This window comes from Siphateles boraxobius, unplaced genomic scaffold (genome assembly GCF_051911475.1).
Source record: "Siphateles boraxobius isolate OS27281-9 unplaced genomic scaffold, OSU_SipBor_1 25, whole genome shotgun sequence".
Lineage (NCBI taxonomy): Eukaryota > Metazoa > Chordata > Actinopteri > Cypriniformes > Leuciscidae > Siphateles > Siphateles boraxobius.
The window spans coordinates 17,163,304-17,307,482 of NW_027508866.1; the positions used below are offsets into that span (position 1 = coordinate 17,163,304).

Sequence of the window (144,179 nt, forward strand, 5' to 3'; positions counted from 1 at the left end):
GGCCTAATTCTTATTGCGTTTAGTAGGCTACTGTCTGAAGCCACCGGATGAGATCATTTCAGATTCCAGCTAAATAATTATAAATACAAAAAATGAGTATACAATATAAGTATATTTGTCCTCTATAGGCTAATAGCACATATGACAAAAATCTGGATTACTCAAAAATCTGCTAATTTATTAAATTATTATTAATTGATTTATTTTATAAGACACCGCTGGTTATAACACAACTCAATGTCTAATTAATCTATATCTACATGCTGTTAATTTACAAAAAAAAAAAAAATACATTTACAATCTGCCAATAACTATACTGATTTAAATCTCAGCTTTCAGGCAATAAGGTCTGGTTTCACAAACAGGATTTAGATTAAGCCAGGATTATACCTTAGTTCAATTATAGTGCATCTTGAGACAAAACAATCGCACTGTATGTCAGAGCAAGTTGCTTTCAGTTAAAAAAGCTCAAACATGCTTTTTAGTCTGGGACTAGTTTAAACCTTGTCTGTGAAACTGGGGGTAAAATCTCTTGGTAAATTTGGAGTTGGATGACATAACGCTACGAAATAATAATATTCGGTTCAGAATCTGATCCAACTTATACGTGGAGGTTTTGAGTAGCTAGAAAGAAACGGCTCATACGAGTCAATCGTATGTCCACTGTTCGTGTTGTACGTTTTAAATCACTAAAAAGATTCGATTCAGTAGTCTGGGAATCGGACTGCACTTTTGATGAACGGCTCACAAGAGTAATTCGTTCGGGACGGGACTGCACTGGTTTGTGCAGTATGCTTTAAAGGGATTGTTCATCCAAAAATTTAAATTCTTTCATTAATTACTCACCCTCATGTCGTTCCAAACCTGTAAGACTTTCGTTCATCTTCATAACACAAAGGAAGATATTTTTAATATCTGTCCCTCTCCATTGACAGCTATGCAAATACCACTTTGACACTTCAAAAAGTTCATAAAGAGATCATAAAACTCATCCATATGAATTATGCGGTTTAGTCCAAACTTTCTGAAGAGACATGACCACTTTATATGGTGAAAAGATTGAATTTAGGCTTTTATTCGCATATAAACATTCATCAACTCACATATCAGTTGTGGTAAACGGAAGCTCAAGAGTGTTCCCTTGACGTGTGAAAACCAATGAGGTTCATTCTCATGTTACACGTCATGCTTGAGCTTCTGCACCAATGAGGTTCATTCTCATGTTAGGTAGCACGTTTGAGCTTCAGCAAGAACCAATGAGGATCATTCTCATGTTTTGCAGCACGTTTGAGCTTCAGCAAGAACCAATGAGGTTCATTCTCGTATTACGCAGCACATTTCAGCTTCTGCAAGAACCAATGAGGTTCATTCTCATGCGTCAAGCAGGTCCGGTTGAGCTTCGGTTTATGTTCACTGATCAATGTTTATATGTGAATAAAAGCCTAAATTCTATCTGTTCATCATATAAAGTGATCAAGTCTCTTCAGAAAATTTAGACTAAACCGCTCAATTCATATGGATTAGTTTTTTATCTCTTTTGAACTTTTTGAAGCGTCAAAGTGGTAGTAGCATAGCTGTCAATGGAGCTCTCAGATTTTATATTTAAAAAAATATTTATATCTTCAACAACATGAGTTTGAGTAATTAATGACAGAATTTCCATTTTTGGGTGAACTATCCCTTTAAACCGTTCAAAAGAACCACATAACAAGGTTGTATATTTTTCGCGCTGTATTCACAGCAGCAACAGCGCCATCTTTGATTTTTAATGAAAATGAAAGCAAGTATGTGATGGAAGTCCAACGTTTCAGTGGGTTATACTGTTATGTAATGTGTTTTTAGAGTGTGCTGACGAAAAACAGCAAGAAATATCTTTCCAATAAATTTCAGTAGACACAAAAACTCCAGACAACATGAGGTGTAGAAAATTATAAGTGATCTAGTAGCTTTATAGCTTTTTACAGCGGACGCCATTGAACATATCTCAGCCTCACTTTCATTACTCACCATGACGCTGCTCTGAATAAGGTCTATAGCAACACATAGTGGACTAATTATCTATGCTTTCAAGAAACAAAAGCCAATATATTTTGCTCATACGTTTCTCTTTTTGCCAATTTTGCTGAGTATGTTGGCCAGTGGAACAATTTGGTGGAGAGTCGCTCATTGGAGACACATTCTGTTCTGCCCTCACAATAATAGCTCCGAGAGCCCAGTTTCCATAACAACAACAGGCTACCGCTCAAAAGAGTTGCTGCATTAGCTACTGTCTTTGCAGGCTGTTGGACTGGGGTGGGGGGGAGTAAGACAGTTTGTGACACAAAAGGAACAAAGGATCAACTCTTTTCATTTAATTCCCCCAAATCAAACATCAGAGATGCATGCATAAAACTGATGCTACAAAGAGGAAAACTTCATAGAAATTTCCAAAACACTCTTCTGGTTAACAGGAGGAGTCATTATGTGTGTCAGATAATGAACACAAGCATGCATACTTCAGTCATCATTCATTACGGAACCTCGGAACACCTGTTTCAGCCAATCACAAGACTGGGAATTTAATAACAGCTCCTCCCCCTACATCCTATGCGGTTGCCATGGGTTACTGCGAGGAACACAGGAATACACAGAAACTAATTTTTTTAAACAATAATTTTAAGGACATAACTTATTTAAGAGCCTGAAATACAAAAAGTCAATATTCAGTACATGTAATCTCAAATAATTCTGAAGTGTGAATACGGCACAGATAACAAAATAATGCAATTAATTATGTCAAAGCCACAATAATAGCGATTCACGTCGACGTCACTGAATGGAACGTATAGCGGGATTCTGATTCGTTTTGTGTTGTGCTGAAGAAAATGCCCTGCAGGTTGCAGCAATTGCTGACTCATCAATCATTTGCCTGGGCAAACTGTGAAAAAGATCTGTAGTTGCAACTGTATCCATAAGAAGATATTGGAAATTTATACAGATATAATATCCTTCCTGATTAGAATGAGGCACACCCTTAATTTCCCATCTGCGCCACTAGAGGGCAGTTGAGTAACGCTTTAGAATCCTAACTCCATCTAAATTTATTTATTTTTAATTAAATTAAAACCAGGTGAACTCACAAAGGTAGTTTGAAAAAATTGGTTTTAGCTTCTTAGTTGTGGGCAAATGCACGTAGCACCCCTCGAGATTATAGTACAAATGAATTTGTGTAGCATGTCACAAAATCAATGGATAAAATGGATCCAGTGCTAATAGCTTTTCTGAATCCGCACACTGCTGTAAAACCAATCAAAGGACAGACAAAGCATTTCGACAACAGATATCATATTATTGGCCCTCATAACTAGGACTGTGGGGCTTTTTCAACCCTAGGTGATCCATAAGGAACTTAAGTGAAGGAGCTGTAAAAGCCCAGATTATCTCAGACAGAAAAAACTGACATAGCAAAAACATGACAGGCATTTCATATTCACAGTTAGGATGAGGGCATGAACTTGTAGGCTACAATAAAAAAAAATTAAAAAAAACATGAGTCAGATGTAAGATGTGCCGGGCAGACTCATGTTTAGGTGGAACTGGGTTTGGTTAACCGATCCTAACATCTCAGCGAGAAATTAAGCCACACTGATGAGAGGAATTGTAGTGAGATCATAATAACTGAGAGCTGCATGTAACATGGCATATAGTTGATGAAAGGACCACAGCACACAGTCGTCACTCTATGTCTCTGGTCTGGTCTGTCTCCAAAGTAATTATCTCACAGAAGTATCAACAACAGGCTCGGTGTTCGGTGCGAACTGTAGAGCCGAAAGAGATCTGACCTCGGGTCGAATTCCCAGACGTGTGCTTCAGAGCTCTAATACGGGGCTAATTCTGTGTTCTGAGTGACTGCTAGCATTGCTGGGTGGGAACATTCAAAAGAGATTAAAGAAAAAAAATGGTTATTTATCTGATCCAATAGGAAATTATGATATAACAATATTTTGAGGGGACGGGTCGGATTTGGCGCGAAATGTAAAACAGATATAAGGATGTTCGGTAAAAGGAACTAACTGGTTACTAAATTCTTATTATTATTATCGGTGGATCTTTAAGGTGCAGTTACATTTACCAATGTTCAACGAATTTCCACATGGTGAAATCCGATCATTTCAATAGATTTTCCCACGCGTTCCACACGCCGATTTCGCTGCAGATTTTTGCTGAACTTCGAACCTGTGAATTCACTACATTGCCCAATTAAGAACTGATGTTAAAAAAAAAAAAAAAACTCTGTAGGTAACATGCAATTCTATAATTAAACTTTGAAAGCTTGTTTCTGCCACTGAATAAAAAATAAAAAAGGTAATTGCAACTTTTTATCTTACTTTTTTCTTCTTCTCACAATTGCACGTAGGCCTAATAGATCTTGCAGTTCTGAGAAAAAAAGTCAGAATTGCAAGAAAAATAAAAAATTCTCACATAATTTCTCAGAATTGCAAGTAGCCTATATCTCACAATTCTGACTTCATAACACACAATTGCGACTTTAAATCACACAAATCTGAGAAAGAAAAGTCAGAATTGTGAGGAAAAAGTTATTTTTTATTTAGTGGCGGAAACAAGCTTCCATAATAAAACCATATATGAAGTTGTGTAAATAAATATTTTCTTTTGGAAAAACAAAAACAAACAAACAAACATATGCACGCATTTCGGTACATGACTTTGAAAATAAATTAAGTGAGGGAAATATTATGCATGTGTGATGCAATGTTATGTATGAAGTAAAAAAAAAAATTCAAAACAAAACAAAAAACACAAAAACAGTCACCGAAATTCAGATTGTTCTTTCAATTTTAATTTTAAAACGTTGTCATTATCCAACAGGGAAGAAAAAAAGGTCTGTTAAACCAATAAACTTTATTTTATCATCACATCGCAGTCTGAAGAAAGCATCTCCACAAAGGAGAGTAACTCACTTCTTTCCAACCACAATTTGAATGCAAATATAAACAAACAAACTAAAAACCCTTTAACTATCATGTACCTTTTCTTCTACTTTGCCTTGATAGGTAAAGAGTTAAAAAAAAATCCAAACAAACAAAGCATATGAGAAACCTTTCAAAAGTTACGTTCACAAATAAGATGGTGCAAAACAACAAAAAGGAAAAGCTTGTGGCACAGAACATGCACATGATAACAGGAAATGATGACAGGATTCTGTATCAAACATTATTAAGGAGACGAGGCACAAAGTTCATAAGAGTTGAACTCTCAGTTGGTTTTGGCAGCTGTGTTCGAGGAGAAGTAAGACAAAAGGAAACGGGTTCGCACATCCAAAATACACTTAAAAGGAGACAAAAACAAGAATAATTCGACTTCAGAGTTGAAAACACAAACGATGAGGAATGGGGTTTTCATGTCCAGGATAACACAGTCACCTGTGGTGCTGGAGTGTTAGTGTTCACTAAATGTGTGCGACTATGACTCTGTAAGTGTGCGAGGTCAATAACTCATTAAAATTCCGTCATCATTATTCAACCTTATGTAAGTCCAAGTACATAGATAATTTGAAGAAATCCAAGCTGCCCTCTTCCAGTTTATCTCCATTAACTTTCATTGTACGGAAAAAAAGGCACGAACGTTGCTTAAAACTGCTTATTTTGTGCTCCACAGAAAAAAAGAAAATCATGCAGGTTTGGAATGACATTAAGTTGAGTAAATAATGACAGAATATTGTTTTTTTGGGTGAACCATCCCTATAATTGAAGAAAGGTTCCTCTTGCACTGTTGCGCTTAAGTTAAGTGTACGAAAGTGTATGAAAATTCTAGAAAGTTTGACACAGCTATGACAACATGGCAAAACACTAAAGCCGTTGTCCTTGTTAGCAAGATCATCTTAGCTTTGAATGCAATCCAGCTCAATGCTAATGGTAAATTGTGAGGTATTGCAAAATAGGCTGTGTTGTAGAAGCCTAGTTATGTATCACTAGGTCATATGTTATGTACTTTATGTGAAATAAAGTATAGGCAAACAAATGACAGAACAAACATAGAGAAACAACGACAGATAAAATAATAGCGTTTTTTTCCCATACAGGGATCATTTAGCCTCATCCAACCGGTTTTTATCTACGCTTATGAGATGTAATATTAAAAAATATATGTATCAGACATTTCAAAGTAACAGGTGCTGTCTCTGTCAGGGTTGTGTAAAAGATTATGCAAAACTTGGTATAAAATTGCATGCGATACAGTCATAAACATGTATTGCGTCTGAGCTATTTATTTTCAGTCTTCACCAGATGAGTTTGGGGTCTACGGAGAGCCCTATCCTTAGCAAAACACTTCCAAGTCCTTCATCCTGGCATTCCACCCATGAATTAAACATAAAGAACTAAATGGATAGCATTTCTAGTAAGAAATCAAATCTTAGCTATAACTCAGGCATGCTTCAATAAGTCACTATATTTTGGTTGATCCCATTTGAGGATCCTTTATGACTCGTGAGTGGCTCACTCTTGGGTCATGTGATCAAAACAGAAAGTGGTGCTAAACAGACACAGCGCTGCCTCCTAGCCAAGCTAGTGCAGAGCTAGCGTGTGCGCGTTTGGGTTCACGCGATGCCCCAAATACTTCCAAAATGAACTAAGATGCTTTTACTAAGGGGGTGTTAAAAAGGGATACAGAAAGTGATAAACAAGAAAGGGCCTGAAATGAAGAGAGGTTTATCACTAATACTTCTAGGCATGGCAAGGCTGAATAAAGGAAATACTGAAAAAAGGGAAAGAAAGGTGGCTGAGGGAGTAAAAGTGGGAGAAAGGGGCAGCATGGGACTTCTTCGTACAAACTGCTACCTTCTCCCTAATCCATCTGGGCCATGCCTGAGGCACTTGATCAGATTTGTTTTCAAATGGAGCTTGCAGTGGGAGTTGTCAGTCTTTTCCCGATATAGACCCTGTATTAGAGACAGAGTGTGAGATAAAAGACAAAAAAAAGAAAAATTTAAAAAGTCAGACACTTTACATTAAGAATATTACACTGTTGTCAAGCTACATACTCATCAGGGGTGTGTGAATTGAACAGTAGGTGTGGTCTTATTTACACTTTTTTCTGCAAGGTGAAAATTAAGCAATTTCAATAGGAATCCGTGTTAATCACATAAAATTGCCACGTTGACCAACCGAAAGCGGCCTGGTTTGAAAGTGACTTCATATATCGCTATAATATAGCCAAATGACAATAGACTGTTTTCATTTAGTGAAATTTCACAGACAAAAATAAAGTGTTCAAACAGGTGGTTGCCAAACTGCTCAAGGACCGTCTGATGCTTATCGCAAACAAAACTGTGAAAGCTTTCCAAAATCTGCAAGCTTTAATCTGATAGGCTGGTTATGTGAAACTTCCAGATTTTCGAGCTACTGGGCTATTTGGAGAAAAAAAATGTTTTGAAAACATTTCATGGTATAATGCATTTCTGAGTTTCGAGCACATAAGTGACTGCGCTAAGTTTCATTTATGAGTGGGAAAGTTGGAATTCTAGGTGATAAATGAGTTTCCAATTTGTGGTGTTGGAAGGGGTGTGTTGATTTAAAACACTGTGGAAAAACACTGATCTTTATCTCAATCTATAGTGTGAGAGGAAAGAAAGTAGTGAATGAAGGATTTCGCAAGTTTATTTTAATTTACAAGCCATATTTCAATCATTTTAAATATGTGATGTAGGGAACAGCTAAAAGACGACAAGTCTTACGTTAATTACTTTCGTGGTTTGCTTTACGTTTTGGTATCATTTTGTTTTTTTCAAATTTAGATATTTGGGTTTGTTGTTCACAATATAATTGTTTTGGAGTTTTTTAGGCAACCTCCATGTTATGAATGCGTAACATGTCGTAATGACAAATGCCGTACATGTTTCCTAGGTGCACTTGAAGGCAGCTTATACTTGGTGTGTAGTGTGAGTGTGATTGTGTTTTAAGGTTTATCTACCCGAGACCCAGGACCAGGATGTGGGACAGAAGCAGCGAGGGGATAAACACTTTGAGGAACTCAGCAGAGAAGATGCCTCCTTTCTTCATGGCTCCTGTCTTCCTCATGCTGAGAGTCACTGAACGCCGCGGGTGCCGGAAATGAAACTCCCTGTCAGAAAGATAAACCCAACACATCAACAAAACAGCATCATACTGCTTCACCTCGGGATTATTACAGCGCAAACTCAGGCTCCGAAACGACGTAATTGGCAACGACCATAACTGACATTTTTTGGGCCTTTTTTCTATATTTGGGTCTTTGAGGGTTAGGAAGTTTTGTTTGGAACCAAGTGCTGTCTATTTGGGCATAAAAATGTAACTAGCTCACAAGGTTTTGACTGGAACCTTTGATTGTGGGAAATATCTGTATGCCAGCAGGATTATTATAGTGAACTAAAACTAAAGCTAAAACCATTTTTAAAAAAAAAGTTTATTTTCATTACTTTAATTAAAATAATCATTAACAAATAAAATAAAGTATAAAAAAACTTGCCAAACAAATTGACAACATTTCTCAATTCAATTTAGTTTAATCTGCTGCACAACTAAAACTTGATGCTAAAACTGAAATTAAAAAAATGAATAAAACGATACTATTAAATATGATTAAAAACTAGTATATCAATGACACTAAAATAATACTAGTCTTACTTGGGCGGAACATTCTCTGGTCTACTTGACCAGTCTGCCAACCGATCGGAATCCTTCATTAAGATGTCATCATCTCTGATCTTCTCCATGACGAACTCCTGAGGGACAAGAACACACACACAAATACAAAGACAGACAGGTAATGAAGATAAGCCAGAGTACGTTCCATAAATTAGATGATCCACAATGTTCTCGAGAGGAACTACCTGACTGTCTCTCCTCATGTCCACGTCGAAAATGATCTGCCCTTCATCCTGAGGACTTGGGGGTCGAGGAGGGCTGTGGGAGTGAGCAGTTCGGAGTATGTTAAGACATGGCTTCAATTTCATTTTGTTCCTTACACAAAATTTTCGTAAGACTTCAGAAGATTACTTTTATGATCATTTGTTGCAATTTTTGTCCTTTTATGGCAATATGAATCACCTATCGGATTCATAGTATGGAAAAGAGCAGCTTGGACATTTTGCTAAACATCTTTTGTGTTTCACAGAACGAAAAGGTCTAAAAGGAATGGGAATGACAATTAATTTAGTTGTTTTGTGTGTGTGAACCATTACTGTGGTGTGTGAGGAATTAAGCCTGTGTACATGTGAGAAAGAAACACTGTAGTCCTAGAGTAAACATCCTGAATCATATAATTCACTGAGTTTGAATGAGATAAGGGTTATTATGACCGTATCCTATCAGTGTGACCAAGTGTAATTTCATATGGATGTTTATAGCAATACTCTCTATCTATGAGGTCATTAAACACAAGCTTAGAACTTTTGACATATGCATATGATATATGTGCTATGATATATATGATATATATATGTATCAATATGTTGTCTACCTGCCGCACGAGGAGTTACTGCGGCTGGATTCATGCTGGGCATCCAGCAGGATTTTTTCCATGTCCCCATTGTGGATGGAAGATGATGAGGGAACGTGTTCCAGCCCACCGACTATCCCATCATCCTCCTCTACTACCGGGCCTAGAGGGGGCGGCACTGAGGCGCTGGAGGAAGAGAGAGATGCAGCGTTTCTGTTCATCTCCAGCTCTACCCATGACCCTAAAAAAAGACAACATAAAAATAAAACATTTTAATAAAATATTTTCAGCTATAAGAATTTATATATATGCACCAAATATCACAAAGCTTCATATTTTGGTTCATAAAATTTATTCCCCAAAATCATTCTTTGCTCAAAGAAAATGAAACCTGTTTTAGGACCATTATGGGTTTTTTTTTCCCCATTGTAATATTGTGGAATTTTTTCATTGTTATCATGTATAGTATTCATGCATTAGTAGTACCTTAGTAGTTTTTCAAAGTTGAAATGTCTTTAACATGATCTTAAAAATGTGGCGCTCATGGCGAAATATACAGAATAAACAGAATGAAGTCGTGACGTAACCACCAAATGACGAAATATGTATAAACTAATTAAAAAAATAGTGCTGTTGAAATGCAAGGAAATGTCCTGAGGGATTGGGCTATAATTATTTTAATCAGTAAAAGTATTTTTTCCCCTCAGCTATAGGAAAGATGTCACTGTGTTTATAGCACTGATTATTTGCTACTAAAATTATAATCAAACTGCATAATTTTTTTTATAACATTATACTGTATCAAATAAATGCAGAATTGTTGAGCATTAGAGACTTCAAAACATAAAAAATCTTACCCAACCCCAAACAGTAGTACATCTGTTTAAAGGCACAGTATGTAAGTTTCACCACAAGAGGTCGCTTATTCAAAATAATAACACAGGCGTAGCTTGATGACGCCATGAATGAGCATGGAATCATGGGAGTTGTCGTCTTCACCTTCACAGCTGGTGGAAATTAATCCAACAGCACTCAGGCACTAATCATTTTCATGGATGAGCTACTGTATTAAAGTTTTATTAATGTTACTGTTGCATTAAGTAGGACGGAGGACAGCTTGGGAGATTTTACATTGCTGTTTTTATTATGCTTATATGCCACAGTCGGCCGCTGCCGCTTATGCGTTAGCTCAGTGGCTATTATGAGACGCTTAGCTAGATCAATATTAGAATATCATATTAATAACAGCTGGGTGACTTGTTTTACAAAATGCCATGTAATTTATTTTAAAACATTACATGGTGGAGGAAATGCTGTACTTTTACAACAAATAAAGCTCTTTCTGATTATGCAGTCAGCCACTTGACAAAACAGTGTTGTCTGATTTACTTTGTGTGTACAAACATGTTACTCACGGTAAATCAAGAAAACAAAGCATTCAAACAATAAGACTAACCGTGCTGAGCTATATAGCAATGACAGTTGCTCACCTGTCTAATAAAACATACCGGTAATATATTCAAGAGAATTTGGAAATCGAGGGTAACGTGGATATGACATCATTGACAGGCGAAGCAATGACACGGGGTGTTACACTGGTTAAATTAGCTGATTTCTCTGGAATTAAACATTGTTGGAAACATTTAGGACAAGTCACCAAAATATATAACATTGTTCTAGTGATTTTTGGATATTTTAATCCAAAAATTTTACATATTGTGCCTTTAAAATTAATTGTGTTAATATGTAGATGACCTCAAAGCTTGAACTACCAGATTATTGACATACATTGATTTTTAAAAATGTAATACAGTACAAAAATGCTGTATTATAATTATGAGAATCAACACTGACATCAAGTAGAAAAGTAAAATGTCTGGTAAAGACATTTTGATAGGCAAATGTATTAAGTTAAATAAAATAACTAAATTTAATTTAATTTGATTTAATTTAAATAAATGTAATATATATATATATATTTTTTTTTTACTTCTTAATTTTGGGGAGAAGTGACCTAGAAATGACACTGTATCCACCATTCAATGAGGCACTGAGACAGTGGGATCTCCCTGCAAGTCGATGGTGGTTTGGCTTAGCTTCTATTTGCTGTGTGGTGAAAGAGCAGTGAATGCCTCCCTCTCTGGCTCTTTACGAGCCCACCGATATATATTTCACACCTGACCTAACCGCCACATACTGTACATGAGTCTGAGAAGAAACACAATCCTTAGAAGATGGCCAGATAAACACAAACACACAGACTCCGTTCATGCATGAGACAGGGATGAGGACGGGAAGTTTTCCGTGTTCCCCTTTCCCCCACATCTGCTGTGCCGTCTCATCAGAAACCTCTGTGTTATCACACAGTGAATGCTCTGTTTACCTCTGGGCTAACACGCCGCTCCTGTTCACTGCTGACCAACCAGGATGAGCTAAGTATAGACTGAATGCCTAGCAAGCCAAAGCCCCACTTCCAGGAAAACAAAAAGAGGAAGACAAAGGATGTCCACATGACTTCCCTGGGTTGAGCAAACATGGATCATGTGACATGGTTCCTGCATTTACTTTACTCAACTCCATTTTCCCATCGGTGGTGAAACTCGACTGACCTTTGTCTCAATCCACTGATACAAACAGTGTTGCTATGGCAGCAGGCGAGCTGAACATTCTGGCCAGTGGTGGAACATGTTGCTTTGGCTGTCATCGGGAAGCAGACATAGATCAAAAGATCAGATCTATGATAGTATTACAGAGGCTTATCCTCACTCATTTATGAAATGCTAAAGCATCAGGGTTGCAAAGTGATAGATGTGTGCCTATGTTACACAAAAATATGCGGTAAGACGGCTAAATCATACAAAAAATACAAAATCATTTATAGCTATTTTGCAAAAAGAAAAGTATTTTTTGTATTATGCAATTAGAATGAAACACCTTTTACCCCAAATTCACATTATTGTAATAATTTGTATTTTTTTTTTTGCATTATTGTAATAATGTTGTTGTTGTTAATTCTTGTAATTTTTCATGATGATTCATATTAGATTTTCATTAATTGTATACTGGGTGAATATATATATATATATATATATATATATATATATATATATACACACACACAAGCCTTTTATGCTCACCAAAGCTGCATTTATTTAATAGAAAAAACAGTGTCACATGATCCTTCAGAAATCATTCTAATAGGCTGATTTGCTGCTCAAGTAATATTTCTTATTATTATCAATGTTGAAAACAGTTGTGCTGAAATTCAACACACTTACGTTAGCAAAAAAAATGTTTTATCAAAAGTCTAGCTTATTCATAAGGTATAACTGGATCATCGAAGGTCAGCAGGAAAGACATTGGTTAATAATAACGTGAGATTAAATACATAGAGTACATTTGCATGATTTGAAATATTTAATTATTGCAGGTTTGCGTAATATTCTGAGTTTGCATTACACTGTTTTTATTCATTTTATGACTATTGAATCTGTTTTTGTGACGGTGAGATGAGTAAATGCATGCTCACATTTAGTCTAGAACTAAAGTATCCATCATGTTTACACACAACGCATCTTGCACTTACTTCCAATTTCTCTCAACATGCAGACTGGAGAGATGTGTCAGTCAACAATTGGGAAAACAAAGTAACTTGCATTATTATCTGAAAAAGTAACTCAGACATGTTGTTGTACATTTAAAAGTAATTTGTTATTTTACTCATTACTTGAAATAGTAATCTGATTACATAACTTTTGTTACATCTGCATTACCTCCAACACTGATTGTCCCCAATAATATCAATATCAATTAGATTTTTTTTTTCAACTTATGAGGAGAAAATAAATTTTAGCCATTTAATATTTGACTTAACTGCAAATTACCAGGCTACTTTTGTTTATTCAGATCAAACACAGAACATTATCAACAACTTTTAATAGGTTAAAACACAATGAATATGTAATATTATTATATAGTCTCCGATCTTTTGACTTTATGGAAGAAATATGACCTGTACATGTTCTTGACATGTTTTGAGAGATTAATCTATTACTCTTTACACATAAGTCTAGTACACAGCCAGGCTGATCCAAACTATCAAACAAACACTGTTTGCAAAATGCTGAGCCATCTGTTACACACCAAAAGAATCTGGCCAACACTAAGATGTCATTTCGCTTTCCGTGAAGAATCTCCCCATTTCACTAGTTTTCAGCACTAGTGCATTTGAAAGCTGCGGTCTTCACACAGAAGAAAGTCTGCCTCATTTGTGGGAAACCAAGCGTTTTATGATAATGGAACTGTGATGATGATAGTTTCAAAATGTAGTGAATGAAAAACTGCAAGGCCACAGAATTCATTGAGAAAATTGACCTCAATGCAGGGTTTGGAAAGAAAGTGTTAAAAACCCCTCCATGTATACAAATTGCTAAATTAATATAAACACAGAAACTTATATTTTTAAAAATTAATCTGTGATGTTAGTAGATGTTTTTTAGGCTAAAACAGCCACACTGTATTTTCCATTTCATATTCACTATTTTTGACATTATCTTTCACATTAAGAAAAAACTAAAAGGTTAAATTATGATTATTTGTAGCCTATTATTATTATTTTTTCTCCAATGTGTTTTATTGGAGAAATATATTCAACATTTAAAATATAGATGAACTTAGCAGAAAATGTATTTATTTTTCAAATATATGATCACTTTGTTACTTGTTTCAAACTTGAACTCCCAGTTTTCTGCATGAGCCAACAGATCTCCATGCAGTTTCCACCACAACTCTTCCTAATGACACGAGATTACCTAGCCTACAATACATGCACTACTTCACGATCTCAAAATATCATGACTCATTCTCCTAAACTAACACTCCCAATTCTATTTCTTGACTTTCTTTCTGCCACTTTCCACACATAGACACCGTCTGGAGTGAACCACATTCGCTTCTACTAGAAATAGAATTACAAATACTACTATGGTGGAAGCTTAGCTCATGAATATTAATTAAGTTCTGCTCACACTGCTTTGAAGCTTCCCTACACAGTTCGGTCACGTAGCTTAATCAATATTAATTTCCAGTAGTTTATTGGCCAGTTTACTAACGTTCACGTTCTAACGTCTGCCTCTCAGCCAATCAGTAAGGCTTACTGGATCGGTGCGTGATTAATATTAATGACAGGAGCCTTCTCAATAGTAGAGTCGAGTCCTGATCTAGGGTCACACACAGCTGTGAGGAGGACTAGTGCTTTGGTCACAGCGCGCACGTAGCTCACTCTACATTACATTTAGTATTAGTTGCCTACATTATATAGCAGTTGAAGTATACTTCCCTATATCCGTGGTCTGAATATTTAGAAAGCGAGATGTTGCATTTCAGAAAGCATACCACGAATTTCAACACGATTTATTAGTCTCTTAGGAGTCTATCTAGTCTTTTAGGAATTTCCACATGCTGCGACCAAAATGTTTATATTTTGTCCCTCCATACGAATGAACTGATATGGTCTTTAAATTGTAGCATGACAAATGTTTTTGGGGCAAATCCATACAGAGTGTATGATAATGAACTCTTTGTTTGTCTGGATCTAGACGTTAATGGGTATTTTATCGGCTTCTCGTTATTTTTAACAGCATTTCACATGTTTTTTTCGTCTACCAAGTGAATTTAATACCAGTTAAGTTAAATCAAAGTGGTCAAAGGCCAACTACACCAGTTTGTTTGCAACCTCGCATACTTCAAACAAAGAACACCACGTCAAGCGTTAGTTTACAACAAATAAGAATAACATACTAGAACACTCTCTCATTATCACACCAGAGAAACACATGTTACATATTTATAAAACGAATAAAATAAGGTTTCAAGCATCCACAATCTCCATTTTCGAGTTGCTCTACTTCGCCTTGTTGACATCGGCTTTGGCCAGCCTACTAAAAACGTAGAGTTAAACTACTGGTTTAGAATAAAGTCAATCACCTTTTAAGGCTCGTCTCAACACACAAACTCAACGGCCATTGGACAAAACGCTTGTCAATTAACGTGACGCAGCAAACCCCGCCCTCCAACTGTCTATAATCGCACAAAAATGTTGACTGGAACTAAAAAAAAGCAGGTTTTACATTACGGAATAGAAGTAAAAGTATAAAAGAAACACCAGTACAGACACGTCAAAGGCTTCTTTAACAAAGTTTATAGATGTCAGGCCAATACAGCTAGGTGCTCCGGCAGTACATACCGTTTAATCCAGGCTCCGCGTTGTTGTCTGCTGGAGCAGCAGCGTCGGACATCATCGTGCTGTGTGTAGGGCGGCTTGCATAAGACTGAAAGCAGCACAGCACGAACACACTCTGCGTGCTCACGAGTGACGGGGCCTGACAGCAGATCGGAAGATCCGCGGAGCGGACTCTTTTAGATTCGTTAATAAGAGTTTTCTGTGGCTGACCCCAGTGCAGGGAGTACAGATTTCCTGTAGCGCTGAAGTGACGCAAACGGGTGCAACGAAGACACTAACATTACGTAATGGAGTCAAGGGACTGCTTATTTACAAAACGCACGTGAATTATGGACACAACTTGTCAATAAACTGAAACGCCATATTAAACCCATTTAACATGTTCTTAAAACCAGTAGGCCTATCTATTGTTGTTACTGGTAGTGTTTAATTAGCAAGTCATCCAATAATGGGAATTCTCTTACACATGTACTTGTATTAAATAAAATGTAAATAGTAGTACGTAAAATACAAGCTACTAAATTAGTAAAACTGAAATTGGTAACAGCAACAATTGGAACTAGTCATAGGGAATAAATTATATAATAGTTTGCCATAAGTCTGACGTGGATGAAAGGTCTCATTTTGTGGGCATATTTCTGCCTTCACTATGCAGTTTTCTTTATATATATATATATATATATATATATATATATATATATATATATATATATAGTTTAATCACATATTTAAAAAGATCCAATCAATGTTGCTGATCCATAATCTTAATCATCTGAGAGGATATTTGCCTCCAACATGCTTAGAGCACTCAGCATACATGCACATTTTCAAATGTAGAACCTTCCTTATTGTTCTCAATAGCATTTAATATTCTATATTGATTTGACGACACTCAAATACTTCCCGGTTTTGCACTAAACAATGCATATATTTCAAAAAAGGACACAACTCGTTTAATTGTTCGTTCCGTTTATAAATACCATTTCATTATCATAATCTCTATAATCTTTCTCAACGTGTAACTCTTGAGATAGAGAGTGTAGACAGAAACTGGGCATGAGTCACAAAGGAAAATAAACCCTGTAAGGCTGAATGAGTGAGCAGTCCGACTGGAGTGTATGTGCTTGAACAAGTGTAGATGTAAGACTACTACAGCAAACACGGCAATGCCGTCTGTGCCACAGAAAAGAACAGGAAAAGCTCTTTGGGCCAATGTGATGAGGTGGGTATGAGTGCGTGGATTTCTGAAAAGAAACACGGCCGACACCATTCGTAGCTGTATGGAGTGTAACGGGACATTATGAAATGTAAAAAGTAGTAAACTAAAAAAATCAAAATCAGAAACACGTATTCTTGAAACAGAATTAAAACAACTAAACAACTTGGCAGTTTCTCTGAGAAGATTAAAAAACGGTTACAATGGCACGAACAACATAGAGGATTAAAGGACACATGGACACATCCACATGAGTTCAAATGAGTTTTTATACAGACACCTTGAATAAACCAAAGCCAAAAAAAAAAAAAAAACCTAAAAAAAAACCTAGGGTTGAAATCTGTCAGATTGCCGCCCAATTCGTCCCTGGACATGTGGGTGAGGGGAAAAGGGATGGAGGGTACAGACACAGGTTGGCACAACATCACCAGAGCAAGGCGCGTGTCATGGTGCCACATAGGCCAAAGCCAGGTTGCGCTCTTCTCCAGACCAGTCTGAACCAGTTAAAGTATTGGTAGCCGCAAGTTGGCTTGACTAGTTCATCCTGTCCTGGAGTAGGCCAAGGTTGGTAATGTGATGATGGTGGTTGTCACAGAAATGATTTTTGCTAGTTCATCTTTTTTGTTTCCACAAAGAGAGAGAGGTTAGGAGGTTTTCTTTCCCCATGACGACAGTATTAGTTCACTTTTTCCTGGAAGATGTAGAGATTGTTGGTGGTTGCCACGGCGATGATATTTTCCTGCGGGTGCCAGGCGGTGTGTAGGATCTTCTTGTTGAAGTCCAGGCTGTCCACGCTGATCTCGTCCTTCTTCCGCTTGCCGCCCGCGCAAACCCTGCGCGGCTTCAGGACCTGCCGAGGCTTGCAGCTCTCGCGCGAAGCCTCCAGGGTGACGTCCCGCCGCTGGGAGCGATCCAACATTCGGAAGAAGTTGTTGTAGGATCCAGTCATCACCACACTAAGACAAAAGACGAGAACCAGAAAGACAATTCTGTTGATAAACCCGATTCGGCTAGTTACAGGCAGGGTTACAGTTCACCCAAACATGAGGGTGAGAAAATTATGACAGAATTGGTGTATTTCCAAACCCATAAGAATTGTTATTTTTTAAAAACACGAATTATTCTATTTTAATGAAACCTGAGAGGTTTCTGTCTCTCCATTGAAAGTCCAGATAACCAAAAATTAAACGAAAGGCGTAGTAAAATTATGGAAGCTTGTTTCAGCCATTGACTTTTTTTCTCAGAATTGCAGGTTTATATCTCACAATTTTGAGAAAAAAAAACTGAATTTTGAGACAAAAAGTCAACTAAACAAGCAGCTAATCCATATGAATTGAACGGTTTAAACCAAATCTTGCAAAGCGATTTGATCACTTTATATGAGATATATACACGTGTGTATATATAGGGGACGGGATACTCGACTTGGATCCCTTTTCAAATGACGCGATTCACGTTTCTGTCTGAAACCCAGCGTATTCAGTGCTGAATTCTGTGACCCCAATAGGTGCTGTATTGACAGTAGCGTTAGGATTGGGATTAGGAGTAGGTCGGATTAGTGCATTACAGCACCTACTAGGGTCACATAATTCGGCACAACACCAGCTCTGGTTCAAGACTAGAATTTGAACAGATCTTTCTGGCCCGGAACTAACTTTTCTGCAGTGGAAATGCACAGATCGGTTCAAGAACGGACACAGGCTAGGAACCCGCACCGGAACAGTGTCAGTGGAAAAGGGGAATAATAGTAATTAACAGCAATCAAGTCTACTATTGGACTAATACAGTTGACAAGTGTGTTTAATAGCACTGACGTGTCTTCATGACATGCTAACCCAATCTTCCAATGACCTTGACCCCCGTCAGTCTGTCTAAGAGTGATTAGAGGTTTCCCTGAGATAAGAGCCAGTCTGGGCCCCAACGGAGAGTCATGCAAGATCAGTGGTTGGACTAAATATTGACTGCTAGTTTACTGACCTTCTTGGGTCCATGTTTTTAAATCTCAAGAAAGCGTTTTAAATAGGAAATTAGGCTTATTAGAGTCGTACATACAATAACTTATTATAAGTCACAATTCATCTTGTAACTACATACTGCTGTTTAATGCTTGTTTCTACATTTTACCTTGCTGTATTCGCTCTGGGCATGCTTATAGTACTTTCCCAATCTCCATGATATGCATAGTTTACTAGCTAAAAATAAAACTTCCTATATTTTAATTTAGTTAGTTTAAACAAGTTCTAATACTTTAGTTAGCTACACGATACATTTCTTAGAAAATAAATATCTCATGTTAACCAAGGCTGCATTTATTTGATAAAAATACAGTAAAAACAGTAAGAGAAATATTATTACAAGTTAAAATAACTGGTTCCTATGTAAATACAAATTTAAATGTACTTTATTCCTGTAATGTCAAAGCTGTATTTTCAGCATCATTACATCAGGCTTCAGTGTCACATGATCATTCAGAAATCATTCTAGTGCTGATTTAGTATCATTGTAGGAAACTCAACTAATACATAAACTAATGTAAAAATACATAAACTAATAAACCTATAACAAAATAAGGGTTTTTAAGTGCGATTAATCACAGAAAAAAAGTGTGAATAATCGAGTATTTAATGATTAATGATCATATTTACACAGAGCCATGAAAAGTCTGTGAATGGCGGGGAAAGAGTAAATATTATTAAGGAAACGTGATAAGATTTATTCCTGGATTATTTGATGAATAGGAAGTTGAAAAGGACAGTATTTATTTAAAACTAAAATCCATGGTAACATTGACAGTAAAAATATTTATACTTTTGATCATTTTAAATGCATCCGTGCTGAATAAAAGTATTTAATTCTTAGATTTTGAGCAGTAGTGTTTACTGAAGCAATTCGAGGGAGCAATACTTGAATCTGAAACCAGACAGTTTAATTATAACTTCATCCCACTTGGGTGTAAAGTTATGTGCAATACCCTGTGACCAGGGTTTGAAATTAACCCCTTAAGCCCCGAGGGCATTTTTAGAGTGTTGTTTTTTTCTGAGTGACACAAAACTAAAGACTCATAACTCCAAAACTATAGCAAGGAGAGCCAAAAGGTGGGTATTATTTGATAGAACATGCTGAGAAACTGCTGAGAAAAGAACAAATATATTTTTTGATTTTGCATATCTTTCTTATTTGACAAGGAATAACTCAGGAAGGAAATAAGGTGAGAGGGAAATTATTTTTTGGTGAAGTCCCTCTACATGTGAGCTGCATCTGGATACAATTTTGTGGTGATTGCATAAAGCATACCTGCAAACTCAAAAGTGTTGAAAAAGGTGACATGTCTCCGCGGTGGGGGGGGGGGTACGTCCTGGGTTCTATCAGGTACAGTACATAGCAAAATGTATGTACCGTACCATGTACGGGAGGGGGGAGTTTTTGGTGGTGTAAATATATTTATTCTGAAGCAATATTTTTACATACTTAAATATTCATATTTGTGATATTTATGTGATATAAATTCTTTCATTTGATCAATAAATTCAGTTAATAATAAGACACTATAGGGCTGTTACCCATCAAATTAAATGATTTGCACTGCAAAATTACAACTGCAATCAATAATGTAAAGAGATTGATGTTTTAAATAAATGTTTGAATATACAAATAAAAAAAATGCAATACTTAAACATGAAATTAAACCGCCAATAGCTGGCGGCAAATGACAGTCTTAATTAGTGAATCATTGAGTCATACAGAAGATTCGTTCAAAACGCTGAATCATTCAGTAACAAAACACCACGCTGCTGTTGCTTTCCTTTGGAACTATTTTCGTCGGTGAAATAGAATAAAAACAACGCGACGTTGTTACCAGAAAAACACTACCCATTATCAATCGCTGTGTACATTGAATGTAATAAAATCACAATCATTCTTGCATTTCGATGCTTCCCTGATTATTTTTTGTCACTAAAGTTAAGCTACTTGTCCGGTCGGGCAAGTAGAATTATCTTTCCCTTGCCCTTTCAAAAATTCCACTTGTCCCAGACAAGCATTAATGTCGAGCCCTGAGTTCATTCATGTTTTTTTGTCGTGCTGTAAAACGGAACAGGTGATTGGTTCACAGATCAGTGTGATTGTCACGCATCATTAGAGTGCCAAAAAAAGATCACAACAGCTCGAAAGACGTCTATTGTCTCACTCCAGTCTAATTAGCACATTCCCAATTATTATTGTGAAGTTTACCGTGCTTGCAACTTCTCTAAGCTTTCAAATGTTAATCAAGGCAGTATTTCTGGAAAAATATGATAATGAATATTTTTGCAGCTAGGTGGCGCCCGCGGGCGGTACATTCCAATTTAGAGCTACTACTCATCTCTCGTTCAGAGTTGATCGAAGTGGTTAGCAGGCTTAAAGTATTCCGGAACCATGCCGGATCTCCGGCGTGTGGCCGTGAGTAAAAAATAAAATAAATAAATTGGGAACTTGCATGCGGTTTAATATTTTTTTTTCGAGTCAATTGGTTTCACCTACCAATCATATGAGAGGAACACAACTCAAACTAACGTTACAAGCGTATCAGAAGCAGAGCAGGGCGGGTCCTCGCAACACAAGGTGATTGAGATCCATACGCGACGTTAGCTTCTTCAGTAAAGCATGGAGCGCAAGTTCATGAAGCCTGGGAATGATGTCCTACCCACGGGCGTAATTTCCTATGCAGACAGGTGGGAGGAGCAGGACCGAGCCTGTGTAAAATAGCTCACTGAACGCTCTAATGTGCAGGTATAGCGGTTGCGGCACAGACAGCGATGAAATGTCAGAAACAACAACAGGTGACTTTAATGTCATCATGGATGAAAAGAAAGAAAGGAGATGCGTGTTGGTTGATTCTGTAAATTAGCTCAGGTCAGGATAATCATATTTTCTGTCTAGACCTTTTGATGTTAGCCTTACGTTGACAGCTAACGTTAACAGCTACACTGCTGCTAGGTAACTTCAGACTTTTAGCTAAATATTTCATGTAGAACATTCTGTGTAGCTTACTAAAAAAACATTCTGTGTAGGTCTACCATGAAAACGAGTCCACTTTAAACCGCAGCATTTTCTGTCAGCAATTTATGACAATTAGTGCTGTCAACATTAACAAATGCGATTCATTTTTGTCCAACTTTAAAGTGTTAAAATATTTAACGCAGCATCCGTTCTTTCTGTCATCCTTTAGCTACGGTTATATGATCACGCTCTTATTCACTCAAATGCTTTTAAATCATTCATGCGTGACAAGACAAAAGAGAACACGCTGTCGGTGAATGTCCTACTAACCCACACACGACACACAGAAAGTCGCACGCCAGTATAGAGTTCTCTTTCGCGCTTGAACGAACACCACACAAATTTATGCCAAAATGTCTTAAATGAGTTAAATAAAATTTTAAATGGAAGTAAGAGTAGTAAGAGAATGAGATGCGTGAGATCCTGTCAGCAGCGGCAGATCTTAAAGTGACAGCAGCCACTAATTCTCTGTCAGTAAATTAACCAAAGAACAAAGGGAACAGAGAAAATTGCTGCTCTTGACTAAAGAACGCGTGTAGCTTTAATAAGGATCAATCTATATTTAATTTATAATTTATGCAGTGCGGACTGTTGTATAACCTTATTCAATTCCTGTTTATTTCATCATCACAATGGGGTGATAATTGCCAGAAATCATGTAGTGTCCTGATTGGAGAGCTTGTTTATTTACAGTATCCGTTTCACGTTATGACTAATTTTATTTCACGGTAATGATATATTTCACGATATAGTTATTTATATATGTAGTTATTCTCGAACATTCGACAAAAAGGGCTTTGTATAATAAATAAACCCAAATACTTTAGAAATGAAAAGTATTTCACCTTGTTTGATTTTGATTTTATTTGGTAAATTATTTCCTTGGTAAACTATTTTGATAGCTAAATAATAGTAAACAAAACAGACTCATCAACTTTTAGATGAACTGCCCCCAAGTGATGGATATTTAATAAAACTCATAGGTGCAATTCAACGTTAAATAAAGTGTTGCTGAGTAATTTTTGCTTTACTTCATCAATTATATCTGAATATTTATATTGAACTATTCTATATTCATAATAAATTAGTAACTTCCTTTTAATTTTGTAGGATATTAGTAATAGTAGTTATGTTTACATGTCTTCCCCGGTACATTTTTGCCATGTCTGCTTATTATAATGTGTTTTTAAGGGGCTTGTTTTGCTCTTTTTGTGATATCTGGCAACCTGTCACCTGGAGCGTTAATCGAGTTCAGAAGTGTCAAGTTCATCAAGTTCAGAAATGACTAGAAGGAGAGCAGCAGTATGAAAACCGACCAGGAGCTACTGTTAGTGTTGACTAAGTTTAAATTATACACACGTTGTAACTGCGTCATTATTTTACCATAGTCCGGTGAACACTGACACGCCGCGCTCCCTCTCAGAGTGTGTGCATGCTCGCGTCTTTTGCATAAGTAAAATGCGATCAGTTCATCTGAGTGTCAAGTTGTAATCACGTATCGATTCAAAGGAAGATTTTATCAGCTGGTTCAGTGGCCAATTGTTTGGAGTTAGAAATGTATAAATCGCGCTGCATATTTAGTAATTTTGCCTCAGATACAGGATTATACATTCGCTTTAACAAGTGGTTAGTTCATTACCACGGCAACCGCTTGCGTGTCATGCTGAATGCGATTTTCGTGTTTAAAAAGTAACTATACATAAGAGACGGAAAGATGCAGATAACTATACATTATTTAAGGTTATTTCTATTGGATATGATATTGATATATGAACTGATGCTGTCAAGTTAGCTTCATGCTTTCTCCGTTGGGAATGTGCACTCCTCTAAACTGTAGCCTACGGGTGCTGCACTGCTAGTTGACTGCTGCTCTTTTTCCCCCGAAAATATCACGTTAACAACCCTTTAGAAAACGTAATTCCTTTGTGGATCCTCTTGATCTGCTTTCTCCATGTTTCTTTGACAAATCTCAGTGTCTCAGTCTCACGCACGCTGCACCACGCCAACTTATTTACATATCACGGTATACACGTAACAAAAAAAAATCTGTTACGGTTGACATTTTCTACCACAGTAACGATATATACAGTCATACCGCCCAGCCCTATACAGCCTTGATACTTGAAAATGAATGGCACCATTGAAGATAAGTCCGTCTGTGCAGTTTATCTCCTATATATATATATATATAGGCTATATTAAAATTTGGATTTCATACATTCATTTCTTATTCAAACAAAATCCTGTCACCCAGCAATCTCCTCCCTTCCTCATTCATTCTCATCTTTTTTTTTTTTTTTACCAAAAATGTGTTTTAGGTGGACAAATCAATACAAACAAAGAACATGTAGGATGTTGGAAAATAGCAATGTCTTTTCTGTTAACCAAATGCTTTTTAATCTATGCCATTACTTCAATGCAAGTGAAAAAGCACACCAGTATTTGTTGCGTAGTGACGGGCATGTTCAAGTAAGCCAGAAATGTGCAGATTCTGTATTTAATAGATCACGATGACTCACGAGTTGAGTATTTGCGCTAAATCTGGCTTACAAGAACTTCCCCAGCAAAGTGAGTAAACCGTAACGCGACAAATTGGCTAGTGATTTGAGAGCATTGCGGCCCCCCCCCCCCCCCCCCCCGCCTCAAAAAAAAGTTGTCTCAGTAGTTTGGAACTGGAAGAACAACATAGGACATTTTCACCCGCTGATAAATGTAGTCAGCAGCGTTGCTGCTTCCAGACTCTCTCGTAGACCCATATTTTGCTGACACTTTCATCTGATAACTCATTTAAACTAGCAGTACTTTTAAGTGTTTACATTTCAGGATACTGTACCATTATGAAAATGATATAATGCAGGCTTGTGAAGGGTCTAACCTGTCATTTCCGTTCCAGCAGCATTCGAATTTGTCAAAGATGCAGTCGTTCTCATAGAGAGAGCACAACTTACTCCTGAGGTACTCGTGAACCTATGGCAGAAAAAAACAAAAAAAACAAAGAGTGAAAAGCAGCTCATGACCTCTGACAGTGAAAGTTATTACTGGAGATCAGAGGTAATAAATAAACCTGATGCTCAAGTACAGTAAAAAGACTCTGTCATCTACAACGACTTCATCTAGGTGTGTTAAGACACTCCCAAATGAGTGGGGCAGACTTTTAGTCAACCTTAAAAGAATAGTTTACTGAAAAAATTTAAATTCTGTCATCATTGTCAAGAATTTTTTTCTTCTGCTAAACACAAAGGAAGATATTTTGAAGAATGTCGGTAAACAGACAGTTAATGGACTTCATTGACTTCCATAGTAGGAAAATAAATACTATAGAAGTCAAAGGGGTACATCAACTGTTTGGTTACAGACCTCCTTCAAAATATCTTTCCTTATGTTTAGCAGAAGAAAGAAATTCATACAGGCTTGAAACAACTTGAGAGTGAGTAAATGACATTTTCATTTTTAAGTGAACTATTCCTTTAATCCTACAATTTTAAATAGTGAAGAAAGCGCCCCCTTATGTTGAAAAAAATAGTATTTGCAAGTCCTTTCATGCACACACTGGAATTTTCTTTCTGATGGAATGTGACATTACAGTGCATTTGCCAACAACAACTTTTTTCTTGCCATTACAATATGCTGAACATAGATGACAAATTATTTTAAAACTGAACCAGGTAAGATTTAAGATTAGTTAAATATATACACTACATTCTAATAAGCTGATTTGGCTTTCAAGAAAACTTACTGTCAAAGTTGAGAATATTTAATATTCTTTTTTTAACATTTATTGTATATTAATATACAATACCTTATTATTATTGACAAAACTGATAATTTCTTCAGGTTTATGTGATGAATAAATATTAAAATTATCATCCAGATATAAAAAAAAATATTCAAAAGAAACCTGAAAACACTGTTTTCTACAAAATATTAAGCAGCACAACTGTTGTGCTGATTCAATATCAATATTTAAAAAATAAAAGTAGTGTTGCTTAATATTTTTGAGTAAACATTATTTTTTTTCAAGTTTTTTTCAAACTTTAATGATTAATATATATTAGGGGTGTAATGATTCTCGGTTAAAAATAAAAACTTCCGACAGTTTTGCACCACATTTAATCTGACGACATCTATAATATGGTTCGGTGAAAACAACAGCGAATAAAACAGACGAGACAGATTTCCACTAATGTACGTTTCAGTCGATGGATCCGTATGCATTTCACGTGAATAGGGCTGTCACCATATCAGATTTTTCACTAAGCTGTTATCATGGCAAAAGGAATAACGATAACGGTAAATATATAACGGTGTATAATGCTATCAGTTAAATAGAAATGACAAAGAAAATATATTTTCTATTATTATATACAGGTACAAAGGCACAGAAAAACCATATGCTGTTGCAATGGTGTGTTCATTCTCTTCATGTTTAATCAGTCAAAACTATATGCATTTTATTCAGATCTCTGGAAGTCTATCCATATTAGGGATTTCCTGGAACTTATTCATGAGTCTCACTTGTGGACTTTCTGCACGAGGGCGCCCTCGGGCGTAGAGTATGAATGAAAAAAATTACATGCGAATTTAGCGCTCCATTATATTTTAGGTTAAAATAGAAAAAAAAAAAAATACTACTCTACAGACATTTGAAGTAAACATACGACAACCCATACGTTTTTAATAATCCAAAATCCGCAAAATAATGGAGCAGTGTTAATTTCGTAAAACGAAATCTATGACGAAAAATGTACGTTGTCAAGCTTTTTTTTCATGATTAAAACACTATTTATGAACTCTCACCTGGTATGTCTCAACGGGTCGACTCTCCATGTTTAGGTCCCAGATTTTGACAGACAGGTAGTCTCGAGTCATCATGTAGCGACCGTTGTGACTGAACTTCACGTCTGAGATGGAGGAGATGATTTCAGAAAAGAAAGAGCGGTTGCTGGGGTCCTCAGGCTCCTCAAACACTAGACAAAGTAGAGGAGAAAACGATTATAGCACAATCACCTTTATACTACCAACACATGACATCACAGTATATACCCAAGGGTCGAAATTGCGACCATTTTGGTCGTATATGCACCTGAAATTTAATCTGTGCAACCTAAAATATATTTGGTAGCATTTGTGCGTGTGCAAATAATGGATGTGGTGCGACCGGTTTTCATTTCTCTACAAAACGTTCGCAAATTATTGCACATTATGTGCGCCGATATGCGGTGGACGGACCATCATTCTATCCAACGCTACATAACCAATCGTACTTCATCCTTACATTCTTAACTTTAAAGCAGATTATAGATTGGTTAATATTAGCTGTCAATCACTCCTACTCCCTTGTAAAAAAAGTGCGAGAGCTTGGTTAAACATAAGAGAGTGCCAAGCACAAAAAAATTAAGAGTGCCAAGCACAAAAAAATTAAGAGACAAGTGTGTGGCAAACAAATCAGGTTCATCAGGTAAGCCAATTAAAGCTTTTAATCGCCAGGATGTAGCCGGTCGTTCCGCTCTACTGGCAGAGCTGAACGTCAAATGTGGTGGGTGCTCCTAAATTTTTGCTGGTGCTCTTAACTTTTTGAAGTTAAGTAAAGAAGTTAATTTGGAGCTCTGATACCATTTAGAAAACACTATCAAAACAAAGCTAGAGCGTTTCATTGGATTAAGTGTCATATGACGTAGTCGGCACTTATAACTCACATTTAGAGTGCTTGTCACAAAGTGCTGATGCACGCATGTCACAGAGGCGGATGGTGCCTTTGCTGCTGCTGTAGACAAACGTGTTACATTGGTGAGGGTGGAACTCTGCGGCTGTGATCACCTCCGTCAGCTCCTCCATGTTGGCTGGTTTTATGTCCACAATGTCTGATGCAGAGTTAAAGCCACATAACAGCTGAACCGACACAAATTTAATTTTCAGACATTTCAACGTGACATTCCCAAATGAATGCTTTTAACCAAAGAAATCACTTTCTAGGATACTAAAGCTGCGGTCTGTGATCTCTAAGTGCCACAGGTTGATACGCAGGTCGTCCGCTGACAGATAGGTCTCATTGTCGCTGTTGACCGAGATGGAGTTGATGTGGTAGGTGTGGGCGTTGGCAAAGACCCTCCGCGGGCTGGCCTCCACCATGAGGTCCATAGGCCTGAATATTGGAACCTGCACAAAGTTTTTAAACATTTATTTGCAATTTCAGTAAAGTGTTTTATGAATTTATAACTGTCATGGAGTGACATAAGATATGTACAGTTGTGGTCAGAATTATTGGCACCCATGGTAAATATGATCAAAGATGGATGTAAAGATAAATCTGCATTGTTTATCCTTTTGATATTTCATCACAAAACTCTAACCTTTCATTGTAGTAAAATGATTGAAAGTGGGGGGAAAATCACATTATGAAATAAATGTTTTTCTCCAAAACAAGTTGGCCACAATTATTGGCAACCCTAGAATTTAATGAGTAAACTATCTCTGAAGTATACTTTCATGAATATTTACATTTTTTTTATCACACCAGGGTGACTAAACATGAAATTATCTAGTTTTTTTTGTCAATATAGTGTTCTTGAGTGAAAACAAGTGTGCGTGACTCACTCGTAGCGCTGTGATGTTAGCAGCATCTCTGTAGCGCCCATCCTCCTCTTTAAGATTGTATCCCTCCGGTCTCTTGTCACGTTCACTGATCTTCCACAACTTTATAGTTTTATCTGCAGTCAAAGGTACAGAACAACGTCACCTCCTGATCCAGGATTAGTCTTACAACTCATGTTAAACTAATTATGTGAACTGCAAAAAAACAAACAAGCCAATTACCATGTATAAAAAGCGGTAGTTTGACTGGCATAACGAAGCAAATTGACAGTTCACCAAATTTCAAAAACATCTGGTCATTTTTCCCACATCTAATATGAACTCCATCCCATAAACATCTTTCTCCAGTATGTGGATGAACAGAAGATTGGCATTCGGTCCATTCAAGAGAGTTTTAAATACACACTGGTTGCATAACACAGCAGAGAATTCATATTTTTAGACAGCATTGAGACGCTTCAGTGAGTCACAGAAAAATCTAGAGAATTTGCAGAGCTTATATCAACTCACAGAAGTGATCGAATGCATCTTCAGTTGAATATATGGAGGATTCTGTATTGGCTATATTATAAGTATCATTAAATAATCATAAATCAGTCTGTATAAAGTGCTGAACTTTTAAACCCATATGACCAATTAAAGCACACCCAGAAAGTAATTGTTTAGCATCTTAATTTAACTGTGATAAATACAAAAATAAAAATCCTAGAATGAACTGCCGTATGAATAAATTATGTCTTAGTTAGTTACTTGATATTAAGGTTCATGTAAAACCATATATAAGAACTGAAAGATAATGTTAATGTAAAAAAATGTAGTTGCCCTGACAAGAATTTTTTTAAAATGTAAATATATATATATTTACACTTAAATAATTTTAAATAATTTAACATGCACTGACAACCCTAATAATGAGAATTTTTTTTTTTTTTTTTAAAGAAAACTTTATAGATTTTTTAAATGGTTTTCATTTTATTACCGGTCTTATAATTTACATTTTATTACCATTATTATAAATTACATAATCGGGCATTTTTAAATCACATAAATCCCTACCATTTCTATCTTGAACTCCTAGGGCTCAGGGCTAACGTTAACAACAAACCTACAAAATGCCCCAATGCTCTACTAACCATTTGTGGACAACAAAAATTGTGCAGCATTCTTTTGTGGTAGCCAGCGGATCTTGTTAATCTTTTCCTCGATTTCCAAGCTCTTCAGGTAGTCAAATTCAGGCTCGTGGCTCTGAAATGTGCTGTAAACATTGTATTCACTGCGGCACTGTGGCTGACTCTTGTTCTGGAAAAAAGAAATATAATTTTTTGGGTTACACTTTATTTTAAGTTGTCATTGTTACAATGTAATTATGTGTTTAAGTACCGAGTAAAATTAAAGGTATAGTTCACCTAAAAATGAAAATTCTGATAGCATTTACTCACCCTCATGTTGTTCCAACCCCGTAAGACCTTCGTTCATCTTCGGAACACGAATGAAGATATTTTTGATTAAATCTGAGAGCTGAATCACTCCTCCATAGGCTTCTTCAGGGATTGAAACTAGCCAGCCCCGAAAAGTTATTAAAACCATTGTTAAAATAGTCCAAGTGACTACAGTGGCTCAATCTTAAGTTTGTCAAGCGACGAGAATACTTTTTGTGTGCAAAAACAAACAAAAATAATTACTTTATTTCAACTATTCATTTCCTTCTCTGTGGGCCTCTAGTCAGTTAAACTAGTGTAATTGCGTAGAGCTACGTCACACGTAGGCTCACTATTGGCCGACGCTGGTCATGTGTGTGATGCGTGTGACGTACAACAACAGAAGCGTACGCTATTACACTAGTGAACTGACTCGAGGCCCACAGATAAGGAAATTAATATTAGTTTTTTTGCGCACAAAAATTATTCACGTCGTTTGCTAAACTTAAGATTGAGCCACTGTAGTCACTTGGACTATTTTAACGATGTCTTTAATAACTTTGAGGCCGGCAAGTTCAATCCCTGAAGAAGCCTATAGAGGAGTGATCCAGCTCTCAGATTTCATCAAAAATATCTTAATTCGTGTTCCGAAGATGAACGAAGGTCTTACAGGGTTGGAACAACATGAGGGTGAGTAAATACTGACATAATTTAAATTTTTGGGTATACTAACCCTTTAAGTAACTATATGTACTTACTATAGGGTTTGGGTGGGATTAGGATTTGGTTGAAGGTTAGTTGCATGTAATTATGCATAATTTACTGTTATTACTATGTTAAGTACATGTAACATATGTAACAAGGACACTATAAAATAAAGTGTTACCCATTTTTGTGAGAAAGACATGTGGGAATGAAAGCAGATTTAATGTGGGATCGGTTGATCCTTTACCTCGGTCTCTTGCTGGAAGATGACAACTCGACCGCCTTTGTCCCCTGTGGCTAGCAGCTCGCCTGAGTGGTTGAACTCCACAGTAGAGATGATGTCGGCTATATAAGGGGATGTGCATACAACATTTGTTAGATTTCCTCCACCCTCCTCCCCCCAAAAGATACAGACATTTGATCCATCTTAACAGAAGGGTACCAATTTCACGATTTGATTTCAATTCACAAGCTTGCTATTAGTGTTGTCAAAAAGTACCGATTCGGTACCAATTTAAAAAATGTGACGCTTTGAGTGGAATGGTATACACCTCTGACACCTCAGAGATATTTGATGAGTGCATGAACATAATGGACGAGTCCATTGTGCTCAATCCCTCATCAAATGTGTCTGATTAGCTCTTCAAAAACATGATGTAATATACATTAGTGCTGGGCAGTATACTGGTTCAAACCGAATACAGGTGTTTATTTTTGTTATGATATTAATTTTTAATCTACAGCAATACCGGTGTATATAGCTTAAACTACATTTGGAACGCAGCACGACAATGTTTGAAAGGCTCCCTTTCCACTGTTGCACTGTGGTGCAGCACAGCTGTGTGTGTTACTAAGCGTGACGTGTATCTTTGAAGGGAACTGACCGTCTTTAGACAAGTTTCTTCCCTGATAAAGCAGTGTTTATGAGCACTGCACTGGTTTGTGTACAGCCGTTATCCAGGAAACCACAGTTGCTGCCGCTCCTAAAACGCCTCCTGCTGCACCTCTTTATAAACAGCATAATTTTGTGTGGCCTTGCAAACCTGTATTAAAGGCCATCTATTATGCAAAATTCACTTTTACATGGTGTTTAAATATAAATGTGTGTTGGCAGTGTGTGTACACAACTACCCTATAATGATAAAAATCAACCCAGTGCTTTATTTAATCCCACATAAATCATAAGCACTGTCTCAGAACAAGCCGTTCTCAGATTCGGGGCAACATGACGTACTTTTGCACAAGCCCCTCCCACAACTGTTGACTGACACAGCAGTTTTAGCATAGACCCGCCCTGAGTGACAGGGTTTCTGCAGGTTTCACAAAGTCAAATTTAAGACTTTTAAGACCTTTTTAAGACCATTATGAATGAAATTAAAGACCTATATCACGACATAAAAAAAAAAAAAACGTACAAAGGCAACGCAGTCTCAAAATTACTTGCAAAGTAAATTAATTTATTCAAACTGAGCATAGTACTGAAGACAGCTTAAATGCATTTTTGGACTAAGTTAAAAAAAAAAAACATACAAACATCTTGACGTGAGTTTGCAGATGCGTGAGTGTGCACTACATTGATCTCAGCTCTTCTCTCTTGGCCAGAATCTCCACCTCAATGTTCTTGTTCAATTCAGACTTTCGTCGAACATCAGCACGAATGGTCCAGTGATTTTGGAAATTAGTTCTCTTTTTATAAAATCCGCTATTCCAAAGTGCGTAATGTAGGCCGTTTTATCTTTCCTGCACCTGAAGGATTTAGAAATGTCAGAGTCCGGAAACATTGTTTGAAACAATTCCCCGATTTCCTCATTCGCACTGTAGGACTGGTGTCTTGTCACCGTGTGGAGAACCCAGAGCACCTCCGCTTTTAGTGTTGGCTCTGATCCAAAAGCAACACGGAGGTCGATTGCGGGAGTTGCGGAGCTACTGTTTGGGCCTAGCCTAAGCAGTGTAGAAATAGAGCTAGAGCCGCCAGATACTTACAAGGAACTGGCTGATGGCTGTCGTTTGCTGGAGACCCTTCACAGCAGTTAGATGTCTTTCACTTTTTGAATGAGACTCCAGCAACCGTACACCCAACGCTCCCAATTGAATAGCTTTCTTGCATAAGAAGCTTCAAATTTCAAAATTCAAGTTAGGCTTCATATGCGTTGTTTGCAACTGGGCTTAACCAAGCACCAAATTCAGATTTTTCACGCCAAGTATCGCTAAACTTGTACTTCCCCATAGCTGGATAAAATCCGTTTTACGCCTGTCTGTGGTATCTGAGAGACTCGCCAATAACACGAAAGCTCAAAGCTGATTGGCTGTTGCATGTTGGTCTATTTTGTAGTCGTAATACAGCGAATTATATTTGGACTAGCGAAATAAGGAACTACAGAACACCACCTAGACCTAGAACACAATACTTCAGCAAATTTAAGAGTTATTTTGAATTTTTAAATTTAAATAGTGATTTTGAAATTTTAGACTTTAAGACCCAGCGGAAACCCTGGAGTGAGCTAAACACAGTCCAACATTGTTTCGACGCCAGAGCAGCTGTAGACAAGAATGTCTCCTAAGCAATTGAAGAGCTTTGTTGTTGGATGTAAGAATGAACATAGCAGTCTTCATTTACTCTCGTTGTCACTCGAGGATGGATCTATACCAACTGTTCGTGATCCAGCTTACAGTCTCCGGAGCGATAAGCCTAACGTTACTGACCATGGCAAAAATGAAAGTGAGAGCGCACACTTTATCACAGTTCATCTGAGTCGTTTCACAGATATAAAGTTTACCAGTTTATTAAGCACCCATTGAAAAGGTGTGTATATATTTGTTTACTGTTAGTTGTAACGAGTGTTTTGTGTAATTCCCTGAGTATGTTGATGATAATGAAAGGGAGAGAGAGAGTTTATGGATAAGACTTTCAGGCGCACTTCTTAAACTGTGTTTATTTAGTTCTTACGGTGATTTTTTGGAGTAAAACTGATGCTTCATCTTGTGTGTGATGTACAATAAACTTCATTAAACTCAGTATATTTTTGCCCATCATTCGGATGGGGTCCGCTATAACAGGCTTATATTCATAGTGGATAAAAGCAGATGACAAATAAGTTATAACCGTAATTAAACTAAACTATACTATACCTGCTCTATTTCCATACAACATATATTCTCTGACTCTGCAGGCATTATTGTCCGACTCCGGGTCAAAATGAACACCGCTACTGAGAGTTTCTGTTTTGATATTATCAGATGAGATTGTCCTGGCTCTGAAGAACGAGCTCCGCCCTCTGTGCCGGCAGCAGCAGCTCATTTGCATTTAAAGGGATACACACTAAAACGGTTCGTTTTTCTCAGCCCCCAAAAATGACAAATTAAACATGCTGTAAAAAATGATCTGTTGGGCATTTTGAGCTAAAACTTCACATACACACTCTGGGGACAACAGAGACTTATTTTACATCTTGTAAAAAAGGGCATAATAGGTGCCCTTTCAGTGTTTCCCATAGAATGGCGTGCGTGTATCGATATTGACTAGTGGTCGACCGATATGGGTTTTTTGATGGCCGATGCCGATATCTTAGAGAGCAGGGTGGCCGATATATATATATATATATACACATCTATATATCTATACACACACACATATATATATATATATATATATATATATATATATATATATATATATATATATATATATATATATATATATATATATATATTTTTATATATACATACACTTTATATTTATATAAATCAATATTTAATAAAATTGATAAATTTAATACATATTTAAAAATCTTTAAAATAAACATGCTTAGGCCCTATACTTTAGATGGCAACTTCTTGAATCTGCAATCCTATTACAGAATTTTTCACAAATAAAGTAATTGTTTAAAAATATATGAATATGTGAATAAAAAGGAAGTAAACACTAACAGGGCACTCAGTAATCTGGTAATTAATCAGTAATCACTGATAATCATATTTTTTCAAATAAACCCTTTTTTACTTTGACTTTTGACAAGGTAACGCTAATTTTACATACAGCACACAGTGAAAACGACATGAATATGACACAGTGGGCCACTGGATATAGCACAGCATATTTTAAAATGAAAGATTTAAAGTGTTTCGATATAGTCTCCTGTGAAGCTGATCTTCTGTTCGCATTCACTCACTTCGCACGGACCGACCGTCACTCGCAGGAACATGTTTATGCAGGCTACAAATGCACACTTCACAAGATATCACAGCTGGATTCGATTAAATCTGCAAGGTTTGTGAAATTAAATGTTTATTAGATATTCAGAGATTTGTTTAAATTATGTAGATGCGCATTTGCTGAATGTTGACGGTAAATGAGAAAGTATTTTAGTCTGATTGTTTGCCTTTTCGGTTACAAATAATATAAAAGCAAACATATTACTTTTTCGCATACCATTTATTTTCTTTGACCAGTTCTGTAGCCACCGGTTCTGTCTAACAAAGTATTAGATCTGACTGACAGAGATCGTAAACTAATGAAGACGGAGAATGTGAGTGAGCGCTGTGTGATCAGGCACTGCCGTTCTCTTCTGGTGCTGGTGTTCTCAGCGCCGCCCGTCATAATAAAAGTCCGCAGCACCGTCAAAATAAAAGTCCCGCTTCCAACACATCGGCCAAACAAAAAAACGTATCGGCCGATGCCGATATTTTAAAAAAGCCAAATATCGGCCGATATATCGGCCATGGCGATATATCGGTCGACCACTAATATTGACTATCAGCTATATACAGCGTGCTAACCTCGAAAATCCAGCTGTATTCTAACAATAACTTAGCTCTCCTTATTAGCTAGGCTCCTTGCATGCTGGCTAATAATTTTTTTTTAAAGTTGGGTCTCCAACATTGACAGCACTGTGTTGGACAGATTTGTGCAGCGGTGTTCCATGAGGGAGAGAGAGCGTGAGAGGTACGGGTGAGTGAGAGGGAGAGAGGGACGAGCGAGAGGTAGTGCTGTGCGAATGCGCTATGGCGCTCTGCAATCAAATATGATTTTAAATAGGCTTAGTAAAAAAAATAAAAAAAAAATTTCCCAGCCCTACAATAACATAGGGCATTCTAAGTCAATCTACTGCAGTATTTCCTCTCTCAATCAGTAGAAAATGTAGTTAACAAGCAGTCATGCTTGGAAAAAAGAAAATTCCGTCATATACCGGAATAATTTTGAAAAGTACAGCGATACAATTTGTCATACCACCCAGCACTAATATACATCAATGACGCTCTTCACTGAGCGCTTACACAGAAACACAAGGGACTCGGGGAGAGTTTGAAAGCAGGCGTCTATCAGCTGAATGGTGTGAACACTTCCGTGTGCTCTCAAATGCTCCCGTGCGTTGATCATTGCAGCCAATCACAGACAACATATCCGATGAGCGCGTGAACACTATTTCAACAAAGCCCTACTTAACAGCCACTGGGCTTCTGCCAAACAAAAACCTACAGGAGTCATAACTTAATGTGCGATTTGTTTCAAACATAATTAGTAGGGTTGGGTAAAAAAATATCAATTTTAATCGAATCTCATTTGTACTAACCGATATCGATTAAATCCCAAGAATCGATTAGGCTAGTCATCCTGTTTTCAGTTGATGAATGAATGGAACATTGTAGCGCGCATCCCATCCAATAAATTACAATAATCTTTGTGCTTTGTTACTATTGATATGAAACAAAGTCTCAGATTTAAAATTACGTCCATTTTCTTATGAAATTCAAAAACATAAATACTGTTTTGGCGCTGTGGCATGAGATCGCTCTGGCGCAGCTCAGCTCAAGAGAAGCAGCACTGCGGCACATGATCTTCCCTTCCGCCTTAATACCAGTTACAGCACGAAGTAAACATGAATGAGCATCTGAAAGTGTGTTAAAAGATAGAGTACAACTTATCGAAATCTGTATCGTCACATGGAATCGCTCAGTGTTTCAACCGTAGAAAGACTTCAGTGAAACAGCTTGTAAACAATGTCATGTAACATCACATTTACCTCAGAAAAAAAATATATCCAGTGACCAAAAACTCAGTCAGCTAGAAAAATTAACTGTAGAGAGGAGCATTTTTCTAAATATATGCACCATATTACATATTCATTATAATTTATGTTCTTCACGTTTGAATAAATCTGGCAAGTTTTTATGACAGCCACCATTTAAATGTTTATATCTCATAGAACTTTATTATTAGAAAAATAAATAAAAGTGTATTTTAAGTGTTTGTATACAAATCAGTTCATTTTTAACTTCAATATTATAGTAGGCTAATGAAAGCCTATAGGCTACAACTGACTCCCATAGTTTACAGCATTAGTTAAAGACATTTGTTATCCTTGAGAAAATTTGCCATGTATTGTACCTGATATCCAAAATAATAAATATTGAATCGAAATCGAATTGCAAGCTTGTGAATCGAAATCGAATCGAATTGTGAAATTTGCGTCAATACCCAATCCTAATAATTAGCATCAGAAGTAAGAGTATGACTCAATGAGATGATTCTGATAAAACGGCACAGTGACATGCACATCTGTAACCTAGATTCCTGCCAAACACTCTTGAGACAGCTGCATCAGAACGGCTGCATGGATGGGCTGTAGACTGACTGATACCAATTTAACCCTTTTTAAACCAGTAGAGCAGAAGAACGCAGGAAAGAATTAAGTAAGGGTCCTTTGTGTAAGTCTGAGCCCTCCCCCTTTAGTGCGCAAAACTCAAAGAAAGTCACTGAATCAGGCCAGCAGACATCATGATAAGAGGTCATCCCATTGGAAACTAGCACAAGAGCCTATAACAATGTGTGCTGGAGACTTCATGCAAAGATCTGCTGGGACTTTAGGTTTGCACAAGAACCTTCTGATTATACATATGGCATCATGACATTACAAGTCTACACCTATGGATGAGAGAAAGTATGGCTGGGTGATATATTGAATATCTACTATGATATATTCTATACTTTGTGAGATATTTAACTAACATCATGAATAATATGATGTTTTTAGGTTATGAAGTTTACTGAAAATAGACTAGTGTCACTAGTTTCTCGTCTAGACGGAATCTGCAGACTTCTTCCGCAATGATTTTGAGGAAAGATATTTTCAATGTATTTAAACATGGAAAAAATATGTTATGTGGAGCTGAAAGTACTACATTATTACTGTCAGCACAAAGCATGATCAAATTATACAAAATAGTTGTATGAGGCTTCTTATGAGTATCGGAAATGGGGCTGGGTAGTATGACAATATATATTGTGGTGACAGTACACCACAGAGATTTTGCTATATTGTGTTGGCCCATATCACGGTATGTAAATATATATTTGTTGCACAATACTATCGACAGTTTAAGAGCAGTGGTTCTCTTCGCCATGGATTGCATTCTACTTTTATTTTTAAAATTTGTTTGACTGTTTGATTCAAATTGTGGTTTTATGGTGGTATTTTAATAATAAGATAAAGTTGTATTTTTCGTAGACCATAATATATCCCACTGTGTTTCCCAGAGTATTTTTATGGGTGGAGCTCAGAACCTCTAGGGGAATCTTGAGGGGCATGCTCCCCCCAAAGAAAATTTTGTACATTTTAAAGTTAAATTAATTAATCTGGTGCACTTTGAGTCACCCTAATCCGCTTTTAAAAATAAATAATCCACCCGCCAACCGCCCAAACCTATGATATTCTTTATCATATCCCACTGAAGTAGGCTGATTTAAAAATATTGTTACCTCAATAAATGTCTGTTACCTCAATAAATTTAAGGTCATTCATATTTCATTTGTGTACATTTTAATCATTAACATTAAAAGCACCCTCTTTTTACAACTAAAATAACAGTTAAGGGTGAAAAAAATGAATTCCCCAAAATTAAAAAATTAAAAATAAAACGGATTTTATAGGGCCCTAAATAAGGAATGTTGGAAAGAACGATACTTTGACGCTAAACCCCAAGTAGGTGGCGGCAGGTGACTGTCTTAATGAGCAAGTCATTCATTCAAACAGCTGATTTATTCAGAATGAGGCAGTTTATGAATGGGTAATTGAATCAACTGATTCATTCAAAACGCTGAATCGTTCGGTAATGAAACATGGTTGAGTGTTCCTGTGAGATGTGCTATGGTTCTGCTGTGATCTTTGTTTGTAACTATTTTTCGCTGCTGAAACAGAACAAAAACAGTCATTGTGTCTTAAACGTAAGTGACTTCATTTTAACTATTTGTTTATTGAACTTATGAAATCAGTGTCTCGGTTTCAATCGTGATGGCATTCAGGAAAACGGCTCTCTGGTCGTGTGATGTTTCTTAACTGTATAATATGTTATAAATAACTGCGCGAACCCCAACAGCGAAACTTGGTTACCGTCAGCAGGCCTATATTATTCTCAACTATAGGCTATCAATCACCACTTACATTAAATTAAATAAAATCAGATTCATCCTTGCAGTTTCGGTGATTCCCTAGTTATTTTTTATTTATTTTTTTGATGTTTTAATAAGGGCATGTGATCGGTTGGGATTGGGACAATTCTCTTTCACTTGTCCCTTCAAAAAAACACTAGAACGCTTGTCCTAGAAAAGCGTTTTCCTTCCGAGCCCTGATATGTTTTCCTTGTTCGGTTTTCCCTGAAGAAAATTACGTTGTTGAAAACGAAAGTAAAAGTTTGTCGCACGTTCATTCCAATTTACAGTGATGACAGTTCCGTCTTTATTAAATTCAACATTCCAATTAATCGAGGGTGGATGACAGATAAATCATTATAATGTGTTGTTTTTTATTACTTGGCCCACCCCACCCACGGATTATGATCCGCGCAAGACTATCGGCAAACTATGCGGTTTGAGAATGGACACAGGCCCGCAACAGAACCATCGCGGTGGAAAAAGTGTATCTGAGCATGTGACTGTCTGTCCGAGTTTTGTCGAGACCCGGAGGCGGCACAAAATTTGACGGAGGCGACCACCTCGTAAGTTTCTCCGCAGGAAAAACCCTGGCCTTAATAGAATTCAAGATTCACAATCAGCTTTAGAATAAACATGGACCGTTGTAACTTAGTAAACAAGATCCAGACCTAGACATAAGAACCTGTGAAGCTAATATAGGCACAACTGGAAAGTGCAAATTGTAGTTTCTTAAGTAGCTTACACAAAAATGCTCTGCACTGCGGAGAACTTGACATGCATACAAGCTTAATGTCTGAAATTAGCCCGACTGGCTGCTAGAGACACAATGGGTGGCAGGACTCTTGGAGAGTGAGGTCTGAAGAATTAAAGGCCAAACAATCTACCACACACAGTCTCTCACTTGACATCCTGCTGTTAAGAGGAAGCTAGTCCGATATGCAAGCTGTTCCCTTCACCATTGTCTAGCACTGTTAATAAGCATGACAACAACTGTCTCAATTTGTGAGTATATGCACTGTTCGTTTTGTAGTGTTCACACTGAAAATTCCTACTATAAGTAGTGCACATTAAATACCCGGACTAAGCGAAAAAAAAAAAGTGTGGTACATTGGACACTTAATGTACTCAAGGGAGCATTTTCCTTGCATATTGAAATGGTAAGGTTTTCAAATTCCAAACAATTGCATTGTTTTAGCTGTGGTATCAAAATTGGAATAGAGGATTGTGAATTTTTACTGGTATCTAAAATGTTGGTGCCATTACTGCTTTTACTGCCGTTTCAAGGACGGTGAAAAATATTTATGGCTAGTACATTTTCATTAGCAGGTGTGGCAAAAAAAGTTAGTATCAGACCCGATACATATATTTAGGACTTAGGTCAAATTTCTAAAAAAATTGGGTCGTGGCTTAATGACCATGGAAAATGTGTGTCCCATGGACAAACCAGTTGAGAACCACTAGTGCAGCGTTTCCCAAACGGGGTGCCGCAGCACCCTGGGGTGCCTTCTGGCGAGAGCAGGGGTGCCGTGTAAAAACTCCATTAAACATTTTTAAATTGCTAAAATGTGTAAAAAAAATAATAATAAATGTATCATCAATCTCGCATCTTCGGAAGCGTCTAATAACAACAAATAATGCACACAAATTCATAATAAAAAATGCAACTCATAAGTTTTCCGCGTTCGTTGAATTGCGGGGGTTCCTCATGATTTCATTCTCGTGCTTCATTCCCAGCGTCCACACATAAAGCTGCCTCTTTTTCATGGCTTGTTGCGCTTACGGTCAAATACACACGAAACATTGTCACAACGTCCGTCTTGCCGCATATTCACAAACACATCGGTTATGTCCGTGCTGCTGTCAACGGTAACGCGTGCGATTAATGTTTTTCAGTTTTACGCGTTAAAAAAGATTTAAACACAATTAACGCAGCATCCGTTTTTTTCTGTCATCCTTTGGCTACCCTTACATTATATAATCACGTTCTTATTCATGCAAATGCTTTTAAACCATGCAACCGCGAAAAGACAAAAGAGAACGCGCTGTCTGTGAATGTCCTGCTGACACTGACGACGCGCATCGCGTGCCAGAATCGACTTCTCTTTCGTGCTTGAACGAATAATAACACACAGTTATGACAAAATGTCCGTTTTGTTGAGTATCCTCATGAGAGCAGTCTTAAATTAGTTAAAATCCTAAATTAGAGTTGTGAGAAGATGGGACGCGTGTGAGATAAACAAGTGCAGCAGTGACAACAGAATCAAAGAACAGGTAACAAGAGAAAATTACTCAGTGCTCTTGACTAAAGAACGCTTGTAGCTTTAATAAGGATTCATCTATATTTAATTTATTATTTATGCAGTGAAGACTGTAAAGTGTTTGATAACTTTATTCAATTTCTGTGTATTTCCTGACATCAGTAGCAGTATTGGTATCAGTGATGCTGGGCTTCATTCATAAAAAAGATGCCATTAAACAATTATTTAAAATATACTGTCTTTATGTTGTTTATACATTAATTTGGAGATTAACTGTGAAATTATTACATTATAAAATATATTAAAAACAAGCTATTTTGTGCAATTATAACTAAATTATCCCAATATAAAAACACAAATAGGCCTACACTGAGTGAGCAAACATTTAGGTGAGATTTGCAATGGTAATTGAGCAATGTTTTGCTGAATTATGAATAAAAGCCTTAATTAAATATGTCATCATGTAAAGTCATCTCTGCAGAAGAAATTAATGATTTCCTAGACTTTAAATGGATGGACAAAAAAATTGATAATATTAAAAAATATCTATATGACAGTAGGCCTATATACGGCAGTTATTCCCTGTGGTATTGAAAATCAATACATAGCAAGGTATAGTATCAAAGTAGTATCGTGACAACACTAGTGTAGGGTGCCACAATTTTTTTTTAATTTTCAAAGGGTGCCTCGACTGAAAAAAGTTTGGGAAACACTGCACTAGTGTATGACACATTATTTGAGACAACTATTGTCTTTGTACTTTGAATATCGGCATAAAGTCTTGTCCATAAATCCCCTGCTTAGACAGGAAGATACTATTCAGACAGGTAGGCTACTCACCTTCAGCTACGTCATCATCGATCGCCCCTTTCACTTGTGAAAAGCACCACTGCACATCGTTTCCCCCGCCTCCGGCTCCTGAAATCAGAAAAGCAGGATAAAACAATATCAGGAATGTTATATCTAATATAAATATAACATTTATATTGGATTTGATATAAATTTTGATATCAAATTTGAAAGAAAAAAAAAACTTCCATAGCACATAACAAGAAAAATAGAGTAATACTACAGGCACTACTGATGCACAGTAGTCAGTGTGAAAATGAGGCAGAGAGCTCTCGTCTGAATAACCAAATTTACTCTGCCTTCTTCACCCAAAAATGTTAGGAAACAATACTATAATAGGGTTTACACTAACAATAATTCATATAAATTTTAAATGATAGCTCTTGCATCATTTTTTAATGAGGTGGAGAAACGGGTTGAGGCAAATCCCGAGTGTCTGTTTGAGGCAGAGCGAAACTGGTTGGGTTTGTTCAAGGGACAAGTGGCTACAGGAGACCGAATGACAGGAACAACAAACGCCCTAAGTATTTGAGTAATAGTACTTCACTACCATACTTCAGTATGTTTTGGTTAATTCTGTTAAAACCGAACACTTGTATGTGCGCGTATAATATAATATATCTCCTTTCAATTCAATTATAAAATTATCTATTACAATTCTTAAACCATAAAACCTGAATCCTCCCATGTCCCATTCCTTTAACGTCACGACTGAACAAGATTTCTGTCTTTTGAATAAGACCGATGCACAAAAATGCTAGACACAGGAAAACATTTAGGTTTGTCATTCGCGCGGATCTCGGTGATTTTAACGGTTTAAAGTCACAGAGGGAAGCGCGCGGCGGTTTGACTCCACATGACTCTGCAGATGCCGGTTAAACTTCGCTAGTTTAATTGAGGTGATGATTTAAAGAGGCCGAGATGTCGAGCAGATTTATACATCAGACCAGGTGATGCATACATAACGTTATATAACAGAAGAAGAAGAAGCAGGACATGTTACCCAACGCCGATTCATTTTTTATACGTTAACCGACATATTAAAAATCACGTCGCCTGACCGCACATCCCCGCTAACAATTGATGAGTGGGTTAGTCAGACAGATTCCCACGCAAATGCAGCTCATCAGTAAAATACCATGCACGATCACATAGAAGCCTCAGTACTGCTGAACACAAGCCCAAACGCTCGTTACATTACGAGTAAAACCGACTGAAATATGCTGGCTAACTGGAGGGAAACGAGGCAGCTAAATGGCTAGGCTACTGTCATTGAATTAGATATTCCGATGATGGATTCAGTACAACCGCTGCGCTAACTCTACCAAATAGAAGACATGTCTATAATAACATTGGTTTCATGCAATCTCTGCTTGAACGGCTCATAAACTTGTCAAATTACCTGCCATGGCGAGAGTGGCGATGTCGGACCCTAGGCTTGATAAGCAGTGTGAAGGCAGCGACCAGGGCAAGATTTGGAAGGGAGCCGCCGGAAATGCAGTTTTTCAAAATAAGAGTGCTTGGACTTCAGAAAACTTTAGCAATCTGAAAAAAGGGAACAAAAAGCAAATATAATCGTAAAACTAGATTTAGTGATAAAAGTGAATGATTATCTGATTAGTATCGAGATTTACTACATTCTCAAAGTTATTAATGCAAGTCATGGGTTTTTAAACTGCGGTCCAGGACCCCCCGGGGGCCTCATAGGGGGTCTGTGGAAAAGATTACAGAAAAACTATGTATAAATGTAACAATAATTAATAGAAATAAGATTAAGATAAATAAAAATTAGATTAAATAAATATATTAAGAGATTTAAATAAATATAATAAAATGTATAAATAAAAATAAAAAATTGATTAATATAAGTAAATAAATCAAGATCAAAACCAAGAAATAATACATGTAACAGTTCAGTAATACAGGGAGTAGAAACATTTACATAATGTAAAAAATAAAACAATGAAACAAAAGCAATATTTTTCAAATCCTATTTGACACATTTATAATATTAAAAAAAATTCACAGTGTGAATGGGATCTTTATACATGTATATATATAGCTGCCTTTTACATTTTAGGATGTGGTCCCTCACATGAGCATGATCATATTTAGGGGTCCGTGGCATCTGAAAGATCGAAAAACCCTGATTCAAGTAATACAGAATTATTTTCTGTGTTACAGTTTTCCTTTTTGCAAGGAAAAAAAACTGACAGCAAAGCCCAGTACTGTATGCAAGAAACCTATTCCATGAGTTATTCTGCAAATCTTGGAATCCCAAGAATCACCTGTTTTTCCATTACAGTTTTCAAGAGGCACTTCTGGGTCTTGTCAGCCTACATGGATTCATAAATTGCATATTTGCACAATGCAATGTTTCTGGAAATCTGTAATGTCTACTGTAACCATGTATTCATGCATATTATTTATTGTTGCTGCTGGGGTTGCCTTCACCGTTGTCTAGCACTGTTAATAAGCATGACAACAACTGTCTCAATTTGTGTATGCACTGTTCATTTTGTAGTGTTCACACTGAAAATTCCTACTAGAAGTAGTGCACATGAAATACCTCCATTGGGGCTGATTCATTCTTCCTTGACCTATCTATCAATCTGTACATTATTTATTAATCAACTTATTAATGGTAAATGATACTGAAATATTTAATACTGAAGGGAAGGTAAATGGTGCCAAAGACCTTTAGCTATAAGCCGGCATCTCTGGTGTTTGCCACCGTGCAGTGGAGCAATGCTCATTTTATTCTGTCTAAAGATGCTTAGGCTACATGATGTGCCAACATCGAATGTTCTTTTTTGATTTTGATTTTTTTTAAACACATTAAAAAGATACAAGAACTTCCATAATTTGATTCACAGTATAAAATATAATTAACATTTTTGAAAATAAAACCTTAATTAAATTCATATATTAATCTGCCTTAAATTGATAAATTATTTACAAATCTATTAATACATCATACTAAGACCATGATGCTGAAGTGAATGTAAAATATACCAAATAACTTAATTTCAGAGTGCAGTTTATTTAGATTAATAGAGATTATTTGATGTGCCATATAAAATAGCATTACACCATTTTGAAAATAAAATATTTACAATGTCATTATATATATATATATATATATATATATATATATATATATATATATATATATATATATATATATAAGCTTTATTTCACATTATTCCATTTTATTACAAAATGTTTATATTAAACTTTAATAAAAGTTCAGAATATTCTAGTTGTATTTTGAAGGAAAATCACTTCAGGACCCGCTATTTCGTCACTTCCGGCTCTTACCTTCGCTTGCTGCTGCTAATTTTTGGTCTCAGAACTATCCAGATAACTTTGCCGGGTTTATTTTATTACAAGCAGTTTGTCTGGAATAGACGAAGACAAATCTCGGAAAGAAGCTCTTCTCGGTAGTCCGTTGGTTCACTCTTAACCCTTAAGCTTTCTCTGGCTTTCTTCCTGCAATCCAACCTCCTCCTGAGCTCTATCCTCCTCCTGCTCCTGCACTTCTCTCAACATTCAAAATGGCGCAACCCCGCCCAGTAGTGACGTCATCAGCACTGGCCATTCATTGCTGGATGCTTGGGGATGATGATGTAAATACTATGGTGATCTTGCCTGGGCAGCTGTGGATATTAAATTCAGGGCTCTCACACACGCATTTCAACCCGTTCACACGCTCACACGCCACACCTTGTATTTCTCACGCTGATGTAAGGTAACTTGTCCCGCTATACAATTAATGGACGAGGCGCAGGCAAACGGAGGGAAGTTCTCTGCCGAGTTCATAGCATCTGTCTCGAGTTATACAGAGTTAAATGCTAGCTACCAGCCAATCAGAAATTAGAATTAGTTGTTTCCGGGTAAATTATGTGTTCCCGCTGCAAGCACGTTCGTTACTAGACAACACGCGCACACACGGAGTGGAAGTTGAAAGAGCACGATCTGATGAATGCGGTTTGCGGACATCTTCATTTTTTTTATTTTTTTTTAGCATTTTGATTTTACGATTCCTGGACGATATCTCTTGCCTGTGATCAAAGACAGTGAGAGCTGATGTTGAGGAGTATAGCCAAATTCGTGCTAAATTATTTTTGATGCACTTAACAACTCTCTAACTGCTTTTAAAGGGGTCATCGGATGCAAAATACACTTTTATATGGTATTTGCAAATAAATGTGTCTTTGCATTGTGTGGACACAATCACCATGAAATGAAAAAAATCCATTTACTTTTTTTTTAATCCTCAAAAAGCCAAAAAGTTGTTGCTCATTATCATTTAAAGAGACATGCACCGAAACGGGTCACTGTGAACAGAGCTGTTTTTGAAGAGGTAAAAAGGGTGTTGTTTTACACAACCATTGAGAAATTTTAACCAAAGTATGTTACAAACTTAACATGAAGACCGAAAAGAATCATACCAACTTGTGGAAAATGGGCAACCGATGACCCCTGTAAAGGTGACCGGTTTGGGTCTTGACATACATGCTCAGGGCAATTTGTTATGACACGATGTTATGTACATTGAGCACTGATGTTCCAAATTTATTTTTATTTTTCAATAAATTTGTATTTTTTAAATATAACTATTTATTTTATTTGGATGAATTTGTCTTTTTATCGGATTTAAAAATTGTTATAATTTCCATTTGTGCTGGTCAATTATGAACAATAGGCAAAATTGAACTGCTAGCAAAAATTGAAGCGAATTTGGTTGGGACCGCTACTGCAAATATTTGGGTGGCTCCTCCCCTAAATCTCACTCTAAACTTTTGATAAAACTTGAGAGCCCTGTAAATTTATAATTTATACTCCAAACTAATAGGGAAGTAAGCAAACACAAACACTCAACCACAACCAGTATGGAAATCATAGACAAGTAATTTGTCTTAAAATGGTTATAAAACATCTTATTTCTTTTTTCATATTTCTTTATATATTTTCTACTGTATGCTGCTCTAATATGTTTGATTATTCTAAATGTAAGATCTTTGGTGTCTCCTCTGTGCTGTAAGATCAAGTGGGTGCATTTTCCATAAGAATTGATTGATGTGATGTACCTTTGTATCAAAATATGTATGTTTCCATCTCTGCAGACATGAGATAATGCAAGATCTTTGACATTTGAAACGTCACGCCGACCTAGCCGGTGCACCAACTATGACACAATGGATACGTCTGTTTGACCTTTTAATATTAGACCAAAACATAAGTTTAAGAGGATGTAGGTTTCCTGCATATAGGCTATATTCGTTGCTCATATTTTGCTCTTCGATTATGCTTTTCTTCTGCTTCATCTCTTCTACCTCTACTTTCATTCTGCAAATATCTTACTACTTTTGTCCTTATACTCTGATTTTCATCTGTTTGATCCAATATGTAGGATTTTATTATAAACTATTATTTACCCGATTCATTTGTTTGTCTATAATTGTAATGGCCATTATAAATACAGTATATAGGCTTAACTAAGCAAGCACAATTACACCTAGTAACAAAATATTTATTACACACCCAAAACAGGTACAGGCAACTGACAGCAGGCTCAGCTATACAAAAACAACAGTTCTATTTTAGTATACATGATGACACTGTAGGCTAAAGTGTATCACTGAGGAGTGTTAAGCACAATAATAAAGCTTTTCTTTGCTGTGGTTCTGAGAAAGATAGTCAAGGCCCCAAAGATCGAAAAACCTAATGGCCTGATTTCAGAGACAGGGCTTGGATTAGTTCAAGTAGCCTAGCCTAAAGCTGCAGTCCGTATTTTTTCCTCTTTGTCGCCATCTCTGTTCGAAATCTGCAATTGCAGTTATTCTTGGAATCATCAACTTTACTTGGGTTGTGCCTCGGCACGGCACTGCACGGATTAATCCAATGTTTTGAGGAGAATGTGCGGCTGTCAGTCACCGTGCCGGTGTGGATACTGTCATTCAGAATCACAGATTCTACTTTTTGGAATTAAATTTAAAAAATTTATTTGCGTGACTACATTTAATGCCTTTCCGATATGTATCCTTGTTTTCGTATGGGTCCGGTTGCAGTCTCTTTTTTTCTGTAACCACTCCGAAGTCCAAACAAAGTCTTTCGCATTTTACAACGGGTGAATCTCCAGTTGTCACTGGTGATTGTCATTTGAACCTTTCTGGATCCAGCATCAAATTGATACGTTTAATAATATCAAGTGCTGTGATAAAAGGCTATAAATCTCCACCTCCAACATCCTCACACGCAATATAGCCTACTAGCCGAGACACCTTCTTTACGTACAGATGTGACCTAATAACGCAAAGACATGCTCAAATTTCCAGCGGAAATCCACCAGTACCGCTGGAATTAAAAATATTATAAAAAGCTTATCGTTTTGAATCGAGCTAAGGCAAGCAGATAGTTTTGAACACTGGCTGGTTATGTACTAGCTAAAATATATGTTGAATAATTTTTAACCAAAAAGTTATGGACGACTGGAGCTTTAAAGCCCATGTTGCAGGTACATAAATCACTTAATATATCTGTATCATTTTTAAAATGTCTCAAAAATGGTCTTAAAGACCTTTTTTTTTTAAGTTTTTGGTATTAACGGGTTGTTTTTTTACGCAATTTGGTGATGACATCACGTTGGGCAGAAGTGGAGGAAAGGTAGCCCCAGCCTAGTCTTAGAACTATGGCGACTGACTGGGATGAGGAAGAGGTCAACATGTATGATGGCCCGCAGCCGTATGATTTCGAACCTGCCAGACGTGAGAGGGCAAATGAGGAATTGCCAAGAACTGATGGCCGTCAAAGCCAATTAAATGCATGGTCCGAGGAGAATGAGTGGAGAGTTGGCGAAGTACCGGTAACCTTTGTCATAGTGTCGTAGTACTGGTAAACTTTGTCATCTAGAAATAGAAGGCATCATGCTAGCTATATGGGCGTTTCTAAGCGTTTATCTCTTCCTCCGGTGAAAATGTTCTTGCAAATGTAGCCGCCACGTGTCTGTCGCTGTGTTTGGCACATTGTAAAATCCAATAGTGTTCCTGACTCACATATATTAGTTAACTTTACTCAGTTATATAAAATACATACTTCTTACCAGGTTTTGTTGAGTTACAGTCAATTGCAGGGTGAAAATAACAAGTTACTCAATAATTTGAGTGACGCTTACTTGAAAAAAGCAAGCATCAACAAAGGATGCAATGACGTTACTAAACCATTGAGAGGCAGCAGTGCATTAAAGCGTGCCTAATGTGCAGAAAAAACAAAGGGGGGGGCGGTTGGCAACACTGGACTGTGACTGGAGCACTGATGGCAGGAAATGACGGTAGCTCTGGTAGCGACCCGGAAATGGAGGATGAATCATGTAGCGGGAGTGTTGGAGGGAATGAATGGAGTAGAATAGCAAAGCGGAAAAGAAAGAAAACCTATAGCCAAGGATCATTTACAGATAGTGGAAAGGAGGATCATGTGAGTAGGATTGAGGTGGAAGAATTTAAAGTAATGATGACATTCGGGGAAACCGGAATGACATTAAATCCAATTAAACTGACCAAAGCTTTGAAAAGGGTGTTAGGAGAAATAAAGAATGCAAAGACCCTGAGAGATGGAAAGGTGATTATTATGTGTAAAGACGAAAAACAACAAAAGAAGGCGCTGGATATTAATTCAATGCTTGGATATTCGGTAACAAGCACAATGATGACTAGGAAACCATGGTTAAGAGGTGTCATTTATGGAATCCCAACTGATGTTCCTGTTGATAAAATTAAAAGCGCCATTGAAGGTAGCAAGGTCGTTGGAGCAAAAAGGCTCCAATATGGTAAAAATAAAGAAAGGAAGGATAGTCTGTCTGTGATGCTTCAGTTTGATGAAGAAAGAATGCCAGAGAGGATTAAAATAGGATATGTAAGTTATCAAGTAAGACCTTACGTTCCTCCCCCACTAAGATGCTTCAAGTGTCAGAAGTATGGACATGTAAGTGCGGTTTGCAGAGGTAATTTACGATGTGCGAGGTGTGGGGGCGAACATGAATATGGTAAATGTGACATAGGAGCGAAGGCAAAATGCTGCAATTGCGGTGATGAGCATAGTGCTGGATTTGGGGGATGCAGGGTACACAAACATGCGGTGAAAATTCAGAATGTGAGAATTACGGAGGGGGTTTGCAATGGAATGCTAGAAGTATTATTGCAAATGGACCAGAATTTAAGAGGTATGTAGATCAACAAGATAAGAAACCTAATATAATTTGTATTCAAGAAACGTGGTTAAAACCTCACCTAAAATTTGTATTGCAAGGATATAATATAGTAAGGAGAGATAGAGGGGCAGGAAATGGAGGTGGGGTGGCCACTTTTATTAAAAATGATATAGAATATAGAGTCATTAATGAGATCGAAGCATATGAGTTGGTGGTGATAGAAGTATTTGCAGGGAATCAAACTATTCGAATAATAAATTATTATAATCCTTGTAGTAAACTTAGTAAAGAGTTAGAGAAGGTTATTGGGTCAGGAAATCATAAAGTAATTTGGTGTGGAGATTTTAATGCACATAGCACTTTATGGGGAAGTAGTAGTGATGATTATAATGGGGGGGTAGTAGAAGAAATTTTAGACAATAATGGGTTAGTATGTTTAAATGACGGGAGAAACACGAGAATAGATTTGGTTCGTGGAGTTGGGTCAGCAATTGATTTAACATTGGTTTCTGAAGAGATAGCAAATAAATGTATATGGGATGTGTGGGAAGAAAATATTATGGGTAGTGATCACTATATAATTTTAAGTAAGGTAGGGATGAGTGTATTGGAGCATAATGTGTTTTTAGCACCAAGATGGAGATTTAAAAAAGCAAATTGGGAAGTGTATGAGTATTTAAGCGAGGTAGAAATAACAGCATTAGATCTAAATGCGATAGAGGATATAGAGGAGTACAATGAGAAAATATGTAAAGTATTGTTTGAGGTAACAGATAGAGTAATAGGTAAAAAGGGATTATGTAAAAAAAGAAAAGCAGTTCCGTGGTGGACAGAAGAATGTAGTATCGCAGTTAGAAATAGGAATAAAGCATTTAGGAAAATTAAAAAAACTAATTTATTTGGAGATTTTATCTATTATAAGAGAGCACTAGCTGAGGTGAGAAGAAAAGTAAGAATAGCTAAAAAGAAGTACTGGAGAGATTGGTGTAACTCAATAGGAGAAGATGTTGACATAAGTGAAATGTGGGGATCAATTAGAAAAATGGGAGGAATATATAGAAATCAGGTTATACCAGTTTTAAAAAATGATGTAGGGAAAATGGCTGTGGCAGATAAAGAAAAGGCTGAAATGCTGGCTAAAGTTTTTGTTAAAGTCCATAGTGATGATAATGTAACAGAGGATATTAAAAAGAACAGAATTAAGAATAAGAGTCAGCATCCAGACGTGTTGATGAAAAGGAAACCTACTGGAGACACCTTAGATGCAGATTTTAGTATTTATGAATTAAAGATGGCTTTAGGGGGAGTCAAACATACATCTCCTGGAAGAGACGATATATGTTATGTAATGATTCAACATTTGTCAGATAGATCATTGAAAGTGATTCTAAACTTATTCAATAAGATCTGGAATACAGGAAAGCTGCCTTCTTCATGGAAACATGGAATAATAATACCCATAGGCAAACCTGGAAAGGATAAATCCAATCCAATTAATTATAGGCCAATTGCACTAACCGCTAATTTATGTAAATTGATGGAAAAAATGATTGTACGTAGATTAAATTATATATTGGAAGTTAAAGGACTTATGTCACCATATCAAAGTGGATTTAGGGCAGGTCGAAATTCTATGGATGCTGTGGTAAGCCTGGAAGCAGATATCAGGAAAGCTCAGGTTAATAAAGAAGTAATGGTAGGGGTGTTATTCGACATCGAGAAAGCTTATGATATGCTTTGGAAAGAGGGACTTTTAATAAAAATTAAATGTATGGGAATTGGAGGAAAGATGTATAATTGGATTATGGACTTTCTTCTTGAAAGAACAATTCAAGTTAGGATAGGAGTAGAGTATTCAGAGATATATAAGATAGAGAACGGAACTCCTCAAGGAAGTGTATGCAGCCCAGTTTTATTTAATATTATGATAAATGATGTTTTTTGTAATATAAAAGGTGATGTAGGAAGAGCATTATTTGCGGATGACGGGGCAATTTGGAAAAGAGGTCGTAATATTGCATGTGTAACACAAAGTATTCAAAAAGCAGTGGATGAAGTAGAGGGGTGGGCAAATAATTGGAGCTTTAGATTATCTGTGGCTAAAACTCAGGTTATATGTTTTACTAATAGGAAAAAAATACCAGAGGTTAAATTAAAGTTGTATAAGCAGGAAATGGAGCAAGTGCCTGTAGTCAAATATCTTGGTGTATGGATGGATTCCAGGATGACTTTTGCTATACATGCTAAAAATCTGATTAAGAAATGTAAAAAAGGAATAAATATATTAAGGTGTTTAACAGGGGTGGAATGGGGAGCTTGTAGGTTATCGTTGAAAAGAATATATAATACTTTAATTAGATCAAGTTTAGATTACGGAAGTATAGTTTACGGATTTGCAAACGAGACTACACTCAAAAAGATTGAAGCGATACAAAATCAAGCTCTAAGAATATGTTGTGGTGCAGTTAGAACATCCCCTATAGCAGCTCTACAGGTAGAAGTTGGTGTTGCTCCGTTAAAACTACGAAGACATAAAATAAGACTGAATTATTGGGTCAATATAAAAGGTCATGAAAAGAATCATCCAGTGAAGGGGGTATTAGAAGAATGCTGGGAACATGGGAACAAAAATATTAAAAGCTTGGGATGGAGTGTTCATAGAGAAGCACAAGAAGCGGGTATTGAAGATTGTGATGTAAGCCCTACAGTGATATTATCCAGAATACCACCATGGTTGTTTCCAAGGCCAATAATTGACCTTCAAATTCAGATGAAATTTTAAAATAAGAAAGACATCCTAAAGAATATTATAGCACAGCAGTATTTAGATCAGACGTACTCATCATGGGTGCAAATATTTACTGATGGGTCTAAGGATCCTAGCTCTGGAAGAACAGGAGCTGCTGTATATATTCCTAAGTTTCAAATAAGTATCAAGAAAAGAATAACTGACCATATTTCTGTATTTGCAGCTGAATTAGTTGCAATAATGGTTGCACTCCATTGGGTAGAGGATGTAAAACCGAGAGTAGTAGCTATATGTTCTGATTCGATTGCAGCAATCACAAGTCTCGTAAGTGGAAAAAAAGTATTAAGGCAAGACATTATATATGAGATACTTGCTAGTTTGCTAAGAATTAGTAGTGTAAGCTTAATAGTGTTTGTATGGGTTCCTGCTCATGTGGGACTGGAGGCAAATGAAGTGGTAGATAGATTAGCAAAGCAAGCAGTAAAACATAATGAGGTAAATGTGCAAGTGACGTTGAGCAAAAATGAAGTTAAAAGTAAAATAAAAGAATTCATAAAAAATAAATGGCAAGAACAATGGGATAATGAGGAGAAGGGAAGAAAGTTGTATAGTATTCAGAAGCAAGTAGGAAATGAAAGAAGTGTTTTTGGGAATAGGAAAGAGGATACAATGGTGTCTCGTATTAGAATAGGGCACACACGATTAAATCATTCAATGTTAAAGATAGGAAAACATGATACGGGGAAATGTAAGTATTGTGATCAGGCAGAAACAATTGAACATGTATTAATAAAATGTGTAAAATATGGAAAAGAAAGGGAAGTACTTAAGAGGATAGTAAGGAAATTGGGTGTGGTAGTATTCAGTATGGAAAGTTTATTGGGAAAGCAAGTAGAACAAGTTAAAATATATAGTGCGATAATGAAGTATATCAAAGAAATAGGAATAGATTGGAGAATTTGAATTTTTTTTTTTTTTTTTTTTTTTTAGTTGATTATTGTTTTCATTTTTTAAGTGCTTCACACTCCAGTCCAGTTGGTGGCGGTAATGCACCGAAAGTTGGTTTGCCAACCGCCATAAAACACCAAACGAAGAAGAAGGAAGAAAAAACAAAGAAGAAGAAGCGGCACTTGTGAGAGCATGCGCGATAGATTCTGTGTGTATTTCAGCGCCAATTTTGAAGATGTGGAAAGACGTTGACCGACTGCCTACATTTATATCTGGACCTTCGCTACGTTTTTGGAATAATAATATGAGATAATAATAAGGTGAGTAATCAAGCATGCGACTTTTGTGTGAATGTTTTTTTTTTTACTGTCTGTCGCTAATCTTTACTGATCTCCTTAATGTGTACCACAGGGTTCCCACGGGTCATGGAATTTCTGGAATGTCATGGAATTTTAAAAGGTGTATTCCAGACATTGAAAGTCAGGGAATTTTATATATTTTTTGTCCAAGTCATGGAATATCAGGGAATTTAGTTTGTTGCTTTAAATTTTGGTTTCCATTTATCAAAATGTAATTTTTCTATACCGATTCTCACCAGCAGGGGGTGCAACCGCGTGTTGTTGACGAAGACCAGAGCAACAGTTAGAGCAAGCCATTCATTCATAATAACTCACATACATGATCTATAGTATAAGATACATGTTAATATTCCTACATACATGATTAATCTGGGAAGGGTCATAGCACTTTCATATTGTTGTCCTATATTGTTAGTTTAACTGTAACTTATGTCGCTTTGGATAAAAGCGTCTGCTAAAAGACTAAATGTAAAATTGGCTTGACATTCGCACATTTAGGGACCGTCTCTAAAGTAACATTGGTAGTCCTATAGGCCTAAAGGTTTCTAACTTCAATAGCAAACTTAAATTTATCTGAATAAATTGCGCAATATGCCTGACACCTACATGAACACTTTACAGTTGGTTTTATGACTGCAAGTCGTTCTCTTCAAATGCTATTGAAGTTAGAAACGTGTATACCAATGTCGTATGTAACTTTAGAGATGGTCCCTAAATGTGCAAATGTCCAATGTCAAGCCAATTTATGCCAGTATCACTGAGAAACGCCCAGCTGTAAACTTTGCGCGTTAAGTTCATATTCTGAGTCCTTCTGCTTGCCTGCGAGTTTGGTCTTTTATATCACTGTATGAGTCCATTAAGCTACGTTAAGCGTTTTATATGTCCAGCAGGGGAATGCTGACATATTGAGGGAAACCCTAGTAGCTACTGCATGTAGCACAATCCCCGCAATATAAGGTTGAGGCAACTAAACAACCAATAGATATGTCAAACTCAAATGTAACATTGGATCTGTATACATCCGCATAGGGGGAATAACATTATAATCTCGTTCACGGTAGAGATGCATGTAGGCTACACAGGAAAAGTAATCGTGAAGACACTGAATTTCACATAAAACATAATCATTCACAGATACACTTACATTGTTGTAAATGAGTTTTTATGAATGAATGGCTTGCTCTAACAGTTGCTCTGGTCTTCGTCAACAACACGCGCTTGCACCCCCTGCTGGTGAGGTCGACTAACAGCAGATGGAGATTATGCTCGGTAATCTACTGCTTTTCCTGCAGTTCCTGGATGTCAACGTTGAATTTACTGTCGAATTTGAACCACTGAATTTGTGGAAGTGAATTTGCAAAGCGAAATAAAATGGACCGAAAACCGCCTGTTGAATATTATAGGTTGTATTTTTAATCAGTTTGAATATTGTGGAAGTGAAATATGAAAGGTGAATATGGATTATTGAAATTTTACTAATGAAAATGTGTTTGAAATGTTTTGAATTTAAATATTCACAGCTTAAATATTCAACCATGCTAAATTTCAGCCCATAAAAATGCAAGCCCTAAAAATACAATGCATTAAAATACAAGCAGGGTTAATGCAATGCATATTTTTTTCAAGTAGTACAATTTATTTATTTTTGGATTTTTTTGAAAAAACAAAAGGGACAATACATATTAATGAACATTTTCACAAATGTAAATATGTCAGATTATAGCCTTAGGCTAATTTCCATCTGCAATTCAACAGGCTTTTTGTTTCAAAAACATTTGGCGTTATTTTACTTCCATATTATAGGTCATGGAAATTCATCTTTTCAGTCAGTGAAAGTCAGGGAATTTGACATTTGGTTTAGAGTGGGAACCCTGGTACCAAATAATTGTGATATTCAGAGCTTGAAGAATATGGTTAGGCATAACAGTTCCTGGAATGCCTGAAAAGCTATTTATTGTTCCCAAATGTAAAACTGATGCATTTTCACTGATGCATTCTCCTCTGGCATTGGATTATAAATTATTAAGGTTACAAATCTTGTGAAATTGCGCACATTTACAGTTAAAGGTAACATTAACCTGCGGTTTATGCAGAGATGAAGTTTGTGATGATTTTTGGCAGTATTTATGAATTCACAATAGCATTATACTTTTATTTTTAAATTTAGTACATTAAGAATGTAATGCAAGCACTGTAAAAGTGATTTTCTTTACTCAAACTCAACTCCTTTATCACTGCTGATAAAATTAGCCATCTTTTAACAAGATGAGAAACTTAGTAATGTTGAGTAATGTTACCTTAGTGGAACCTCTGATTACATCAAAGATGGACCAGACCTTCTCAGTGCGAAGATGTGAGATTGTGGATGCAGATGGAGCAGTGGCCAGCTCTTTTTACAGAGAGACAAGTAAGAACTTATTCATATCCCTTTTTCCACCATGAGAAACCACATTCTGTTTAGGGTTTGACTTTAGAATTGGCCTGAAAAATAAAAGGGAAACTAAGCCACTTGTTTAAAATTGTCAGCCCATTAGTTCATTAGCAAGTTAAAGGGTTAGTTCACCCAAAAATGAAATTTCTGTCAGTAATTACTCACCCTCATGCCGTTCCAAACCCGTAAGACCTTCGTTCATATTCGTTTCACAAATAAAGATATTTTTGATGAAATCAGAGAGCTTTCTCTCCCTCCATTAAACGCAACGTCATTGAAACTTTCAAGGCCCAGAAAGCTAGTAAAAACATTGTTATCCATGTGACTACAGAATTTCAACCTTAATATTATGAAGCGACGAGAATACTTTTTATGTTAAAAAAAAACAACCAAATAACGATGTAACAAGGTTCAGTTGTTATGGGAAGAAGGAGGCGGGAACCGGCGAACATTCAACAAGTTTAATAACATAAAATAAAACAAATACAAAACGAAAGTATAAGCCAGCTGCCCCTCGAGGACGACTGCTGGCCACACAAAACACAACATAAAATCCAGGCCTGGCCTCTCGTTCTCTACTGTCATCGCTCCTCCTTTATGCCTCTGCTCCTCTTTGAGAGATACAAGACCGGTGCGTCTCACAGGTGTCGCTCATCAGCAATCACACCAGCGGTCTAGCGCCACTCTCTCACGGCCCTCGGCCTCGTCCTGCTCGCCACAAACTACATTCAACAATTTCTTCTCTTCCTCGTCATTCATTATTATTGGCCAGCCTCACACGACTAGCGTCGGCCAATAATAAGCCTACGTTCTGATGTAGAACCCAGAAGCGCTGCGCTGTTTACACTACATCAACAGCGTAGGAGAATGACGTTGAAGAGAAGAGATTGTTGAATAATGTCGTTATTTGGCGGGGTTTTTACACACAAATACTATTCTCGTCGCTTCATAACATTAAGGTTGAACTACTGTAGTCACATGGACTATTTTAACGGTGTCTTTACTACCTTTCTGGGCCTTAAAAGTCGCAATGACGTTAGTCTTTGGAGGGACACAAAGCTCTCATATTTCATCAAAAAGATCTTCATTTGTGTAGCGAAGATTAACAACGGTCTTACGGGTTTGGAACGGCATAAGGGTGAGTAATTACTGACAGAAATTTCATTTTTGGGTGAATAACCCTTTAAGATGCTGTCAGCGTATTCATTTCTAATGTACATGTGTGTCAGAGACATTGCTTTTTCATTGTTTAGGCTAATGAATGTATCCACTTTTTTTACATTTCTATATACCAAGTTTGGCCTCCGAAGTGTTATTGATTAAAGTGAGTAATTGTTATTTATTGAATTGTTAAAGGTGTTTGTTGAGAATGTGTTAGAGTCAGGGTATGGTCTCAAATTTATTTATTTTTATTCAGATTTTATATAATTTTTTTTTATATTGTTGTACTGTAAAAGGTTTTTGGGAAACACTTAACAATAAGGTTAATTAGTTAACATAAGCTAACATGAACTAAGAATTAACAATACTTGTACAGCATTTATTAATCTTAGTTAATATTAATTTCAACATTTACTAAAACATTATTAAAATCAAAGGTTGTTTTGGTTAACATTAGTTAATGCACTGTGAACTAACATGAACAAACAATGAACAGCTGTATTTTTTAACTAACATTAACAAAGAATAATTAATACAATAGCAAATGTATTGCTCATTGTTAGTTCATGTTAGTTAATACTAGGTAATACACTAACTAATGTTAACTAATGAACCTTATTATAAAGTGTTTCCGTTTTTTGTTTTACAATTTTTTTTTTTAAACCTAAAGTGATTTACATACATTGTATACCCCAATGCAAACTTGTGTGGACCACCCCTGTGTCAGTTTTTTAAGAAAACAATACAATAAATTTACCTTTGAACTATATTATTGCCTTACATTTATTTGTCCAGTTGTAAATGTTATCTTTGTAAAATTGTGAAACTATTCTCAATGATTTATAAAAGATGTGTACACGTGTAAGTGTACACTACTAGACATGCACTTGTTAGTACTACATAATTTTCCTATTTCACTTTACTCAGTTTTTAGAGTGCAATCGGTTTGGATGCTTTTTTCAAGTAAGGTGTACTAATTGGATTTTACATCCGAGTTAACACAACTAGTATAAATGAGTACATCTAAAGGAAAAGATCAAGTATAGTATACAAATTATTTTAAGTTACTGGAACTCTCTTGTAAGTGTACACTACTAGACACTTGTTAGTACTACATATTATTCCTATTTCACTTTACTCAGTTTTTTGAGTGCAATCGGTTTGCATGCTTTTTTCAAGTAAGGTGTACTCATTGGATTTTACAGTGCAGGTGCTTGTGCGGTATAGAGAGAGATAGGCAGACAGCCAGATAGCATAACTTTAGCATAGATAGCTAGCAGCTAAATAGATAAATAGATAGAAATATATAGTAGGTAGACTGACAACGTAGGTAGATTGACAACGTAGAGTTGGTCGAACGTCAGAGGCGCCCGCGCCATTGGATGTGCAGTTGCCGCATATACTAGCCTATCTATCTATATCTATATATCTTTCCATCTATCTATCATTCTATCTATCTCTATGTATTTATCTGTTTATCTATAATCTGTGCTATCTGAATACTCTCGTCTACTACTCGTCTCTCTAGTCACTCTCAATGCTCTCAAGGTGGGCTGTTGGAAATTTTCTCCCCAAGGTGATGTAATGCAATGTATTGTGGGGGAAAGGATAATCGTTGCAAACCGCTGTAAGATAGTAACCTGGCTCCGCCCTCCTACGTACTTCCGCTCAATTTTAATTTTCCTTCAGTACTAGGTCTGGGATTGTGCAGTAGTCTTTGGTTTTCTCCGATCAATTTTTTTACCGGGCCAATCAGCGAACAGAAGGAGTGGCAGAGAACGATGACGTTGATGTTGTGCGTTATTTTGAGTTGTAGTTCAGTAATGGCAGTGGAGAAACATGCGAGCGAAGCCATTCGGTCCGTTGTGGCAACGCTGCCGAATATCAAGAAGTTAAAGCCGGAGCAAGAACAATCTTTGCTTAGTTTTGTTGATGGTCATGCCAGACTGTATGTACAAATGAAATGTACGAGAGTCTGGTGGGACCAGGCTAGTAAGATAGTACCTACCTTTTCGTATTATATTCCGTTTTGTGATACCCAATAACATAAAATACAATGGCTAACAGTTCAAATGTTTATTACCAAATTGCACAAATTTGTTGAAAAATTAACCCTGCAACACGGCCTTTAAGTTTTAGTACCTTTTATAAATGTGCCTTAAAAATTGAAAATGTGTGCATCTTGAGACAATGGCAGTAACATATGTTAATATGTACATACAGTATAAGTACAAGTTGCTTTCAGTTAAAACAGCTCAAACTAGTATTTTAGGCTGAGACTAGGCTAGAAAATTGTCATTTACTAACCCTCAAGTTGTTCCAAACCTGTATGAGTTTTAGGGCTGCAACAACGAATCGATTAAATCGATTATTAAAATAGTTGGCAACGAATTTCATTATCGATTCGTTGTGTCGCGCGACTATCAATAAGTCGCGGAGATGTTTGAGTATAAAAAAATGTGTTCAGCGCGGAGCAGAGCTATGAGGCGCCGGACTGGACGCTGCGCGCGAGAGAGACCGGGTGTGTCAGCGCGCGAGCAACAGTGTGCGAAAGATACCGAGTGTGTCTGCGCGCGAGAGATACCGAGTGTGTCAGCGCGCGAGCGACAGTGTGCAAAAGATACCGAGTGTGTTTGCGCGCGAGAGAGACCGAGTGTGTCAGCGCGCGAGCAACAGTGTGCAAAAGATACCGAGTGTGTCTGCGCGCGAGAGAGACCGAGTGTGTCCGAGCATTGGTAAATTGGTACATAGGAATGTAATTATTAAGAGGCATGGAAGTTCGATAAATGGACAACAATAAATAAAACCAATTACATTTTTACCACTGAATTAGCAGACTGTGATTTCAATCAGATAGACAGAAGATGAAAACACTTTCTTGTCTGTCCCAAGTACCACTACAAGAGGAATATTTTTTCCACAATTTGCAGCACTGAATTTTTCATTCTAAATGACTCCGAGAAACTTCACTATATGCTCCGAATGGATGAGCTGCAAAATAGGCCTTACACACCATATGAGGTAGTCAATCCATTGTATATATTTTATATACATTGTATTTATAATTAATATTAGGATAGACTAGAGATATTATCTTCTGTTGTAATTATTATTGTTGCTATTAGTATTACCTATTATCCGACTGCACGAGACTTGTCTTTTGTGTGCATGTGCTTGTCAAATAATGTCAAACATTTTGTTAGATTACAACATATTTGACAAAAAACAAAACAACACACAAGTTTGTGAGTGTGTGCGTCTGTGAGTGTGAGTTTGTGAGTGTGTGCGTCTGTGAGTGTGAGAGTTTGTGAGTGTGTGCATCTGTGAGTGTGAGAGTCTGTGAGTGTGAGAGTTTGAGTGTGTGCGTCTGTGAGTGTGAGTTTGTGAGTGTGTGCATCTGTGAGTGTTAAGAGTTTGTGAGTGTGTGTGTCTGTGAGTGTGAGAGTCTGTGAGTGTGAGAGTTTGTGAATGTGTGCGTCTGTGAGTGTGAGAGTTTGTGATTGTGTGCGTCTGTGAGTGTGAGACTTTGTGAGTGTGTGCGTCTGTGAGTGTAGTGTAGAGAGCAAGTTCTGACGTTCAAACAAATCATTTTAAAATCAAATTATTTATTGTTCTAACAGCTCAGGTCCCTTTTTACAAAAATATACATCTTTTTGTTCACTATTTTAAAAAAGCCTATATATTTGGCAGATGTAAAGCATAAATGTGTATGTTTTTTGTGTTAGTCCATTTTTTATTATTATTATTACTTTAACAGCTCAGGGATGTTCAAGGAGTGACCTGTTTGTGCACTTTCGCACTGTGAATTTGCACTGTCAGTTCTGTTTTTGAATAAAGGGTTGGAAATTAATGCTTTTTTTCCTTCTGTTTTTTTTAATCCGATTAATCGATTAATCGGAAAAATAATCGACAGATTAATCGATTATTAAAATAATCGTTAGTTGCAGCCCTAATGAGTTTCTTTCTTTTAATTTTAAAGAATGTTGGTAACCAGACAGTTGACCATAGCCAGTGGATGCCGTCAACTGTCTTGTTACAATACCAACATTCTTCAAAATATCTTATTATGTGTTCGACAGTAAAAAGAAATCTATACAGGTTTGGAACAACTTTAAGTAAATAACTATTAAAATAAGTGAGGTTAAGTAAATGACACAATTTTGTCTACTATACCTTAAGTGTCACCGGCCCACCGGTGGGCCCACCCATTACATATTTAAAACAGTAGTATCCTATATTAAACCTAAACTAATCTTGACAAACTATATTTCATTTGAAAGCTTACAATCTGTAGTTTTCATATTTGTTGATTGATTTTCAATTTTCAAATAAATTACAGAGGACCCATAATTTATCAATTTGCAACAAGAATATTTTCATACTCCTAAGGCATGTTCAGACCTTTATTTTGACATAGCAATGAACATGAAAAATCATGAAAGAATGGTAGAAACCTCAGTTTGTTTTCATGCCAAGAGTTCAAAAGATAACATCCGTTCAATTTTTCTTTAGGAAAAAAGGTCTGAAAATGTTTTAAATATAAAGAAAAAAATAATAGATTCACCATTTGTGATGTGGCAGCGAGTTAATAACGCACGTACGTGTTATTTTATGTGTTTATTAGAGGTTGAATTCATTTCAAAATCTGCCAAACTTCCCATACTACTTCTGAATAGGATGTCTACTTCATAAATTGTATGAAAATTTTGGAAATATATGGTTCAGATCACTCAAACCACATATGGAAATGGAAGCGCCCTTATATGGACCGTAATGGAGTCTGGTTGTCACTGATACCCCTTTTCCACCCCAAAAAAACAGGTTCGAAACTGGTACTGGTTCAAAGTTGGTTCAGAGTTGGTTCAACTTGCGAACCTTCTCAGAGCCTGTTTGTTTTTACACTGACTAGAGCGCCCAGCGAACGACGTCGTTACGTCACTGTGTACGTCGCCACACATCTTAGCTAGAAACGCTTGCAAACCTACAACATTACTTTGGGATTATCTCTAACTCATGAACCAAAAAGGCTTTAAAAACAATTGAAATATGTAAGTCTATTAACCTTTTCCTTTGATATGTAATCTTTTCTGATTAGTTATGTACCCCTGTCTTGTGTCTTTTTTTCTTTCCATTTATTTGTTCTATATTGTGACTGTTTTCTTCTTTGCTTACAGTACATAATGTTTTCAATAAAAAAAACTAGAAACGCTTGCGCCAACTTCAAGCATAACAATTACAATGGCGGACTACATTGTGTTTCTGCAAATGTTTCTCCTGGCTTTGCGATCCTATATTATGGTCAGAAAAGATGTTTAGAACACATCTAAACCCGCCCCCAGCCCCCGACATAAGCATGACGTAGTAAAAGAACGGTTCTAGTCCAGCAAAGAATTGGTGCCGCTTTGGAACCAGTTTTCCTGGCCGAGAACCGGTTCTGTACCACAGTCTTATATGTACCCTGACGTGCACCTCTCCAAAAATGTAAAGGCTGATTTATACTTCTGCGTCGGACCTACGCCGGACCCTCTACGCCGTAGCCTACGCTTTGGTTTTAATTTATACTTCTGCGTCGTTGTCCGCGTTGACGCTGGCAGAGGGAGCATGTGAAACCCGAGGAAGCGGTTTGAGCAGACCAATCACAGCGCTTGCGTCCGCGTAGAATAGACGCGTTGTTACATTTTTGGAGAGGTGCACGTCAGGGTACGCCGGAGGGTACGCGCGCTACGCACAGACTACGGCGTAGCTACGGCGTAAGTTCGACGCAGAAGTATAAATTGGGTTAACAACGCGTCTATTCTACGCGGACGTAAGCGCTGTGATTGGTCTGCTCAAACCGCTTCCTCGGGTTTCAAATGCTCCCTCTGCGTGCGTCAACGCGGACAACGACGCAGAAGTATAAATTAAAACCAAAGCGTAGGCTACGGCGTAGAGGGTCCGGCGTAGGTCCGACGCAGAAGTATAAATCAGCCTTTATACTTGACGCGCTCGCCGTTGTGCTATTCTGTGAAAGACAGGGGGCGACTCGGAGTAGTTCTCCTCTAAACCACCAGGAATCAGCAGTGAAGAAGTAGTTTGTCGTTTATTCGTTTATTAGTAGTTTATTAATTTCTGATTCATATACAAAGAGTAATAAATGCAGTAGGTTTATTGTACTTTCACTGCATGTAAACTAGTTAAACAACTGAAGCCTTATTGAAGAGTGTTTAAACCTTAATTTCATCAGCAGGGCTTACTTCTGCTATTGTAGGCTTATTTTGTAAATGTAAGCAGTTACTTTAGACAAGTGCAAACTGGGTGCTTAATGCAAATGTGTTCCTATTCACAAAATGAGAGGCTTTTATGGTCATCCATCAATGCCTCTGTGTATAGAAGGATCATACACATGCTGGTACAGACGTACCAGTTCGGCCAGATTCGGCTCGAAGTCGTTCATCTTCTGATGTGGCGCCGCGCGCGATGTTACAAAAAGTGCCGTGCACACCGCCAGGCGAAATGGGGTCTTGGGCAACCAACGCGCACGACCGCCCACACCGCAATGACGTAATTTTTGCCGCGCGCACCTTCGCGCTCTTGCGGACGCGTCGAGTATAAACAAGGCTTTAAGAGGGTTGGGCTGCAGTTCTGTAAAACAAGTGACAAATGGTGCGAAAAGCAAATAATATATATATATATATATATTTGATTATCAAATCAAAGTTTATTTATAGAGCACCTTTTTACAACAACAGATGTTTACCAAAGTGCTGTAAATGCAGATAACAAACAACCAAGCAAAAAAACAAGTAACTCTCATACTGTGTTATATGCAGTACTATACAAATATATTTTTAAATGTGATTTAAAAACTGCAAGTGAAGGTGCCTGCCTAATGTACAGAGGTAAATTATTCCAGAGTTTCGGGCACTGCAAAGGCACGATCACCTCTGCTCTTTAATCTTTCATTGGGAGAAACCAAAAGCAGTTGCCCATCAGACATAAATGCTCTGGTTGGAACATATCCAGAGCATTTTCACACCATTTGTCCATTATGTCCTTTTACAAAGTCTTGAATTAGTTTTTTAGGTGTACTAGAATATGTTTTCATGCTTGATTGTTCAAAAAACTAAATATTTCCACACATATTTTACATTATTACAGCACCTCTCTCCCCAGTCTGGCTTGAACGCGACGATTTCAATGAAGCCCCTCCTTAGGAAATACGAAATGTGTTGTGATTGGCAGCCCTTAGCATGTGTTTTGGAAATGTCCCACCCCTCCATAACTGTGAGTTCTTCTAGTGTAAATATTAAATATGGCGTCAATTTCAATTTCAGACCCTGACAATGTTAACGAACAAGAGGATCATGCAGAACGGATTTCACAGGATGTTTTAGAGTGATATGTTTTTTGTAATTTTCTTATACATTATATGCGATGTTATCCAACATTTAATTGTGATATTTGTCAGAAAACTAAGGTAATACAAACAGTAATCGATCACAAAACCATGGTTAATTTTCCTAAGGAGCGGTGAACTGTCTTAAGCCCTTTTCGGACAGGACTAATTTAACATGGAGAGGTGGGGTAAAGTAATAATTGGCAGAGCTTCTCTGTGATTTTAGTCCCATCCGAATGTCCCATCTCAGTAATCATTACGGACAATTTCAGTAAAGATTACGGCGACCTTCAGTCAAAAGGTCCGGAAAAAATAATACTAATCCCGTGCGAATAGACCCGCTGTAAAAATCATAGACAGTAAAAGAAATGGACACAGCGACCCCATTGATTTCAACGGAGAAAAGTGAAGCCCATTAGAAGCGCTCACTTTCTGATGGCTGAGCGTACTGCGCAGGCTCAAACTGAGCTTGACGACGTAGATGTGACGTGAGCAACCTGTCTGACAGTTGTAAATCTTCTAGTAGCTGTGCCACATACAGAATTATTTCCAATTCCTCAAAAACGTTGAACGTTCCCGTTGCTTTTATGGACTCTCTATCTATGGGCTTCTCCCTTGACTTTATGCCTCCATGTCCCCCCAATTGCCTCATAGACAGTAAAAGATTGCCTGAGGTAAAATTACATTACTCCATCTACCCTTGTAAAGTTAATCCCGTATGAATGGGCTTTACAAAAGTGAGAGTTTACAAAAGTGAGTGTAGTGAAGGTTCAGTGTTGCTGTGTTGGAAGAAGACAGGGGTCGGCGTGACTTTGACTCGTACACTTTTATTTGGTTGAGAAACAGAAGAAATGCGCTGTGCGCGCTCTAACATAAACCACGTTCAAGTTCAGAGAACACTCTTTCCACTATAAATATATTACTCTTTCCACTATTTAAAATATCACTCTTTCCACTATATCAGGTAACACTCTTTCCACTTTCAGCGTCCAGCTCACGTCTCGTGCACGAGTACCCAGTCCTTCTCTCTCTGCTCTCTTGCACCAGTCGGCTTTTATGCGGTCTCCCCACGCCAATTACTGCAATCAGAGACAGGTGTTCGTCATTTTGCACTTGACCTACTTACTCACCGCTCGGCTCCGTCGTTGCTCTCGCACTACAGACTTCGCTGAACCACGCCCCCCTCGCCACAGTGAGAGTTTACAAAAGATACTGAAAACTAAAATGTGCAGCGCACAGATAAACGTTGGGCCAATAATGTTCAGGAACAGAGCTTAAAATAAATTTTAACCACTCAGAGAGGTCAAACAAATGAGTTTTAGAAGTGTTATGGAAAAAAACAGCGTCTCTTTGACAGCAACAACTTTGTCTTCTCTAAGGCTTTGCACCCTTTTTTGTGCATATTCCTTGGGCGGGGATTATTTAAACACGGAACATTGTGACTTCATAAGATCCTGAAAAATCGTGTTGTAGTCCAAACGAGCCGTTCGTTGTAGTTCTTGAAAAGGGGATTCCGTTAAAGGCAGGGTAGGTAGAATTCCCCAAAAATATTTTTTTCCAAATTTGTTTAAACTGTCTCTATTAATGCATAATTAAAATGTAAGTACTCTGGAAAAGAAATTATAAAAATCGAGTGTCTGTAGTCCTCTCAGGACTGTAATAAACACAGCTCATTATTCCATTCGGGACAAAAGAAATGATTGGCTGGGGCGACTGTCACTCTCCCTCGCTACCATGGATACCACCTCTGCTGATACAGGAGCTGCCCAAATGCGCGCACCCGTTTGAAGAGGCACAGAAGCTAGTAATAACAATTATGGCAGAGAAAGAACAGTCAAAATTCTCAGTACCTGCATATAGAGGCAGCGAAGTCAAACAAGTTAAAAAAAGGAAGACAGTATTTGAAAAGGCTATGAACAAAAAGTCTTTGGATAAATCAAGAAATCATACGAGTGTCAATATCGGCGTGGCTTTTCCAGCGGTGGCGACAACTGAGGGATCTCAAGGGGCTGAAAAGTGACTCAATGATGGCTTTATTTCTGCTGGACAGGTAATCTTGCTGTTTTCATTTTGATGGCATTTATTTTTCCATGAAGCATGTATCACTAGCACACGTAGCTACCTAATGTAGCTACCTAATATAGCTACCTAACGTTACGCAGCATAACTAACGTTACACTAGCTTAGCTATGACAGTGTAACTTTGGTGTCGACTGGTATAACGTTACTGTTAGTGAGCCAGGGTTGTGACGATAAATAAGCAATACCTTGCACGACCTCCTCTGCTTCGCCCTTGACCCCGGACCTGTCCTTGAGCCGACGATGCGGTACTTGTCTCCGGAGTGTAGTCCTCATCAGAGCCAACAGTGCTTTCATCGTGGAAGCTCTTACATGCAAAACACCTGTATATGTTATGAATCTTACAAATTCACCTTCATCACAGTGTAACTGATAGTAACAGCAAACGTGTATCAATGAAGCTATTTATAGCTTTGCCTTATATTGAGTTTGATTCGGTTACGAGCTAGTAAAATATTTTAAACTTTACCAGTATCGATATGCGAGCTTGATAGTGAGTACTAACAGCCATGTTAATTGTTTATATTCATACTGATAAAGTTAGTTATTTTATTACTTGTGATTCTGACATGATGTCACTACATGCACTGCGCTCCTCTCGGCTCGGCGCTGGTAAACGCGTCCGACTCTTCCAGCTGAGCGAACGGCCGGGATCGCGCGTTCATGTGTTTTAGTGGCGTGGCTTTGGAAGGAGCCGAGAAGGGAGGGGGTGGGAGTTAATGGAATAATGAGCTGTGTTTATTGCAGTCCTGCGAGGACTACAGACACTTTATAAACTGATATAAAGACAGTTTAAACAAATTTGGAAAAAAGTATTTTTGGGGAATTCTACCTACCCTGCCTTTAAATAAAATATCTCCCTTTTGGAGTGGACTTTGAGCTTTGTAACCTAGCAGAGCTTTTGTATGCTCAAACAGCAACATTACACACTAACTAAAGTTGAAAAAGTGGAAAAACATAATAGGACCCCTTTAAATCACATATCAAATAGCATATGGACACACGATTAAAAAGAATAAAAGATTATAAAGTCTCACAGTGTGCCAAAACATTGATTAGGGGAAGGCACATTCTGAAGTTCGTCTAGTAAACATACCAAGGAATATGGTAACAGATGGTTGCTATGCCCATCCAACAGACTTATTGGCAGTGTTGCTCAATAAAACTATGAACAAATGTGAACAGCATGGATGTAATGACGAGATTACCAGCAGGTGGCAGTCTTGCACCATTGAAATATTTCAGTATCGATCCATACTTGCTTAACTGAGCAGATTTCTTTGTCAGACCATAAACTATTGCATTATTTCTTCAAAACTGATTTTGGATCAGTCTAAACGGATAACCGCTGCCAATACTGGCCTTATAAAAGCAGAAATGCATTAGATGCAACCAGGATGAAGGGCATCATCATTTTGCCTTTCATGTGATGGCAGCTAAAATCTAATACACTTCACTATTGATATTTGCAATAGGATTAGCACTGAAATTTAAAGATATAAGAAGAGAAATAGCCTGGGTTCTATAATCAGACTATATAGAGGACAGTGCATTTGGCATTCAGTTCTCTCTTGGAACGATCTCTCGTGTTGACAGACTTTTGAGGGACGGCAGTTTAATTACAGTGTGAAGAGGCCCGATCACACACGAGTGCCAGACCTCCAGGACACTCGGGCTGCCAGGGCTCCAAACTTGACCACAGTCATTCATTCCAGAGAGAACCTCACTCCACAGAGGAACGTCTGCTCTGATTGCCCTTGCTGCAGTGTGCCAAAGCCAGACTTTTTGTAAATAGCCCTGAAACATTTCATGTTGTGGTTTTGAGAGAATAGAGATGAGCACCCGTGCAGCTTTTTAAATGAGCACCTTTTTTTACTGATAGCCTTTAAACTCGCAGTACAGTGCCAATCATGTTTTTGCATTTTTAACAGAAACCCAAAACAAGGTTGTCTTGATTGACAGCTGATTGTCATGACAGCATAACCCATGATGATTGTAACTCAGTTGTATGCTGGTCGTGTTACATGACACACTGTATGTAATCTGGATTACGATTCCAAAAATGAAGTACTTGTAATTAGATTAAAATACTTAGACTACAGTTACTTTTTTATTGATGACCTGATTAAATATTTTTTTACACAATGGCAAATCATTCAGAATTTATTGATTCTCCCTAATTCTTTTTCATGTTTTAAATGTTCTTTTCTTAAAAAAAAAAAAAAAAAAAAGGATATTGCTTATTTACCTTAGTATTCTAGTTTTGTAAAATTGCACACACACTGTAAACATATGATTAATAAGTTATGACAATATGTTTTTACATTGCTTTAACTCAGGGGTAGGCAAGTTCGGTCCTAGAGAGCCGCTTTCCTGCAGAGTTTGGCTCCAACACTGAGAAAAGCCTCACCTGCCTATAGCCTTAGTAATCCTGAAGATTTTGATTAGCTTGTTCAGGTGTGTTTGATTAGAGTTGGAACTAAATTCTGCAGGACAGCGGCTCTCTAGGACCGAACTTGCCTATCCCTGCTTTAACTCAACAAAATAAGGTAAGACATTTTTAACCTTTTTAAATGGAAGTGAACTTGAAAGTTATACAAGATTCAACTCATTTTTGTAAGTCAGTTAAATGTAATTTAAGTTCAAATTACTTAAACATCCAGGTTGGTTGAACTTAATTTTTTTTTTTTTTTTACAGTGAGACTCCACTATAAGTGGCTATAACGTATGGACAATTGAGAGGAAACAAAGCATTTGACCACTGGATTTACAGAAATCATTTTACTTTTAAGAAGTGTTTTTCCTCAACATTGCACATCGATTCAACACCTGACAAACATTGATTATTATTTGAAGTATCACTCAACAAGTCATTTAACCATGTATTGCTGTCTTTGGAAGGCTTTTGTCTTTCAAAACACATTTTTATTATATTTTTATTATTTTAAAATGTTATTACATTTTTTATGATTTATTTAATTATTAGCTTTTCATTAAACTCACAAACCCCCTGCAGTTCCTTCACGAACCACAGTCTGAGAAACCCTGACATAATGTAATATTAAATGCACTTCATGTTGTTAACAACAAAGCTCTTTGTATTTTTATATCAATATGGCACAATATTATCCTATTCAATTCAATGTGATTGACGAGATAGGTCAAAAGTAATCTAAAAGTAATAAAAAAGTAGTCCGATCATATTACCTTAAATGTGTAATGTAACTGATTATGTTACTAACTAACAATACTAACTAACTAAAAAAAGTGTCATGGTTTCCTAAAAATAATAAGCCGCACACTGCTTTCAACATTGATGATAATAAGAAACGTTTCTTGAGCAGCAAATCAGCATATTAGAATGATTTCTGAAGGATCATGTGACACTAAAGACTGGAGTAATGATGCTGAAAAATTAGCTTTGCCATCGCAGGAAAAAAATAAAATTTAAAACATATTCAAATGGAAAACTGTTATTTTAATTTTTAATACTATTTAAAACAAAATATTCCCTTTTTACTGTGTTTTTAATCAAATAAGAGCAGGTGTGAATTTTCTTTCTTGAAAACCTTTTTAATTAGCAAAAAATCTAAGTGGCACTCAGGAGGCATTTCATTTAAAGAACCAAAGAAGAGGCATCAGAGTCTGACTTATTAAATACACAAAGCAGGGAGAAACTGTTTAAAGGCCCACTCAGTAATTCATTCCTCATTAAAAGGTTTTCCCCTAAAGAAACTACTAGCAGAAGTTTTGAAAAACATGTTCAAATAAAATAATTTACACATGAGATGAAGACCAATGAAAGGAAGCAGATTTGTTTTGTGTAGAGTGGGGCTTCTCATGGGGGCAGACATGTTGAGATGAGATCACATGACAAGCTGGCTTTATCTAAAACATTGATAAATTAATAAAATATTAATCATGTTAGAACAAAAGGCATTTTTACAATGGAATCTGTAACTAAAAACTGCATTGCTTTTAGTTTAATTTCATTTCATTTTATGATCATATTCTAAAACCAATCATATAATACATATAATAATAATAACCCTGGTGCCAATTCGAGTGTAAATGTTCATCATTTACAAGTGTCATGCATATAGAGCACAGCAAGATGTTCCACATCAGAATGTGTTGTTGTCGGCTGTGTATTTGTGGAACTCATTTACTGATAAGAACATCAGATGCTATTTAGATCACAATTAACTCAAGTCACAGTTAACATTGGTCCTCCTAATCACCTAAAACTGATCCTATAATTGAGTAATGGTTTAACTGGTCTATTTCTCAAAGACAAGTTTGAGCATGACTTTCTAATGACATTGGCCAGGTCAACTAAAGAATAAACTGTCAGGATGTCATATTGTGATACATGAGCATAAAGATCACTTAAAGGGACAGCTAATCCAAAAAATTAACATTCTGTCATCATTTACTCGCCCTCATGTCGTTCCAAAGCTATGTTCATTTCATTTTTAGGTAAACTTTCCCTTTAAATTTCAGATTTCAAATTTTCAGGACAGTACAGATTAAAAATTATGATTAATATACAGTGAAAAATGTGACAAAGACGATAGCCACGTGAAACATGTATCCGATAGGCTATCCTTATGAGATTCCTGTGAGGATTTGGAGATGTGGGGTCTTATGGCCCTTCATTATTTATCATTAAGGCTTGTCTATGAGGACCATTAAGCAGACAAAAAGATGATCACCTCCCTGGAGGACTGACCTCTTTATGCTTCTGTTTAGGGTTAAACAGAACAGCACACCTCGGTTGTAGTGTGGTCCACTTCCACAAAAACCGTCTACAATAGTAAGTCTGGACTCTTGACACATCATTAATTTTGTTTACGAGAAAAACTGCACTTCCTCCAGAGCTCTTAGCCTGTGTGAAAACAGATAAATTGGCCTTTACATGAAACAATGAAGATCACAAAGGTGAGTTTCCCAATTAAACTATCAGAACGGATCTGGAAGTATTATATATGGTTTATTTCCAGCAGGTGTTTAATTAGAGCACTACAACTTGGCATCTGGTATGCTTTTGTGACATGTTAACATACAGTCATTATAATGGCGCTATATTGGTACATAACAAGCGCCACCATGTGTTTTTTTGTCATTCTAATTAGCGAGCACCTGCGATACTGCATACTTGATTCAGTACGATTCATTTTATGACATATGGAAGTGTTTCCATGTAATATGTTGTAGATTTATAAGGATGTTTTGGGGGAAATAGATGTACACCTTTTGAAGTATACTATCCAAATAACCCTAAGTATTAATGTTAGAACACTGAACAAAGAGATGTCAGGTATCCCACGCTGTTGGCATGTACTCTGATGTGCGTCACTTCATATTTTAAGATGTGATTCATCGCCTCCACCTCCTCACCTCATCACCTCCCTTTTCATTTCGGCTCCTCTGTGTCGGTTTGGCCTCAGGGCTCGGCGGGAGAGCAGCCCTTGATCGTTTTACCTTCACAGGATTTTCCTTCTTTAATATCAGTTTCCTGCTGCTCATTACAAGGACTGTATTTTTCAGTCTCGAGGGGCTGAGTGGAGCTTCCAGAAGGCCTATTAGCGCAAGCCTTCCTCCTCAGTTTTCAAGCTCATTCACTGTTATATTTCACCCGCTAGTGAGCAAGTGTTTCAACTGAACTACTTCATTACGGAGCGCTGCTCATTTCCATAGTCTGGAGTGCAACGCATCCTGATGTTGAGATATTTTTTTTTTTGTGGGACAGCAGCACTCTGGAGATCTGTAATCGGATGGAATAGTCTTCCTTAAATGTGATGTTCTGTATTCTGGCGTGGTGTGGATAATAATCTCACTGTTGGAAAACCACACTCTATTCCCTTGGATTTGACACACATAAAAAAACTCATATCAACCTGCACAGATACTTGAATAATAATATGCATCAGATGACAATGATGCATAGCTGTTATTTGCAGGTAGACATAATAGGATTAAGTGTTATTTAGGTGGAATAGTTCTGGGAAACCCTTTTTTTTCTTCTCCCAAATATTTTGGCACTAAAAGGATTTGAACAGCTCAGAGGTGATCTGAAGAGGCGTATGTAGCTAGAAAAGGTGCAATTTTGCCAGGCTTGTGCACCAGTCAGAATTTAATTGAGAATGCCTTTAAAATTCTGGTTCAGTTCCTGAACTGCAATTCATATTTGAATGTGCAAATATAGGAAAAAAGATAGACAGACAGACAGACAGACAGACAGAGAGATAGATACATGGATGGATAGATAGATAGTTAGATAGATAGACATATTCAGATAGATAGACAGACAGACATTAGATAAATAGATAGATAGACAGACAGATAGATAGACAAACAAACACATAGATAGACAGATATATAGATATCTAGATAGATAAATGACAGTTAGATAGATGGATGGAGACATAAATAGACAGTCAGATAGACAAACTGACATACAGACAGACAGATAGACAGACAGACAGACAGACAGACAGACAGACAGATATATAGATAGATAGACAGACAGACAGATATATATATATATATATATATATATATATATATATATATAGATAGACAGTCAGACAGACAGACAGAGACAGACAGACAGATGGAATAAAGGGATTGTGAGAAACATTGTATCACATTGCCTGAAAGTTGACTGATGATTCTCTTGCACACACTAACTGACAAAGTCAACTTGGATGCACTTACTTTAAAGCCTTTGGCAGACATTTTTATCCAAACGATAAAGGTATAGATTTAATACATTCCTTGATTTAATACATTCCATCATGGCCTTCAAACCCATGTTTTTGGAGCTGTTAGCCGCAGGCTGTTTGAGCTACAGGAATGCTAGCATCTGATTCTGCATTTCTGAACAGAACCAAAGCCATAAAAGAGCAAAAGAAGGTCATGTAGTCAGCATATTTCAGTATGGCTTTTATGCGACATTGCAACTTCACACAGAATTTGGAGGCACAGAAAGCCTTTAAAGATCAATAAGTGTTTTTTTTTCTTTCTTTTTTATGGAACAGCATGCAGAAAATGTCCCTACTACCTGATACATATCACACCTGTCTCTCTGACATGAAGCCATAGGCTTTTTGTTGTAAAAAAAAAAAAGATTCTGACTGCTGCATGCTATTGTTTTGCCAGTCAGAGGAATTTGAGCTGCTGTGTTCCTGACATTTTGAATTTAAAGCTATAGTTCACCCTAAAATGTGAATTATGTCATCATTTACTCACCCTTGTGTCATTCCAAACTCCCTGTTCTGAGGGACAAAGAAAATAATCATCTGTTCAGTTTTGGGTGAAAAACGTCTCAATATTTATGAAGTTTTGCTCTCTTCCATTGCTCTCCTGTGCGCATTCCTGCACTTCACACTCCAGCCCAGTGGGTGTGCAGAAATGTACCTATTCCAGAGTTTCGTCAACTTCTATGAAAAAGCCAGAAGAAGGTGAACGGCTTTGCATAGATCACCCAGAAATTGGTTTCACAAATACATACGAATACTTCTGATCCTGTTTAATATGTATACAGATCCAGCGATCAGATCCGGTCACATCCAAAGAAATTGTTATGAATGGCAGTCCGAAGTGAAAGACCCGAGTCTGTTGTAATCTCCTCAGAGCTAATAGAAAAACTCAAAGGCTCAGATATGAAAAGGTCAGGTCCTGTGGGACAGAGAGAATGTATTTCCAGAGCCCATTGAAGTGTGGAGAGTGATAGCAGACTTATCACAGTGAGGGCTTGGATGGCCTTTGTTTCTGAGGGTCATGTGTAGCACAGGCCTGATCACTGGCTCTGGAAATCATGAATATCATCAGAGGAGAGGCGACGTTCACACACATTTGAACCTGTGCTTCGCTGACAACACGTTTATGTGGTGTCATTGCAGGTGCATCTGTTGTTTCTGTTTTGTTTTTTTAATTATCAGTATCAAGGATAATTATCATCAATCATATGTCTTTAGTTGATTTAAAGGGATTTTTCACCCAAACAATTTTGTCTTCATTATGTTCATGCTGCTCTTTTCCATAGACCTGTCATGCACCAAAAAGGACAAAACGCCATGAAAATAGAATAAATGTACTCCGTATGATTCCAGATTCAGATACAAATACTTTATTGACTTTTTGAAGCATCAAAGTGGTAGCATAGTTGCGTAGCTGTCAATGGAGGAACCGAAATAGCTCAGTTTTCTTTAGAAATATCTTCATTTGTGTTCAGAAGATGAATGAAAGTCTTACTGGTTTGAAACAACATGAGGGTGAGTAATTAATGACAGAATTTTCATTTTTGGGTGAACTATTTTAGGAAGCGCGAGTCCAGCGGGTATGTAGAGAGGTTACGATAAAGGGGTTTGAGTGATTATTATCAGTATCTAACCTGACGAAAATTTATTTATTCAATGTTTTCTACATTATATTGCATCTGCAGCAGCATTGTGAACTTTTGTAAAGATATGTTTAGCCATTAACTTTTAAATGCATCATTATATTCAAACTGAAAACACATTAGGAGAGTCATTAAAGAATGCTTTAAAGAGTCTCCGCATGAAAGACCCATGACTGGCAGATGAACGTGCTACTACTACTACTACTACTTTCTCTCCGAAACGGTAAGAAATTAAATTAGATTGAATGGCTGACATTAACTGTGATAAGAGGATTGACAGGGCAGTTTACAGTGACAGGATGCAAGCGACAGATCTGTCCGTTAAAGATGACGAAGTAATATGACCCAAAGCTTGCCTACTCTTTTGCTACACACTCAAAAGTATGTATTTTTTCTTCACAAAAAGAGTACATACTTTTAGGGCGTAGTATAAGTAGGCGAATTGGGACGCAGCCACTGTCTTATAGGCACCTTTCATTAAGGTCATTACAGTTTATTGCTTTGTCCACATCTGCAGTCCTCATGCCTCCTGCAACAGAACTATGGCATGTTCATGCAGGTGATCAGGGACCCTGGCCATCTTTCTTCTGGTGTTTTTCTGAGACAGTAGAAAGCTCTCTTTAGCATCAACAAAGTTATTGTAACTGTGACTTTAATTATCTTCCGCCTGTAAATTGTTAGTGTCTTAAAGGGATAGTTCACCCAAAAACTGAAAATTCTGTCATCATTCACTCACCCTCAAGTTGTTCCAAACCTGTATGGGCTTCTTTCTTCTGTTGAACACATAAGAAGATATTTTAAAGAATGCTGGTAAACAAACAGTTGACGGTAGCCATTGACTTCCATATGTCAGGGTTCTGTCACTTCTGTGTAGTTCAATTCTTGGTTTTGTGACAGAGCTCTGACACTCCTGGTTTTGTCTCGTCTTTGTCTGAGTGGGCGGATTAGAGCGTTCTTGAGCCGTGCGCTCACTTGTCTACGTGCCTTGTTACATGTGCATATTTCGGTTGTGGGTCGGGATTCAGACATCCATGCTCCGCGTGTTCGATTTCTGTTGTGAGCGCACAGGATGAGCTTACGCTCGTTCTCGTGCGCTCTGTCTTGTCGTGTGAGCGTGCGGTTTTGAGTTCGCTCGGGCTGTATGCTCTTCTGTCCACGTTTGTACATCGGCTGCTTGCTTTCATGTCATGTTTTGTCTTGTGTTGTGTAGCACACAGCTTATGTTTTACACTAGCTGTGTGCTTTCATGTTGTCATGTTTTGTGTGAACATGTGGCTTATGAATGTTCTCATTAGCTGTGTGTTCATGTCTCGTTTTGTGTGAGCACATGGCCTGTGATTTGTTTTACTGGCCGTGTGCTTGTGTTTTTGTCGTGCTTGTGTTTTTGTCATGTTTGGTTTGAGCACATGGCTTGTCATGTGTTTCCTTCTGCCATGTGTACTCCCGTCGATTCTCTAAAGCCTGGTTCACACGGCAGGATAATTAGGCCGATTTTAGCCCCTATTTACCCCTTCCGACAATCTTAAGTGACGTGTGCGATGATGGCGCCAGTGTGTTTGTCGGCTTGCCGTCAGCTCCGTCAACTTCTACTATGTTTGTTTGTGTTGTCACTTACGCTATGTCGGTACTGTTTTGTTGCTGCTACTGTTGCTGCTCCAAGGTCCTACGATCAGAAAACTTTGTTGGATCTCAGAAACGCACAGGTGACCCCTGTTCCTTACGACGGATGTCACCCTCCGTTCATTTACCCCATCGCTGAGTGCGTCATTCGGCTACCTTGCTGTATATCTAACCGGAGGAAGCGTCAGAGGCGTCGAGGCAAACGTGGAGGCGTCCGGGTGAAGATCAGGAGAGGAGCGAGTGCTTCTCCCGCACAATTAGGTCCCTGCCAGCTCTCTGCAGACATCCTAGGTCGGAAAAATCTCTACCTGGTTCGACGTTCGTGGGATCTGAGGTACTCTTCTCATGTATACATCACCCTGCATCGACCCCAAATGCCCGTTAGCCCTGCTCAACCGAGATTGCGTATCCGTAGCGGCGGGGTAAACTCGCGGAACATCCGCCCTTTGGAATACTCTCGTTGCCCCCAGGCAGCGGTTTACTCAAATGCACAAGTGGCCCTGGTCAATAGCAGGTCAGCGTCTAACAAGACTTTCATTCTGAATGACTTTTTTTCTCATCATAATCTGGATTTCCTGTTTTTAACCGAGACATGGATTAGCGCTGGAGTTGGCCAGTCTTCTGTTTTTAGTGAACTTTGCCCAACTTATTGTTCATTTATTAGTACGCCGAGGTGCGTTGGAAGAGGTGGTGGTGTGGCTCTTGTTTTTAGGCACAATTTTAAATTACGGTCACTGTCTGCAGGGAGTTTTTCCACTTTCGAACTGCAATGTGTAATTATAGAATCTGTTATGTCACCATTGGTTTGTGTACTGATCTATAGGCCCCCTAAGCCAGACAAAGACTTTATGACTGAATTCTCTGACTTACTATCCCATTTTGTGTCACTGTATGATCGTCTCCTTATACTTGGTGACTTCAATATTCATGTTTGTTGTCCGGATAGACCTATGGTTTTGCGAATTCTGTGGTGTAATAGATGCCTTTGGCCTTACGCAACATGTAGATAAAGCTACTCATAAACTGGGACATACACTTGATCTAATTTTATCTTGTGGTTTTATTGTTGATAATATTGTGATTGAGGAGGCCACTTTCTCTGATCATAAGCCCATTATATTTGACGTCACCCTTTTCAGTCGCCTGCAAACTGTCAGAGTTCAGGATCATTACTCTCGCCAGATAGATTCTCGTACTGCAGCTCAGTTTTCTGATAGTTTTTTGAGTGAAAATGTTGCATCTACTATTGCAACAGCGGCATCGTTCTCCTCTAGTCCGGATGAATTAGTTACCCTTTTTCACTCATCTTGTTCTTCCAGACTTGACTCTGTAGCACCTTTCACATACACCCGCCCCAAATTAAAATCCCATTACTGGTTAGACGAGGATACACGCTCTCTTAGGCAGGCCTGTCGAAAATCTGAAAGGAAATGGAAAAAGGATCATCTCAATGTTTCCTTTCAAATTTTTAAATCTGCATTAGCTTCTTTTCAGGCATGCAAAAATAGCCAAAGCAAAGCACCTCTCTGATTTGATCAGTAAACACTCAAACAGACCAAAACTTTTATTTAGAACTATAAACTCTGTTATCAATCCCTCAAATTCCCCAGTTGTTGATGTATCCACTGATACCTGCGAGAAATTTCTTAAGTTTTTTACTAATAAAATTGAGAACTTTAGATCAGTGTTTACCCCCACCTCACCTGTTACTCCGCCTGGTTGCTCAGGTGTACAGCTATTTTTAACCAATTTCAGCCCATCTCTCTCACTGAATTGAGGAATTTAGTATCACGTATGAAACTTACTACTTCATCTTATGATTCTATCCCCGCTTCTATTTTAAAGGACGTCTTTGATGTAGTTGGCCCCTCCATTCAGGTCACCTTAAATTCATATCTTGCTTCCGGTACTGTCCATATGTGTTTTAAGCATGCGGTTGTCCAACCCCTGCTCAAAAAACATGATCTTGATGTTAAATGCCTAAATAATTACCGTCCCATCGCTAAGCTTCCTTTTATTTCTAAAGTTCTGGAAAAAGCTGTTCTGTCACAGCTGCTCCCCTTCTTAACCACCCACAATATACTAGAACCTTTTCAATCAGGTTTTAGATCACTTCATAGTACTGAAACAGCTCTGCTCAAAGTAACCAATGATATTCTTCTTACACTAGATTCAGGTGATAATGCCATCCTGATATTATTGGATCTTAGTGCCGCCTTTGACACCGTTGATCACAACATCCTCTTTACTCGTCTTGATCAGCAGGTGGGCATTAGGGAGACCGCATTACTTTGGTTCCGTTCCTATCTCAATGATAGGACTTTCTCAGTATCTATTGGCAAGTTCTCCTCATCTTCGGCTTCCGTTTCATATGGGGTCCCTCAGGGGTCCATCTTGGGTCCTATGCTTTTTAGTCTGTATATGCTCCCACTGGGTAACATCATAAGGAAGCATAACATCTCTTTTCACCTCTATGCGGATGACTCACAGCTCTACTTGCCTCTAAAATCTAGGGACTCCATACAATCTCTTTTGGTCTGTCTCGAAGACATCAAAACTTGGATGGCTAACAACTTTCTCCAGTTAAATAGTGAAAAGACAGAAGTCATTATTTTTGGTTCTCCCATGGCAAGATGCACTGTGGTACAAAATTTAGGTCACTTCACCCCATTTATCAAACCTTATGTCAGAAACTTGGGTGTCATTCTTGACTCAGAACTCTGCCTTGACAAACAGATCAGTTCTGTTGTTAAGAATAGTTTTTACCAGCTCAGAATGATTTCCCGCCTGAAGTCATTCCTATCTCATGATGATCTTGAGAAAGTTATCCATGCCTTTATTACATCACGGCTGGATTATTGTAATTCCCTCTACTTTGGCCTCCCACAATCATCACTTAGACGTTTGCAGTTGGTACAAAACGCAGCAGCGTGTCTTTTAACTGGCACCAGGAGGCATGAGCACATCACCCCCATTCTGGCCTCCTTGCATTGGCTCCCAGTTCTTTTTAGGATTCAGTTTAAAGTTTTACTGTCTGTTTTTAAGGCACTTAATGGGCTCGCCCCAACCTATATCACCAACCTTGTACAGCCATATTCAGTTCAAAGGTCACTGAGATCCTCAAACAAAAGGGCTCCTGCTTGTGCCGCGCTCACGGCTTAAACAAAGGGGTGACAGAGCTTTTGCAGTTGCTGCTCCACGGTTGTGGAACCAGCTCCCTCAGGATATTAGATCTGCCCCCTCCATTGCTGTATTCAAATCCAGGCTAAAAACTCATTTTATTTTCATGGCCTTCCTTGTTCCCTAACCTGGCACTCCTGTTTGTTCTTTGTATTTCTGTGTTGTGTGCCCTCATATTGAAGGTTTTCTTTTTATTCATGTTTTATATGCTTATGACTATTGATTCCATGTGTTTTTGTTCTTTTTCTTTTTAGTTATTCATTGTACAGCATTTTGGTCAGTTTTGCGCTGTGTGTAAATGTGCTTTATAAATTAAAATTACTTACTTACTTACTTAAAGTATGCTCCGATTATGGTAAAATAATCTGATCAGATATTCCTGCCGTGTGTGGTGTGTTAAGAGTGCTCTCGTCTGCTCGGAAGGACATCGGGACCGCTCCGATCTCAAATCGGGGATATCCAACATGTTGGAATTTTTTGGCCCGATTTCTCCTCGTGTGTGGTGCCCCCCGGGGACAAACGAGCACGCAGCCTGTGGACTGTGGCGTGTAACAAAATCAAAACAGCCGTCCATGCTTGCGTTGTCTCCACTTCTTTGACCATCGCCTTTTCTTTTGATAACGTTTTTTTCCGGTTAAAAACAAACTACAAACTATCGCCACTGCATCCTCTTTCGTCCGCCATGATTGTTTACTCTGAAGTCACGTTTGATCTTGAGGGATTTTGCGAGATATTCCGTCTGACCTGGGAATGGTCGGGAGTCAAATCGGTTCGTGTGTGATGTGTTGATTTTGTCGTGTGGCTGCGCACTAGTGATGGGACGATATGAAAATTTCATATCACGTTTATAGTGACCGAAATTATCGTGATTATCAATATTATCACGGTTTTGTTAAAACAAGATGAAAGTGTTAAAAAAGAACTGTTGCTCACACTGAAAACATTTCAACAAGTTTTATATTTGAGAATCAACAAACAACAAATAAAACGAGCAGGTCTATGCACTTTTTAAAGCAAGATTCTATTATGTGGCATTTCCTTATAATGACCGGTTTCGATAGCAACGCATTATAACTCAGCGCACATACATGTATATCAAAATGGACGCGCGCTCCCATTCATTGAAATACAACTTGTCATCTTGCGTCTCCGTTTTTGATTGTATTGAAAATGAAATCCGAGTTGATTTATTGTTTACAGAATTTGATAATATTGTTGTGATCATCTTGTCTGGACGAGTTTTGTACGCTGTACAAAATGGATTTAACGGGTAATAATAGAGACATTAATCTCTATTCAATATGTCCCTGTAATTATGTGGTAAAAAAAAAATCGGTGTAATAAGTGTACAATGAATATACATTATTATCTCTTAAATATCACTCTTAATAGTCTTGTTTGAACTTGTTCGTTCGTCTTTGGCTCAAAGCCACTTATTGCTGCGAACTTTTCTTTTCGGAAGCTTCAAGTTTATTTCAAGTGAGTGAGATAAAATATTTCAACTCAAAAGAACATTTTGTGCACAATTATTTCCCAGACGTAGTTTTAGTATTGAGATCAAAGTTAATTTGCCTTGCGTTCGCTACAACAGTGGATGATGGTCACAGGACGACTCGGCAGATTTGAAGTGTTATCACAGCGACTTTTTTTGTGCATGTTCTGCAGACAGAGTGACCTTCCTCGAATAAGTTTCCCTCAGGATTTTTGTAAATGCCAAAATATGACCACACCTCAGATTTTTTTCCTCTTAAAAGGCTGAAAAATCTCCCGAACACGCTCACCGCCTTTCGCCATTCCTTCTCGAATAAAAAGAAAAACCCCAACATTGCGCGACTGCGTCAGACTGTTGCTGGCTGGACAGGATTTATAGTGAGTTATTAAAATCGCGATAATCAAACACGGTTTTAATGATAATTGAATTTTAAATGATATTACTCACCGTCAGTACATTTTATCGTGGTTTATAGTGAAACCGGTAATCGTCCCATCCCTACTGCGCACCACACACTGTACGACCAAAACTGGTCTCTCAGGTTTGGAAAATCGGCCGACAATTTTAAAATCGTCCCGTGTGAACCAGGCTTAACCAGGCCATCTTGTTACCTGATTATTGGTTCATTTGCCCCACCTGTCCTCCCTCGTTACCTGCTTTGTTTGCTCCATATTTATTATCCTTGTGTTTGCAGTCCTGTGCTGGTTCATTGACATTTGTACATGGTATGTTATCCTTGTGTTTTGTACATGGTATGTTATCCTTGTGTGTTGTTCCTGTGATCAGGTCAAGTCAAAGTCAACCCCCTAGGGGTAGGTTTTGTTTGTTTTTGTTTTATTTTTGATTAATAAAAGCCTTATTCTTGTGTGTTTGAGTCCTCGCCTTATCACCTCAACACCATAGCTCTGTCAACTGTTTGGCTACCAACATTCTTTAAAATATCTTCTTTTGTTTTCAACAGAAGAAAGAAACTCAAAAAGGTTTGGAACAACTTGAGGGTGAGTAAAGGAGGCCAGAATTTACATTTTTGGGTGAACTATCCCTTTAAGGACAGGTTTTCCACAAGCAATAATTGTTCTGGTTCATTGAAAAAGCATGAAAACCATTATTTAAACCCTATCCAATAAAGATCTGTAAAACTTATTTGGAATTTACAATATTATATTTAAAATTGAGTATCCTGAAAAACAACAAAATGTTGCATGAATCATCCAAAACAAGAACATTTTAACAATTCTCTTTTGAAATGTACATATTCATTTGAGAATGGGAATAAGTGTCCATAAAAAACCTCATACCCTTAGTGTTGTTTGATCACAGATCCAGTGAAGCAGTGACTTGGCAGGCAGTGATTCATCATCTCATTAAAATCAACAGAAGCATCAGGGACATCACTCGCTGTCCAGACCACAAATAACTCTGGCAGGGCATAGTGGAATCTTTTTACTATGATCCAGACTGCCGTAAACCGTTTTTGTCAATAGTGCATGTATAGGCACAGTTAGAGGAGAAACACACACTTATGTTTCACATGGCTGGCTGTCTTACAAATCAAGTCAAGTCAAGTCACCTTTATTTATATAGCGCTTTTTACAATACAGATTGTATCAAAGCAGCTTCACAGTGATAGCATGAAAATAATATAACAGAGTTTGTTTCTAAAAGAAAATTGAGTCAACGTCCACCTTAAGCAAGGCAGATCAATAATATTATTGAATATTAAATGTCCCCAACTAAGCAAGCCAAAAGCCAAGGCAACAGTGGCAAGGAACCAAAACTCCATCAGGTGACAGAATGGAGAAAAAAACCTTGGGAGAAACCAGACTCAGTCGGAGGGCCAGTTCTCCTCTGGCCAACGAAGGAACAGTGCATGATTTATGATTCGGGCAGCATTACAAGTCAGATTGGATCGGAACATTTAGAATATTTATCCATTTCCATCTTTTGGAAGTCCAAGTAATCACGCCGGTGTTGAGACGAGTTGTTGAGGATCAGTGCCGTCCACCATAGAGGGTCCATATCGCCGGTGTTGAGTCGTCTCTTCACAGGCTTTGTGATTGGCGTATCTGAAGTCTCTGTGAAAGGCTGGATACAAACTGGAGCTGACGAACGCCGTTTTTCTCGGGACTCGCGTCCCGAGATAACAGCAGAAAACCAAAAAGGGAAAATAATTAGCGTAGCTGCTGTTCATAATGATTTCCATAACACGGGCGTAAATGATAAAAAACATGAAGACAGTGATTCTTGCGTCCCAGAGTCACCCCCCTCCGTCCCCCACTCAACTCAGCCCTGCTTACTGACCTCTACATCCCTCCTGCTGCTGAGACCCAACCACAATCTCACAATCTCTCCGCAACCCAACCATACGCTCCGACCCGTTTGACTAAGGCTGTCGAGCCCCACTGTCGTCGTTAATGCAGGTTCAGTGGCAACGGTTCCGTATGGCATACCAACTACCGCAAAACACAATATCTACCCAACCACCCGTCATTCACGCAATATACACAGGAACGTAATGACTGTAAATACTATGCAACTTATACAAATAACCTACAGACTCTTCAAGTTTTATAATATTAAATGCATTTGATCTGATTCAGCAGTGGTATAAAAGGTAAGCATTATGTAAATGCTTGGCTAAAGAGATGCGTCTTTAATCTAGTTTTAAACTGGGACAGCGAGTCAGAGCTTCGAACAATATCAGGAAGGCTATTCCAGAGTTTTGGAGCTAAATGTGAGAACGCCCTTCCTCCTTTAGTGGACTTAGATATCCTAGGAATGACCAGAAGCCTCGAATTTAGTGATCTTAAAGAACGTGATGGATTGTAGGGCGATAGAAGGTCCATTAAATACACAGGAGCTAAACCATTTAGGGCTTTATAGGTCAGTAATAGTACTTTGTAATTGATACGGAACTTGATAGGTAACCAGTGTAGAGATGATAAAATTGGTGTTTCTTGACCTAGTAAGAACTCTAGCAGCTGCATTTTGCACTAACTGTAGCTTGTTTATTGAGGATGCAGGACAGCCAGCTAATATAGCATTACAATAATCTAGTCTCGAGGTCATGAATGCATGAACTAACTTTTCTGCATCAGAAACAGATAGCATGTTACGTAGCTTTGTAATGTTTCTAAGGTGGAAAAAGGCTGTTCTTGTAACATATGAAATATGATTTTCGAAAGACAAGTTGCGGTCTAGTATAACACCCAGGTCTTTTACTGTAGTGGATAAAGTAACTGGACATCCTTCTATATTAAAGTTGTATTGTAAGTGAGTTTGTGGGTAGTTTTTTGGACCAATAAGTAATACCTCCGTTTTATCTGAATTTAGTAGCAGGAAATTACGCGTCATCCAGCATTTTATATCTTTGAGACACTCTGTCAAATTTGATAAGTTAGTGTTTTCATCTGGCCGTGATGAAATATATAATTGAGTGTCATCAGCATAACAGTGGAAATTAATTGCATGTTTTCTTATAATATTACCAAGTGGGAGCATATATATTGAGAATAGCAGAGGGCCTAACACCGATCCTTGCGGCACTCCATAGTCTACTGACGTTATCTTTGATTTTTCCCCATTTAAACAGACAAAATGATAACGGTCTGATAAGTACGATCTAAACCAGCTTAATGCCTGTCCCTGAACACCAGTGTAGTTTTGTAGTCGATCCAGGAGTATTTTATGATCGATAGTGTCGAACGCAGCGCTTAGATCGAGTAGAACTAGTATTGAGATACAGCCTTGGTCAGAAGCTAAAAGTAAATCATTTGTAATTTTAACTAGCGCAGTTTCTGTGCTATGATGCGGTCTGAATCCTGACTGGAATTTTTCATATATCTCATTTTCTTGCAAGAAAGAGCACAATTGAGCGGACACAATTTTTTCTAGTATTTTAGACATAAATGGAAGATTTGAAATGGGTCTGTAATTTGCTAAGTTATTTGGGTCTAATTGCGGTTTCTTAATGAGAGGTTTTATTACTGCCAAATATGAGAAATGAGTGAAGAACACAGCCGTATAAAATTTCACAAATGTATGTCTGTATACAGTAAAAATAAGATTTGGAATAAATGAAATCATTCCTGAATCTATCTTGAACAATATTTTTTTTCTGAATCAACAAAAGCCAAAGCATGTATTATGGAAATTGTGTTGTAAACATTTTTGGAATAACTTTGCTATATGTCTTGCTCAGGCTCATTTCACAGTTAGCATTTTATGCATGTACAGTTTATAATTTTACACAAATTATTATAAGATTAAATAAGATTTTCTTTTCTTTTTTGGCATAATTTTACAAAATTAGTTTGACTGGAAATGGCAGAAAAATATTTGGTTACAGTGTTTACCTTGATTTTCCTCTGGTAGGACTAAAACTTTATACACTAAGTATAGAAATGTACAATAAATGTTGAACTTGTTTGTCATGATTTTAGTCTTTCTTTAGTTATAATAAAATATTAAAATAAAAGGTATTTGAAAATAAGCAAAATTACTGAGGCACAGTAAAAAGTAAGTTTTAATAAAACAAAATCATGTAAAATGTATATACAATTTTGAAATAAAAATCTTATTTAATAGTACTTGATTTACAGATGTTTTCGTTTATTATTTGCGTAGACAATACGTAACAGTATGCAAATAAGTTTTCGTACACAAACTCCCAAATAGCAATTTTTGTCCTTTTTTTCTGGCAACTTTTCTTACTTCCATCTTTATTGCAACTCTTTTTTTAATAGGGCCCCAAAACACTGGTTTATTACAGATGTTGTATGTGTTTTACTCACCAGCTTCTGTCTTCATAAAAACAGAATCCAAAAAATTGACTGTTTGTTATTCTGACTTGTGTAAAGAGATGCTTTGCCCAACCGAAAATCTCTGAATTATAAATAACGGCGGGGAAATATGTGTCTTCTGTGACAGTCTGTAACTGTGACAACATCATTTGAACAACGTTCTTGTTGATGCACAGTGTTTGCATGTACCCGGAATAGGTTTCTTGGGATCTGTATTGACTGTAAGAGGCCGTAAAGATGCCCTCCAAAAGCTCCTTAATAGAGTGATCTTTCCACGCCACTGTTCACATACCTCATTTTCTCCTGTCACCGAGGGCCATTTAGTAAATGCACAGAAACGTTTCTCACTTGAGGTATGGTATTGCAGTAATGTGCTTAATGAGGCTGTAAAAAGTTTTTTACTAAAGCACCCTGCTGCTGAATGTATATTAATAACCTAAATATGTTTCTGGTTTTGTATTTGCAGTTTATGAGTTTAGAGCGTGAAATCCCCTCAAATTAAAGTCCTCATCGGACACAGTCGGTGATTCAAGGCTAATTTGACTCAAATATTCCATGACAGCTTATCGAACTCTCTCAGAATGCTTCAACGGGTCTTCTGGTGATAATCAATGGTCTTTTTCAAAGAAAATAATTATTCTTCTCATGCCACAAACCTTTCAATTGAACTTCCCCCATCCAAAATTCCTCATCTCAGTCTACACCATCCCACCAGTGTGCAATTTTTGTCACTGAGCCCATATGTATAAAGACTCTCAATTGGTTTGTGAAGAGCAAGCTCAGAAAGTCTATATTATCCCAAGGAGGATTTTGATGGTTTCACCACAAGCTATATGTGGAGAGTCGAGCAGATGTTCCACTCCTATGAGGGTAAACAGTGTTTGTATGGCGTGAAATGAAAGCCAAGGCTTTTAATCGAGTTAAAAGGGAAGAAAACACATTAAATAAAACCAAAGGAGAACTAAGGGTTCACACAAGGTAATAAGACAGCGAGAGGGAGCCGCTGACAGAATTCCGTTGACAGAAACTCATTATGTCAGTTTTCAGAGCAATTTCAAGTGGATTCATCAGGATAAAAAGAGCTGTAGGTTTTGTTTCGCACTGCCGAACCTGTTTCGCACCTGTGCGACGAGTAGAAGTTCAGCATGTTTAGTAGGCGGGATTGGTTTTATGAATGGCGTTTGAGTTACAAAAATGTCTGACATTTCCTGAACTAAATGGAATGGGTTGGAATCTTTAATTATTAAGGTGGGAGTGTTATTTTCAGAATGTGGGTTTTATAGAAGGTCGTGCTGCATATATGTGATTAATTATGTAATTATAGCATTGCATATAAGGAATGAATATAATTAACAATAGCCATTCGGCGCAGTTTCCGGGATCAGATTCTCTTTATTGATTTAATTTTCTTTTTATATCAGGGATGTTGGCACAACTTATAGCACCAGCTTTTATTTTACACAGAAAGTTGGCAAAAAAGAAGCCTGAATCGATAACAAATGTGTGCCAGGCAGCACAATGTGATTTTTTTTTAAGAAAAAGTATTTGGACGAGATTAAATTTCTCAGAGTTAACCAAAAAACAGTAGTTAATATTGGGTTGAATATGCTCTCTAACTTTTACTAGAAAAAAACAGATGTGATCCATTCGGATGGAATTGAAATCATTAAATGTCTATGAAACACGAAAATGTTGATGGCACCTGAAAAAGGGCCCATGCCAGTCAAGATTAACAATTTTGAGAACCATTATGAATGTGTTGAGAGTTACAAGATTTAAAGTCCTTATCTAACACAAAAAATGTGCAATGATTTCAGTGCACCAAACTTTTGACCGGTAATATATATATGCTACATTAAACAGTCCTTCCAGAAAAATTAGTTTTTTTGTCATTGTTGCGGGCAAAAATCCTTGATTATGCGGCACGTTTTCTTAAAAAATGCAATGGAATATGCGGGATATTTATGCAATTTTGTGCTATGAAGTTGCGGGAACTTGCAAAAATTGCGAGAACTTGCAAAAACTGCGTGATTGATGAAAAAAAAAAAAAAAAAAAAAGATTCCTCCAACACCCTGTTCTCACTAGGCTACTACCTTAATGTAAATAGTCCTTTCTTATTACTTCCTATGATAAGCAAGCATACTACATCACAGAAAGTGCTGGGAATATTTAAGTTTTCATCTTGTTTTATTTCAGACCTTAATAAACACATGGCTCAAACTTACAAAACGTTGAGTCAAACAAGTTCTGTAGCTTAACAAAAGTAAACTTCTGTAAAAATGAATGAATAAAATATAAAAAAAATAAAATGTGTGCTTCCTGTTTTACAGCTTTTCGATGATGTTCGCGTAATTGTCACTTCATATCGTTCCCATGGCAACAGGGGAAAATGGCTGCTCTTGTGTGAAGTAAACGCAAGAATTTTCAACTTTCTGCTAAGATAAATGTGACTTTTTTGCAACGAAAATGCGGGGATTATGAAATCATGCAAGCCCCGCATATTTTGAGAGGAAATCAGCAATTTATGCGGCGATTTTTGCAGCGTATTTGAAAATATACGGCCCACACATAAATATGCGAACCTTGGCTGATTATGCAGTGAATTATGCGATCGCATAATCGCGTTTCTCTGGAGGGACTGATTAAATTCTAAAAATGTTTCGAGGCAGAAAAAGTTTCTTTACAGCATATTCACTTTCTATACTGCAGTGTGTGAGGCATCGCTGACAGAAAGATGCTTTGGCACAGCAGACTTTGAGCACAGTTCTTTTGCAAATGACCATTGACAAGACAAAGGCATCCATCATGTGAACTCCACTCAGGGGTTTTGACGAAAAGTGGGAGAAAAGCATTTCAGGCAGCAAACGGAATTTTACCCTTGTGAAGAGAGCGATTCATCAAACATTACAAGTGGCACCCCAGAGATGGAGACTTGAAGACTTTATAGAGAGCTAGAATATTGCTGGAATCCTCCCGCCACAAGATTTCTGCCCCTCATAACAAACCACTGAAATGTCCTTATTACATTATGTATTACGATTTTAAATCAGCCGGTATCTTAGGCTGCTTCACGGTTTATAAGAAAAACTAATGGACTCTCCAAGCCCTCTAACTCTTGCTCTGGCTGATTGTGGAGCTCTTGATGGATCCACTCCACCTTCATCTCCTCCAAAAGTGTTTTTTTATATTTTTTGTATGTGGGTTTAATCCCAGATCAAAGTTCCCAGAAAAATTGGTTTGAATTTTCAGGGCTAATGGTGTGACTTTTTTTCTGATGTCACAAGTGGACTGTTTCTCTTTATTTGCTTTCTGCAGGTGAACTCGTAGTATTTTCTGACGGAGGTGGTCATAGTGGTGTATTAGGACATCACTGCATTAGAAGAACTGAGACAGAACGGATATGCGGTGTTTGATGTCTTTTTCATTCCCTCTGGGCCATGTGCAAGGATTTGGTCCGCCACATTGAAACATCTGGATAACACTGAAATGTCCCTGGTTTAATTAGGTATCCTCCTGGTCATATGTAACAGGAATTTTTAATGAAGTTCAGTTATTTATCTGGGAATTAGCATGAATTTATTTTTCTGAGTACAAGAATGTTAAAGAGTTAAAGGACTTTTGTTTTGGGAAATGTAAGCTATCACATTTAGAAAAGGTGATTTTTAAAGTAATTGATTAAGTGTGTGCAGTATACAAGAGCATACTAGGTGGAATATCATATCTCACAATTCAATGCGCTCAGTTTCACCTTCCATTGACAGTGTGATGTCATAATTTGATAAAACTGCCAAAACCTTTTACACAAAATTTGATTGAAAATTCTAAATAGCTTTATATGACAACTGGATAACTTAAACTGAAACATGATGCGGTCATGTGACAAAACTGTTTAATATTAATGTTTGAAATTATACTTTTTAGCCAGGTTGAAGCTTTTCATGTTATTTCAAAATGCTCTGACTGATTTCCCTAGCAGGAGTTTTTTTAATGCGTGCGATGTACGGTAGCTATTAAATAATGTAACACACCACTTCACATCAGAAGCATTGGGTGACAGATTGTAGGTATGTTTACAAGGTGTTTGGCAAAACTTGCCAAATTCAATCGAAAACATGTACAGTATCATGTGCAGACATCTCTTGTCACTTTTAATAAACACATGTTTTCATTACTTTTATTTTGATCCTATCAACAATGTATCAACAATAAGAAAGGTAAGTGATAATTAAAAACAAGTGGTTGCCTGTGTTCTTTTGTCATGTTTTATGTCTGACAGCTAGAGGCAGTAGTACTGATTCAAAACCCAGTCAGAAGCCTTGCTGTATTCAGCCTTCTGAGAGAGCTTTATGTGTCAAGGAACCTCATAAGTGACTGATTTGGAACTGTCTACACATGGAGCAAGTCAGTGAGCCACACAAATAGAGCTCCTCACACAGAGCACACTTGTATGAGAGACTTTGATTCCAACATAGGTTGATGTTGCTACACAAACAGCATGAAACTAATAAGCATAGAAACATTATTTCTAGTGGCAAAAGTTCCTTGACAAATTATAATAAACCCTGCATGTATGAATGAATGCATCAATGAATGAATAAATGAGCAATACACGAATGAATGAATAAAATGAATGAATGAACCCTGCACGTATGAATGAATGCATCAATGAATTAATGAATGAACCATATATGAATGAATGAATGAACCCTGTTTAAATGAATGAATAAATGAATGAAGCCTGCATGCATGCATAAATGTATGAATGAATGAACCAACTCTGCATGCAGGAATACATGTATGAATGAATGAACCCTATAAGCAACTACCCAAGAAAAGACGAGCAGGATTCCCAGTCATCGACTGGTTGATTTTCCACTTAACGTGAACACACTGTTCGTCACATGTAGCTTGGATATCTTTTTTTTTTTGTTTCCAGATGTTTTATTGGCGTGAATGAATAAATGAACCCTGCATGAATGAATGAATAAACTCTCGATGCATGAATGTATGAAGGAATGATAAAGAACCCAGCAGGCATGAAATAATGAAAGAATGAACCCTGCAAGCATGCCTGAATGAATGTGTGTATGTATGAATGAACCCTGGATACATGAATGTATGAATGAAACCTGCATGTACTTTATGAATAAATGTATGAATGAATAAATAAACCCTGCAGGCATTAATGAATGAATGAATAAATGAACCCTGGATGCATGAATTTATGAATGGATACTGAATGAGCCCTGCATGCAATGCATGAATGTGTGAACCCTGAATGAATGAATAAAAATGAATTAACCCTGCATGTGCACGCACAAATGTGTGAATGTATGAACCCAGCATCAATGAATAATGAATGCATGAATATGCCTAATCTGACTTGCTGGTTTAGGACAGTCTAGCTGGTCTAGCAGCTAAAAAAGTGTCTAAAAAACTCTGTAAAACCAGCAAACAGTGTGATCGCTCCGTACCGCGCCTGGGCATGGTTTGTTTAACCGTCCCTGGATCGCTTGGGAGAGTTGGACCAGATCACAGTTCAGTTGGACTCGGAATTGTAGTTTGCGAGTAATGAGCATGCCAGGGCACGGTACAAAACAACCATGTTTTCATGGTTTTCAAACAACCGTGCCAGGGCACGGTACAAAATGTGTAATTTAGGAGGATCTGTAGACAGAAAAGCAATATAATGTACATAACTATGTTTTCAGTGTTGTATAAAAGACCTTACATAATGAACCGTTATGTTTTTATTACCTTAGAATGAGCCATTTCTATCTACATACACCGTGGGTCCCCTTACATTGAAATAGCCATTTTGCACCGACATGTATCTAAAGGATCCCCAAACGGAAAAAGGTGTTTCTTCACTATTGTTGTTCTTCGTGCAAAGATGCTAGCTAAAGTCAGCAAATAAAACACTGACACAATGATGAACAAAGGTAACAATAATATCCGCATTAACATATCATTTTACTGAATAATTACGTAAACATAATTTCTTAATTTATTTTTGTAAAGAAACCTCATTGCTTAACTGGCTACATGCTGTCTTAGACGACGACATCTTTTCCTGTCGGCCACCGTAACTTTAGTTGGTTGCAATTCGCAACCTCACCACTAGATGTCGCTAAAACATCTCACACAGCACCTTTAAAGGGAGCATCAAAATGAAGTGGAACTGACATATTAAAAAAAAACTATACCACTTTATTTTACAGTATCCTTGTTACTGTAAAAATATAACAGAAAATATTCAAATAAAAATTACAATAGCATATTAATGATACTAAAATAATACTGGGCTGGTTTAAAGGGGTCATATAATGCCATTTTTGTACAAGTTAATATGAATCTTTAGGGTCTAAATGAATACTTTGTAATATACTTTTATTAAAAATTCTCATTAGTATAATTGTTGTAAGAAAACACTAATTTTATCTGGTCAAAACAGCTCTGTTTTCAGCACGCCGTTTCAGTGCATATGCCTTTAAATGATAATGAGCTTTGCTCACTCTGCTGCTCTGTTCTTTGAGTAATATTGAAAAACATCAATTAGAGTATTAATAGTCTTGAGTCATATGCATTTGCAGAATGTAAACAGTATTTTGCCGGTATTGTGTTACCATTCATCTTCATGCAGTTATTTCTATTTTTTTTACATTACTTCTTAAACAGTAACAGACTAGTAAAGCAGATGTAACTTAGTGTTACCACGTTAACTTTTACACCTGCGTACACAGTTTTTAATAACACATTAACCATAACGCGTTGTTCATTATAAACGTGGGATTATGAATTATATTGAGAACGTCGTAACGTTACATAGAAAACATGCCGTAATATACCCTGAGTGTAAACATTAGCCACATTCATCATGAAGCGTGCAAGCGATTTGCAAAGATTAATATTTAAAGTTAATAAAACGTTACACTCACTTCTTTTGGAGGTGCAGCAGGAACACAAATAGTTTGCTTCCAATTCTTCAGCAGTTCGGATTTAGGAACATTAAAATGACTGCTGTGTTCCTTATTACACCCAAGAACCGAACACCACAATCGCTTAGACGCCATTCTGCTGCAGTGTATCAACAATGGCGGACTACGATGACAGCTCGCTCAGGGCGGGTCTGTGTTGAAACGCTGCTGTCAATCAACAATCGTGGGAGGGGCGTCCGATCTAGTGACGTCACAAGATCGAACGGCTCAATTTGAGGCAGGGGAAAACATATAAGGAGATTAAAACAAAAACACTGGATGGATTTTTATCATTATATGATGGTTGTGTACAGGCACTGCCAACACACATTTCAGTATAATCAAAGCGTACCATTATATGACCCCTTTAATATGATAATTTTCAGCAGGGACATCTTATTGTTTTATCTCTATTTGTGATTTTTGTGTGTTTTGCAAATTAGTTACGCAGCCTACCAATAACATTATGGCATTCAGCAGTACTTTGATTAACAATACAGTCTCCAGCAATAAACAAAATGTATGTGTTTGAGTCCAACCACAACATGGTATCTTAAAAGGCAACATAATGATGCTGCCAACCTTACTGAAAAGGTTTTGTGCTGGGATTCAGGGAACATGACTTAAATGCTGCTGGCAGCTCACTAGGTTTTGGAACAGAGATTTTGACTCTATTCAAGCGGTGCCTTGGGAAACCACTTCAAAAGACCACACTTTGGTGTCATTTTCTACTTTTCCTGCATAATTAGAGTGACAGTTTTAATCAATCAATGTGCTTTCAGAAGAATGACCAAATTAAACCGCTATTTACACCGAAAATGCCACTTCAACTAATTTTCTCACACATCAAACAATGCAGACTGATAGTCGTTGAGAGGCCAGGAAAAGAGGGAGGCTAAGAGATAGAATGGAGGGAGATTCTCAGCAGCGCTGCATTTTTGTGCCAGCTCCGCTTGTTTCGTGTTGACAAGATTCTGACAGAAACAGACAGATGGATGTGAAGTATCAGAGGAAGAGAAAACGAGGTCAAAAAGAAACGTAACAGGTAATGGAACAGAGGCCAGGATATCGCAGAGCCAAACACTCTCAATACAACATTACTCATCAATTGCTCACTTTGTGTCTGCTTTGACACAAGGGAGACTCACATGAAAGCGTTGGGTATAGGAATGCAATGCAGATCAAAAGAGACACTGAAATTGACCAGTGAATGTTTTGAAAATGATGTTAGCACTTTGTAGAGAGGATATACTTAGTAAATGTGACTAGACTTTAAATTAAAATCCTGTTTAGAATATAAAAAAGATTATTTAAGTCTACATGAAATGTTTGCAAGCCTGTTTATTTTTGTAATGTAATGTATTTCAGTGCGAAAAAATGTATGCCAGAACTTAATTTACACCTTTGGGAATTGATGCAAAACAAAGGTAAATAAAAATAAATAATCTATAAGCAGAAACAAATAAATTGTCACAATTATATTTACAGGGCTCTCAAGTTTTATCAAAAGTTTAGAGTGAGATTTAGGGGAGGAGCCACCCATATATTTGCAGCAGCGGTCCCTCGACCCGACCAAATCCGCTTCAATTTTTGCTAGCAGTTCAATTTTGCCTATTCTTCATAATTGACCAGCACAAATGGAAATTATAACAATTGTTAAATCTGATAAAAAGACTAATTCATCCAAATAAAATAAATAGTTATATTTAAAAAATAAAAATGTATTGAAAAATAAAAATAAATTTGACCCCGAACAAGCCAACTGAACATCAGTGCTCAATGTACATAACATTGTGTCATAACAACTTGCCCTGAGCATGTATGTCAAGACCAAAACCGGTCACCTTTACATGGGTCATCGGATGCCCATTTTCCACAAGTTGGTATGATTCTTTTGGGTCTTCATGTAAAGTTTGTAACATACTTTGGTTAAAATTTCTCAATGGTTGCGTAAAACAACACCATTTTTACCTCTTCAAAAACAGCTCTGTTCACAGTGACCCGTTTCGGTGCATGTCTCTTTAAATGATAATGAGCAACAACTTTTTGGCTTTTTGAGGATTAAAAAATAGTGAATGGATTTTTTTCATTTCATGGTGATTGTGTCCACACACTGCAAAGACACATTTACTTGCAAATACCATATAAAAGTGTATTTTGCATCCGATGACCCCTTTAAAAGCAGTTGGAGAGTTTTTGAATGCATCAAAAATAATTTAGCACGAATTTGGCTATACTCCTCAACATCAGCTCTCACTGTCTTTGATCACAGGCAAGAGATATCGTCCAGGAATCGTAAAATCAAAATGCTAAAAAAAAATTATAAATGAAGATGTCCGCAAACCGCATTCATCAGATCGTGCTCTTTCAACTTCCACTCCGTGTGTGCGCGTGTTGTCTAGTAACGAACGTGCTTGCAGCGGGAACACATAATTTACCCGGAAACAACTAATTATAATTTCTGATTGGCTGGTAGCTAGCATTTAACTCTGTATAACTCGAGACAGATGCTATGAACTCGGCAGAGAACGATACTCGGTTACTAACGTAACGTCGGTTCTCTCTAGAGAGGGAACGAGTATTGCGTAAGTTTAGCTTACGCTACGGGAAAGATTCATCTTCTCGAGATACTGAAGCCAAAAAATTATCCTTAATTTTGTATAACTTGTCAACGCAGTGCAGCAGCTAGCAGACCTAGAGCAGGCCATCTCGCGTGCTCATTGGCTGCCCTGCGGGCAACTGCTGCAGCCTACCAGTGCGCCCGGCGTGACGTCACGCCCAATGAAGGGCGCCCGCGCCTTTATAGCGTCACAGCCCACCAGATAGGCGTGGCTTAGCGTATAAAATAGGGGCTGTAGGCTGAATTCTCTGTTTTTTTGACGACTGAAGCGAAGTCGCTCGTGGCGTGAGCACGGCCGGTTACGCAATACTCGTTCCCTCTCTAGAGAGAACCGAGGTTACGTTAGTAACCGATTATCGTTCTCTTACGAGAGGTTCTCTCGTATTGCGTAAGTTTAGCTTACGCTACGGGAACACTTTGTCAACGCCGTGCGCGCCAAGCATCCACATGAGACCCCGAGCTTAAGGGGAACCCCATAAGTGGAAAAAATAAGGTGGCCAGCCACGCGGGCCATCACTTGTACATAAGCACACATAGGGAATACAGAGCAGCGCGCCGGTCTGTATAGTCATATGGCACATACCCTACTTAGTGCAGCTCAACCAGGAGAGCTGCGTCATGAACGTGATCTGAGCAGGAGATCTGGGCAGAATACACCTCTTTTCAGACTGACAACAGTTTAGCCTGCAAGGCAGGAACTTCTAGGTTATAAAACCTGACAAAGGTAGACGGGGAGCTCCAGCCCGCCGCTACACATATGTCATGGATAGAAATTCCACTGGACCATGCCCACGACGAGGCCACACCTCTCGTGGAATGAGCCCTGATGCCCAGAGGGCATTGCAGGCCTTTTGACGCGTAAGCTGCCGCTATAGCGTCCACTATCCATCTGGACAGGCTCTGTTTCGAGGAGGCAACCTACACGTTTTACTGACGACAGTGCAGTCAGAAAAACGGCTTTTAGTGATAGATATTTCAACTCCACGGAGTCTAGTGGTTCAAATGGAAAAGCTTTCAGGGCCTCGAGGACCAGTGAAAGATCCCACATGGGAACCGACGGGGGGCGCGGCGGATTCATCCTTCTAGCTCCTCTAAGGAAGCGGATGACCAACTCATGTCTTCCCAGTGACTGGCCGTGCGTCGATTCCGCGAATGCTGCTACGGCCGCCACGTAAACTTTGAGCGTGGATGGGGATCTTCCCTTATCCAACAGCTCTTGTAGGAAAGTGAGCAGATGCGCCACCCCGCATGTCCGCGGGTCCAGACCTCTGTCGGTGCACCATCCAGAGAACACCGACCATTTAGACGCGTAGAGCCTTCTCGTGGAAGGGGCTCTAGACTGCGTGATCGTGTTCATCACTCCTTCTGGCAGGGCAACGAGTACCCGTTGATCAACCATGCATGCAGAGACCAGCGCTCTGGATGGGGATGCCAGATCGTGCCGCGAGCTTGAGAGAGGAGATCTGCCCTCACCGGAATCGGCCACGGAGCTGTATGTGACAGCCGTGCCAGTTCCGGGAACCAAGTCTGATTCTCCCAACGCGGGGCTATGAGGAGCACCGAGTGGCGCGTTTCCCTGATCCTCTTGATCACCTGTGGCAACAGAGAGACCGGAGGGAAAGCATATAGCGGGAGGCTGGGCCAAACCTGGGCCAGCGCGTCCTCGTCCTTCGAGAAGAACATCGGGCATTGAGCGTTGTCTTTTGACGCAAACAGGTCGACTTCCGCTCTGCCGAATAGGCGCCACAGTTTCTGGACCGTTTGGGGGTGCAGGGACCATTCCCCTGGGGGAACATTGTCCCTGGACAGTCTGTCTGGGCCGTCGTTCAAATGGCCAGGCACCAGCGCCACCCTCAGCGAGCGCAGGTTCGTCTGTGACCAAATAAGGAGGCGTTCCGTCAGATTGCAGAGATTTCTGGATCTGACACCGCCCTGACGGTTTACATAGGATACCACAGATGTGTTGTCCGAGCGGACAAGAACATGCTGGTCCTGTATAAACGGGAGGAAGCACTTCAGCGCGTTCTCAACCGCTATCATTTCCAGACAGTTTATGTGAAAACCCTTCTCCTGGTCTGACCACTGGCCAAAGGCCGGTCTGCCCTCGAACAGCGCGCCCCAACCCGAGTTGGACGCGTCTGTCGAGATGACCTTCCGATAAGAGATGGTTCCCATCATTACTCCATGCTGGTACCAATCGGCCACTAACCAGGGCTGCAGAGCTGTTATGCAGGTCTGAGTCACTCTGATTTTCTGGCCGCCAGACACCCAGGCTCGGCGAGGCGCGCGAGCGTTCAACCAGCGTTGGAGCGGGCGCATGCGCAGTAGGCCCAGCTGGAGCACCGCTGCAGCTGATGCCATACAGCCCAACATCCGTTGAAATGTTTTCAAAGGGAGAAAGCTGCCCTTCTGGAAAGATGCGGCTAGGTGGCGAACACGGCGCGCGCGCTGTGTCGATAAACGAGCCGTCATGGTCACCGAGTCCAGTTCTATTCCTAAAAAGGAAATTGACTGGCTGGGCAGTAATGAGCTCTTGGTCCAGTTGACCGTGAGACCCAAGCTTTCCAGATGACTGAGAAGCACTGTTCTGTGAGATAGTAGTTCTGTCTCTGACTGTGCCAATATCAGCCAATCGTCCAGATAGTTCATTATGCGCAGCCCCTGACTTCTCAGGGGGGCGAGCGCCGCGTCCATGCACATTGTAAATGTACGGGGTGCTAGGGACAGGCCGAACGGCAGGACGGTGTATTGATATGCCTGACCGTCGAAGGCGAATCTCAAAAATTGCCTGTGACGGGGTACTATCTGAATCTGAAAATAGGCATCCTTCAGATCTAGAGAAATAAACCAGTCCCTCGGGCGAACGTGCGCGAGGATTTTTCTGGTCGTAAGCATTTTGAACGGTCTTTTTACAAGCACTTTGTTCAAATATCTCAGATCTAGGATAGGTCTGAAGGCTCCGTCCTTCTTGGGTACGAGAAAATATCGGCTGTAAAAGCCTGACTCGCTCAGAGAAGGCGGCACCTTTTCTATAGCCCCTTTGCACAGCAGCTTTGCTATTTCTGCGTGAAGTAGGTGTGCTACTTCCGCATTCACTATCGTCGCGGTCCGGGCTTGAAAGCGTGGAGGACGGCGAACGAATTGAAGTGCATAGCCCTGCTTTATTGTGCTCAACACCCATTCTGAAATCCCTGGGATAGTTTCCCACGCAGCTATGTGAGCCGCCAGGGGGCGAATGGCCTCCGGGTTCAGACCGCCGCCATTTGCGGGCTTGTGAAACTGAACCGGAGCCGAGAGCGCGGCGCGCGCGCTCTCGGTTCTGGGCAATGGCCGCTCGCTGACAGCCGAGACCGGCTGACTTATGTGAGATGTCCCGATCATAAGGGATGGGGAACATACTTTTGCCACACTTTGACGCGCGAGCAGCGCTCTGGGCGGGAGAGCTCTCTGTAAGCGTGAGCGCGCGCACGCGGGCACGAGACTTAAAACTGTATCTGACGCCCCGATCATAGTAGATGGGGAGCGTTTTATTAACGCCCTGTGTTTCGTGATAACACTTAAACGCACAGGCGGGACCCGGGGGAAGGTTTGTGTTAGCAAGCGTGAGCGCTCTCTGGCGGGCACGAGACTTACGTTCATAAGCTTCTTTGATCGTGTAACAGAGCGGGCAGATAGTGGGCACAGACCTGTGGACACATTTCTTACATTCAACACTCGAGCGGCTTTTCTGCGCTTTATGAAAGTGTGCTCTGTGAGTGACACGGGATTTTGAGTGCTTATGTGTAGGGGTGAACACTGGGGCGTGGGCACATTCACTACACTTAAAACACTGACGGCGTGAGCCGGACCAGACATTATACTCTTTTTGAGATTTCTCTGGGTCGCCGTGAAAACGGCGTTTGTGTGCAGGCGAGAGGGTGAATAAACCGGCTCGTTGGCTGCTAGTTGAACCACTGCAGTAGCCTGTTCGAAGGGGACTGACAGGGAAATGAACTTTGACGGCGGTCCGGCCGCAGCGGGACACGCGCGTCTTTTCTCTCCCGCTGTTAGGAGGGCTTCGCGTGCTCAGACTTCAGCGTGAGCCTTTGCCGAGGCCCTCTGGGGGGCGGCGGTCTGCGATGGTTGTCTGAGCGCGATCTAGGGCGGCCGCCCTGACGTCACTGCGAAGGCTGATGCTGAGGCTGTGCTGGACGCTGGGTGCTGGTTCGCACAGGAGGCTGGCTTTGTCTCTCGCAAGAGCGGCCTGTGGCGGAACTCGAGCGTCGCGGCAGGAAGAGGTTCATGGCCTGCGTGGTCTTTTGCACCATAGAGAAGCGGTCAACAATCCCGTTCACCGCTGGGCCGAAGAGACCAGTGGGGGAAAGCGGCGCGTTCAGAAAGGTGGCTCGCTCAGTTTCCCTCATATCCGCGAGCGTTAACCAGAGGTGCCTCTCCGTCACGGTTAACGCGGCCATGGCTCGTCCGGTGGCCTGGGCTGCAGCTTTGGTGGCGCGGAGAGAAAGATCCGTCGCGCTTCTCAAATCCGTAACCGCAGCTGGGTCCCGGCCCTTCTCATCCCATTCACGGAGGAGGTCGGCTTGCAGGATCTGAAGCACAGCCATCGAGTGTAGAGCAGACGCGGCCTGGCCGGAGGCGGCATAAGCGCGGCCGACCAAGGCGGAAGTGGCTCTGCAGGCTTTAGACGGGAGGGCTGACCGTGACCGCCATCTCGCGGAGGGCGGGCAAAGGTGCGCTGCGACCGCCTCTTCCACAGGGGGAATCGCTGTGTACCCTTTCTCGGCGGCGCCGTCCACTCGGGAGAGCGACGCGGAGGCCTGTGACTGAAGTCTAGCAGAGAAAGGTGAATTCCACGACTTCGTCAGCTCCGCATGAAGTTCCGGCAGGAATGGAGCGGGCCTGGTTTCTGAAACTGCGCGGTGGCGACTTTGAAGGAAGCAGCCGTCGAGCCTGTTCGGCGCAGGTTCCTTCGGCAGCGACCACTCGAGCCCGAGACGGTCGACAGCTTGCGTCAGCAGGCGCATAAGTTCCGCGTCAGCTCCAGCGCGGGTACGGGCGGATTCCTGGATTGACGAGGAGGCGGAGTGAAGCGACCATTCCTCGCTGTCTGATGCCAGGATAGAGCAGCAGTCTTTTGTGGCGTGTCCCACGGACTCATCCTCCGAAGTGACGGCAGTGAGGCTCGCAAGCGGCAGCTGCGCGTCAGTGAGGAGAGGTGGGGAAGGCGAGAGCGAGGCTCGAGGGAGGTTCTCCGGCGAGCGCGTTGCTGTGGCCACAGGTTCCGGCTGTCTCAGGGAACGGCGCTTCTTTCTGCGCGGTCCCACAGGAGGCGGAGTGACTGCTGTGGTGTTGAACGCTTCGAGTCGAGCCCGCAGGGTCTGCGTGTTCCAGGCCCAGGCAGAGAGCGCAGATCAGGTGGCGGTCTCCGGCGCTGAGCGGGGCTTTACACGAGCCGCAGGAAGTGCGAGGCATCTTTAAAAAGACGCTCGCTGCTCTTTTAGAATGATTAGCAAAAAAGGATACGTCGCCCGATAGCGTAGCTCGCACGGATGGCTGAAGGTGGCGAAGACGGCCGGCTTCCTCAGCGCTGTCCTAAGCTGGCTGTTCGCTGTTCGACGGCGGCGGTGGCTTCTCTCAAATCCAGCGATGCGAAGAGCTCGCTGAAGAGTCGAAAAATCAGAGAATTCAGCCTACAGCCCCTATTTTATACGCTAAGCCACGCCTATCTGGTGGGCTGTGACGCTATAAAGGCGCGGGCGCCCTTCATTGGGCGTGACGTCACGCCGGGCGCACTGGTAGGCTGCAGCAGTTGCCCGCAGGGCAGCCAATGAGCACGCGAGATGGCCTGCTCTAGGTCTGCTAGCTGCTGCACTGCGTTGACAAGTTATACAAAATTAAGGATAATTTTTTGGCTTCAGTATCTCGAGAAGATGAATCTTTCCCATAGCGTAAGCTAAACTTACGCAATACGAGAGAACCTCTCGTAAGAGAACTTCCCTCCGTTTGCCTGCGTCTCGTCCATTAATTGTATGGCGGGACAAGTTCCCTTACTCCTCAGCGTGAGAAATACAAGGTGTGGCGTGTGAGCGTGTGAACGGGTTGAAATGCGTGTGTCTCACGCCCAATGCGTGAGACTTGAGAGCCCTGTATTTAGTTTAGTTAGGTTTTCTGTCCTTTTTTTCATTTCGTGTCTGATGTGTTGCTATGGTTTCTGATTATCCTGTTCAGCTGCGTTCACCTTAATCTGTGTATTTAAGTTCCTGTGTTTGATTCCTCATTTGTCTGGTATCGTCAGTGTTACGTGAATGTATTACTTTGCCTACCTGCCTTTACCTGAGTTTGTTCTGTGTGGAATTATTATTAAAGGGTAGGCTATAGTCTATTCATGCTACGTGTCATGTTCTGGACTTTTACGAGTCAGATGAAATATTAGTACATGAAAAAATATATGATAACCAGTGTTGGGTGGGTTTTTTTTTGTTTTATTCTAGCTCCATGCATTATTTTCTTATCAAAACATGCTTGAGGGTAAGTTTAATTAAAAAACAAAACAACATTTTGAACAAAAAGCTGAGAAAATCATGTGAAAGATGAGAAAGGCTGAAAACAAAGACTACAATATGCATAAGCAATGCTTTTACTGCTTGTTTCTGCTTCTTGTATGTCCATGTTTTGATCTTTCAGAAGATTTGTAGTAGTGCTCCCTACCATATAACAGTGAAAACTTGGATTGCCAGAAAATTCCATCAGTTGCCGGGAAGCGCTGTCTCATAAATGACAGAAAATTCTGTTAATGGCAGGGAAAGAGTTAAAAAATTGTGTTCTATATAGAATGAATGTGTGTCGCTGTAGCATGAATGAAATTTAGGCGTACTAGCTACATCCGCCATGTTTTCATTGGTACGTGACGTTCGGTGTCAGCTGTGTCGCTTCACCTCCAATCACAAATCCTCTGGTGGCCTCACAGGATAGTAAAGTGTTCATCGAATGTGCACTTTAAAATCTTGCCAGAAGTAGTAGGTCATCCTGGTGCTTTTTGCCTAATGTTTTATGAATACTATGAATTTCGGACATACTACTCGGCTTACATATTGCTTTTCGCCTACAATATAGTATGAGAAGTAGCCATAATCGGACGCAACGACGGTCAATGATCACTTATAAAGACAGTCCTTTGTTTAGCCTATTTCAAGAATGAATCATGTGTTTGAATAAATCGGTTAAATGAATCACACAAAAGAGCATCTCATGTTTTGTTCCTGAATGAATCTGTGTTTGTTGAACGATTCGTTGGAATGAACGACTCAGAAACTCAGTGGTCGCCATCTATGGCATATTGATGTAACTTGCAAGTTATGTAGCTATCCACACATATACACAAGATCTCCAATCTCACTGTATTCCCATCATAATCTTAAGTACACACATCTCCACAAAAGAAAAGAGCCCAGTGGCGTGGTGTTGTCGAACAGCAGTTTAACTCCAGTGTTTATCTCTCTTTCCTCCGTCAGCACAGCCAACTAAAACCATTGATTTTGCCCTGAGGGCTGGAGAGGATGAAGGTGGCATGTGGAGAGCCCGAGTGGGTTAGAGTGTTGATGTTTGTATGCAGTATTAGTGGCTGTTGTACTCAAGCATCGCACTCAATGCGCCTATTGTGCACTCCACTGCCAGATCAATGAAGACAGACAAGCTTGGGCTTCTCCTTCCTGCAGAATGGGGTTATTGAAAAAGGTTTGGAAAATACAATTGCTGGGGAAATTTCAGCTGTGCTAATGCTTTTGTCATTAAATCTTTTAGCTGAGGGAAAGGTTCAATAGTGAATGTGACCAGCTGCCTGCTACTGTTGTGCATTTATGAAGATAAATACTGTATTATCCTTCTGAGATATTCCAAATTTCTCAGGTAAGAGGTGATCTGATTTCGCTCGTCCAAGTGACATCTTAATAATAGCTAAACTGGGTAAATTATTTGGAATAAGAATAAACGTACTGCACAGCTGCCATATTCACTAAAATGATTATGCAAATGTTTTTTTCCATTGTGCTATGATTGGCTCATTACCCTGTCAAAGCGATAATTCTTAACTGTCATGATCACAAATTGAGTGCATGGGTCAAACTAGAAATGACGACTAATTTTTTATTTTTATGACCGACAACCTAGGTCAGACTTGAGCCTCAGTCCTCATGAGCACTACAATTCTTTATACTTTTTTTAGACACAATGCCCATGGGCTGTTTATTAATCTTCTGCTACATATTGCACTCAAAATGGCAACATTGCAAGCTCCAATCTGATTGTCACACAACTTGAATCAAGTTTATCAGTTCTTCAGAAAACAGAGTTTTATTTACCAACCTGTAAAAAGACTTTAGTGGAAGAACTCATCAGTAGATATGCAGTGTTTGTGTGATTTGTTTTGTTGAATGTTTCATAGCTGAACTAACTAAGCCAAGGCCGTTTAATTTCCAGGAAACAAACAGAAGGATAAAAGCATAATTTGAATTCACTGAAAGCTGAAAGGTTCAAACTGCCAAAGGAATGAATGTGATTGAATCTTTTGAAAGATATTAAACAGTGTGACTTTGAGATTGTTTTTTTGAAAAGAGATTCTTTGGATATATCAGTTTGTCCGCAGAGTTATGCATAAATGTAAAACAGGAAATAGTTATTCAACTTCACAAAAGACTTCTCAACTTATTAAATTCTGACCATAGTTCAGACCAGTTATCACAAGTGGTTCTCATTTGGTTTTGCCTCAGGACCTATATCAAGTGGCAACAAACAGCTCTAAATTGCATTGTTTTCATACCAACCAAACAAACAAACAAACAAACAAACAAACAAATAAATATTATTAACATTACCACAATGTCCATTTGATGTTTTAAGAGCCTTCTGACATTTTAGCAATATACAGGTCCTTCTCAAAAAATGAGCATATTGTGATAAAGTTCATTATTTTCCATAATGTAATGATAAAAATTAAACTTTCATATATTTTAGATTCATTGCGCACCAACTGAAATATTTCAGGTCTTTTATTGTTTTAATACTGATGATTTTGGCATACAGCTCATGAAAACCCAAAATTCCTATGTCAAAAAAGTAGCATATCATGAAAATGGTCTCTAAACGAGCTATTAACCTAATCATCTGAATCAACTAATTAACTCTAAACACCTGCAAAAGATTCCTGAGGCTTTTAAAAACTCCCAGCCTGTTTCATTACTCAAAACCGCAATCATGGGTAAGACTGCCGACCTGACTGCTGTCCAGAAGGCCATCATTGACACCCTCAAGCAAGAGGGTAAGACACAGAAAGAAATTTCTGAACAAATAGGCTGTTCCCAGCGTGCTGTATCAAGGCACCTCAGTGGGAAGTCTGTGGGAAGGAAAAAGTGTGGCAAAAAACGCTGCACAACGAGAAGAGGTGACCAGACCCTGAGGGAGATTGTGGAGAAGGACCGATTCCAGACCTTGGGGGACCTGCGGAAGCAGTGGACTGAGTCTGGAGTAGAAACATCAAGAGCCACCGTGCACAGGCGTGTGCAGGAAATGATCTACAGGTGCCGCATTCCCCAGGTCAAGCCACTTTTGAACCAGAAACAGCGGCAGAAGCGCTTGACCTGGGCTACAGAAAAGCAGCACTGGACTGTTGCTCAGTGGTCCAAACTCAGTGCTCAGTGGTCCGAAATCAGTGGTGGCATGTCATTTGGAAATCAAGGTGCCACAGTCTGGAGGAAGACTGGGGAGAAGGAAATGCCAAAATGCCTGAAGTCCAGTGTCAAGTACCCACAGTCAGTGATGGTCTGGGGTGCCATGTCAGCTGCTGGTGTTGGTCCACTGTGTTTTATCAAGGGCAGGGTCAATGCAGCTAGCTATCAGGAGATTTTGGAGCACTTCATGCTTCCATCTGCTGAAAAGCTTTATGGAAATGAAGATTTCATTTTTCAGCACGACCTGGCACCTGCTCACAGTGCCAAAACCACTGGTAAATGGTTTACTGACCATGGTATTACTGTGCTCAATTGGCCTGCCAACTCTCCTGACCTGAACCCCATAGAGCATCTGTGGGATATTGTGAAGAGAAAGTTGAGAGACGCAAGACCCAACACTCTGGATGAGCTTAAAGCCTGTTTTATGCTTCTGCGTCGAATCGACGGCGTACCCCCGCAGACCCCTCTGCGTCGCCGCGAACCCCTCCGCCGTAGCTCGAAGTGCACCTCCAAAAAATTTTAACTAAGCGTCGAGGCGACGCAGACCACAAGGGCTGTGATTGGTCAGATGCACCGCGATGCAGCTCAACCTAACGCAGAACCATAAAACGGCCACGACGCCGTAGGAGTGACGGCGTAGCTAGGCCGTGGAGTTGACGTAGAAGCATAATGAGGCCTTTAGGCCGCTATCGAAGCATCCTGGACCTCCATTACACCTCAGCAGTGCCACAGGCTGATTGCCTCCATGCCACGCCGCATTGAAGCAGTCATTTCTGTAAAAGGATTCCCGACCAAGTATTGAGTGCATAACTGAACATAATTATTTGAAGGTTGACTTTTTTTGTATTAAAAACACTTCTTTTATTGGTCGGATGAAATATGCAAATTCTTAGAGATAGGAATTTTGGGTTTTCATGAGCTGTATGCCAAAATCATCAGTATTAAAACAATAAAAGACCTGAAATATTTGCGTTGGTGTGCAATGAATCTAAAATATATGAAAGTTTAATTTTTATCATTACATTATGGAAAATAATGAACTTTATCACAATATGCAAATTTTTTGAGAAAGACCTGTATATGTTCATAGAAAAAAAACAAAAAAAAACATTGCAGTGTCTATTTACATTAAGTGCAAATAGCCCACCTTGTTGCCACATGCTATTTATACTAACTCTGCCCATTGTCTGATTGAGCTAGACACAATTGCAAAAGAAATTCTGCTGATAACAGGATCAGTGGCATTGAGAGTAGGACAGGTCTCTGTCTTTTCCCGTAGCATATCAGCTCGGAGTAGCATTTATCTTATCCCTCTATGGCATGGTGTTGCCCTCAGGCAACAAACTACCTTTTTAGACCTCACACCGCCCCTTTAATTTTTTTTATATATATATTTTTAAGTATATAATATCACCTGACATGTCTGTTCAATGAAATGCGGGGCTGGGGTGGGTGTGACCTTTTGTTTGGGGGTGGAGCAGTCCTTCAATGAAGCAAAGCCACATGGTAATGGCACAATTATTATTAGCCTACAGTATGTATATTTATAATAATCAACTCTAGTCGCGCAGCATGTAATCATCACGTTAAACATATAACGTTAACCAACAGCAATATGACCAGGTAGCCTATAGCCTACACCACATTACACAGAAGCAATGTTATGAATATCCATAAAACACTATACAACATATTAGATGTAACACCAGAAACATCTCTCAAACATTGCATTTTAAAGCAGTCAACAGAGTGATATGCATTGCCATGACACACACACACACACGCACGCAAATACACTCGTCTCGCACAGATACTTTGAGTGGAGGCAGCGCTGTCCTCTCTCCAGTCCCACAAGCATTTTTTCGGGGGGGCACAGCCCCCTATGGCCCGCCCATAGCGACGGGTCTGACGGAGACATTAATTGGAAAGATAAATATACATTTTTAACATGTTTAAGTTGGAATAACTTTATATTAAAAAAATATATGCATGTGCATCAGTATGTAAAGAAGTATGTTTGATTGTTTAAATATTTATTTTGTTGTTATTCATATACTAAAACAGTGTTTTTTTGTTCGTTGCTTCATGGCAACACTGTGCACTTAGACCACTTTTGTTTATGCAATATCATAGGGTAAGGACCATACGGTCCACTCAAATTAATTTTTACAAATTCGGAAAACTAAAAGAATGTGCATTATATGTGTCATTTATGTTTTATTGTTGTTGTTGGTGTTGTTATTGTTATTATTATTATTATTACAATTATTATTATTATACTGCCACAGAGAAATGTAGTTTGGTCACTCATGCCTCTGTCAGTATATAAACTGGCTAAAGAGTAGTGTTTTCTGGCAAACTTTATCTCTATTCTTCATTAACAGTACACATAATGCAAACAGACTACATTGTACTGTCAGCATTCAGAAGTAAATGTATCATGATTGAAAACTATTTGCTTCAACCATTGCTTCCCACTCGTAATTACGACTTTGTGGTGGCAATCATGTGCTTTCAAATTATAATTACAATATTTCTGACATGACTTGAACGCACCAATAGTCATAGTTCATAATGTTTTTGCGATCTACTGATACTTGCAGGAAATGGACACAAGAACATTTTACAGGCGAAAGGAACATGATTAGGGTCATTCCTTCTGAGTGTGAGGATAGTGAGCTTGAGGAGATTCAGGAAGAGTGGATCCCTGAATCAGGTTTGAGATACAGTTAGGAGGTCAGGGGTCAGTTAGGGGTCAGTCAGGGGTCAGTCAGCAAATAACGTACTTGTGTGTGTGTGTGTGTGTGTGTGTGTGTGTCTGTCTGTGTGTGTTTGTCTGTCTGTGTGTGTGTGTGTGTGTGTGTGTGTGTGTGTCTGTCTGTCTGTGTGTGTGTGTGTGTGTGTATGCGCATGAGTATGTGTAGTGCTTGTTTGGTGTAAATGTTTATACTGTATGAATATGAACATTTATACGTGAGCTGTTATGGGGTGTTAGTTGTAATTAATAGTAGTAGATATTAATAGATAATAATAGGAGTAGATATTTTGTTGATTGGTTGATTTTTGTGATTGGTTGAAACCATTTGTGATTGATGTTTGTCAAAATAAAACTTTTTCTAATGCACATATTGCTTATTTTCCATATTCCACCTATGTTGAAATCCTTTGAGTTTTAGTACCCTCGTAGCACATTTATCACAAAATGTCAAATTTTATGACAGCTATATTATCAGGGACCCCCAAACTCCCATAAAATTGGGTGAAAGATTTTTTTCCCAAGAAAATAAAAAGTCATGCCATAGAGGGTTATATAAAATTATGAAAATATTCAACAAGTGTATAGTTCAAAACTCCGCCATGGCCGGTCCCAAGCCCGAATGCGAAAGGAGGAGGGTTGGGCGAGGTGCTAGCAACCCCTCCTCGTAAAAACACCGCCGCTACAGAAACGTCAACAAGAAAATCTAAAGACACCAAGGCCCTGGGGAAGGATAGATCTCTCGCCAGAGTACCTATGATGTCTGATATTGAAAGCCTTGTGGAAGCCATCAGGCCGACGGTCTTCGCTACCAGGACCACAACTACCATCGGAACATGGAACGTCCGCACCATGTTCGAAGCGGGAAAGACGACACAAGTAGCAGCAGAGATGAAGAGCTGCAAACTAGCGATGTTGGAAATCAGCAAGTCCAGATGGAATGGTGCAGGCCAAAAGAGACTCGGCACCGGAGAGTTAGAGCTGTTCTCAGGACATGAAGACAGACAACGCTGAGCCTCACAACCATGGAGTAGCCCTGATGCTGACCAAGACTGCCCAGGGAGCACTCATTGGCTGGAAGGCACATGGACCACGGATCCTAGCAGCTTCCTTTAGAACCAAGATGAGGAGAATCTATATGGACAAATTAATGTGCTGTAGTGTGTAAGTCACTGTCATTTGTTTCCACCCCTCTGGTAATGAGTATGCATTTTCACATTCAGTTTGCTGGTGACATTCCCTGCAGGGATGTTCAGCTGTATCGTCAGGAGGTAAAATACATAACTTAGGCCTATCTGTCCCAGACATAACAGGGCATGTGCTTGTGTCAACCTGAAATTGGAAGTCAGATTTGATAATGGTTCGCTGACATGTAAAACTGAGATCCTGGCAGGAATTTCCAGGGATTCATCTGTTTCGGACAATCTTTCCAACATGGGCATCAACATCCCTCTAACTGTTTTTAGTCTTCCATTGCCAATGCTAACTTTAGCTGTTAGCATAAGGTCTTGGGCAACATAGAAGCTTCTCTGGCCAAGAACTAAAGGAAAAAGAGGTGGTCTGGAATCAATGATACTGCGATAATAGACCAGAATGTAAAAAAAATGCAGATTCTGCAAGAGTGTTCGTTGCCTCAGGGCAACACTGTGCACTTAGACCATCCAGTGCTACGCTCCAACAAACAACAGCGATGAAGAAGATAAAGAGGACTTCTACAGCAGACTGCTCGCCATCGTCCAGAACCGTCCGAGCAGAAACCTCATTGTAGTTATGGGCGACTTCAGTGCACAGATCGGCAGAGACAACAAAGGATACGAGGATATCATGGGACAGCAGGGTATTGAAATAATGAGTGATAACGGAGAGAGGTTTGCTGACTTCTGTTCCACAAGCAACCTAGCCATCGGAGGGAGCTTCTTCAAACACAAAAAGATACACATAGCTACATGGGTGTCACCAGATTTGACAACAGAGAACCAGATAGACCATGTGCGTATGGGGAGGATGTTCAGCTTAGAAGAGAAGCGGAAAGAGGTGAAGGCAACAGTTGTATCAACGTGTCTGGGCCCGAAGAAACACAATCACAAGGAGTGGCTTTCAACAGAGACTCTGAAAAAAATAGAGGAAAGAAAAAGGAAGAAATCAACAGTCATCAACAGCCGTACAAGAACGGGACAAGTCAGGGCACAGAAGGAATACACAGAAGCTTACAGAAGCATAAAGGAAAGCATAAAAGCAGACAAGAAGAACTATGTAGAGTCCTTGGCCGAGGAAGCTGAAATAGCAGCCCATAATGGGAACATGAGGGACCTGTACAGTACCATCAAGAAGCTGTCCGGCAAGTTCAACAAACCTGAGAGACCAGTAAAGAGCTAAGATGGGCAGACCATAACTGGGGAGGAAAGACAGAAGAGAGGATGGGTAGAGTACTTTGAGGAGCTGTTAAACAGACCAGCGCCACAAGACCCACCTAATATCCAGCCAGCGGAGAGCAACCTGCCAATCAATAGCAGCCCGCCCACGAAAGAAGAGATCCGCACGGCTATCCAGCAGCTGAAAAACGGAAAGTCTGCAGGACCTGATGGCATTCCAGCAGAGGCGCTGAAGGCCGATGTGGAGACCAGCGTGGATATGTTCTACCCACTTTTCCAAGAAATCTAGAAAAAGGATCAAGTACCGCTGGATTGGAAGGAAGGCTACCTTGTTAAAATACCAAAGAAAGGGGAGTAGCTGCTCCAACTACCGTGGCAGCACACTGCTGTCCATCCCAAGCAAAGTATTCAACCGGCTGATCCTCAACAGGTTGAAAGAGACAGTAGACTCTCGGCTTCGAGATGAACAAGCTGGTTTCCGCAAAGATAGATCTTATACCTTGTATCAGATCGCAACACTGCACATAATCCTCGAACAGTCACTCGAATGGAACTCACCTCTCTACTTCAACTTCATTGACTATGAGAAAGCATTTGACAGTGTGAACAAGCAGACACTCTGGAAGCTTCTGCAACATTATGGAGTACCCACAAAAAAACTCCTTTCCTGTTCCTGCTTACCATAGCCTGGGTAATGAAGACATCAACAGCACAGAGGAGGAGCGGTATACAGTGGACCCTATGGAAACAGCTAAACGACCTCGACTTCGCCGATGACCTGGCACTTTCGCACAACCAGCAACAGATGCAGGAGAAGACTAACACTGTGTCAGAGAACCTATATATGCATTGGACTGAACATCCACAAAGGGAAGACCAAGGTCCTCAAGGTCAACACACCCAGCACAGCACCCAACAAGCTGGAGGACGAGGCGCTGGAAGAGGTGGAGAGCTTCACCTACCTCGGCAGCACCGTTGAGAAGCAGGGAGGCACCAATGCAGACGTACGAGTGTGTTTAGGCAAGGCAAGAACAGCTTTCCAGCAGCTGAAGAAGGTATGGAACTCTAGAGCCCTGACCATCCACACCAAGATCAAACTCTTCAATACCATCGTGAAGCCAATACTCCTATATGGAGCAGAAACATGGAGAACAACGGCCTCAACCATGAAGAGAATCCAGACGTTCATCAATATCTTCCTCAGGCGAATATTACGAACCAGATGGTCAGTTAGCATCAGTAACAGGGAACTGTGGTAGAGAAGCAGACAGCAGCCTCTAGGGGAAGAAATCCTTAAAAATAGCACAAATAGCATCTATCACCATTTGCAGTGGGGTTGGTTTTAGTACATAAAATAGCAAATAATTAGGGTTAGCCGTTGCCAAAATTAATTTAGTAAAAATATAAAATTTTTAATTGCTGTCAAAGGAGAAAGATGCTAATTGCTACAGTTATGACATATCAACAGATGCAGAGGTGGAAGGTAACAAATTACATTTACTCGCGTTACGTAATTGAGTCATTTTTGTGTACTTCTACTTTTTTAAGTAGTTTTAAAATCTGTAATTTTACTTTTACTTAAGTACGTTTTGTTTGAAGTATTGTACTTCGCTACATTTGAAATCATATCCGTTACTGAGTAAAAAATAGTACAAGGGAGAAAAAAAATCACACTCCGGAAACTACTGCATTGATTGAAGGGCGGGAGAACTAACGCCCAAAAAAGGTGGACGCAGACCCAGCTGAAGCTGAAAGCGAAGCGCCCTTGAATTCTTATGAAGCGAATTATGGCCAGTATGGAAATACTTTGGATGTAGAAAAAAGTGTGGTTGTCCTCGAGGAGATATCCAATTTGCAAAAAATGTGGACACAAAGTGGCTGCAAAACGAGGATACATAGGACACCATCCACCTGCAGATAAAGGTATGTCCCGATTATAACTTAAGGCCATATTAGACATTCTCTGTTAAGGCGAATGATTTACGTGATGCAGAGCGAATCCTGGAATCCAGTCATGAAAATGGAATTTACATAACGCAGATGTCACGTAGGCTAAAACACGCAAAATGATGGATGGATGAATACATGGAAAGAAGAACTGTGCAATAATTCCAATCGCGACATTGTCTGTGAATATTTAAGTGCAAAAATACTGCTTTGTAAATATAACCTTCTTGTTCTGCGTTTCTGTGTGAATCGGTGTGAATGAGCTGCTCCGCTTGGTTACTACATAGACTACTCAAGTACATGCTGTTTTCAGCGTCTCACAAACAATTTGAGGACATGAATACATGAACATTTCCAGAGCTGCTCTGAGAGAGCGCCTATTGAGCATTTTCACCATTTTATTTGAGAAAAACCATTGTCAAATACACTTTGAAACAGGTCTTCACTAAAACCCGTCAAAATAAAGGTTTGGTTTAACTAGGAGAAATTATGACAGAAATGTATTACTATTGTAGGCATACAATAGAAAATACTCCTCAAAATAATAATAATAACAACAACAACAACAACAACAATAATAATACAATTTATTTAAACATTATTTAAGGAATATATTTTTTGTCCATTGTTTAATTTAGTAAATCTGTTTTTTGCAGCTCTTCCCCAAAACATAAAAGGACACAAGTTTAAAGGTGCAGTGTGTGATTTTTAGCGACATCTAGCGGTTCGGCTGCGAGTTGCACTGAGGGCTCAGCCCACTGCTCACCCCTCCCTTTCGAAGGAGCTACGGTGTCTAACATTGGACAAACATATCGTCGCCTGAGACTGCAGAGAATAGCCTAGCCAGAGTAAGCCATGAGTGTGTAACATTGTCACCGTTTCTGTACCACAGTCCATTATAAACCACATCATGGATAAAGTTTACAAAGCCATAGTCAGGTGAGGATCAAGGGTCTTAATATATAATAATAGTAATCAGCTGATTGTCTCACAAACGTCACCAGCACATTTCCCCCCACATAGCAAACCCATAATACAGCGAGGGAGAAGAACCACATGAAACTATAAGCAACTATATATTTTTTCTAACAGGGTTGTAAAAGTTTAGCTGGCTAAATATGAGCTGTTACTGTGGCTGAGCTGGTTAAAGCGTAAAGCCTTGTTTAAACGCGCGGCAAAAATGACATGATTGTAACAGCGCGCGCGCGCCTTCGCATCCCCTAGACACAATTTACTACACACAATAGGCTTTTTTTCTCTGATTTTGAAAACTCTTCGCGATCGACTTAAAATGCTTCCAAGATCGACTTGTCGACCGCGATCGACGGGTTGGTGATTCCTGTAACGTTACGGTTTTACGGTCAATGACAAGAGTACTAATCAGCTGTCTCACGAACGTAACCAGCACATTTATCCCCACATAGCAAAGCCATAACACAGCGAGGGAGAAGAACTAAGTTACATGAAACAATCCAACTACATATTTTACACCACTGACAAGGGAAAAGTCACTACTCACGGTGTTTATGGCTAGCTTCTAGCTTTCTGCTGCTTCTCTTTCAAGGTAGTGACGAAACGCGCTCTGAAGAACTGTTTGTTCACGTTCGGCTACGGTAGAAACATGACACAATATGTCGACCTTCATAGAAGGGGGTGCCCGCGGTTATGTAGATATAAATGTCTCATTCTAAGGTAATAAAAACATTACGGTTTATTAAGTAAGTTCTTTATACACCACTGAAAACATAGTTATGGATGTCATATTGCATTTCTGTTAATAGATACTCAAAATTTGTACACATTGCACCTTTAAATTTTCATTTGATTACCACCGTTTTTGATAATATATTTGGATTAAATCATAAAAAGAAACATTAATTTTCTGAATAAAATACATTTCATAGGACTATATTATTCTTAAACATTTTAATAAATTATTAATGTTAAAAATAAGTTGTTAATCTAATTCATTATCAATTATTGAATTTAATTGATTCGTTTTATGACAAAACAAACAAAACAAACAAATGGTTTCAAGTTTGTTATAATAAAAGCATTCATTCAACCCCCAAAAAAAACAGTTTTCTTTAATTTAATTGTCATTTTAACTGATGATAATAATAACCATAATTTAATAATACCGTTTATTTATTTAATAATTGATTAATACTGTAAACCATGATATTTTCTGAGACGTTATCATACTGTGAAAATTTCATACCATACAACCCTACACGGGAGAGCCCCCCACCCCACCCCGCTGTTAAAAAAGTAACTCAGTAACTTTTACTTTAGTACATTTTAAATGAGCTACTTTTTACTTTTACTTGAGTAGATTTTTAGACCGGTAATTTTACTTGTACTTAAGTAAAATTTCATTGAAGTGGTAGTACTTTTACTTTCCACCTCTGAACAGATGCTAGCTAATACTTGACTCTTTAACCTGTACAAACTCTTGCAGAAACTGCATGTTTTTACATTCTGGTCTATTATCGCAGTATCATTGATTCCAGACCAACTCTTTTTCAGTTAGTTCTTGGCCAGAGAAGCTTCTATGTTGCCCAAGACCTTATGCTAACAGCTAAAGTTAGCATTGGCAATGGAAGACTAAAAACAGTTAGAGGGATGTTGATGCCCATGTTGGAAAGATTGTCCGAAACTGATGAATCCCTGGAAATTCCTGCCAGGAACTCAGTTTTACATGTCAGCGAACCATCATCAAATCTGACTTCCAATTTCAGGTTGACACAGGCACATGCCCTGTTATGACTGGGACAGATAGGCCTTAGTTATGTATTTTACCTCCTGACGATACAGCTGAGCATCCCTTCAGGGAATGTCACCAGCAAACTGAATGTGAAAATGCATACTCATTACCGGAGGGGTGGAAACAAATGACAGTGACTTACACACGACAGCACATTAATTTGTGATTATTAACAATGGTGGCCATTGTGTGGCAGCATGCTATTTTTGTGGTGTTTCTAATGAGCTGTGACAAAAACTGCAAAATAACACAAAAAAAAAAGAAAAAGAGGAGGAAAGATGAGGGTAATCAGGAAGTGATTATAGTTTGTCACTTAATCACATGTCTCCAAGGGATGTCTCCATGTCTTAATTAAAGTGCCAGCAACATCATTTCACCTCCGGAGAGAGACGGCTGAAGTGTGTTATCTGCGAATATGGAACCAAAAGCGAAAAAAGGAAAGACAACCTGAATGTGTCACTGGATTTTAATAACAGATCAAGATATCAAGTTTTCTAAACTATATCTGAGCTACAGTCATTAACGTGGGACGTCTTTGTCCTGATTGGCATAACATTGGGATCTCTCTTGTTATTAGGCTACTAAAGGGAGAGTGTCTGTTGTCTGGAGGTCAGGGAAGGTCATGCTGAATTACAATAGTTAAAAAAAAACCTGAAATCAACAAGACTTACATACAGTATGTGATTTTAAGGCGTCTAAAACAGGAATATCTGTACATCAGCCTGTACATGACCAAATAAAAAAAAATTCATTAATTGTTTGAGTTATTTCTATAGTTGCTTGTAGATAATGAGGAGATAATCAGAATAAAAGTTATCCAGATAATAACAAATACTAATTATTAGTAATCAAATTAAATGGAAAAAAGGTCACAATGGTAGGTGTCTTTGACTATGTAAGGTCACATAGTAGGTGTCTTTAACTACTATGTGCTTACATCAGAAAAATGTACAATTATATTCTATTGAAGAACACTTAAACTGCTGCTATTGAGGAGGGAAACATGTAAAGTGCAAGTAATTATTATATTATGTTATATTTAAAAAACAATGAGAGAGAGAGAGAGAGAGAGAGAGTGAGAGAGTGAGAGTGAGTGGATGCATAGCCAAAAAAGGCTAGTCAGTTTGCTCCATATTTTTTTAGCAATGTAGTAGAAAACAAAGTTCGACTTTAACTAACCTCCTCAGGGAAACCTAGTCTGGATGGAGCTAAAGACAAATAATTATGTGACTATACACCAAAATAAAAGCAGTGGTGTAGTTATTTTTTACTGTTTTTCTGGAACACTGCAAGTACACCACTCCAGTCTCCTATGCTTGGTACTATTTCTGAATCATTTATCATAATATCCGGCCTCTTCTCAAACGAAATGTGCGACTCCCCGCTTTCCGCCAACACAACCGAACAAATCATATTTACTATCTCTAAATCAAACCGACACTTTTAGTGGGAAGCATCTGATGTATTAAAGAATACTCATGCGCTTGCTCACGGCGCTGCCTGTGATTAATCCTGCGTCCCATCGGCACAACCTGGAACTCCCCTAATGTGCTTGTGCTGTCGAAACGTTTTGCAGAGCAAGTCTGTCAGCTTTATGAAGTCGGACTTATTTAATGGAATCCGCCTGCTGCTGTGTGTCAGTGAGGGTGGAAGCGAGGGATGAGGGATGTGAGACGTGGTCGCTAGCCCTCTATCTGCATCACAAATGACATGGAAACCCCTTGTTCGTGTGTCCATCACTAATCCAAGTTGTCAGTTTGAGTCCCGCCACAGGACCGAATGCAAAACATCTGCATTGAACATCTGGTCAAGAGCAGTATTTAACTGATGGGGATGAGAAGTTGTGTTTATCATCTGTTTCCTCAAATGGCTAGCACACAGTTGCTCGGTGAAAGAATCACTGACAGCTAGATTTGCCGTTAATTGTAGGTCAAAAAAGGAACAACTTTAAAATCAGTATGTTAATTTATATTATATTATTAATGCTTAAAGAACATTAAATGTGCACTAAATGTTTTGATGATAGGCCTACCACAAATTCAGTGGCTTGGTAAAGTTGCCATTAAATCAAATTGACTATTCTTTTTGTGTGTGTGTGTGTGTGTGTGTGTGTGTGTGTGTGTGTGTGTGTGTGTGTGTGTGTGTGTGTGTGTGTGTGTGTGTGTGTGTGTGTGTGCAGTATTTTATTATAAATGTGACCTGTGCTGACAATTTTTCAAAAATCAGGTATTGTTATTTTCACATTCTCTATTAAAAAAAACCTTCAAAATTATGTATGATTTGTTGGAATCAGACAAAAAATGACTGAGCTACACCTGTTTTAACTCAATACGGTCAGCAAGGTAAATTTTAAGAAAAATGGAGTTAAACTTTCTGAAGGTTCCAAAACAAAATCTCCTAGCAACCATACCTTAAAATCCCTGGTAATAACACCAAATTTGGCACACACCAAGACAAAACCAAATATATATAGGGAAAATATATATTCAACTTTTTTCCCATGATACCACAATTGTTTGATTCACATTAATGAAACTGACAAGCTATATTAAGTCCTACTGTACTCCACAGATCTAATATAATGTTACACATCAGATGTTTTTCCTCAACAGTTAACAGATAATGTTTGTGTGAATACTCGCCAAGACAGATATTTGAAATACTGTAATTCTGTGTATACAGTATGTGAATATCGGGATTGCATGCTGTCTGAGGCGTCTTTGTGCGCACGCTTCGTATCTGTCAGTCAGCGTGAGTAAGATAATTTTGTTTCAATCAGCATGAGTTTAAAAATCACATTTCATTTGTTCAAACGCTACACTTTAAAACGATACCAAAATTGTGCTGATTCACCAGTCGTTAAGAAGAAGCAGAGAAAAACGTCTCGCTTACGTATGTGACCCTCGTTCCCTGAGTAGGGTTACGTCGGATGACGAAGAATGGGGTTTCGCATAGAAAGCCTATCAACTTCGAGTATTACAAAACGAGCCAATGGCAAAGAAATGCCATGGGTCTGCGGAATTTGCATAGCGTAACACCGCCCTACCTCGTGGGTATAATAGGAGGACGCTGGCAACATGCAGATGTGTTTCTTCGCTGAGGAGCCAAGACTGAGCTCAGGCGATCCCCGTGGTACAGCGGAAAGTGGCAGGCAGACGTAACCTCTCCGTTCCCTACTCAGGGAACGAGGGTTACATACGTAACCGAGATGTTCCCTTTCTTTGTCACTCCGAGTTACGTCGGATGACGACGAATGGGGTTACCAGTCTAATCACGCCACCTTCTCAGCTGTCTTCCAGTGCCCTGCGTAAATCTGAGAAAAATCTGAGATTTTTAGCACAGGAATACCAAGGTACACTGGGGAGCATATCCCATAGGTTTAGAGGAAATACAGGTCCTTCTCAAAAAATTAGCATATTGTGATAAAGTTCATTATTTTCCATAATGTAATGATAAAAATCAAACTTTCATATATTTTAGATTCATTGCACACCAACTAAAATATTTCAGGTCTTTTATTGTTTTAATATTGATGATTTGGGCATACAGCTCATGAAAACCCAAAATTCCTATCTCAAAAAATTAGCATATCATGAAAAGGTTCTCTAAACGAGCTATTAACCTAATCATCTGAATCAACTAATTAACTCTAAACACCTGCAAAAGATTCCTGAGGCTTTTAAAAACTCCCAGCCTGTTTCATTATTCAAAACCGCAATCATGGGTAAGACTGCCGACCTGACTGTTGTCCAGAAGGCCATCATTGACACCCTCAAGCAAGAGGGTAAGACACAGAAAGAAATTTCTGAACAAACAGGCTGTTCCCAGAGTGCTGTATCAAGGCACCTCAGTGGGAAGGAAAAAGTGTGGCAAAAAACATTGCACAACGAGAAGAGTTGACCGGACCCTGAGGAAGATTGTGGAGAAGGACCGATTCCAGACCTTGGGGGACCTGCGGAAGCAGTGGACTGAGTCTGGAGTAGAAACATCCAGAGCCACCGTGCACAGGCGTGTGCAGGAAATGGGCTACAGGTGCCGCATTCCCCAGGTCAAGTCACTTTTGGACCAGAAACAGCGGCAGAAGTGCCTGACCTAGGCTACAGAGAACCAGCACTGGAGTACCCACAGTCAGTGATGGTCTGAGGTGCCATGTCAGCTGCTGGTGTTGGTTCACTGTGTTTTATCAAGGGCAGGGTCAATGCAGCTAGCTATCAGGAGATTTTGGAGCACTTCATGCTTCCATCTGCTGAAAAGCTTTATGGAGATGAAGATTTCATTTTTCAGCACGACCTGGCACCTGCTCACAGTGCCAAAACCACTGGTAAATGGTTTACTGACCATGGTATTACTGTGCTCAATTGGCCTGCCAACTCTCCTGACCTGAACCCCATAGAGAATCTGTGGGATATTGTGAAGAGAAAGTTGAGAGACGCAAGACCCAACACTCTGGATGAGCTTAAGGCCGCTATCGAAGCATCCTGGGCCTCCATAACACCTCAGCAGTGCCACAGGCTGATTGCCTCCATGCCACGCCGCAATTTCTTTCTGTGTCTTACCCTCTTGCTTGAGGGTGTCAATGATGGCCTTCTGGACAGCAGTCAGGTCGGCAGTCTTACCCATGATTGCGGTTTTGAGTAATGAAACAGGCTGGGAGTTTTTAAAAGCCTCAGGAATCTTTTGCAGGTGTTTAGAGTTAATTAGTTGATTCAGATGATTAGGTTAATAGCTCGTTTAGAGACCCTTTTCATGATATGCTAATTTTTTGAGATAGGAATTTTGGGTTTTCATGAGCTGTATGCCAAAATCATCAGTATTAAAACAATAAAAGACCTGAAATATTTTAGTTGATGTGCAATGAATCTAAAATATATGAAAGTTTAATTTTTATCATTACATTATGGAAAATAATGAACTTTATCACAATATGCTAATTTTTTGAGAAGGACCTGTATGCAATTATTGCCAACCCAGGGGGGGGGGGGGGGGACTTAGAGAATACACATATGACCTGGAGGGAATATGGAAAAACACTGGGGTGTCCAGCCGCAAGTGGAATATTTCAACCCCAGGGTTGGCAAGGTGGCTTGCCAAGGGAAAGACACATGCTCAGAGAGGCTTACAGTGGAAATACACATGTGGGGGTTGCTCAGTGGAGGGACCATGCACACGGGAGGCACCTAGCCGACACGCAGGCAGTAGACACTGGCGCCGACGTCAGGAGTGCAGGGGAACTCAGGGCTTTCGGGGATGCTCACCTGAGGAGAATATCGCACGTAACCAGTCTGTAGAGTGGAATGGCGAGCAAGCGAAGACACCTGAGCGGGTCCAGTACTAGCTGGTTGAAGCGAGTACATGAGAGGACACTGGCTCCACTCGGAGATTGTAGAATCTGGCAAATGTGTTCGGTGTCCCCAGCCTGCAGCTCTGCAGATGTCTGTTAGCGAGGCTCCATGCGCTAGAGCCCAAGAGGACACCACACTCCGGGTGGAGTGGGCAGTCACACCAAGGGGGCACGGTCGACCTTGTGGCTGGTATGCCAACGCAATGGCTTCCACTATCCAGTGAGACAACCTTTGCTTGGAGAGAGCCTTTCCCTTCAGCTTCCCACCATACCAGACAAAGAGCTGGTCTGAGGTCCTGAAACACTGCGTCCTATCTACATAGGCGCGAAGATCGCGTACTGGACAGAGCAGTGCCAAGGCTGGGTCTGCCTCCTACAGGGGCACCGCTTGCAGGTTCACCACCTGATCCCGGAATGGAGCGGTAGGAACCTTGGGCACATATCCAGGCCGGGGTCTCAGGATCATTTGAGAGTAAGCCGGCCCGAATTCCAGGCACGCTTCTTCAATGGAGAATGCGTGCAGGTCCCCTACCCTTTTGATGGAGGCGAATGCAACCAGGAGCGCTGTCTTCATTGACAGGAACTTAAGCTTCACTGATTGCAAAGGCTCAAAGGGAGCACTCTGCAGGGCAGTTAAAACCACTGAGAGGTCCCAAGAGGAAACAAGAGGAGGAAACAAGTTTCCTCACAGAAACCTGACGATCAGGTCGTGCTTCCCCACAGACTTACCTTCGATGGGATCATGGTGTGCAGCAATAGCGGCAACATAGACTTTCAGTGTGGAGGGAGACAGCCTTCGCTCCAACCCTTCTTGAAGGAAGGAAAGCACGACACAGATTGAACATCTCTGGGGGTCTTCTCGGTACGAAGAGGTTCCACTTCAACGCATAGATGTGTCTCGTGGACGACTGTCTAGCGGAAGTGATGGTAGCCACCAACGCTGGTGGTAGGGTACTCAAACCTGTCTCGTTCCGTCCAGGAGCCACACAAGAAGGCTCACTGGGGGAAACGCATATTTGCGGCCCCGCGGCCAGCTGTGCGCCAGAGCATCCGTCCCGAGCATGCCATCGGTCAGGGAATAATACAGGGCGCAATGGGTCGAGTCGGCAGAGGCAAACAGACCTATCTGTGCGTCCCCGAACTGGTCCCAAAACAGCTAAACCGACTTGGGATGGAGTCGCCAATCTCCTGGGAGGGCCTGAAGCCGTGGAGCTTGTCGGCTGCACAGTTCAGGGCTCCGGGGATATAAAAGGCATGAAGCGACCTCAGATGCTTCTGAGTCCAAATGAGGAGGTGGCGGGCAAGTTGCGACATACAGCGAGAGCGTAGACCACCTTGACGGTTGATGTACGCTACAGTGGCGGTATTGTCTGATCGGACTAGTACGTGTTGATTCCTGAGCACGGCCCGGAAGCGGCGCAGGGCAAGATGTACAGCTAACAACTCGAGGCAATTGACGTGACATAGTTGCATGGGTCCTGTCCAGGAGCCCGCGGCAGCAGCCCGTGCCCCAACCCATGCCCCAGCCCGTGGTGGAGGCATCTGTTGTTACAACAACATGCCGGCCACGGGGTGAAGGTCTGACGGCAGGTCGGAGTAACTGGTACTCGGAGGGTGCCGTGTTGCCATGCCCACCTCGGGACTCGGTCGCGAAGCCAAAGCTGAAGCGGTCTAATATGAAGCAATCCGAGCGGCGTTGCTGCGGCTGCAGATGCCATATGCCCCAGGAGCCTCTGAAAAAGTTTCAGTGGAACCGCACTCTTAAGCTGCGCGGACATGGCGACCGAGTCGATGTCCATACTGGGTAAAGAGATACTCTGCATGGGGCAAAGTTTGCTCTTTTCCCAGTTGACCCGAAGGCCCAGACAAGCTAGGTGCCGGAGCACTAGATCCCTGTGTTCGCAAACCTGGTATCGAGAGTGAGCTAGGATCAGCCAGTCATTGAGATAGTCCAGGATGCGAACCCCGTGTTCCCGTAGGGGATCAAGGGCTGCCTCGACGACCTTCGTGAAGACGCGAGGAGACAGGGCTAGCCCGAATGGGAGAACCGCATACTGATATGCCTGCCCCTCGAAAGCAAACCGTAGGAACTGTCTGTGTCGAGGGAGAATGGAGACATGAAAGTTGGCTTCTTTCAGGTCGATTGCTGCAATCCAATCCTGGGGCCACACACATTTGAAAATGCGTTTGGCGGTGAGCATCTTGAACGGCAGCCTGTGAAGGGAGCGGTTCAGAACGCGCAGGTCCAGGATTGGCCGTAACCCAACGGTTTTCTACGGGCTGTAGAAGCCGGACCTCATTTCGGCTGGATGGACTATCTCGATCGCACCCTTCGCCAGTAGGGTAGCAACCTCTGCTCTCATGATAGGGGCATTGCCACTGACCAAAGTGGAGCGGACTCCCCTGAAGCAGGGAGGAGACCGCGCGAACTGAATCGCGTAGTCGAGCCTGATCATCCGAGCGACCCAGCGGGACAGGTTGGGAGGCTCTAGCCAGGCTCCCAACGACTGTAGCAGCGGGGTCATACGAACCACAGACTTCCCATCGGTGGTGCAGCGAGGCGGAATGACTAGGCTCACCGCGAGAAGCAGCACTCTGAGGACACAGTTGCATCGCAACAGAGCGTTCAACCGGGGGGAGCCCAGTGTACCCACGGGCAACTGCCCCATCGAGTGGAGGAAAGGCGGATGAAACCAACGAGCGGTCGCGAGAAGACATGGGAGTCTTCTAGGACTTCGAGATTTCATCATGCCCGTCCAGTAAGAAAGGTATTGGGGCAGGCTGCGGACGGGAACCAGCAGCTGCACCCAAAAACCAATTGTCCAGCCGCGAGCGCTCGGGACAGGGTGGAGGGGTCCACTCTAAGCAGATGCTCGTGGCCGCCCGGGAAAGCATGGCCGTCATCTCTGGATCAGACTGAGCCACAGCTGTATTCACACCCGAAGGTGGCAGTTGTGACGAGTCGTCACTTCCAGATGAATCAGACCCGCCTTGTGATGCTGCGATTGACATCGCATCTTCCTCTGGAGCGCCAAAAGAAACCCGCAGGATACCCGAAGATGGTCCCGCGGCAATCCCCTGAACACTCGCGGGTTGCAACACTGAAGAAGGTGCTGTGGGGCACAGACAGGTAGTCGGCGCTTTGTTCCACACGGTCACCCTCAGATCACCCTGGCCACCAGCCGAAGTAGAACCTCTCGTGGAGGCGCTAGATCGGGGTGTGGATGAGGGGGCTCTCACTCTTGCAAGGTCATTGAGTCTCGATCGTAAGGTTGCGATGGTCATGTTCCCACAGAGAGAACATGAGTCATCCACGAGCGCTGCTCTAGCGTGATCAATGCCCAAATACACCAGACAGCGCTCGTGCCCATCAGAGTCAGATACAAGTCGACCGCAACCAGAACTGCACGGGCGAGGCATCTTTAAAAAGTCGTGCCGCGTGCAAGCTCTTTTGTGAGAGAAAAACTCGAGTGCTGAAGCGCCCGCGGAGAAACACAATCACTGGCAAACCACGCACAGATAAGCAGGAAGTGTGAACTCGCCGTGAGATCGCCGTCACACCAACAATGGAGAGTTTCCTCTTCTCGTAAGAAGCTGACAAAATCAGAGATGGCTAAAGGAGAGAAGAATAAAACTTGGCTCCAAAGCAAAAACATATCTGCATGTTGGTAAGGTAGGGCGGTGTTATGCTATGCAAATTCCGCAGACCCATGGCATTTCTTTGCCATTGGCTCGTTTTACTCGAAGTTGATAGGCTTTCTAAGCGAAACCCCATTCGTCGTCATCCGACGTAACTCGGAGTGACAACGAAAGGGAACTGCATTTTTCATGGGCAGATGAAAGGTACTCCTCTCAGAAAACGTACAAATAAAGATAGCTTTAGATGTTTAATTGCTATTTGGAGCATTGTGATAGCTAGACAAGGGCTCAATTAACTAATTTTTGTAAAAAACTCATATTCTACCAAAATGTATATTTTTCCTGTGGCTCGTAATTAGCTTGTGCTTATTCTGACTCATTTTGCCAGCATGGGTCATAAATGATTTATCCTACACATCATTATGTTTTTAAAGGAATAGATCACCCAAAATTTTGCCCAATGTTTACTCCCATTATTTACGCACCCTCAAAGCATCTTTGGTGTATATGACTTTCTTATTTCAGCTGAAAATAATCGTAGTTATATTTAAGACCTCATGTGGTGAAAATCAAGTTTTTAATGTTGCTTAAAAGGTTATGTGGTGTTTTGAATATGCTTTAAGACAAACCATATGAAAATGCACAAGTCAACACCATTGCTAAATATTTTCTATTTAAAACTGCGGTGAACCAAAAAACAGTATCAAAAATGCAGTTTGAAATCGCTGGTGTTTCTGACATCTCAAACTACATTGTAACCAATCACGCCAACGTGCCGGCGGGCTTTAGCATATCATTAATAGCAAATTAGCACAGGAATCTCAAGAGAAGCCAGGTTATCCCGGTATATTTTTTTGTTGATATGAAAAATCTATTAGATTTATCAATGTAGCGGGATATATAACTACATGCCTTTCTCCATTGACGTTCTGAGTTCTTCAAAGCATTTCCGATAATTGTTATAAGGCAGCTGCCTGACTCTGAGATGGTGAACAGGAACATAGTTTGTGTCACAACAGCAACACATTATTAGCTGTTTGATAACCTAGTCAAGCAAATGGCTAATCATATTAATTACCGTTATGTGTCCAACGTTGTAAAGAGCGATACCATTGTGCAGTGTTTACCTCAGTAAGATGGCTGAGTGAATCTCTAAGCTGGCATGATTGGAGATGGGGCTAATTAGCATTTTCATTCAGATCGTACAAAAACATACAAATGAGATCGGATAACTTCATAAGAATTATATCATATGTAGGGTATGGACCAATCAGACACATACTAATTATTCATTATATACAAAGGTTTATGAAACTCCTCACACAGCCCAAATGAACAAACACAAGGGCAGAAACAGTGTCATGTTAAAGGGCATGATAAGGAGATTTTACGACCTCCGAGGAATGTGGCCACATACTCAAGAGAGAGACTATGGAACAGAAACCCTCTTTAAAACAGACTTTGCTGCATTAATCATAGACTAACTGATCTATAAATGAACATGCATAAAACTGTGAAAGAAACAGTGTAAATGGTTTACTGTCTCGTGTACTATTAAGTATATATTATGGTATGTATACTGGTATACAACCAACTAACAATCAATGTAACCTCACCTGTATCATGCCTCCTACCTAATTAATCCTCATTTAATGACTCACACTTTGATGTACATCACCTTCTTCTAGAATGCAGTGTGGATGTGTTATAGCTATCTGAGCATTAATGAACGTATAATCATCCTAGGGACAAATATCCGTAAATCAACTAAGAGCCACTTTCCCTCTCAGACATGTCACCTTTCTGATTGGTCGAGTTCAACCCTTACTCGAGTTCAACCCAAGATCCTCCCCGGATCTTTTCCAGGCCTTATTAGAGACAGTCCACATGTGACCTCCCTCTCTTAGTTCTTTCATCCAGCCGCAACACTGTTCTGGTGATTCTGGCAGGGCCCAGCAGGCCTCGATTCCAACCAGATATGGGCTCAGGCAGGAGAGAGATGACTCTCTCACAAAGAACCAAGGACAATCTCAAGAGTTTTGGAACAAAGACTCCAACCACCAACAACTCCAATCACCCATCCTTCCGACTTCCTCACTTCTCCTGGGTGCTCGGCGTGGCCTCAACAGGGCCCCAGGCCCTGACCAAACTAGCCATGCGTTCCTGGAGAAAGAGAACGCTCAACCAAATTCCACTTGACACTGCCGGAACCATCAACGACTTCAATTTTCAATAACTTCAAGAATTGTTCCCGTTACAAATGCAAGTATTCAATTAAATGAAATGTGAAAATGAAATTCTGATGGTTCTTCTCATAGACCCTCTTCCGGTTTCCAATTTCATCCTATCACTAACCTATTTATGTATTCATGTGTGTATGTTGTTTAGTTTATTTATATTCATATAAATATCTATATTTAGTTAATAAAACTTGTACATAATATGCATTTGGTTCTGTTTTGTCTGCAATACAAGTCACTTTACGATCACGGTTTTTGCTACTGGCTCAAAGTACTGTACAGGCGAAGAAATAATTATTCTTCTGTGGCAATGGAAGATACCCTTTTCTTAGAATAAATTAATAATCAAAAGAGTTCGTTGGAAGAACTGATTAATTGATTGTAATATTAATTCAGCCACATCAAGTTAATCCAATTAACTGACCCAAATATTTATAATTAGTAATAACAAGATATTATTGATTATTAATATTTCCAAAAAGCTGAGTTCCTTACATATATGGTGGAGAATTTTAAGGCATCGTATTAAACATTGTATCCAAGCAGACAGTAATCAATCATATGTTGTCCCATAAGTTTTTATTAACATCTCATACATGCACGTACAATTTTCTGGGTAAATCAGCAAAACTATAGCTTGAATATGCCTTCCTACGAATGGCAGAAAGTTCACAAATGCTATAATGCATATTTAAATCGTACGATAAGAAACTCCTGATATTAGCGAAGAAAGCCTAATTTCAGATATAAATCGAGCATAAGCCTTCTCTGACGAAGAAATCTCAGATTAGCCACGCTCATAAATGGTACCAGAACAAATTAACCTGATATGGACGAAGAAATCTCCATTTTCAGCATTTTTGAATGTGATCTGAGCGATGTTCCTCAATCACCGATTAAGGCCTTATTATGCGTTACGTCATTGTATTTATATTAAACCGCTGAAGCGCTCATATGAAACAATCGCGTCGAATTAGTGGTATAAATTATAGCCCAGCTAACTAGTAATTTACCATTGTCTGTGAAAGAACGGTGCTGTTTTGATTTGTTAAAAAGAGTCACTCACACGCAACGTCGTGTCTAAGCGAGAGACTCAGTGCAAACTGTCAGCACAGCTCGTCCGCTGCTCCGGCCGATCTGTGTTGTTGGTTGGCATTGCGTCCGGAACGCGAGCTGGCGTTCCTATCTAGTTTTTCTGACAACAGCACCAATCTCACAGACCCTCGTGTAAACAAGCGACGGTTGTAGCCAATAGCTCCCTCAATCCTAACTTACAAGTAAAACCCTCTACCTCGAGTGATAGTTTTAGCACCGCCTAAAAACTTAGACACGTTAGAGCGTAAAGTGTAACCTTAAACCAAAGACTATAGATTTTGCGTGATTTGAACTGAGTGATTTGAACACGAGTAATGAGAGTCAAAGCTCTTCGAGACTTTGAATCAAAGGAGTCAACTGCGTTACAAATGATTCTTTGTTTGAAGCGCCCTCGCTGGCGACCCCTGCTGGTCAAAACAGTGGAAGTGTAGCGGAAACTCAAATCAACGGAACACCTTTTACAAACCAATCGCAAAGGTTTTATCAAAAGGTGTAATTGATTTAATTAAATTCCCAATTTAATTAAATTCAACTTAACTGAATAGGACGATTCAGGTTCAACAGGTGTAAAAAGTATCTGGGTTTCAATCTGTAGTGAAACCAAGAGGAAGGGGTCGAGAGAGAGAAAGAGAGAGTGTATCACTGCTAAGGTCACGTGATTTTATTAAACTGGGCTAGTTTAATAAAATCACGTGACCTTAGCAGTGATACACATTAAACACTCCGAATGATTTGAGACGAATGATTCACCCTGGTGTCAGAGCTTCACGAAGCACGTCTCATGAGAGGGTTAAACCACCCTCTTCTCTCTCTTTCTCTCTCTCGACCCCTTCCTCTTGGTTTCACTTTCAGATTGAAACCCAGATATTTTGGGTTTTTATTTGTGTTTCTTTTATTTTTACTTAAATCTACCCCTATTTTATTTTGTGTATTTACACCTGTTGAACCTGAATCGTCCTATTCAGTTAAGTTGAATTTAATTAAATTGGGAATTTAATTAAATCAATTTGCTTATTCAAGATCCAAACTCCTCTGCTTAACATGTCATCAGACAATTTCCTTAAAGCTTCTGCAGCCGTGGAAGGAAAAGGATTGATTCAGAAGAATCTTGAAACGACGCGTGTAGTGACACTCAAAGACCTCAACCGAATGGCCAGACATATCCCTGCATTTACACCAGAGCTTGCTAGTCTCTATCTGATCTGGATCACATCCAGCCCAGAGTTGCGACGCTTTCTGGCTCGGCAGCCAGAAAACATCCAGTCTAACTACCAGCAGCTGGAACAAGCCATCACAACAGGATTCTCAGACTTAAGAGTCTGAATGTAGACTGGGCGCGGTCCCAGACACCAACCAGGGTAGCCCTGAAAGTCCCTGTGCTACTACCACAGACATCAAGCGAGCTACCTCGGAGCGTGCAACGAACCTGTGATGGAGGAAGACACCAGCTTCAAGAACCTTTTGACTCTGAACTTCAAAACCCAGAAGACACACGGCATGACCACAATGCACGACTCTGCTACAAAGTTCCTAGTCAGCATAGGACATAAAACTTTTAAAGTAGATGAAAATGTGTGCTCAAAAGAAGCAAGAGTTTGCATTAGTAAAATTTGAATTTTACTGATTTAAAGAAAATCTTGAATGCAGGTGTAAGCCTCACGTGCCAACAGACTATGCACTGCTTTTTGAAACATACAGACATTGTGCCACCCGCTGGTTGAAATATACACTGCTGCACATTAGTTTCCATGACAATGACTTGTTACAGGAAATACAAACTCCAAATAGGGCATTCGTCACCCTAATGCCAGATAGTAAGCAAACCACCTAAGCTGGGAAAACTAGCATGACCTAGAGCCCCTTCGTAACTACTGTTATCCTAAAAGTGCTTATTTGATCATTCCGATCCAAATGGGACATGATATGCGATACACATTTTGATCACTAGCTGCTGGCTTGTCTAAATGCAGATAAAACGATAGCTGGAATTGACATCTCTACTTAAAATAATAATAATAATAAAAAAAAAAGGGTCTTAACTGGTATCGGTAATTTCAGCATTAAAGCGTAAGTCTGTTTGACAAAGGAATCTCATCTCAGCGGCATGCAAACTGTACCAGTATTTATTAGTCTGCTTTGGTTGAAGGAATCCAAATTGCAGTATTGCTTAATCTGTTTCTGACGAAGGAATCTCAGTACAGTGTTGTATACACGTAGACTTGGGTGATGCTCCCCTTTCTACAAAGTAAAGACCTTACAAATTATTGTTAGATTGATGTAATTCACCTAAATTTTGGCTGCATCTACAAGCAGAGAGCTACCTAGCGATCAAAACTGTTCACTCGCTGAAAAGTCAGTATTTATGCACGAGATGGACGTAACTATATAGGCTTAGACAAGCTTTGACTTACAGCAAATCTATTTCCTTACTCTGTAAACAAATAGAATAAGTTGCGTAAAGTAAAGAGAAGAGTTCCATGAGTAAAATCTGCAAATGCCAAACCACATTTGCATTTTACTGAATGTAACATCAAGTTCTTGAAAGACTTAAAGTATAGGCGCCCCCTTTTAACCCGTTTAAACATGCATAACTCATTTAAAATGTGCAGACATTCTTCATGGACTGTTGAATTGTTCTGACATGCACTGGTTCCCATGACAACGCCTTGTCACAGGAAGTGCTAACTCGTGACGTCATTTTGTAAACAAACCAGCCTAGGTGGCTAAGCTAACTTAACCTAGCGTCCATCCAGCTTAGGCTAAACTAAGCTAACCTAGCATCCATCCAGCTTAGGCTAAGCTACATAATAACTTCTACAGTTAGCGGTTAGCATCATTTACTTGAAGCCTTAATTACAGCTTTTATGTATACAGCGCAAAGTATTCTAAAATACTTTCTTTAACCCCATTTAGGGTTTCTAATTTTTCTCTTTCCTTACTTTCAATTATTCTCAGCTGAATTTCACCTTCACTAGTTTAGGCATAGTCCTTGCTGAGCGCTGTAGGCTAAATTTGCAGATGCCCTGTCAATTAAACCCAAGTTTAATTACATGTAAACTGTGTAGCTAGAGAAGAATTCTTATAGTTATGAGAATTTTCATCAGCATGTTGACTAAACCTTTGGAGGGACACACACGGTGTGGTCTTAAACACGCAACAGCTGTGACCCACTATGGAGTGTTGGTCCAGGCAAATCTAAAGGTTAGTCACAAGTGCTATTGATTATTCTCAATTTCAGATAATTCCCGCTGTTTTGATCACTTACTTAAGTCCTTTTTATTTTTATTTTACTTCGATAATAATAGCAGTCAGCTATTCACTTGTCTATTCTGTCATGTATATGATTTATTTCCATTTCCTCTCTTGTTCAAATGTGGTTCCATTTCCCATAGGGCCCAGAAAGGAACCAGAGACACCTTTATTTGTGATTTTCTTTATTTTCAACAAGTGCACTAATTTTTATGACCCTGCAAAACAAGTAATTTCAACGATTAATAGGGCATAACTATAATCCTGAGGATTGATAAGCATAATTTGAATAGGAAATCTGTCCTTTTTCCTCCTATTCTTCACTTCGTCAAGCCGTAGTGAACCACCAGTTAAGTCCAGAGAAATATTTTTGTCATAAGAACCATCTTAAGTCATTTATTTCATCTCGGCTATGCCCTTTCCAGGAAATACTCTTGGAACCACACAAGTCTTAGCCTCCTAACATCCCCAGCTAAGATGATAAGGATACAATACACACTTCACTAGCTAGCTACACATGAAATACCTAGCTTTATGCTACATATCTAGCGAACCCATTAAACCGTCGCTCTGAACTTTCTAGGGTCATGCATTAGTCTCTCACCACAAGTGTGCCAAAATGTTGCAGATCCTCTGCTTAACCTGACCTTAACCGGACAGGAGACCGAAAAGACTGACAAGCCATCGCGAGGAACACTGTTCCACCCATGGCTGCTGACATCCGACGGCACCAGAGCCAACAGAACTGCACCATGAGAGAAGAGGACAAACGACCCATGACCCAAGCCAGAGTTACAGCCACACCGGGGTGATCAAGATTCTCATCTCCTTACCCCACCTTATGGGTATAAAACAGAAGGTAAACAACCTCACATAATAGATCACAGCGTCCCACAAGGAGCGGACCTGTGCCCAAAGCCTTACAGACCAGCTAGAGACTGAGGTTCGAACCAGATTCAATGCAGCTGGACTGAGCATGCCCAGGACCAGCACAGAACTGTCACCATGGCAACAACCCAGGTACCAGCCAAGCCCCTTGGAGAAGCCATGGAGGACAGCACCCTCAACCTGCAAACACCACAGGAGGACCAACGGCTGTCAACAACAGCATCCTCTTCCATACCCTTCACACAGGTGTCAATCTGAGGCTCCGCAAGGACAGCTGGACGCACCTGCCTCAGAGTTACTGGAGCCGCTGACACACGCAAAATAGCTCCCTGCACAGGACTCACCCGAGGAGTCCTGTAAGGTACAAGCTTCCGACTCCTTGCCCACCCCAGCTTAGGCAAGCTTGCGTCGGCACCACCATAAGGACAGAACAACACTTCATTCCTTCTGACCTCTCCAGACTGAGAGGCTAACAACCACCTTCTGACCTCCGGCCACCAGCACCAGGTCAGCTTGAAAACCTCTCTATGCTACATAGAGGCCTAACCACTTCCTGCAACCACAAGGAAACACCTGCCCCAAAACTAATGAACTTCAGAATGCCCCAACACCTGCTGCCTCAACACCTGCTGCAGAGACCTGGACTTGGCTACTGTCCACATCACCAACCGTGGAACTAACCACCGCTCCAGAAGACACTAGCAACCAGAGGCCACCATGGCCTTCCAGCCTTCTATGACAAGTGTGTGTCTGATCTCTCTGCACTTCCAACTTCGCTCGTGGTTGTCCTTCTGGGGGGACAACGATCGAAAGGGGGGATCTGTAGGGTATGGACCAATCAGACACATACTAATTATTCATTATATACAAAGGTTTATGAAACTCCTCACACAGCCCAAATGAACAAACACAAGGGCAGAAACAGTGGCATGTTACAGGGCATGATAAGGAGATTTTACGACCTCCGAGGACTGTGGCCACATACTCAAGAGAGAGACTATGAAACAGAAACCCTCTTTAAAACAGACTTTGCTGCATTAATCATAGACTAACTGATCTATAAATGAACATGCATAAAACTGTGAAAGAAACAGTGTAAATGGTTTACTGTCTCGTGTACTATTAGGTATATATTATGGTATGTATCCTGGTATACAACCAACTAACGATCAATGTAACCTCACCTGTATCATGCCTCCTACCTAATTAATCCTCATTTAATGACTCACACTTTGATGTACATCACCTTCTTCTAGAATGCAGTGTGGATGTGTTATAGCTATCTGAGCATTAATGAACGTATAATCATCCTAGGGACAAATATCCGTAAATCAACTAAGAGCCACTTTCCCTCTCAGACATGTCACCTTTCTGATTGGTCGAGTTCAACCCTTAGGGGAGGATCTTTTCCAGGCCTTATTAGAGACAGTCCACATGTGATCTCCCTCTCTTAGTTCTTTCATCCAGCTGCAACACTGTTCTGGTGATTCTGGGGAACCCCCTCCACGGGGGCCCCAGGGCCCAGCAGGCCTCGATTCCAACCAGATATGGGCTCAGGCAGGAGAGAGATGACTCTCTCACAAAGAACCAAGGACAATCTCAAGAGTTTTGGAACAAAGACTCCAACCAACAACGACTCCAATCACCCATCCTTCCGACTTCCTCACTTCTCCTGGGTGCTCGGCGTGGTCTCAACAGGGCCCCAGGCCCTGACCAAACTAGCCATGCGTTCCTGGAGAAAGAGAACGCTTTTCAACTTCAATGACTTCAATTTTCAATTTTCAACAACTTCAAGAATTCAATGACTTGAATAAATTGAATTGAAGAAAGAATGAATTGAAGATGAATTGAATTGAAGATTGAAGATTGAAGATTGAAGATGATCTCAATTGAAGATGAGATGAATTGAAAATGAATTGAAGAATTGAAGAAACTTCAATGACTACAATTTTCAATTTTCAACAACTTCGAGAATTGTTCCCATTACAAATGCAAGTATTCAATTCAATGAAATGTGAAAATGAAATTCTGATGGTTCTTCTCATAGACCCTCTTCCGGTTTCCAATTTCATCCTATCACTAACCTATTTATGTATTCATGTGTGTATGTTGTTTAGTTTATTTTTATTCATATAAATATCTATATTTAGTTAATAAAACTTGTACATAATATGTATTTGGTTCTGTTTTGTCTGCAATACAAGTCACTTTACGATCACGGTTTTTGCTACTGGCTCAAGTACTGTACAGGCGAAGAAATAATTATTCTTCTGTGGCCATGGAAGATACCCTTTTCTTAGAATAAATTAATAATCAAAAGAGTTCGTTGGAAGAACTGATTAATTGATTGTAATATTAATTCAGCCACATCAAGTTAAACCAATTAACTGACCCAAATATTTATAATTAATAATAACAAGATATTATTGATTATTAATATTTCCAAAAAGCTGAGTTCCTTACATATACAAAAGCATACAATTTCGCAATCGCCACAAATTAATTATGAATCGCCATTACAGGGCTCCAGACTGCGGCCAAATGGTTGCATTTTGCCATCAAAATTTGAGAGTGTGCGACTGAATTTTACATCCAGTCGCACATGTGCAACCAGTAAATTTGCCCCCCTTTTTTTACTTTTTTTTTTTTACGTTAAACTCAGAAGGGGCGCTTCAATGAATCTGGTATCTTTGGCAGGCCAATGAGTGTCAGAAGAATAGGGAAAACCCATTGTAAGTGGCTAATGTGTGGAGGGGGAGGGTCCTAGAGATAATCGAGCACGCGTAAATGTCTGTGGGAAGGAGACGGAGAAAAATATCACAACCATCTATGTGCGTCTGATCAATGAGCAAGCGAACTATTGACTCGTTCTTCCGGCCTGCGTCTAGTGTGCCAGGGCCAGAGTCTACAGTGTCACAGTTGGATGGTGATTCAGACGTTTGTTCGGCGAAAAAGGCCCGAACTCACCATTTTAGGGAAGACTGGTTGCGAGAATTCAGCTTGTTGAGGTAACGTTACTGTAAGGCAGGGCTCTCCAACACGTCGCTCGCGAGCTACCAGTAGCATGTGGCCTGATTGGAGGTACCTCGTCTTTTGCACGCTCAAGTTCGTTATTTCAAATGTAGGAACCTCATAATTGAAGCGACGCACTCATTTTTTCCAGGCGGAGCGAGATGAAAAAATCCATTAAAACGTTGTCATTGTGGAGAGCGCAGTGCATGGTTGCATAGCAACAACAGACGCCACGGGAAAATCGGACCGAATTTTACTATAAATAATAAAAGATAAGCTAATGTTCATTGTAAACGTCAGTAATTTATCTTTTTTGACTCATTCTTTTTATAAAAATGATGTAAAGGCTGAAATATGCGAGGTTCTTTCAGTAGGGGTTCAGGGAAAAAATCAGCAGCTGGCAGCAGGAAGTAGCTGCCATTGACAGCCGGAAGCCCTGCCAAATTAGGAGGGACCTGCCAATCGTGGTAGCCAATCAGTTTCGTCCAACGTAGCACCACCCAATCACATGTAACTGGAAGTCAAGCGACAGCAGTCAATGGTGACGCCGGCGAAGTTTTACTAATGGCGGCGGTGTTTGGCTCGGTAAGTTCGTAAATGAATTATCAGATTAATAAAAAATTGTTGTTTTGTAAGTTGGATTTTAACTTTTTATGTTAGAGACAGTATATCTTTGCCTACTTTAGTTTAATTGGCTAATTTAATCATTTGCAGAAATGCAGCTTGTGCACTGTGTGGTACTGGTTTGTGAGGGGCTTGTAATGGTGAGTTACTAAACTTTTAAATGTTCACATTGGGCGCCAGACAGTTTAAATAAACTGACAAACAAATGTTTTCTTCGATCAGGGAAAACACAGAAAACCACAACAAGAGTCTTGCTGAATTCATTAAGTCCATTCATATCATTTTTCACCAACAAAAAGAATATTTAAATCACTCCAGCAGTAAGCTCTCGGAAATTAACAAATAAATAAATCAGTTCGTTTCAACTGGAATACCGGCGCGGTTGCGCACAGACTGAGAAAGTTCTAAATTAGTCCAAAGAACTACAACAAATATAATCCCAAAACAGTTCAAAATATAAGTAAATTTATAATAAAAACGAAAGTAAATCAATTAATATTTTTAGTAACAGATAGAGGAGCATAGCTGTCAACATTGAACATTGAAAATAAGGGAGATTTCCCGGAATCCATCCCCAAAATAAGGGATTTTTTACACGATTCTTACCCACAAACTTAAAAAAAAAGCACTAATCATTAACAATCTAAAGAGTTTATAACTACATATAGGCCTACATATGTGAGAGAGGGTAAGAGACAGTGTGTGTGTGTGTGTGTGTGTGTATGAGAGAGAGAGAAAGAGACAGTGTGGGTGTGTGTGTGAGAGAGAGAGAGACAGTGTGTGTGTGTGTGTTAGGGGTGTGACCGTAACCGTGAGACCGACGGTTATAGTTGAACACGTCATTAGAACTCTATAACCGCCAAAATCGTGTTATTAAAATATTTGTTACATTTTTTATCATAGAGAATGTTTAAATACTAATATCAGCTTACGAGGGAAACGGAGGCGGAGTTAGTGGTGCTTCGGAAGTTCGGAGGCTGCTGCAGGAGATGATTCGGTAGAGGTATGTGCCCCTTTACAGATCAGAGCGCACGCTGACACGGAGTTAGGGTTAAGCTTTGTTTATACCATGGTTTATACTCGACGCGTCCGCATGAGCGCGAAGGTGCGCGCGGCAAAAATGAGGTGTTGGGTGCGCAAGACCACATTTCGCTTTGCTGTGTGCACGGCTTTTTTTGTAACAGCGATTGCGGCGCCGCATCCGAGGATGAACAACTTCAAGCCGAATCTGCCCGAGCTTGTACGTCTCACACAATCAGAGCGTAAAAATACGGGATATTTTACGGGAAAATACTAAAACGGGAAGACAGCGGGAAAAGAGCTAAAATACGTGAGAAACCCGGAAAAAACGGGAGGGTTGACAGCTATGTAGAGGAGATAATAATCGTTTCTAACGAAAGAGTGTGAAACGTCTATTTGATATCTGACAGGAAACGTCCTATAGACGTATTGCAGATGAGCAAACACTCTTAAAAATACATCTTCCAGATGTAAACATCACATCAAATAGACTTGTGCTATCTGGGTTGGTTTTCACTCGCGGCGTCCAGGTTCCAGTTCGATCAGTCACTCAGACGCGGATTCAACTTCCCGACCAGACTCTCCTTCCGCTTCCCCACTTGTTCCTTTAGACTTAATTTGTAGCCGTTCGCTACAGGCTTCCATTAACTTCAAATACTGCTTACTATTACCATCGCCATTAAATATTAGCTTTTGTTAATATGTTAACTTAATCTATTAGAATAAAGGTAATTCTGAATTATTGACAAGCTCAGCCTTGATGATACACGTGCAATACTAACCATATCGTTTTTTTGTGTATTTCATTTTTCAGGGGATTGTCTTATATCCAACCATTTATTGATATTTGTTTCATTACTATTGGATTTTTTGACCAAACAGTTCTTATAAGAACGTCCTGGTTGCGTATGCACGTAGTCGACGCGACTGAAATGGGATCACGCTAGGGAGCCTATCATCTTCGAGTACTATTGAACGAGCCAATGTAATTGGCGTGCGTGATTCGCATCACACACTCCGCCCCCGCGGCGCGGGTATAAATACGGAAGTGGATGCACGCACTAGTTGCTTTTCGCTGAGGAGCCGAGAGTAACCCGGGGTCAGCGGTGGTCCAGCGGTAGTGGCAAGGGGACTACGTCCTCCGTTCCCTCCTTCAGGGAACGGTGGGTTGCATACGCAACCAGGACGTTCCCTTTCAGTCGATAACGTCGGACGTAGTCGACGCGACTGAAATGGGATCAACCATTGAACACGCCACTAACGCTGCCACCTTCCAGTGCCTAAACCAAAGCCTCCTGATGCCCCCGCAAACTTAAGGCGGGGAAGGACAGGGCTTAGGCCAGGGAAGTCACTGCTGTTCCTACAGGACCACTGGGAAAGCGTTCCCCGTACGTTGGAAGGAAGGGACGCTGCGGAAGCCACATCCAACCCGAGGGAGGAAATGTGGAGAATACACATATGAACTGGGCGGAAACCGGGCAGTCTAACATATGGAATGTCACTGGGGTGGCTCCAGCCTAAGACGGGGGGAGACACACCGGACAGTGACGGCAGAGAGACTCTGCCGAGGGAAGACACGGGCTCAACGCAGGGAGCCGTATCGTGGAAGAATACACATATGGGGTCACCGAAGGGACCGCAACATATGGACCCAGCCTAACACAGGTTCCACACTGCTTACGAGTGGTAGGCCTAACACCAGACGTTCCGCACGTCCGACGTCGGAGGGGTGTGGAGGAACTCAACAGGGTTCAATTTTAAGGGAACTCAACTGGAGTAGAAAGGCGCACGTATCCAGTCCATAGGAGGGGAATGGCGCAGCAAGCCGACACTTGAACCGGGCTCACGGTGAAACTGGCTTCATGAGAAGGGAGCCCACGGGAAGCAGCGGTTCAACTAGGTGTCGTCCAGCCCCCAACTCTAGAATCTGTTTAGCAAAGTATATCGTCAACGCCCAGGCGGAGCACTTTACACTCATCATAGAGGAGCTCAACACCTAAGTGGACATGTTGCATCTCGGACCTTTGCCGAAATGAAGGCAAGCACTAAGTGCAACTTTGCATGGAAACAGCCTTCCCTCTCTGCTGAATTCCACAGATATTTGAAGAGCTGGTCTGAGGTCTATGACTTGCATTCTGTACACGTCCAAGCGAATCGGACAGAGAAGCCAGGGCTGGATCTGCCTCCTCCAGGGCAGCGCTTGCAGGCTCACCACCTGCTCCTATTACGGGAGAGGTAGGGACCTTGGGCACAATCCGAGCCGGGATCTCAGCTTGTGAGAGTTAGCCGGCCCAGACTCCAGGCACAATACGTTGACCGAAAGCGAGCAAGTCCCTACCCTCTAGTAGAGACCACGCGAGCAGGAGAACTGATATAACAGAATTTTTAACTCACTACCTGCAGTGGCTCAGGGGCGGTCTCTGCAGTGCAGTCGCACCAGGGACAAGGCCCAAGAGGATAAAGAGGGACACAAGGATTTACAAGACCTTGCTCCTCAGGAACCTGACGATCAGAACGTGCTTCTGCATACTTCTGCAACACGATGAGCGTCGTTTAAACACCGAGGCAACATCATTTTGAGGGTGATTTAGGAAAACAGCCTACTGCAACCCATTTTGCAGGAAAGAGAGCACTGAAGTGATCGAAAGCTTTCAGGATCTCCTCAGGGGAGAAGACGCACTCAACGACTAGGTTCCACTTCTAAAGGCGTAAGCACGCTACCCAATTCTAGGGGGTGCTCGCAGAAGTGATGGTAACTAACACATGTTCTTGTGATAGCCACCTGAACCTCCGCGTTCGGATGTAAGACCGCCCGGAATCTCCGGGGGAAGAACACGTGTGCCCTCGTGCCCCGTCCCCGAATCCAGGGGAAGTCAGGAAGGCTGTTGAAGGGAACCAGGTCTAGTTGGGCCAATGAGGGGCAACTATGAAGACCTGTTCCTCTCCTGACATGGCACGTAGGTGCAAGTGACGGGCGCAAAAGACAGGAGCATTGCTCAACACAACATGTGAAGATCACTGGGCTTTCAGGAGCATTTTCTGCTCAGCACTTGGGTGTGACAAGTTCACTGAGCTTCAGGAGCATTCCTGCTCAACACCTGAGTGTGATAAACTCACCGAGCTTCAGGAGCATTTCTGCTCAACACTTGAGTACGAAGAACCTCACTGAGCGACAGGAGCATTTCTGCTCAGCACTTGAGTGTGACAAGTTCACTGAGCTTCAGGAGCATTACTGCTCAACACCTGAGTGTGATAAACTCACCGAGCTTCAGGAGCATTTCTGCTCAACACTTGAGTACGAAGAACCTCACTGAGCGACAGGAGCATTTCTGCTCAGCACTTGAGTGTGACAAGTTCACTGAGCTTCAGGAGCATTACTGCTCAACACCTGAGTGTGATAAACTCACTGAGCTTCAGGAGCATTTCTGCTCAACACTTGAGTGCGAGGAACTTCACTGAGCACCAGGAGCATTTCTGCTCAGCACTGCGTGTGATGAATTCACTGAGCTACCTGTGATGGACTCACTGAGCTACAGGAGCATTGCTGCTCAACACCAGAGTGCGATGAACTTCACTGAGTTTCAGGAGCAAATCTGCTCAACATGAAGAGTGATGATTTCACTGACTTGCAGGCCCAAGGCGACCATGAGTCGCAGTCACTTTTAGAAGGCTCACTGGGGTTAAACGCATTTCTGCGGGCCCCTGGGGCCGCTGAGTCCCAGTGTTTGTCCAAGGGTAGTCCGCTCGGTTTACCCAAACACTGGCGGAAAAATAAAACCGGGGGGGCAACTGAGCGGCCCCGGAATGGTCATGACCAAGTCGGACCCAGGGGATGGAGTCTCCACTTGCCCTGGCTATAACTGTCGTGAGGCTCGATGGCGGCACGATTGAGTAAGCAGGAGGAGTGGAATAAGGCGCCCTCAGAAGCGTCTGACTCCAAGGAGGAGGTGACGGGTGAGTTTGTGACATGCAAGGGAAGCTTGCGCAACGGTCGCAATGTCTAACAACTCGAGGCACGAATGCCCGTGTAGTCGGGGGTCGCCCAAGCCCCCGTTAAAACACGCCCTTTGTACATGGCCGCTCTGTTGAAGAGGGTTTGGCAGCAGACCGGGATGAACTATAGTCACACAGGGTGAGCTGCTCTGCCACGGTCACCTCGGGACTCGATCGTGAAGCTAGCGCTGAAGCGGTCACATATGGAGGGAGCCAAAGGCTGCGACTACCATATACCCCAGGAGCCTCTGAAAGTTCTTTCAGTGGGACCCTTTCTCACTTCAACACCAGCTGAACACATTCTCATTGGAGAGACATGTTGGACCGAGTACCTCTCCAAAACTAGAAAAGAGATACTTAGCCCGTGGGCGAGATTACTCTCTTCCAGTTGACCTGAAGACCCAACGGGCTCTGGAGCACTCGAGGGGAAGGACACTGTACTGATACTCCACCCTTAGACGCAACACACAGGATGGCCTGCGGTGCGGGAGGTAGAGATCTGAAGCACATGTCTTTCAGGTCAAAGCTGCAGACCAATCTTGGGCCAAGATGGTCACGACCCACCACCTAGTAGCACGAAGAACGAGTTTACAACTGGCCTTCGTACCGGCTGGAGGAGCGGCTATATCAAATCCTTCGCCAGCAGGGTAAGATAAGCACGCACAAGTCAGGAGCACTGCTCAACACTCGGTGTGATGAATATCACTGAATTTTCAGGAGCACGTCTGCTCAACACCTAATGTGATGACTATCACTGACTTGAGCGGGGTAGCCGAGCCTGAGGTGGGGCAGCAAAGTAGAGAGAGTGGTGTTAGTGTGCTGTGCAACACTTACCTGTCTCCACAAGCGGCAGGGGGCGCGTGAGAAGGCGGATGACCGGGTCCTCGAACGCACCAAGCTGCCTGCTGGCGACCAAGGGGGAGCTGAGGGGTGTAAGGCTATACAGGGTCACACCCGCCAGACTGGCCCTCTTGGGACCCAGGAACAGATGAAATTGCTCTCTCTTTGAAGTGTGGGTACCGCTTGCTCCGCTTTTTTTTTTTTTTTTTTAGGGAGCCAGCGGCGGAACAGACACACACACAAACAAAGGCTCCACCCGGCCCTCACCCGGGGGGAGGGAGTGATCGTGCCACTCCAAGAGCATCTCATCCATTCCTGGGCGGCCCGCTCCGGAATGCTTTCGCTGTCGCTTGCCACCTGGCTTGGCAGCGCCTGGAGCGGGCTGGGCGTCTCTACTGCGGCCGGCTCCCTGCTGAGGCCTGGGTGGAGGCTGCTGCGGAGGGCCAGCAGGAGCGGCGGCCGGAGAACGCCCACGGCGACGAGCAGGCGGAGGAGCTGCCACCGGCGGCGGGTGGAGGCAGCAGCTGGCCACCGGGGCAGAATGTGCCGGATGACCTCCGTCTGCGCTTGAGCGGCAGAGAACTGTTTGATGCAGTTCTCCACCGCGTCGCCGACCAGCCCAACCTGGGAAATTGGGGAGACCAGGAACCGAACCTTGTCCGCATCCGCCATACCAACCAGGCTGAGCCAACGAAGGCGCTACTGGACCACCAAGGTGGACATCGCCAGACCGATCACGCACGCTACGACACCCGTACCCCGGAGGGTGAGGTCGGATGCAGTGCGGTGCTCACCTATGAGCGCACGGTCTGGATTACCCTCGTGCATGCCATGGGTGCCCTAGCCTGCAGCAACGCCATGGCACGCAAGAGGAAGGGGCTTGCCCACAGGCTTTGTAAGCTCTGCCCGTCGGAACGGACGAAACTCACAGGCCTTAGGGGGGAGACGAGGATCCCCCCAAAAGGCAGCGGCCGCCGGACACAGGTGCACCTGTGTCGACAGACCGCTCCAATGGAGGGACACCTCGCAACCCTTCACCGTTCCTCCATCAAGGGTAATGAGGGGGAAAAGCTATTCAGGCAGTTTCTGGCAGAGAAAGATGCTGTTCACCACCTGATAAGCTCTCCATGCATTTCGGGAAAGAAAGGCACTGGGGCGGCGAGCTGAGAACCAGCGCGGCCCGCCCCAAGATACCAAACTCCAGATTCCAACCGAGACTGAACGGGACACGGTGGAGGTTCCACTCGAGCCCGGCAGCCTCGGCGGCCCGTTTCAGCATAGCTGATAATTCTGGATCCGGCTCGGGCAACATTGAACTCCCGGAGGGAGACAATGCAGCCGAGTCATCATCTCCAGAAGTCAGCTCACCCTCTGATGCTGCAATCGGCGTCCTGTCCTCCAGGGGAGCCCCGAGTGAAACCGCTGGCCCACCCATTACAGATGGACCAGCAGAAAACACCGGAGGCTCCAGTGGTTGCAGTGGAAGGGAGGAGTGAGGAGCCCACAGGGAATGGTTACCGGGCGGGACATCCAACACTATCCTCCGGTCACCCATCCCACACAGCACCCGAGGGTGGGGCATGGTAATGGGGACTCGCTCTCCGCGAACGAAGGCGAGTCTCGCCCTCAACACTGCGACAGTCATGTTCCCACAGTGAAAACATGAGCTGTCCACAAAAGCTGTCTCAGCGTGCTGTAAGCCAAACACGTGACACAACAGTTGTGACCATCAGAGAGAGACAGGGAACGACCGCACCCAGAAACGCACGGGCGGAATGACATCTTGAAAAAGACGCAAACGCACCCGTGTTGCTCTTTCAGAAAATAGGACCGTCACCAGTGCCGGAGCACACAGGGAAATGACCGCGGCAACACTGAACAGAGAACTGAAACAGTGAAGCACTCACTTTTCCGCCCTCTAACCAGCCATCAACACACACAAACATTTAGAAATTTGTTGCTGTTAAAACAGCAGTTGAGAGCTCAAAGCTCGCGATCACCGCTGCACTCGCGCTGTAGAACACCAGCACTGGGAGAGTCTTCCTGAA

General features: G+C 40.1%; 2 protein-coding genes and 1 long non-coding RNA gene across 5 annotated transcripts; 1 reads left to right on the top strand and 2 right to left on the bottom strand.

The window, feature by feature from the left end:
* Window positions 1–4,818: 4,818 nt before the first annotated feature.
* bnip3lb (BCL2 interacting protein 3 like b) lies at window positions 4,819–16,029 on the bottom strand. The gene is made up of 6 exons (XM_077242967.1): window positions 15,722–16,029; window positions 9,499–9,718; window positions 8,870–8,942; window positions 8,664–8,761; window positions 7,972–8,121; window positions 4,819–6,940 (listed from the first exon to the last, which is right to left on the bottom strand). The coding sequence occupies exons 1-6, from the start codon at window positions 15,774–15,776 to the stop codon at window positions 6,892–6,894; spliced, it is 645 nt and encodes a 214-aa protein (XP_077099082.1). The 5' UTR covers window positions 15,777–16,029; the 3' UTR covers window positions 4,819–6,891.
* A 641-nt stretch (window positions 16,030–16,670) lies between these two features.
* On the bottom strand, window positions 16,671–46,342 carry ppp2r2ab (protein phosphatase 2, regulatory subunit B, alpha b). Of its 3 annotated transcripts, none has more exons than XM_077242958.1 (11): window positions 45,542–46,342; window positions 43,623–43,765; window positions 42,212–42,289; window positions 30,933–31,030; window positions 29,696–29,861; window positions 28,566–28,678; window positions 27,950–28,127; window positions 27,668–27,832; window positions 26,769–26,938; window positions 24,847–24,938; window positions 16,671–17,890 (listed from the first exon to the last, which is right to left on the bottom strand). In XM_077242958.1, the coding sequence occupies exons 2-11, from the start codon at window positions 43,627–43,629 to the stop codon at window positions 17,611–17,613; spliced, it is 1,347 nt and encodes a 448-aa protein (XP_077099073.1). In that variant the 5' UTR covers window positions 43,630–43,765; window positions 45,542–46,342; the 3' UTR covers window positions 16,671–17,610. The 3 variants fall into 3 exon arrangements, with proteins under 3 accessions (XP_077099073.1, XP_077099074.1, XP_077099075.1); XM_077242959.1 differs by having other exon boundaries at window positions 43,623–43,755; window positions 45,633–45,784; XM_077242960.1 differs by lacking the exon at window positions 45,542–46,342 and adding an exon at window positions 44,294–44,348.
* Window positions 46,343–82,972: 36,630 nt separating this feature from the next.
* Window positions 82,973–86,372, top strand: LOC143750109 (uncharacterized). Its single transcript, XR_013207115.1, has 3 exons — window positions 82,973–83,042; window positions 83,192–83,228; window positions 83,551–86,372. It is a non-coding gene; the product is annotated as an uncharacterized LOC143750109 (long non-coding RNA).
* The last annotated feature ends 57,807 nt before the right edge of the window (window positions 86,373–144,179 follow it).

What these genes read in the sequence shown, in the direction of transcription:
- ppp2r2ab (XM_077242958.1), bottom strand. An exon ending in CTAACATCACAGCGCTACGA is followed by an intron (nt 28,128 to 28,565) that starts GTGAGTCACGCA and finishes AACTTTGTGCAG; the next exon opens with GTTCCAATATTCAGGCCTAT. An exon ending in TTGTGACAAGCACTCTAAAT is followed by an intron (nt 26,939 to 27,667) that starts GTGAGTTATAAG and finishes TACTTTGTCTAG; the next exon opens with TGTTTGAGGAGCCTGAGGAC.
- bnip3lb (XM_077242967.1), bottom strand. Translation starts at nt 15,776, where the DNA reads ATGATGTCCGACGCTGCTGCTCCAGCAGACAACAACGCGGAGCCTGGA. An exon ending in AGTAACTCCTCGTGCGGCAG is followed by an intron (nt 8,943 to 9,498) that starts GTAGACAACATA and finishes TCACTCCCACAG; the next exon opens with CCCTCCTCGACCCCCAAGTC. An exon ending in CCAGAGAATGTTCCGCCCAA is followed by an intron (nt 8,122 to 8,663) that starts GTAAGACTAGTA and finishes TCTTTCTGACAG; the next exon opens with GGAGTTTCATTTCCGGCACC.